Source organism: Phocoena phocoena, chromosome 19, assembly GCF_963924675.1.
Source record: "Phocoena phocoena chromosome 19, mPhoPho1.1, whole genome shotgun sequence".
NCBI lineage: Eukaryota > Metazoa > Chordata > Mammalia > Artiodactyla > Phocoenidae > Phocoena > Phocoena phocoena.
In genome coordinates, this window is record NC_089237.1 from 45,461,277 (window position 1) to 45,585,667 (window position 124,391).

Below are 124,391 nucleotides of genomic sequence, written 5' to 3' on the forward strand. Positions count from 1 at the left end.
GGGTTCTCCTTAATTGTCTAACCTTTCAGATTTTCACAATCCTCCTACCTTATCCTTACAGCATTTTCACAGGGCTTCCAAATTCTAATTTGAGAAATCCTGAATGAGGGACATGATCTGAAGGCTTCCTCACAAAATCTACTAGGGCCTCCAAGAAGACAGAGAAATCTGTGAACCACAGTTTTTAATGGTCTCTCTCTCCATTTCATGCTGACGTTTCCAAGGAATCAAAGAGGAGCCTAACAGGTGGATGTGTCTGTTCTTCTTAGAAACAAAAGACTGTTAAGATTTAATACATTCTGCTCATTTCTTCTCTTTGCTTCTAAGGCAATAAAGGGATTTTAACCACCTGTCTGACAGCAAGCAGCTCTCTCTCTTTCTCTTTCACTGTGGCACATTTAGCTCCTGCAACATTAGACAAAAATTTTTTTTTCTAAGATAGAGTGAGAGCACAGCAGAGACAATCAAGGGTGCTTCTGGCCAAGGCTGCCTCTCCCTATAACCCACCCCAGCTGTGTGGGAAACTGAAGCAGAGACTCTTAAAAGGAAAAAAATGAAGAAAGAATGGAAGTGGGGAAAGTCAGCGATAAATAATAAGAGAGGTGCAATTTTAAATTAAGGTATATGAGAAGAGTACAGGCTGATTCATAATATCGCTGGATCTATGCAAATGGCTATGCAAAAAGAACAAAGGACACTAGGAAACAAACATGCTATCCCCTGTCCCCTGCCGTTTTCATCTTCATCACCACACAAAACTCACAAAGTTTGTGATTGTCAACCACGATAAGATGAGAAAAATAAGGACATAGGTTGTTTTTTATAATACTGAATTTTTTCCATTTAAAGGAATACTTTATATTCTGAGATTATATCCTTCCTTTTTTAGTCCTAGAACATTTCTTTTTTTGAAATGACTGTGAAGGTAGATATAATTGATATTACTTATGTGTTTCCTTGGCAACTTTAGAAATTGATCCCTCTATGTTGCCCCCATCCCCCAGTTTTTTTTTGGTAGTGTACTGATTTGTGAAACCCAAATATCTGTTAATCTCCTACCTAGAAGAATACACACTAAATGTAAATGGTTACCAATCTTTTCAGGACAGATTTCAATTAATTAACATATCCTTCAAGGAGAAGACTTTAAAAATCTTATCTTTCAATCTTTACAGCTTTCTTCCTGAAAGTGTTCTTACAAGTATATTAAATTAGTCATAATAACTACTTCTAAGTGCTTAATGAAACACTTCTTCATAACCTCTGACAATTTGACAGGAATGAACTTCGTAATAGCAATAAATACAGACGGGACTACATAAACCAAGGAGGTCCTGATGCAAAACTCTTGCCGTATTAGATGTCATCCTGGCTTTTTCATCTGAAATGAATCAAGAAATTAATTATAAAGGTGATCATAACACTAAGAAAAAAAATCAAAACAAAATTCAGACTCTTGGAAAGTATGCCTCTGTTCTTTTTAGCCACTGCCCGCCTCAGGTATGCTGGAGCCAACGGTCTAAAGGAAGCTCCAAAGAGAAGGCGGGATTTAGGTTGAGGAATGTGGCTTCTGACCTGGTTGTGAAGGAGAATGCAGCAGTGGCTTCCCCCAGGGTGAGCTCTCTCAGACATTTACATTGTGTGGCAATTAAAGGCAGTTGCACAAGAATTAGCCTGAAATTGCTTAAAGAAAGAGTAGGCTCAAGACCAAAGGTGTGGTCAGTTCCAAGCAACCTTCCAACCTAGCCTCACCTGTCTTCCTCTAAAGGGGAGGCAGATTCTCCTCCACCCTCCATTCTCCTCTGAACCACTTCACCTTCTAGCACCTTCCATCTCAGGAGGAGTTTGCCCAGGATGGGCTTTATGATGCACACCACTGACTGCTACCCATCTGCTTATGGGAAATCGTTGACCCCAGCCCAGAGTACTTACAGAGCTGTTCTGCTTTGAAGATCTTTATCCTTTACGCAGAGCTAAAAGCAAACAGGACAAGGGCAATGAATTTGCCTGTTTTGCTAAGGCCCACACATAAACATTTTGAATGCATCAGGGTGGCTCAAGGGACCGGAAACCCAAACGTCTGTTTATCGTCTATGTAGAAAAATACATACCAATACAGAGGTGGCTGGGAATACAGCCACCTCTGCACTGGTCGAGGTCTTATTTCTTTGACCACATTAATCACTTTTATTTAACCTAAGAAAATGTAATTCCACACTGGCCTTTCCTTAGAGGCTTTCTGCCACATTTGCCTGCCTTTGGCACTGGATTAACTGGTGGAGTCAAATGCATAGCATTAACCTATGCATGCAGGTCCTCTGCATCATGCTAACCAACAAGGTTAACCATCCAACAATTCAGACTCCAGCCCCCCACAGCCAGAGCATGTGGCTGTACTCAAGAGGTGAGCAGTAAGTGCCATCTTTTGCACACAGATCTCTGAATCCAGAGCAGATGCGCCTCTATGTTTATTTATTTATTGTACCAAAGGAACCATAGCAACAATAAAGAGAAATTTAAAAGGAAGAAAAATCAGCACCTACTTCTAATACCACAGCTATTTTCATTCAGGTCTTGTCCATATGCACTTCTATTCTTCTACTCTATTCTTCGTAAAGCTGTACTCATAATAGATGTACAATTTTATTCCCTTAAGCAACTTCCATTTTAGATCTCATGGGAGAGAGACCAGATCGTTCAAGTATGGTTCCTAATTCTATAGTCACTTATATAGCCAGTTCTCTGCTTTTGTTTAGATGACTTTTTAGCTTAGAATACTTAGATACCTTCATCATTCTTTTTCTTCTGGCAATCAGTCCAAATAACAAGGTCAGAAAGACCACAATACATGCAGCAATAACGGGTTCTATTGGTACAGATGAAGCTTTATCTGTTGGAAGTGCAAACACAGGAAACGAGAAAGTTAACATTTATATGCTTCTAATTTATGTACTTCTAGTATGTCCCAGCCACGGTGCCTTGCACTTAACATTTTTCCTCTTAATTAAATTCTCCAAACAATCCTGAAGAATTTTATTATCATTCTTTTTTATAGGCGAGGAACCAGGGGCTTTGAGTTTACTTGTCCAAAGTCACAGAACTAATAACTAGCAGAGACAGGCTTTGAATCCATTCCTCTTTGGAAGGATAATTTATTGTAATATGAATAACTCCCCAAAGTCAGATCATTTTGTGCTTGATCCATAATTTTTGCCATGCAGAAAGCAGAAGCAAGCTGAAATCAATGCTTTTTCCTGCCATTTGAAAAGCCCGAAAGATGTTGGGAGGTATCCTCGAAGGAGAAAGAGAGGCAGGAAGGTTTTAAGAGGAAGAAGAGAAAAGGTGAGGAAGCTGCTGGACCAAGGAGGGAGGAACAGTGGGACCCTTGTAGCTGTGCTGTGATTGTGCCCCAGGTAGGTGACAAGACATTATACAGGGTGATTGCATAGTGCCTGCCCCTAGGAAAGTAGAACTCTAAGCATCAGCCTTCCCAATCTTGGCAAAGATTCTCATCTTTCCCTAAAGGATATGGAAGAACAGAGAGTCTACTTCTAATCTGGGCTAGGAAGACACCAGCCACCTAGAAGTGAAAGCCCATTCCCTTGTTTTGTGAACACCAGGTAAGCTCAGAGCCATTTTGTACTATAGGTGCAGTCCCTGTGCTTGTAAGCTTTCCAAGAGCCTATGAAAATATTTGAGACTGGAAAAAAAAGTATTGGCTCCAAAATATGAAAATAAAGTGGCAAAGTTAATCAAAATGCATAAATGTTTAAGCATCTATAAAATGTAACTTTGTGTCGACTATCACCCAACTGTTAAATAATAATAATAACATTTAAAACTTAAGAACCAAATTAATAATTTATAGAAAAATTCAAAATGTATGAAAGTTTTAAATACCCTTTCAAATGTTTACAGCCAAAAAGTATACTTAATACTTCATGTTAATATATTAGATATGGGGTGAAACGTACAAAAGTAAGAGTGCTAAGGTCAACAAAGGTATTGAAATGACTCTGTCTAAGCTCCTGGATTCTGATGCCACCCTAGGAGGGAAAGGAGCTCCAATCATGGCTAAGATAAAATGTTTGGAATTTATAGGAAATAAAGAGTGTGCTATTTATTGTATAATTGAGTTTGTAGAGTGAATGAAATCAATAGATTTTTGCTAAATGACTACTGTGTGTTAGGTGCTGTTCTTAGCCCTGAAAAAATAGGACAGGCCTGGAAGGCTCCTGTGTCTGAGGAGCTCATATTCTAGTGGGAGAGACTGACATTAAAAAAAAAAAAACTACTGCAGATCGAGATAGTAAAGGACAAAGTGTTACGAGATAGTATATGAAGGGTGAAAGGAAGAGAGAAGGGGAAGAGAAGACTTTTGATTAGTCTAATTTCAAAGCCCAAGCCCTATATGCCTCAAGATTATGAAATGGGGTTTATCCCTCCATAATTGTATGACACACTATTTACCTTTTAACTGTTGTCTTCTCCATTATATGTCCGGCTCAGGATAATTTTAGGGAGTAGATTAAGCATCCTTTACTTTTGCTCTCTTTTGGCTGTTGCTAAAAATTATTCTCATGACGGTGTGGGTAACACCAACCCTCTGGAGAAGCTCTTCTCAATGGGATTTCTTTCTTTCTTTTTTTTTTTTAAAATATTTATTTATTTGGCTGCACTGGGTCTTAGTTGCGGCATGTGGGATATTTAGTTGCAGCATGTGGGATCTAGTTCCCCGACCAGGGATTGAACCCGGGCCCCCTGCATTGGCAGCACAGAGTCTTAGGCACTGGACCACCAGGAAAGTCCCTGGGACTTCTTGTAAACCCTGACTCTGTAATAGCCAGCCCTGGGACACACCAAAGGGCATCTTACTGGGGACCCCATGAACTTATAGTGCCAAGGAAAGATGTCAAAATGAAGGAGAGGCAAAGGTGGTACAGTTGGGGGAAAAAATCAGAACTCAGTCAGAGATCAGAATATTTTTACCAAGCTGAATAAAATGAAGCCACACGTGACAGCTTTCACTCCATAAACAAACTGAAATAAACTGCCTGACCCGCTGGCTCACTTTGGATTCCAAGTTTCTGTTGAAAGTGAGTTTGGAAAGTGTAACTGCATCTCTTCCCTTTACTCTCTTATTTATAACCAGATCTGGTATTTCCCCCCAACCCAACCCAGCCCATATTCATTACGGTAAAATAATCTCAACACGTGGCTAAAATCTTGTGCTCAAGAAAAGATCCGTGATGTCATTTCTCACTTTGCACAGCCTCATTTATAAACTACCCCACTGAGCGGTGAAGCTGGGAGAGCTCATGGCAAACCTGGCATTTAGCCTGAGCACCAGCATCGGAGTGCTTATGCTCCTAAGGCAGCCAATAGCCAGGCAAGTAATAACGCAGGAAGAAATGAGAAAAACCAGTTGGTTTGGAAGAGCTCAACCCCAAACAGGGTTCTGCCCATGAAAGCTAATTTGCCAAGCTGGCATCCTGCTTGCCACACAAGCTGTATGTTTAATGTGACATAGAGCAAGTATGATTCCTTCTTAACCAAGAGTTTGTGGGTTTGGTGGTTTTTTTTTTTTTTTTTTTTTGTGGTACGCGGGCCTCTCACTGCCGTGGCCTCTCCCGTTGCAGAGCACAGGCTCCGGACGCGCAGGCTCAGCGGCCATGGCGCACGGGCCCAGCCGCTCCGCGGCATGTGGGATCCTCCCGGACCGGGGCACGAACCCGTGTCCCCTGCATCGGCAGGCGGACTCTCTGTGCCACCAGAGAAGCCCGTGGGTTTGGTTTTTAAAGCAAGTAGCCCCTGGGCATACTGTCACTGTTCTGCAGGAGAGATTACTGAACGCACCAGTAATCACAGTGATGGGCATTCAACTGGCAGCCCTTCCTACCCACCAGCCACTCTATTGGTACAGTAATAAGAAGCCCTATGGTCACATGTCCAACGCTTCTGGCTGGGGTTCAATTGGCTTCCTGAGGACTGGCAAGAAAGGCAATGAGTGGCACAGAGAGGCAAATGACAAAGCGAGTGATGTTCTAACAAGATGTGGGAGCCTCAGCTTGTTCGGCTGCTTCTAGCATCCTGGCCCCAGACCAGGAAATGTGTGCGTGAGCATTATCTGCATCTGCCACTCCTCTTTCTATATGAGTGAGAAATAAGAGGAGGGAAGGACACGTGGAGCTTCTTTTGTTCCTTGTTATCGCAGAGATCATAAACCTGGGTAGAAGAAGCATGAAGCCAAGAGAAAGAAGCTGTTTCCCCCATTCTCCCTCGCTCACTTTTCTGATTAGCCTATAGGTTACAATTTCAGAGTTAGGAGTGATGTTATAGATCTATTTTCTTATCTAGTCAGTATATTTTTCCTCTATGTGTTTATGACTTCTCTTCCGTTTGTCACTAAGCTGTTAACTCAAAAGTCCAGTTCTGGATTTCCCTGGTGGCGCAGTGGTTAAGAATCCGCCTGCCCATGCAGGGAACATGGGTTCCAACCCTAGTCCGGGAAGATCCCACATGCCGAGGAGCAACTAAGCCCGTGCACCACGACTACCGAGCCTGCGCTCTAGAGCCTGCAAGCCACAACTACTGAGTCTGCGTGCCACAACTACTGAAGCCTGCGCGCCTAGGGCCTGTGCTCCACAACAAGAGAAGCCACCGCAATGAGAAGCCCACGCACCGCAACGAAGAGTAGCCCCCGCTTGCCGCAACTAGAGAAAGCCCGTGCGCAGCAATGAAGACCCAACGCAGGCAAATAAAAAAAGAAAAGTCCAGTTCCTACAAACCTTGTTGCCTAGGAAAATTCATGGAAATACTCCTCCATAAAAGCCAACCAGAACTGTCTTCTACTACTTGATTCTAGAAAAGGACCTTTGCTCAAAAAGCAGTATCCTATATGGAATGGGAATAATTCCCCTAAAAGAAACAACTAGAATTCCTTGGATCGAGATAATTCTCCAAAGAAAATCCTAGCTACTAATCATAATTGTCATCATCATTAGTTGTCACAAAAAGTATTTACTGAGCATCTCTCTGAGTTTTGTACTATGCTAGATATTACTTAAAAAAAAGAGTTACCTTTGTGGATGGACCGCAAAAGTATTACGCTCTCTGTCGATTTGACAGAGAAAAACAAATACTGTATGTTATCACTTATATGTGGAAAAAAATAAATGAATGTATAAAACAAAACAGAAACAGACTCACAGATATAGAAAACAAACTAGTGGATACCAGTGAGGAGAGGGAAGGAGGGAGGGGCAAGATAGGGCTATAGGATTATGAGATACAAACTTTGTGTGTAAGCAACAAGGATATATTGTACAACACAGGGAAATATAGCCATTGTTTTGTAATAATGTGAAAGGGAGTATAATCTATAAAAATATTAAATCACTATGCTGTACACCTGAAACTAACATAATATGGTAAATCAACTATATTTCAGTAAATAAACAATAGAGTTACCTTTGACAATAAGGTGAAAGTCCTTGGTCTTCGTTTCTATAAGTGAATTTGCAATACAGCTGTAGGTTCCATTGTCAGATTTCTTGACTTTGGTGATTGACAGTTGAAGATACTCACTTGTCTGTTGGATTTGGTGATGGTTTTTCTCTAAATTCAAGAAGCCACTGTTTTTGTGCCACATCATTTGAGCCTGGGGGTTGGATTTCACATTGCAAACCAACTTCACATCACTGCCTTCCTCAGCTGTTTGGAAGTCATTTCCACTTAGGAGAGGAGGAACTGCAAGATGCAAGCATTTAAGTTTAATTAGCAGATAAGCAGTAGTTTATTGCCAGTGTTCAAGATGTCCCTTCAGTCTATCTCATGTAGTTATTCATTTATTTGACAAAAATTTATTGAGTACCTACTGTATGGCAAGCACTGGGCTAGGAACCAGGGGTACAATGGTAAATAACATACGTCCAGCTTCAAACTTAATAGCACTTTTAATGTGGTGGGGAAGACAAACCATGAAACAAATGTATATAATAATGAATCTGTATTAAGTAGACAATTTGTAACACACGGAACAATAACCATACTTGTCCTGGCCAGAGATTTACCAATGCATATTTGCATTTCCTCAATGATCTTCTAGAAATAATGTCCTTCTGTCAGAAGGCACTCCAATCGTGGCAACTCTGGCATCCGTGGAAGGTGAGCATAACCTTGAGTCCCCCTCAGCCTTCTGTGTGAGCAACTTCTTATTCCCGTCATGATAAGGACATCTGTAGACCCATAGATTGTCAAACACATTTATCTTCACCAAATGATTCCAACCCTTAATACCACCAGGGCTTTCCAACATCTAGGGGGAGAAATGGCTGAACTGACTCTCCCCTCTTCTCCATGCTTCTTGCATTTTTTTGGCCAAGGTACAGAAGAGTAATAAAATGCATGAAAAGTGGGCAGTAGGAAAGAGATAGACGCAGAGAAGGAGGGAAAAAAGGAGCTTGTATAATCTGCACACTGAATAATTAGACCCTGAGTAGGCTGTGCTATTAATAGCTCTCTCAGAAAAATGACATTTTATTGCTCTTTGGAATGTGTTTGAATTCTGTATTCATGTCCAACAAGAATGTTATATGGTATTCAGATAGTTGTTCCTTTTTATTTAACTATTTAAAATTAATTTTTAAGCATATCGGCTCTACATGAGCATTCCCTTTTAAAAGTATTAGTACATTGCAGATAAAGTTAAGGTCCTCCTTGACTCCATCCTGGTCACTTCCTGACTCCCCAGAGACACCCAGTGCTATGAGTTTGATGTAAATACTTGCAGATCTTTTTTTTTTAAATAGTATTTTTAAAATACATATGATATTCCCATAGGAAATATATTGTATTGTTCTAGGAGGGTGAGAAGTGTTTACATAAAAGACTTCACTCTCTCAACAATTGCACACTTTGAGATATATTCATGTTGAACCACAGAATTCCAGCTCATTGCTTTTAGAGTGCTATAGTATAATATCTGACTTTTTAATTATTTTATTTTGATGGGCATCAGGTTATTTTCATTTAAAAATGCTAAACAGTGCTTCAGTAAACATCCTTGTAAAAAAAAGTATGGGCTCAGGACAGAACCCTGTGTAGTGACTATAATCTAAAGACTAAAAGCAAAAGCAAGGAGAAAAATGTGACCAGATGTTTAGCAAATATTTAAATAAAATCTAAAAGGAAAAGTCAAAAAAAATCCTTGTATATGTCTCTTTATGCATATGTGCACTTTTTTCTCTAAGGTTAACATCTCAAAGCAGAAACGCTGGGTCATAGGGTAGGTGCACTTTAAATTTTGATAGATATTGCGAAAGAGGTGGTCTCAATTTATACTTTCAGCAACAACGTTATAAAAGAAGTTTCTGCACACCCTCCTCAAATAGTGTATTATCAAGTTTCCATTGAGTTCTTGGTCTGCCATTTATAACAATAATCCATAATACTCAAGATTGTACATATTCTTGTCACTTTATAACCTTATCTTGATTTATTGATTGATGAGTTTGTGTCAATTATTGTCACTATGAATCACTGACCAATTGGTTTTTTTCTATAGATGTGCAACGATGATAATATTAAATGTGGAATCAGGCTGGGAAACTGAAAATCATTTTTTTAAGCCACTGAATCATATTATCGGCATTTCTACTGCGTCTCTCTTAAGAAGGTTACAGTGGGAAGAGCACTAGATTGGGAGCCTGGGGATTTGTTTTCTGTTCTCAGCTCCAGATGTGATAATTAGGGCCTTCATTCTGGGCCTCAGTTTCCTTGTCTGTCATTTTATAAGGATTACAAAAGCTCCAAGGTATGCTGATAGTCTTGGATTCTAACAAAGTTGCCAAGAGATAGCTTGTTAAAAATCACATTTTATCAATTCATAGGAAATAAAAAGCAAAGCTCCTTTGCCCAGAAACATGTAAATGATTCACTCTGGAAGCCCAAGCTGCAGGATGCCAGCAGATTCCAGTACTGGATTCCTTGCCATTTTTCCCACCCTTTTATCTCAGGAACAATGGCATCAATTTTTCACAGAAAAGTTTGCTGAGCTCATGGGATCAAATGGCTTTGACATTTTATTACTAGGTTCCAAGTCCAGAGCTCTTTCTACCAGACCACACCATATTATCACCCTTACTCACATCAGCGCTCACCACACTATCCACACCCCCCTCACGTAGAACCAGTCTTCCACCCAAACCACCTACGTGATCACCTCCGTAGACTCATTCGAAGGACGACTAACCTCAGATAGTTCCACCAATGGCTTACCAGTACCTGGAACCCAAATATCAAAGAGCTTCACCTTTGAGGGTTTAAGGTGATGTTAAAAGATTCCCAATGAATATCTTTCTAAGTAGAACACAAAAGCTAGAAAAACGTTTAAGAACGAAAAGATTGGTAATTTTAAATACACAAACATTTAAAATTTCAATATGGCAAAAAAAAGAACTATTTTAAAATGTCAAAAATAAATAGACGAAATACTTATCATTCAAAATGACAAAAGGCTAATTTCCTTAATGTACAAAGCGCTTATACAAATCAATAAGAAAAAGGCAAATAACCTAATAGAAAAATGGGTAAAGGACATGAGCAAGCATTTTGCAGGCAAGAACCGTGAAAAGCTAATGCATTTACGAAAAGGTGAACACCCTCATTCCTGATTTAGAAAATGAAAATAAAATTTCAAGTCAGGCTGACAGATTCTTAGAGCTTGAGGATACTCAGGCTCATGAGGGTGTGGGAAACAGGCACCCTCATGCAGGGTTGTGGGATCATAAATAGGGCAATTGGGCAGTATCAAGCAAATGTTAAAATACACATACTCTTTAGACCCAGATTTCATCTACCACTTAGTGTAGTACAGACAACACAGACTAACTAGCAGTTTCTTTCCCCTCACTCACAAATGACATTCAGCACCACTGAGATGGACGTCGACTGATTCCTCCTCAGCTTGCAGGTAAAGGTGATGCCGTTGTCATTTTCACTGATGGAAGTGACACAGACAGAGCTTGAGTTGATTTTGTTTCCAGATTTCAAATCCACTCTCCCATCTTCGCGGTACCAGAGAAGTTCTTCTTCTCTGGTATGGTTTTGAACAGCACAGTTCAGAGATTCTTCGAGGCCAGGCACAGTGTCCAGAATATAGTTTTCAGTTTTACCATTCACAGTTAAAACAGAACCTGGGAGTGCAGGAAGAAACTATTAAGATAGAGTGAACAATCTAAATGACCATAATTAGAGAATTGGTTAAACATGTTACATTGGTACAATGAAATGCTCTGCAGTGATTAAAAATAGTCATATTGAGCTATGCGATTTTACAAGGAAAAGATCGAAAAAGGATTATTAATTTAAAAGAGGAAAAGGTTAAAAAATGATGGTTACCAAATTTTGCTGTACATTGGAATCATCTGGGGATCTTCAAAAACGTACTGATGCCTGGCTCCCACCCCCAGACGTTCTGACTAATTAATATTAGTGTAACCTGGGCACTGGGGTGTTAAAAAAGCTCCCAGGTGATTCTAGTATGCAGAGAAGTTTGAGAACCACTGGGTTAGAAAACAATATGTATGGAATTACCCCATTTATACACACACACACACACACACACACACACACATATATATATATATGGACAAGTCTTGGGAAAATCCTATCTATATATTGACTAGGATGGATAAAAATAGAGAAAACAGTGGAGAAATAGTTACCAGATCTAAATTGTTTATTTCAAGTGCTTGGAAATAGCATAGTAAGGGGATGGGAGTGGGGAAATACAAAGGAGAAAGAAAGAGCAAAATGGAAAAATATTTAAGACATAATATTAGGTGAATAGGCAGAATGTAAAGTACATCTCTAACAATTCCTATAAATATATCAAAATTGAATATGCATATGGGCAAAAGCTACTTTGAAAACATTTTTGATTAGATGATGGGATTATAGACAAATTTGGTTTTGTATATCTGATGTTTCACTATTATACTGACAGTGTAGTAAAATAAGATGTTTAAACATCTGTGGTTTGTGTGGTAAAGCTGTTGTTGTGGGGTGGATGATCAGGATATATAGCAGTTAATTTTTACCTCTGATTTTTAGAAATCCATTGTAACATACCTAAATTTCAGTTTGTACTTTCCTCATTTAGAAGCAAGTAACAAAGCTAAAAAATGACTTTAGCTGCCACAAACTTGCCCCCTGTGTATCATTTGTTAATATATTCTGTAAATGCGTTAACTTTTCCTTTAAAAAGCATGAACTACTGGTGATTGCTGCCTAGCATTTTTTTAAAACCTGGAAGAATATACATCAAAACGTTGAGTGGTTATCTCTTGATGATGGGATTTGGGGGGATTTTTACTTTTCTTTATTCTTTTATATATTTCCTAACTTATATTACAGTGACTGCTTATCACTTTTTGAATCAAGAAGGAAAAAGGTATTTCCAGGTTGGGGTGGGGAGCAAACATAGAAAAGATTTTCGTGTATGTTGTATGCTCAGATAAAGAGCAGAGGTTTATTTTAGGTATGATTAGTAATGAAATGCATTAAAATGTAGGAAAATTCTGGCTGTGGCTCTGGAGAGAATAAAATACTTCAACCCTGTCTTATAATATCAGAACCATAAAAATATTTTTCCACTTAATTTTTCACTATTTTATCTGACTTCTGTACTCTGAGCCATACCAACTGTGTAATCATTCCAGTTTGGATTCTGTATTTTCCCAAAGCCCCCAATCATTTTATAATCTGAAATTTTCTTTATTTGAAAAGAAGCCCAAAAGTATTAACTTACTTGTCATCTCATGTGGCAAAGATAAAATCACTAAGAGAAGAAATCTGTACATTTGCATTAGGCTGCTGGTCTTCCATGCCATGTTTAATGAATTTAAGTCTGATCTGCTGGGGGAAAAAGAGTGCATTTGGTTCTGCACTTTGGTCTACACTGAGCTTATGAGCCTCCTCTTGTCTATTATATATTTAAAATAAAGTCCCAGATGAGTCATCCCAGTTATAATGGTACTATTTCTAGTTTTTAATTAAACAATCTTGTTCTGACTACTAGGTTCAAAGTACTTCTAGTATTAGGTTTGGTTTTTTTTTTTTTTTTTTTTTTTTTGCGATATGCGGGCCTCTCACTGTTGCGGCCTCTCCCGTTGCAGAGCACAGGCTCCGGATGCGCAGGCTCAGCGGCCATGGCTCACGGGCCCAGCCGCTTCGCGGCATGTGGGATCTTCCCGGACCGGGGCACGAACCCGTGTCCCCTGCATCAGCAGGCGGACTCTCAAGCACTGCGCCACCAGGGAAGCCCGTATTAAGGGTTTTTTAAAAGACAGCAAAACACGAAACCACAAGGAAATAGGCCATAAAACAGAGGGTAGCTACAGAGCAGCCCCGGGGAAGGTGAAACCAGTCTTCCCTAGAGACATTGATAGAATGTCATTTTAACAGTAAGAAAAGTGAAATTTCCTTTCTGCTCAGATAGCCTCTGCTGAACAAAGTAATTCTTGTCTTGAAAGCCTCTCTCAGGTCATTTTTCATAAAGTTGCTCTCTGCTAATAGAGGGTTTTTGAAACTGTTCCAAATCACATAGATTCAAATGGTTTGTACCTTAGAAAAGACTCAATTCGAACGTGGCCTCTAGTCTTTTTTTTAAGATTTATTATTTATTTATTTAATTTATTTTTGGCTGTGTCGGGTCTTAGTTGCAGCACACGGGATCTTTGTTGTGGTGCGTGGGCTTCTCTCTAGTTGTGGCACGCAAGCTTAGTTTCCCCATGGCATGTGGGATTTTAGTCCCCTGACCAAGGACTGAACCCGCGTTCCCTGCATTGTAAGGCAGATTCTTTACCATTGGACCACCAGTGAAGTCCCAGCCTCAAGCTTCAAACCACATTAATCTCTGCTTTCCCCCTTCCCTCCACCCCTCATAACACTCTTCCCCCTTGACCCAGTATAGGCTAAAAAGAATAAATAACAAAGGCCTCTTTTCTCCCTTCTTCTGCGCTTTTCCTGCTGCCATCTCTCTCCCAAAGATATTCCCTGCTTCCATCTGGGAGAAACATGTACTTATTACTTCCTTTTAGGAGTATCACTATAAATACAATAGAAACACATATGGAATGTTTTCTAAGCAACAGGCAGTGTGCTAAACACTTTACATACATTATTTCAATCTCAGTTAAGCCCCTAACAAGCTTCTTGAGGTCATTTCTAAAGGTTTTGAGGGATTATATAATTTGACCAAATGTCAAATTACATGATCCGTAAATGTCAGGGTGACGATTCTAACCCAGGACTCCTAAAGCAATGTTCTTCACCATGCTGCTGCCTAGGTAAACATTATCTTCCTTAAAGAAACTGCTGTTAATCCCTTCCTGTCCCTGTCCACTCCAAAGACCTCAGCAACTTGGAGTTTTGTCCTCTTAACACAAATATAAAACTTCAAGAGCTGGAACATACCTATGACTTTTGGGGGCTGGCTCTGCTCCTCCCCACGCCAGGCCTGTCCTGCCAGGAGCAAGTTTCATTCCTGCCAGACTCACTCTTTCTGGCTGGCATGTCTTCATCAATCTTTCAGTAAGATGCTATTAGAAATAATATTGATTCTTTTATAATTTAAAAATTTTGTCAGTAAGATTTCCAATACAGCACTGTTAACAGTGATGATTTCAGAATTTGGTCATTAAAAGAGTTTTCTCAAGCACTATCCACTGTAGATGCTTAGTAAACAGTGAGAGTGTGGGCTTCTTAGCAGACCTCACCCTACCCTATTAAGGAGGATGATTGCTGTCTCCCTTTCTCTTCCACCCCATTAAGACAACAACTTTTCAAAATGAATTTCTCTCACTTGATTTGTTTTTAATTTTCATGACTCTTTACTTTCTATACAAGACAAAGTCTTACCGCTTACCCACTGAGCTCTGAAAGCTGACTTCCTTGGCCAATCGTTCCTCCGTCTGGGAACATCCTTTTCCTGTTACCATCTTTATAATACTTGAATTTGAACACTTTATGACAGTAGGGTCAAGTAAATAAGGTACATTGGGTTCAAAGTCTGTTTCTTTTTGTGGATTCTTAGAGAAGACAGTAATTGGGAAAGGCATCTTCTTAAGATCCAAGTTTTTCTGTGTACTTAAGTTACTGGGTGGGGCCAGGTATTAACAAGGATGTAATTGTTCCAAGAAAGCCTGACCTTGTGCAAAAATTGTAGCACACCTCACTGACAGTTGTCATGCTCAAGTTAGATGGCTGTGCTTGATAGCTGACAGCCTGAGAATTATGATAGGGCAAGTCTGAGGGGAGTCTGATTTTCATAGTGGCTGAAACACTGGAAGATTCCACACAACTTAAATAATGCTGGAAAAATATTACTTACCACTGGCAACCCAAGTGTAGTATATAAGCTGTGCTAAGACAGGCATGGCAGGGGAAAGTTTTATCCCTCTGAGGCTCTCAACTGACTGAGAATCCTTGCTTTACACTTTCAAGAATTAGTAATTTGAAGATAACATTTTAATTTATTTATTTATTTATTATTTATTTATTATACAGCAGGTTCTTATTAGTCATCAGTTTTATACACATCAGTGTATACATGCCAATCCCACTATCCCAATTCAGCACACCACCATCCCCACCCTCCTACGGCTTTCCCCCCTTGGTGTCCATATGTTTGTTCTCTACATCTGTGTCTCAATTTCTGCCCTGCAAACTGGTTCATCTGTACCATTTTTCTAGGTTCTACATACATGTGTTAATATACAATATTTGTTTTTCTCTTTCAGACTTACTTCACTCTGTATGACAGTTTCTAGATCCATCCACGTCTCAACAAATGACCCAATTTCGCTCCTTTTTATGGCTGAGTAATATTCCATTGTATATATGTACAACATCTTCTTTATCCATTCATCTGTCGATGGGCATTTAGGTTGCTTCCATGACCTGGCTATTGTAAGTAGTACTGTAATGAATATTGGGGTGCATGTGTCTTTTTGAATTGTGGTTTTCTCTGAGTATATGCCCAGTAGTGGGATTGCTGGGTCATATGGTAATTATATTTTTAGTTTTTTAAGGAACCTCCATACTGTTCTCCATAGTGGCTGTATCAGTTTACATTCCTACCAACAGTTCGAGGGTTTCCTTTTCTCCACACCCTCTCCAGCATTTGTTGTTTGTAGATTTTCTGATGATGCCCATTCTAACTGGTGTGAGGCGATACCTCATTGTAGTTTTTTTATTTTTTTATTTTTTTGCGGTGCGCAGGCCTCTCACTGTTGCAGCCTCTCCCATTGCGGAGCACAGGATCTGGACGCGTAGGCTCAGCGGCCATGGCTCATGGGCCCAGCCACTCCGCGGCATGTGGGATCCTCCCAGACCGGGGCACGAACCCGTGTCCCCTGCATCGGCAGGCAGACCCTCAACCACTGAGCCACCAGGGAAGCCCCTCATTGTAGTTTTGATTTGCATTTCTCTAATAATCAGTGATGTTGAGCAGCTTTTCATGTGCTTCTTGGCCATCTGTATGTCTTCTTTGGAGAAATGTGTATTTAGGTCTTCTGCCCATTTTTGGATTGGGTTGTTTGTTTTTTTAATATTGAGCTGCATGAGCTGTTTATATATTTTGGAGATTAATCCTTTGTCGGTTGATTTGTTTGCAAATATTTTCTCCCATTCTGAGGGTTGTATTTTCATCTTGTTTATGGTTTCCTTTGCTGTGCAAAAGCTTTTAAGTTTCATTAGGTCCCATTTGTTTATTTTTGTTTTTATCTCCATTACTCTAGGAGGTGGATCAGAAAAGATCTTGCTGTGATTTATGTCAAGGAGTGTTCTTGCTATGTTTTCCTCTAAGAGTTTTATAGTGTCCGGTCTTGCATTTAGGTCTCTAATCCACTTTGAGTTTATGGTGTTAGGGAGTGTCCTAATTTCATTCTTTTACATGTAGCTGTCCAGTTTTCGCAGCACCACTTATTGAAGAGACTGTCTTTTCTCCATTGTATATCCTTGCCTCCTTTGTCATAGATTAGTTGACCATAGGTGCGTGGGTTTACCTCTGGGCTTTCTATCTTGTTCCATTGATCTATGTTTCTGTTTTTGTGTCAGTACCATATTGTCTTGATTACTGTAGCTTTGTAGTATAATCTGAAGTCAAGGAGTCTGATTCCTCCAGCTCCGTTTTTTTCCCTCAAGACTGCTTTGGCTATTTGGGGTTTTTTTTTTTTTTTTTTTTGCAGTACGTGAGCCTCTCACCGCTGTGGCCTCTCCCGTTGCGGAGCACAGGCTCCGGACACGCAGGCTCAGTAGCCATGGCTCATGGGCCCAGCCACTCCACCGCATGTGGGATCCTCCTGGACCGGGGCACGAACCCGTGTCCCCTGCATCGGCAGGCAGACTCTCAACCACTGCACCACCAGGGAAGCCCATATTTGGGGTCTTTTATGTCTTCATACAAATTTTAAGATTTTTTGTTCTAGTTCTGTAAAAAATGTCATTGGTAATTTGATAGGAATTGCATTGAATCTGTAAATTGCTTTGGGTAGTAGAGTCATTTTCACAATATTGATTATTCCAATCCAAGAACATGGTATATCTCTCCATCTGTTGGTATCATCTTTAATTTCTTTCATCAGTGTATTATAGTTTTCTGCATACGGGTCTTTTGTCTCCCTAGGTAGGTTAATCCTAGGTATTTTATTCTTTTTGTTACAATGGTAAATGGGAGTGTTTCCTTAATTTCTTTTTGAGATTTTTCATCATTAGTGTATAGGAATGCCAGAGATTTCTGTGCATTAATTTTATATCCTGCTACTTTACCAAATTCATTGATTAGCTCTAGTAGTTTTCTGGTGGCGTCTTTAGGATTCTCTATGTATAGTATCATGTCATCTGCAAACAGTGACAGTTTTACTTCTTTTCCAATTTGTATTCCTTTTATTTCTTTTTCTTCTCTGATTGCCATGGCTAGGACTTCCAAAACTATGTTGAATAATGAAGATAACATTTTTAATTGGTTTAAAATACATATGTTTATGATATCACTTATATATGGAATCTAAAATATGACACAAATGAACTTATCTACGAAACAGAAACAAACTCACAGACATAGAGAAGCGACTGTGGTTGCCAAGTGGGAGGAGAGAGGCAGAGAGATGGACTGGGAGTTTGGGGTTAGTAGATGTAATTATATATAGAATGGGTAAACAACACGGTCCTACTGTATAGCACAGGGAGCTATGTACAATATCCTGTGATAAACCATAATGGAAAAGAATATGAAAAAGAATGTATATATATGTATAACTGAATCACTTTGCTGTACAGCAGAAATTAACACAACATTGTAAGTCAACTACACTTCGATAAAAGAAATTTTTAAAAAGACGTGTTTATGGTGTTGTTGCAACATGAATTTTATCTGGCAAGTACTGTTGTTCCCATTCATACAAGAATAAATAAAAAAATATTTATGGTCATCTGTACATTTTAATACATTGGTTAAGAACACCAGAGATCTGCTGCTTGCTAGCTGTATCAGTTCATAAAGCTTTTTACTTCTAGGGTCCTCAGGTTCTTCATCAATACAATGGGAATAATAATAGTGCCCTCCCTACAAGGTCACTTGAGGATTAAATGAAATAAAGCATGTGAAGCAGCCACACAGTAAGCTCTTATTAAGCATTAACTATTATTATTATTAATATAGGCTGGGCAGGGCATAATAAATAAACACAGCCTCACTATAGCATTCTTCCAGTAAGAATCATAACTAAGCATTTCCTGTTGACTGGGTTGCAAGCACCATCTAAGCAGGTTTTGAGTTTGCTTCTGTATGGATCTAAGGGCACTGTGTTTTGCTATCATTTTGAAGATTTTTACTTTTATTTATTTATTTTTGGCTGTGTTGGGTCTTCGTTGCTGTGCACGGGCTTTCTCTAGTTGCAGCGAGCGGGGGCTACTCTTCGTTGCGGTGTGCGGGCTTCTCATTGCGGTGGCTTCTCTGGTTGCACAGCATAGGCTCTAGGCGCACGGGCTTTAGCAGTTGTGGCACACGGGCTCAGTAGTTGTGGCTCACGGGCTTAGTTGCTCCACGGCATGTGGTATCTTCCCAGACCAGGATTTGTCCCCTGCATTGGCAGGTGGATTCTTAACCACTGTGCCACCAGGGAAGCCCTTGTTCTCATTTTAAAATGAACTTAGCAGAGGATTGATGTCTTGGTTCTGGGTCCCTCCAAAGCAGACCTGAAGATAAAACTTTGCATGCAAGTAGTTTATTTAAAGGTGATCTCAGGAAGCACAGTAAGGTAGTGAGATAGGGAAGGAAGGAAAACTAATAAAGGATGTGTTAATGAACAGGTTACTATGGGCAACTGTTGCTGTGGACCCTTTGACAAGCTCTGTGGAACACACCTCAGAATCAACTCATGCGGGGGAAGGAAGCTTGAGTATCTGTCTACCAACTTTCCTCCATCATTGGTTAAGGGGCACTTTTGGGGTGTTGACTCCCCAGCACTTCCAGCCCACCCTGTGAAGGCAGAGTGCACTCTCTTGGTCTGGCTGTGAATGTCCAGGCAGACCCTCAGGAAGTCATTGGCTATACGGGAATTGTTTGTGGGTGACCTCTAGGCAGGCCAAGGGGATGTGAGTAGGGCACCAACATCAACTTCTACAAGTGGGTATTAGGTGGTTAGGAAATAAAGGTTAATTACTCTTACATGTAATGGTATTATTGTTATATAGGAGAATGTCCTCATTCTTAAGAGATGCCTACTGAAATATTTATGTGTCACAGTGATTGCAACTAACTTTCAAATGATTCAGCAAAAATAAATAAACACACTCACAAAGCAAATACAGCAAAATGTTAACATTTACTGAATCTAGAGTTAGGTAGTGGTCTATAGATATTCATTGTACTATTCTTTCAACTCTTCTGTATGTTTGACATTTTCATAAATAAAATGTTGAGGAAAAGTATTTAATATTTATTGAGTGTCTGCTATGTGCTGAATACTCTAAGCAATGGGGTTGCCAGTCCCATCCAAACCAAGATGGTAGCTTTGTCATGAATTAGTAAGACTTGGCTTTTCAAGTCACTCTCCTGCCATCTGTGGAGAACTGTTTTAATAACTATACAATGGATAATGTCTATAAACGAATGGTGCTCCCTTAACTCCACAACATTAGGTTGGTACCCTGGGAGATACAAAGATGAGCAAAACAAAGCTCCTGGTCTTCAAGTGTCTTACGTTTCTAGAGGGTTAACAATGATTAGGAGCCGGTTAGAGTGCATTTTCAGATTAAAAACGTTATCATGGTGCCCCTTCTGGAGAGTCAAAGAAGTGACGTGCTTTGTCCAAGAACATATAAGTTGTCCCTGGAACATTCCTCTTTCCTAGGACTGACAGAGAGAGGAAACCATTTTGCCATAAGTAGTTAAGCCCAGTAGTTAACCATTAAGCCTAAGTAGTTTGGCTGGTTGGAGTATTAACAGAGTCCAATACTCCACGTCCTCCACAAGTGGCTCAGGCCCAGAGGGACAGAAGACAGGCAGCCTCAAATGTGGAAATTCCTGAGAGTAGAAACAGTCTGCTCCACATCAGGCCCATGTACTTCTGGGCAGAGGAAGAGTTCCAAGAACTGGCAGCCATGGCCATCTGATTTAAGTGAGCCCAAGAAGCACCTGTGGCGTCTCTGGGCACCTTTCCTTCATCAGGAACCTCATCTTTAACAAACTCCCAGGTGACTGACATGGTGGTTCAGGGGTCTCATTTTGCGAACCATGGACTATGGGACTAAGTATTGATGCAGGTGAAGGTAGAAGCCCCTCAGCTCAGGGTAAGTGCCTAGCACTGTGCCTAGTGCATGGTGGGTACTCAGGAAACAGTAGTGAAAGGAAGGAAGGAGGGAAGGAAGGAAGGAAAAAAGGAAGGGAGGGAGGGGGGGAAAGATGGGGAGGATGCCTACTTGGAGGTAAATTGGGTGCTCTGCCCTGGAAGAGAATGTGTACGCAGGGCTGCCCCGTGGGAAAATGACTCTGCTGGCGCACGGACCTCACAGTACTTCCTGCTGTGTGGGAATGAAGAACAGAGAGGGAAACAGACAACGAGGAGGAAAGACCCGATGGGCAGCACAGCTGACTGCTGACAAGTGCCATCCCCAAAGGCCTTTGAGCTGCAGCCTTCACATCTGCTGTCACCAAGCTTGATGTGACAGAGGCAGCAGCTCAGCAAATGGGTGGAGGGTCACAGGCCATCAGGGTCATCTGGCCGGGTCACTGGAAATACAACTGAGGGTTTTAATGTAAAAGAAAAATTAGAAATCTGGTAGTCACAGCCTTGCAATGACAGAGTGGTTCTTTGAGCAATGCAGGGACCCATCTAGTGCCTTTCCATCTAGAATCTAGAATCCAACACAGTATCAACTAAACTGCTTAAAATTGGTCATGGAACTTCAGAATTTCCAGCGTGTAAACAGTAATTAATGATCCTCTAACTTCCCATCCTCCATTAGGATTCCTTCATCCCCAAAAACCCTAGACCTTAAATCAAGACCTGAAAGGCCACCTGTCTAGGGTTGCCAGATTTAGCAAATAAAAATATGACACCCATTAAATGTGAATTTCAGATAAGTAACAAATAATTTTTTAGTATAATTATGTCCTGTGCACCTACTATCTGTTAATTTATGACAAAGCCAATATTTGGAATATACTTATACTAAAAAAAACCCTTTATTTATGTGAAATTCAGATTTAACTAGGTGTTCTGTCTTTTATGTGGCAGATCTACTTCTATCTAATCCTCCTGTTTTTTAATAGGTGAGGAAGTGAAGTTCAGAGGGGTAAAGCGACTTGTTCCTAAAGTGACACAGGGTTAGAATCCATTCAGGATTCCTCGCTGCCACAGTGTATCCTTTTCCAAATGCCTTACTTCAGAGTTTCTTAACTTGGCTTCTTGAACCACTAGGGATGAATTTTAGAGCGTCAGTAAAATCCCTGAATTTCAGGCAAAAACATGTGTGCGTGTACGAGTGCGTGTGCGAGTGCGTGTGGGTATTTTTCTGGGGAGGTCATCTCTGCTTTTTCAATTAGCTTCTCAAGAGTCAAGATTTTTTTTTTTTTTTTAAACATCTTTATTGGGGTATAATTGCTTTACAATGGTGTGTTAGTTTCTGCTTTATAACAAAGTGAATCAGCTATACATATACATGTGTTCCCATATGTCTTCCCTCTTGCGTCTCCCTCCCTCCCACTTTCCCCATCCCACCCAAAAGTCAAGATTTTAGTAAAATATTAAAATATACTATTTCAGGGACTTCCCTGCTGGTGCAGTGTTTAAGAATCCACCTGCCATTGCAGGGGATATGGGTTTGATCCCTGGTCGGGGAAGCCCACATGCTGCGGAGCAACTAAGCCCGCGAGCCACTACTGCTGAGACTGCGTGCTGCAACTTCTGAAGTCCACGCGCCTAGAGCCCGTGCTCCGCAACAAGAGAAGCCACCGCAATGAGAAGCCCTTGCAGTGCAACGAAGAGCAGCCCCCGCTCGGCGCCACTAGAGGAAGCCCGCGTGCTCAGCAACAAAGACCCAACGAAGCCAAAAAATTTTAAAAAAATAAAACAAAAAAATAAAACATACTCTTTCACAGTACTACGTTCAGCTTTCAAAATGCAGCACATCTACTACTTTGGGCTGAAATCACATTTCTGCTTCCCCTATATCCCTTCATTCCCTGGCACAGCACTGGGTCCAATCATGCTAGGAGATGAATAGATTTTGAGTGCAAGGATACAGAAAACCATCCACTACATCTTCTACATGCCATGCAGTGGAAGCCATCTTACCCTCCACACACTACCTATATCAAAATGCAAAATTCCTCTTAACTATCCTATATTTTACTTCCTCCACTTCTTAGACTGGCAACCCAGAGTTGACAGGTCAGAACACCTTTCAGAGGATAGGTAGAAGGTCGCAGTGATGTGACCTTTGAGATTGACCACTAGAGGTCCCTTTTTATTCACAGTGATTCTGAAGTTAGACTTTGCTAGGGGTTAGAGAAGATATTTCCTTGGACCAATGGGGCAGATCTCTGCCTGTTACAGGCATAACTGGCGTATTCTATATCAAGCAGTGGGGAAGTAGCCATGTGATACAGCAGGAATGATGCAGAATAAAATGGCTTTCTAAGAAGAAATTGGATAATGTCTTCCAGTGTCAGGCTCGAAGGCAGAGTTTTTAAACAGAAGCAGGGGTCTGGAGCTTCCTCCTCAACCAAAAGGAAAAACAATGCAGGACATTCCACCACTCACCAACACCAGGCAAACATCCAGTTTCCTTCTGAGTGTAGTCTGGCTCCAGGGGCATATTTACTGGAAGCTAATGATGCTTCAGCTGGAGACCCTCATTTGCACAGGCTCATTCTAAAGGCCCTGACCTCAGTAGCTTTATATTTGTAATTATATTTGTAATTCTTTTCCTTAAAGAAGACCCCTGAGTATATAAACATTAGGCCCCATAGGGCTTGGATCTAGCCTGTCTGGCTCCAGGATACAGGATGTCAGGGAGGAAGGAGGTGGGGGAGAGTTTCAAAGTCCCTGGAGACTAACCAGAGTTTTCTGTGGGATGAGGAAGAGATTCATACATGTGCCAAAGAACCAGACAGCAACTTAATTTCCAAAGAATTGTAACTGTGAGGGCACCAGATGTGAGGGGGCTCCTTCTTGCCTGCTCAGAGCTTTCCTTGGCCAGTAGAAGTTTGCCAAATCTTTAGGTGAACTAACAAGCCTGTAGCATCCTGTTGGCTGCTTTCTGAATAAACAAATGGTCTTGCCAACCATTGTGTAGATTTCAGAGGAAAAAACCAAACAAACAAAACTCTGGTTCCAGAATTCCTGTGAGCTGGGATAAGCCATGAAGTTTACAAAGGATTAAATAATCAACCAGGGTTGAATGAACAATTCTGTTTGGGATTTATGGATTGGATTTTGGAATACCAGTTAAAGCAATATCCACAAATTTAGAAGCAGATGAGTGTAAGGAGTTGCTTCTGTTTTTGAAAGAGAATATGGTGCTGGAAACCTGCAGCCAGCAACGTGGTGGAACTGCCAGTACCGACTAGTAAGAGCTGCCTCTGCGCTTTTCTTCTCAACTCTGCATTCAGTGACTTCAACTTGGAACATTGAAATTGGCCTCATTGGGAGCATTTACACCATTGAAATTGGCAACCGTTACAAATCAGGGCTCTCCTCTCCAGGACGGGCTGTTAGACCTTTACCAGCACATTGCTGCTTGCACCCCACCCCTAACCTACCCTCCCCCTCCTGCCCCACCCCACCCACGGACACATCACAGAACCTGCAGGCACATCCCCCTGCGTATTTGTATATGTGTAGACACACAGAGGATCATATATGCACACTTTCCCCTTTACGGCCAGCTTGGATGTCAGCAGTCGTCCTTGCTCTGTCGTACCAACATCTTTGTTGTTTTTCTACTAATTACATCGTGATCTCACACAGTGATCTCTCTCTCTCTCTCTCTCTATCTCATTCACAATTGTTCTCTCCCTTGCATCATGAGGCCCTCAGTGCCTCAGGGATTAAAGTAGCCAATTGTGAAAGTTCTGAGGCAATAATACTGGTCAGGATAGGGGATTCACCTTAGCTATCCATAAGTGAGCAGTAAACATGACACGAATAACTGCACAGTATCATCCAAATGGAAACCATGTTAATACTGGGTCAGTGTTCTTTCACAACACTCGGTTTTCACCAGCGCACATCCCGTTCTTGTAGCACTCAGAGAAATTTGAGATGAGCAGCTTTGTGTCAGATGGACAGAAGCAGGCAAAGAAAAGTCATGTGACTTGCTCAGGCCAGTCAGACCCAGGAACGGATGTCACTTCTCAGCCTGAAGACCTTGAGCTACAAAATATTACATGGGAGACAGAGGGGAGGGACTGACATTTTCATGCCTACTTTATGCCAGGTACTCCTGTAATAAATAGTCATTATTCCCAATTTCCAGACAAAAGAACAGAGGCCCAGGGGATTTAATCTATTCAAGGATATATAGCTAGTAGGTAGTAGACTATTTTGTTGATAATTTAAAATTTTTTATATCTAAGAAAGTGTGTGTATATACATATCCTAAATCCACTCCCCAAAGGAGCTCTTTTCAGACTTCTACTGTGTCTTCTGGTAGCCATCTTAATGCCTCCACCTTTAACCAATAGGCTTATTAGTAGAACAATGAGTACAATGGCCTTTTCTAGTTTAGTATTTTATGTTTGTGTCCTTGATACCTAGAACAGTGTTTGGCACATCATAAACATGTGTTGAAAAAATATCATTATTTCTTTTTAAAAATTCTTTTCCAATTGCAGTTTATTATAAGATATTGAATATAGTACCCTGTGCTATACGGTAGGATCTTATTGTTTGTCTATTTTATACACAGTAGTTTGCATCTGCCAATCCCAAACTCCTAAGTTATCCCACCCCCCTTTCCCCTTTGGTAACCATAAGTTAGTTTTCTATGTCTGTGAGTCTGTTTCTGTTTTGTAAATAAGTTCATTTGTATCATATGTTAGATTCCACATATAAGTGATATCATATGATATTTGTCTTTCTCTGTTTGACTTACTTCATTTAGTATGATAATCTCTAGGTCCGTCCATGTTGTTGCAAATGGCACTATTTCATTCTTTTTTATGGCTAATATTCCACTATATATATATATATATACACCATATATATATATACGTATATATATATATATATATATACACACCATATATATATTCATATATATACACACACATATATATATACCACATCTTCTTTATCCATTCATCTGTCAATGGACATCTATGTAGCTTCCATGTCTGGGCTATTGTAAATAGTGCTGCTGTAAACACTAGGGTGCATGTATCTTTTTAAATTAGAGTTTTCTCTGGATATAAGCCCAGGAGTGGGATTCCAGGATCATATGATAACTCAAGTTTTAGTTTTTTTGTTTATGTTTTTGTTTTTTGCGGTACGCGGGCCTCTCACCGCCGCGGAGCACAGGCTCCGGACGTGCACGCCCAGCGGCCATGGCTCGCGGGCCCAGCCGCTCCGCGGCACGTGGGATCCCCCCGGACCGGAGCACGAACCCGTGTCCCCTGCATCGGCAGGCGGACTCTCAACCACTGCGCCACCAGGGAAGCCCCTCGATTTTTAGTTTTTTAAGGAACCTTCATACTGTTTTCCATTGTGGCCGCACCAATTTTCATTTCCACCAACAGTGGAGGAATATCGTTTCTTCATTTATCAGTTGACCTCCTGCTGCGAGAGAACAGGCTCTAGTGCACTAACAAAATTTCCCTTTCATCTCCCAAGCTGCTTCCCGGTAAGGTTTTATCAATATTTTTAGTTCTTCAGCTGGTCATCTTGTAACTCTAAGCAATGGATGTACCCCTTTATTTCTTGTTCCACAACTACAGGTAGTATCTTTGGACTCCAGTGTGAGAGTCTTGATCTCAGTGCAGGTCTGCCTGACTTGAGGACCCAAACACTTTGTATTCCACACTGAGCCTCCCACACTGACCCCTTCTGGACCAGTGAAGGTCCCTTTGCCTGATCTTTGGGAAATGTATTTTAAAATAATTGGCACTGGTAATGGATTTTGAACAAGAGGTATTCTTGGGCCAGTGCATACCGAGATAGAACAGTCTGAAGATAATGGAGTAAGTTTATCAAACTAAAGTTAAATTTAGTTCAGAGCATTCAGAAAAATGTGTATGGTCTAGAATTTTGACAGTAGGTAGTAAATTTGCTGAAACTCTCCTGTTCCTTAAGGTGAATTCCTGCTCTTTCCACAAGGCTGGACTTGCATTTTACAATAGGAATACTTTGAGCCTAAGAAACTGGTGGATACCTTGGATTCTCCACTGCTCTCATCGACACAAAATGCCCCAGAAACATCCCCTGTGTGTGCCCTGAGGCAAGTTATTTCTTGGTATGCCGTGAAAAGGAGAGTGAGAGCTGAGCATAGCCCTGGCATAAGCCTGGGTGTGGGTTTCACTAGAGAAGGTCATTGATACCGTAGAGCAGAGGCTGTGAAAGGAAAACAGACATGGCCTTTGTTTCCCAGGGCCCTCTGGCTGGCATTGCATACACAACGCAAACACTGTGCTCGTTGGTGCTTGATATGGGTTTTTTGTTTGTGTCTATTCCCTGCCTACTTTCAGAAGACAGCTTTGCTTATCTTTTATCTGTACTTCCTTGTTCCTGGCAACTCCCACCCCTTGTTCTTAAAGGTACCTGCTGGCTCTGCATATCTGAGTTAGACAGGGACTTGACCTACAGATTATAAACCTGTCAGGCCTTTGGACTTAGGCAGCACCCATGGCAGATGACAGGAGAGCTCAGGGTCCCACAGCCTCCTGCTACCCAAAGAGAACCCCAAGGACTAGCCCCTGCCCTGATGTAGCCCCACCCCTGCGATTCAACAGGGACATCCAGCTCACTGCAGATTGCCCCATAATCTGGGTACAGCCAGTCAGCCCATCCTAGGTCCTCAACCATTACCAGTGGGCACCCGGCAACGTTTACTACAGCTCTCTGCCCCATACTTAGAAACAATACCTGCCCACTAGAAGAGAAGTAGGAGGTAGTGGGGCAGCTCAGGTCATAGCAAGACTAGATGTGAACTGCCCAGATTTAGGATCTGCGCCTGGACAAAGCCACATCTGTAGTTAGGATTAGCTTCAGTTACGAGTAACAGAAAAATCAAGACATGGCTCAAACAAAAATGCGAATTTATTTCTCTTTCCCATATAAGAAATCCAAAGATAGTCATCCGAGGATTGATGTGGCCTGCCAGAGTGTCCTTTCCTGTTGTTTCATCCTGCATAGCTTCTACTCCCAAGGTTCACTCAGTATGACTGCTAGAGTTTCAGTCATTACATGCATATTCTAGCTAACAAAAAGGAAAAAGGCTATAGAAGGGTATACTGCTTTCCTGTAGGGCCACTTCCTCAAAATTGCTCACACCATCTACTTATATTGCTTATACCAACTATGCTTATATTTCATTGGCCAGGACACAGTCACATGACCACATCTGACTGCAAGAAAACTGACCATTGTTGTCCTTTCTCCTGGCAGCCATGTGCCCAGCTAATAATTGAGATTTTTTTTACTAAGGACAAAGAGGAAAATGGAGATTGGAGGATGACCAACAGTCACTCATCCCTGGTAAAGCAGATCAATGAAAGACTCACTACCCTAATTCAAGCCACTCTTATTTGGGCTGACTGGCCGAAACAAAAAATGCCTAAAGTTTGAAAGCCTGCTCCCAATGCATAACGATGGAGAATCCTCTCAGGTCAAACCCACTCTATTGCTGTTTCAGTCAGGTCAGACCAACTCTATTTGAGGAACTAGGATGAATCCATTTCTCAATGTATCCCAGCTGAAATGGCACGCTAACTGAAGACAACCTTTATTCCTGCCATGGGAAGGAAGAACAATAGGTTTAGACCTCTCCCACCAAACAGCCATCCCAGCTGAAGGGGGCGGGGGAATACCCACTAGCTCTATAATACAGGTGTATGCACAGACACTGGACTTCTAAATGAGGTTTTGATTTAGACCTTACACCCATCTTCAGCAACTGACATGGCTGGTCAAGTTTGGCCTCCTGGATCACAGAACACTGAGAATTCAGCCCATGCCAAATGGAGGAGGAGAGAGCTTCACTGATCAAGACCTGGTGAATTGTGTGACACCTGGTCCAAGTAAAACCACACCCACGAAGTATATGGATACTGTGGCAGGCAGCCTCTGAGAGGGCCCTAATGATCCCTACCTCCTGGTCTCCATACCTGTGTGTAATCTCCTCTCCCTGTGCGTGGGCAGGACCTACTGACTCATTTCTAACAAATAGATTAGGACAGAAGGGATGGATGTCATTTCTGAGATTAGGTTACAAAAAGACTGTGGCTTCCGTCTGGCTGGCCTTCTCTTACTCTCTTACTTACTCTGAGGGAAGCCAGCTGCCATGTTGTGAGATGGCCTCGGGGTGGATGGAGGGGCACGTGGCACTGGATGAACTGCCATCTCCAGCCAACAGCCAGGGATGACTGAGTCCTGCCAACAGCCGCCCAAGTGAGCTTGGAAGTGGATCCTTCTCCAGTCGAGCCTTGAGACAGCTGCAGCTCCAGCCAATAGCTTGACCACTGCCTTGTGAGGAACCCTGAGCCAGAGGCACCCAGCTAACCTGCACCCAGATTCTTGCCCCACAGAAACTGTGAGATCATAAATGTTTGTTTGTTTTTTTTGCGGTACGCGGGCCTCTCGCTGTCATGGCCTCTCCCATTGCCGAGCACAGGCTCCGGACGCTCACGGGCCCAGCCGCTCCGCGGCATGTGGGATCTTCCTGGACCAGCGCACAAACCCGCGTCCCCTGCATCGGCAGGCGGACTCTCAACCACTGCGCCACCAGGGAAGCCCTGTTTGTTGTTTTATACTGCTGAGTTTGGGGATAAGTTGTTATGTGGCAGCAAATAATTAATTCAGCTTGTTTATATCTTCTTAAGAAATTCTGCTGGTTTATTTTCAACTTTTAAAACTTGTTGCTATATCCATCTTGAAGTGACAGGTTCAGGCCCTGCGAGACTGTGAACACAGAGCCGAGATAATCCACTTGAAAATAGAGAAATGTCTCTGCAGGCATTATGAGTGTCACGAAGAAATACCAAAACTCCCTTCCTTTATTTAAAAAAATGTGTGGGAGTGACTTTCTTCAGCAGACAACATGTCTCCACTTAGAAAAGCAGAATCTTGTTTCTTCTCGCTAAAAAGACATTCACTCAGTGGTTGTGACCTGAGCCTATTTGCGGTCTTCACTCTTTCCTTTATCCTTGATTCAAGGTCAGGGTGCATGTTGTCTGCTAATCATTCTCTAGGAATGAAGCAGAAGATTGCCATTCAAGTGCAACCTTTCTTTGCTAAACATATGGCCAGGTTTCCATCAGTACCGACTCCAACATATATTTTCTCAGAAAATAATTTTTGTAGATGAAAAATTTCTTCTCCTGTAGCATGCATCTGTAGTGATAAATAGAATTAAGTGTCATGGAGCGTTTTCCCTTCAAATATGTAGCACACATATGTCAAGGGCTGATTTGTACATAGCATATCAGCTGTTTCCTTCCTATGCAATGGGCAATACTTCCAGGATGCACACATGATAGTAATTGCTCTTTCACATTGCATGCCATTGAATTTTTGCAATTGCCTAGACTTCATAAAGGACTTTTGTTCACTTTCTCTTCAAGCATAAAATGTGTCATTAGCTCCCTAATTGGATTTATACCTATTTGGCAATAGAATGATTTACAGCCTGATTTTGCTGAAGAAAGGTAGATTTCATTACTATAGCAATGATGTTGCTATAGTTTTGATATTTTCTGACTGCCTTTAGAAACAAAATTCTTCCATTTGGAAAGTATTGTTTTGGTCTTATTCTAGAAAAATATTATTTCTTTACTAGGCAGGTCACTTTTGTTTGAAAATGACAATAAAAAATCAAGGGTGGCTTTATGCTCATATATGAACAAGTTCATAATAAATAATACACTGAGGGATACAGATGAATAACTTGCTAGCCCAGTAATATCCAATTTTCAGATACTCATCATCCCTTTTACTATTCGCACTGTTGTCTTTTGCAACAGTGGTCTTTTATGTGGTCTTTTATGTCTGTGCAATTTGATCGTATTTTCAGACGCTTAATAACACACAGAATCATACTCTATATTTTCACTAGAGCCCTGTTCACTATTTGACTTTATAATGCTATTCTGATTTATGGTATTACATTGCCATATTCATGATTTGTTTTAAAAAACTTTAATAATAGGTTTATTGATATAAAATTCACATAAAATTTGCCCTTTGAATCATCACTCCAAAAAAAACCCTGTGCCTCTTAGTAGTCACTGCCTATTTCCCCCTTCCCTCCAGTCCCTGAAAAAGCCACTAATCTACATTCTGTCTCTATGGATTTGCTTATTCTGGACATTTCTTATAAATGTAATCACACAATATGTGGTCTTTTATGTCTGACCTCTTTTTCTTAGCATGATGGTTTCAAAATTCATCTGTGGTATAGCATGCATCAGGACTTCATTTCTTTTGATTCCATTGTGTGGACATACCACATTTTGCTTATTCATTCATCAATTCATGCACAGTTAGATTGTTTCCACTTTTTAGCTATTGTGGATAATGCTTCTATGAATATTCACCTACAGGTTTTTGTATGGACTATGTTTTCATTTCTCTTGGGTATATACCGAGGAGGGGAATTGCTGGGTCATATGGTAACTCTATGTTTAACATTTTGAGGAACTTTCAAAGTGACTGCATCATTTTATGAACCCACCAGCCACGTATGAGGGTTGCAATGTTTCGACATACTTGTCATCATTTGTTATTGTCGGTCTTTTCTATTTTAGTCACCCTAGTAGGTGTGAAGTGGCATCTCATTGTGGGTTTTCGGTGATGGCTTTATTAAGATATAATTCACCCGCATACAATTCACCGATTTAAAGTGTACAAGCAGTTTTGGAACATTTTCATCGTCTCCAGGAGAAACTCGGTACCTTTTAGCAATTTCATTGTGGTTTTCCTTTGCATTGCCCTAATGAGTAATAACGCTGAGCATATTTTCATGTTCTTATTGGCCATTTGCAATTGTTCTTTGAAAAAAATCTATTCAAGTCTTTTGCCAAATTTTCACTGTTATTTTTCTTCTTATTTTTGAGTTGTTAGATTCTTTATATATCCTAAATACAAATCCCTTATCAGATATATGATTTGCAAATATTTTGTGGGTTGTCTTTTCACTTTCTTATTTATTCATTTATTTTTATTTAGAAAATATGCTCCTATGTTGGGTGCATATATATTTATAATTGTTATATCTTCTTCTTGGATTGATCCCTTGATCATTATGTAGTGTCCTTCCTTGTCTCTTGTAACATTCTTTATTTTAAAGTCTAGTTTATCTGATATGAGTATTGCTACTCCAGCTTTCTTTTGATTTCCATTTGCATGGAATATCTTTTTCCATCCCCTCACTTTCATTCTGTATGTGTCCCTAGGTCTGAAGTGGGTCTGTTGTAGACAGCATATAGATGGGTCTTGTTTTTGTATCCATTCAGTGAGCCTGTATCTTTTGGTTGGAGCCTTTAATCCATTCATGTTTAAGGTAATTATCGATATGTATGTTCCTATTACCATTTTCTTAATTATTTTGAGTTTGGTTTTGTAGGTCCTTTTCTTCTCCTGTGTTTCCCACTTAGAGAAGTTCCTTTAGCGTTTGCTGTAGAGCTGGTTTGGTGGTGCTGAATTCTCTTAGCTTTTGCTTGTCTGTAAAGCTTTTTTTTTTTTTTTTTTTGCGGTACGCGGGCCTCTCACTGCTGTGGCCTCTCCCGTCGCGGAGCACAGGCTCCGGACGCGCAGGCCCAGCGGCCATGGCCCACAGGCCCAACCGCTCCACGGCATGCGGGATCCTCCCAGACCGGGGCACGAACCCACGTCCCCTGCATCGGCAGGCAGACCCCCAACCACTGCGCCACCAGGGAAGCCCTGTAAAGCTTTTGATTTCTCCATCGAATCTGAATGAGATCCTTGCCGGTAGAGTAATCTTGGTTGTAGGTTCTTCCCTTTCATCACTTTATATCATGCCACTCCCTCTGGCTTGTAGAGTTTCTGCTGAGAAATCAGCTGTTAACCTTATGGGAGTTCCCTTGTATGTTATTTGTCATTTTTCCCTTGCTGCTTTCAATAATTTTTCTTTGTCTTTAATTTTTGCCAATTTGGTTACTATGTGTCTCGGTGTGTTTCTCCTTAGGTTTATCCTGTATGGGACTCTCTGTGCTTCCTGGACTTGGGTGGCTATTTCCTTTCCCATGTTAGGGAAGTTTTTGACTATAATCTCTCCAAATATTTTCTCGGGTCCTTTCTCTCCCTCTTCTCCTTCTGGGACCCCTATAATGTGAATGTTGTTACATTTAATGTTGTCTCAGAGGTCTCTTAGGCTGTCTTCATTTCTTTTCATTCTGTTTTCTTTATTCTGTTCTGCAGCAGTGAATTCCACCATTCTGTCTTCCAGGTCACTTATCCGTTCTTCTGCCTCAGTTATTCTGCTATTGATTCCTTCTAGTGTATTTTTTATTTCAGTTATTGTATTGTTCATCTCTGTTTGTTTGTTCTTTAATTCTTCTAGGTCTTTGTTGAACATTTCTTGCACCTTCTTGAGCTTTGCCTCCATTCTTTTTCCGAGGTCCTGGATCATCTACACTATCATTACTCTGAATTCTTTTTCTGAAGGTTGCCTATCTCCATTTAGTTGTTTTTCTGGGTTTTTTTTCTTGTTCCTTCATCTGGTACATAGACCTCTGCCTTTTCATCTTGTCTATCTTTCTGTGAATGTGGTTTTTGTTCCACAGGCTGCAGGATTGTAGTTCTTGTTTCTGCTGTCTGCCCTCTGGTGGATGAGGCTATCTAAGAGACTTGTGCAAGTTTCCTGATGGGAGGGACTTGTGGTGGGTACAGCTGGCTGTTGCTCTGGTGGGCAGAGCTCAGTAAAACTTTAATCCTAAACCTCTTGTCTGCTGATGGTTGGGGCTGGGTTCCCTCCCTGTTGGTTGTTTGCCCTGAGGCAACCCAACACTGGAGCCTACCCGCTCTTTGGTGGGGCTAATGAAGGACTCTGGGATGGCTCACGCCAAGGAGTACTTCCCAGAACTTCTGCTGCCAGTGTCCTTGTCCTCACAGTAAGACACAGCCGCCACCCCCCCCACCCCACACCCCCGCCCCTGCCTCTGCAGGAGACCCTCCAACACTAGCAGGTAGGTCTGGTTCAGTCTCCTGTGGGGTCACTGCTCCTTCTCCTGGGTCCCGATGCGCACACTACTTTGTGTGTGCCCTCCAAGCGTGGAGTCTCTGTTTCCCCCAGTCCTGTCGAAGTCCTGCAATCAAATCCTGCTGGCCTTCAAAGTCTGATTCTCTAGGAATGCCTCCTCCCGTTGCTGGACATCACCTTGGGAAGCCTGATGGGCTCAGAACCTTCACTCCAGTGGGTGGACTTCTGTGGTATAAGTATTCTCCAGTCTGTGATGGTTGACTCCAGTCTGTGAGTCACCCACGCAGCAGTTATGGGATTTGATTTTATTGTGATTGCGCCCCTCCTACCAGTCTCGTTGTGGCTTCTCCTTTGTCTTTGGATGTGGGGCATCTTTTTTGGTGAGTTCCAGCGTCTTCCTGTCGATGACTGTTCAGCAGTTGGTTGTGATTCCGATGCTCTCGCAAGAGGGAGTGCGAGCACGTCCTTCTACTCCGCCATCTTGAACCAATCTACTACTAATTCTTTTTAAAATTTTGGAAATATGGTGCACTGTGATAGAAACAATGAAAATGCAAATTTGATCATTGTTCAGTCAGAATTCTTAGTTGCAAGCAACAGAAACTAGGTGGTTTAAGCACAAAAGAAAATTTGCTGAAGAACTATTGCTAGGAAGGATGGAGAAATAGGCTCTGAAAATGGTCAAAACAAGAAGTCGGGGTGGCGGGGGGTGGCGGCAGTCCCAGCAGCAGTCAGGACCACAGCCTAAATGTTGCCATAAGTCAGTCCAGGGAGATTCTGTGACAAGTGCTGAAACATTGAATGCCACAGGTTGGACCACGGTCCCCAGAGGCACTGGACACTGCCCCACTGCTGAAACTGTAGCCCCTGCAAATGGATGTTTCTCCCACCAAAGCTGCCACTGGGCACCATATGCAATTCTGGATTCATTGTGTCGCTTGCTCTAAACTCAAAGTTGAGGGGAGGGGCGTGCAAGTGCACTCTTACTCTTGTCTTTCTTATCTGTTGACACTTGCAGTGGTGAGGAGGTATAGCGCTCCAGCGTTAAGAGCACCCCTTTGGAATAAGACTGGACCAGATCAAAGATACAGCAATCTGGAGGAGGTCTTGTGTTGAAATTGCATTCACAGAGTTGTTTTTCCTTAGATTGTATATTTATTTGAGGTATTTGAGGTGGCTTTGGGCAAACTAACAGAAATTATGGAGAGACAGTGGTTGGAGCACTCCTCCACACCAAACCATCCTTTAGCATACGTAGTTCAGACATACCTAGGTTCAAATCCTGGCTGAGCCACTTAGTTTAGCCATGGGGCTTAGGAAAATGGCTTCATTTTTCTAAGCCTCAGTTTCTTTGTCTAGAAATTGAAAGCATAACTGTACCTTCTTTACAGGGCCACTGTAAGAGTTAAAGAGACAATGAACATAAGGTGAATAAGACAGTGTTTGGGACATAGCTAGCATTAACAACTGGTGGCTATTGTTCGTATTCCTCTGTCACCCTATTCCTTGGCAACTGGATCCTTTTCCTTGGACTCAACCACAGTCTCTGTTTTTCACTCTAGCTTTTGAACCATTTCTGGCTCCCAGTCTTTTTTCATATTTCAACCCCCAACCAGTGCCAGTGTTTCTGAACTTGAGTATCTGATCCACTCAGAAGCAGCACTGCCTCATGTTGAACTTGGGATCGGCCATGTTATTGGCTGAAAGCTGTCTGACTTAGCAATGCCTCTCCACCCCTGTTACAATTAGCCATGACAAGTTGGCGTGAGACAGGGCAGAACAATGAAGTGCTATAAGCACAGGCTCTGGTGTTAGACTGCATAGACTCCAACCCACCCACCTCTACCATTTACTAGTCAGTGACTTTGGGGAAGTTGTATAGTCTCTGTGTCTCAGTTTTATCTTCTGTCAAATGGGGATAATAATATTATTTTAGAGAGTTACGAGGATTAAATAAATATATGTAAAGCACGCAGAACGATACTAGGCAAGGAGTAAGCGCTGTAGTATTTGCTATTATTGTTGTTGTTATTACTTTATCTATTTACCTATCTATCTGTCTATGTATCTATCATCTATTTATTTTCAATCCGGGACTCAAACCCAAGCATTGACGAATGAGGACACAAGGCGAGAAAACCATAACTGGCAACTAAGCTGCTAAGGTCAGACTGTGCCCAGTAGAAAGACGGGCTCAGGCCAAACAGTGCGTTGCTGACGTTGGCCTCCTGGCAGAAGAGGAACAGGGTCAGAGCAATGTTTTACTACAGTGGCCTCCAAAGGGGGTACCTGTGCTCTTTCCTGAGTGTACATTAGATGCTGCCTTAGGATACAGAAAAAATATTACAATTTCTATTTATTTTTCTTTAAAAAAATTAAACTTTACTGATATCTAATATATCAATTCATGCTGGTAGCCACACTTGTCTGTACAGAAGTTGTGTCATAATGGTAAGAGAAATCTCCTGAGAGGAATTTGTGTGCTCTAGGGTGTCATTGTTAAGAGCATTTTCATAAAAACAAAAACAAAACCCCCAAAATTTTAAGTGACAGAACCTTTATAATATTGTAATGAGATGGGGAGCAACAGTAAAAATCAATTGTATCAAACAGGTTCACGGGTCACTTGAGGGTGAAGGAGTTAAAAGAATTGTCAATTTAAAGATGAATTACTTATTCTCTTACAAAAAGACCGGTGTTCCAAAATTCCTGACCTTTTCTGTTATGACAAGTGACTTTCAATACTGTGCTACCTAACAGATATTAAAATAATAAATACATTTATTTAACCAGTACCTTTAAGGAAAAGATGGTGTTAACAATGAATGAAAAAGTAACTGCTTTTGCAAATAAACACTTTTTATTGAGAGAGCATTTTATTTGAAATGCCTGGAAATGTTTCCATTATTATTTTATTCCTGAAATTAATACAACTGTATCATTGCCTATGAAAAATTTATATTTACATGCTTAAAAAAATTGGAAACAATCTTCCAACCTATTAATATTCCAGATTTAGACTTATAATATCTTTCAATGAGCTTGCAAGAATAACTCTTTGATGGGACTTCCCTGGTGGTGCAGTGGTTAAGAATCTGCCTGCCAATGCAGGGGACACCGGTTGGAGTCCTGGTCCAGGGAGATCCCACATGCTACGGAGCAACAAAGTCCATGCACCACAGTTACGGAGCCTGTGCTCTAGAACCGCAAGCCACAACTACTGAAGCCCACGCGCCTAGAGCCCATGCTCCGCAACAAGGGGAGCCACCACGAGAAGCCCATGCACCCCAACAAAGAGTAACCCCTGCTCGCTGCAACTAGAGAAAGCCCGCACGCAGCAACGAAGACCCAGTGCAGCCATAAATAAATAAATAAATAAAAGATTAATTGTAAAAAAAACACTTTGCATAGTTGGTGGATGAAAATGAATAATAGGATTCAGTAATGCATTTTTGGTGCATTTGGTACTATGTAACTTTGTGAATATCTTCTTCGGCTATGATGACAATTAAAACCTATTTTCAAAAGACAGTGAAGTTAGAAACATACTTGTGAATCTCTGCATCACAAATTATTAATCAATAATTTAAAAAAACAGTGACATTTCAATTATAGGGAGAACAAAAATGATTTTGTACCTTTAAAAAAGCAAATAAAAATTTAAAGTATTCATTTCCTCTCTATTTCCTTTTACTTTCTATTTTTCTGTACATTTTACAAAGTACATGTATGTTTAGTCATATGTGTACATTAGTTAGAAATAAATAAATATAGTAGGAATTCATGCTCAAGCATTTTTATTGGTAGAGTGTGCTTTCAAAAGGGTTTGAAGACCACTGCTTAGAAAGACAGGTCTGAACCTGTGTATGAGATAAAAGTAGAGAGAGGGCAGAAGGATGACAGGACAGGAGATTAATCAAGCCCTCAAACAATGCAACATTCCATGTCAGGGCAGAAGCTAAATTAGAGTGGTGACATTTTGAATGGAAAGGAACAGATTCAAGAAAATGAGGGAATGATGGGAGTTCCCTGGTGGTCCAGTGGGTTAAGACTCTGCGCTCCCAATGCGGGGGGCCTGGGTTTGATCCCTGGTTGGGGAATTAGATCCCACGTGCATGCCGCAAATAAAAGAGTTCGCATGCCGCAACTAAAGATCCCACGTGCCTCAGCTGAGACCCAGCACAGCCAAAATAAATAAATAAGTATTTTTAAAAAAAGAAAACGAGGGAATGAAAAGACAGGAGCAATAAATTTTGATGACTAATGGTACGTAGAAAGCAAGGGAGTGGGAGGTGTCAGTGAATAAACTGGGAGGAAGAAAAAGTTCTTGGGGGTAAAGCAATGGATTTCCCTTTAAATATGTTGAACTTGAGTGCCTTTTGGAACATTAACTGAAAGGATCTAGGGAACAGTTGAAAAAAGGCCGGGTGACAGTGACTAAAAATGACTTTTTAGAGAAGTTTTACAGTCCATATGTTTTACAATTCTGACATATATTGCTGTAAAGATAATATGCATTCGTGGGAACCAACAGATTTGACTTCTTAAAATATGAATACCCTTTAGAGGCACACACATCTCTTTTTGTCCTTCAGGACTTCCCACTATAGCAGAAGATGGGAGAGAGAGAGGATTAATGTGGAAACACTGCTTTGGGAAACTCTGGTTCCAAACCCACTCTACCATTTAGCAGTGAGGCAACTCTGGAGATTTATTTAACTTTTCTGAGGCTTGATCTCTTTATTGAATGATGGTCTAATAATATTTGTTTTGTATAGTTATTTTGAGCATTGAATGAGTTAACACATGTAAAGTGCTTATGTCTTTGCCTTGTACAGTTTTGAAGCATTATTTAATGTTAACTAAAAATTAGTTCTAAGTATTGCTTGGTCACTGTAGTTCTTAGAAAACAAACTGACTACTGTGTTATCTTTTATCTCAGCCTACAACACCATTATCACACATTCACAAGCTTATAAAACCTGGACCTTGTGGTATGTCTGTTCCTAAATAAACATTATTTTCTCCCCTTCGATATTGCTGTAAACAGTGGCACACATGTAGCATATGCTTGATTTTCTTTTTACTGTTTCATAAGAAAAGTACATAATGCTCAAATGTGTACACACACACTCAAACACACACTAAAGGTCATTCACAAAGTTTTTAGTATCTGAGACCTGAACTGAGAAAGAACAGTAAAATTCCCATATTTGGATCACACTTGTAACGATAATTATGATCCTTATGTTCTGGACTAAATGTTTGTGTCCTCTCAAAATTCACATGTTGAAATCCTAACCCTCAATATGATGGTATTAGGAGGTGGAGTCTTTGGGAGGTGATTAGGTCATGAGAGTGGAGACCTCATCAATGGGATTAGTGCCCATACAAAAGAGACTCCAGAGAGTTCTCTTGCCCCTTTGACTGTGTGAGGATACAGTGAGAAGATAGCCATCTATGAACCAGGAAGTGAGCCCTCACCAAACACTAAATCTGCTGGTGCCTTGATCTTGGACGTCCCAGCCTCCAGAAATGTGAGAAACAATTTTCTGTTTTTTATGAGCTACCCAGTCTATGTTATTTTGTTGTAGAAACCTGAGCTAAGACACCTTACAACTACATAGAATTTTGCAGTTATAGAAATGAGATACATTGATAAGTGACAAGAGAAATCCACTATATAAATATATTTGGTGTCCCTGAGGTAGAGAGTACAGCAAATGGAGAATAAAAGTATTCAAAGAGAAAAGTATACTTTCCTGAAATGAAGAATAGAATCCACAAATTTAAAGGATACACTGTGTTGTAGGAAAAATTAACACAGAAGCATAGAGATATGACATGGCCACATGAAATGACTAAACTCATGAATTAAGTGAATAAGCCTATGTATATCTAGGCAAAAAAACACAAGCCACGTGTAATAGGAAGAGGTAAATCTGGGTTCAAACTTACTCACAGCAATGATCCTCACTAGAAGATGATAGAGCAATGTTTACAAAGTTCTAAGGAGAAATGAGGTGACCCAGGAATTTTATACCCAGCCAAATTTCTGTGTATGAAGGAAACCAACAAATAGTCTCAAAAATGCCACGGCTTGGGTCAGGTAAGGCACATACAAATACTTTTTGAAAAAGTTGGGGACTTCCCTGGTGGTGCAGTGGTTAAGAATCTGCCTGCCAATGCAGGGGACACAGGTTCGAACCCTGGTCTGGGAAGATCCCACATGCCGTGGAGCAAATAAGCCCTTGCGCCACAACTACTAAGCCCGCGTGCCACAACTACTGAAGCCCATGGGCCTAGAGCCTGTGCTCCACAACAAGAGAAGCCTGTGCACTGCAACAAAGAGTAGCCCCTGCTCGCCGCAACTAGAGAAAGCCCGCGTGCAGCAACGAAAACCCAATGCAGACATTAAAAACAAACAAAAAAAGCTACCTGATGATAAAATCCAGCCAATTAAGACATTTCAGAACAGAAAACAAGGGAATGGGGAAAATAGGATATAACAAGACTTGTTGTGAAGTCGAATCTATGTAAATCTAGAAATAAGGCAAAACAATTACAGATATTGCAAAATATGACCTACATGTTTGAACAAGGAAGATAAACTGACAAAGTGAGGAGGACACCCATGCAATGGTGCAACCCAGTATGGGGTGTCAGAGCCTGAGTGGAGCAAGGAGAGCATGCCCTCAGGGGAGCAACTCAGCACAGGGTGGGTGTCCGAATCTTAGCAGGGTGCCTCTGGTGGAATGCAAGGAGCTGGAGCCTGTGCAAGGTGAGAATGGTGTCCTCATGGAGCGGTGGTGATGGTGGTGGCTCAGAGCAGGGTTTAGAGTCTGAGCCAGTTGAGGAAAATGTCCGTGCATAGGGGTGACCTGGTGAGGGTATCAGAGCCCAAGGAGGGTGGAGGAGAGCCGTCCTATGGGTGCACAAACTGGCATAGGGTTTGAGAGCTTGAGCAGGATGAAAGGGAATCCCCACTGGAGGGACATAAAAAAGTTTTTGTTCTTATTTATGATTTTTCTGAAAGTATGTTATTTTTTAAAATGTGTCTTAACCCATCAGATTTTTTTCCTGATATTGCAGCTACTTACCTGGGAGGAAACAACATACAAAATATATTTAAAGTCTTATTTGATGTACTATATGTCTACAGATGCTGGGATTATCATATTAAATCACACGACACCGATTCCTTTCAACTGTATCTTGCTTTCGTAATACATAAATCATTCTGGATGTATCAATAAGAATTTTGTTGTGCTAATTTAATAGAATATTTTAATGCTACTTAAAGAATATGAAGTCAGTAGAATGCATATAGACCCTGAAAATTCCTGGACTTCGCAATGCCTGTTCACCTCTTTCCTAAACGGGCACATGAAACTTAGCGTTCAGGCACCCAGAATTTTCTGGGACGCCACTCACTGCAAAGGTTGAACCTTGGAACCAGCTCTGAATTTCCTTGTGGTTTCACACTTACCGCATTTTCTTCTCACCTTGCCACTTCCCACGCAGACTCAGCCTTCCTGGCTGTGTCAACTTTGGGTTGCTTCACTTCCTGCCTTCTGTGAAGCTGCAGCTGCAAGAGCTTTTGCACGCTAAGCAGGCGCCCTATATAAGGCACACAAATTAGAACATAGATGCAGGAAAGTCACAAGTGTGCTTTCTGAGGGTGTCAGGGTGAGAAGAACACTGTGTCCCCAGTCCTCACTGTCATCCTCTGGTGAAAAGGTCTCTCTGATCTTCAGTCTTTCAGAAGCTGTCTCTGGGATATTTTTGTGTGATAGTCTCTACACGTGAATGAAAACACGGTTTCAGGACACCGGAAATGTCATGTTGGGTCAAATAATGGTTCGGTGGACTCGGGCTTTTTATCACTGCTTTTGATGCCATCCACCCCCACTTTGTAGTAGCTAGTGGTAGCAGTTCCAAACTCTGGTCTCCAAACAGCTGCTGATATGGGAATTTTTTTTTTAAATTAATCTGTAATGAAATAAGAAGAGTAAGAATAACATGGGAGAACATGTCCAAATGTCATTTTCGGGTAAAGAGCTGTTCTTTATCGTGAGACTATGTCCTTCTTCCATTTTTTTTAACCTTCAAAAATATCCCTCCTTTTGTGAAATGCAGGTAATAGTAGATGGCAGGTTGTTTGTTGTTTTTTTGTGTCTCACCTGGCAAAATAAAAAGGAGACAATCATAGTCCCTGTGCAACTTTTTTCAATGCTCTTTTTTAAAAAAAATTGTGCTGACAGGGAGATCAGCTCGGTGCTTTGTGACCACCTAGAGGGGTGGGATCGGGAGAGTGGGAGGGAGGGAGATGCAAGAGGGAGGGGATATGGGGATATATGTATATGTATAGCTGATTCACTTTGTTATACAGCAGAAACTAACACACCATTGTAAAGCAATTATACTCCAATAAAGATATTAAAAAAAGTGTGCTGAGATACACATAACTTAAAATTTACCATAATTTTACTGAAAAATTTTCAAGTCTCCAGTGCAGTGGTATCAAGTACATTCACAATGTTGTGTAACCTTCGCCAACATCCATCTCCAGAACTCTTTCCATCTTGCAAAAAGGAAACTCTGTGCCCATTAAACAATAACTCCCATTCCCTCCTCCCCTTCCCAGCCCCTGGCCACCATCATTTACTTTCTGCCTCTATGAATCTGACTATTCTAGGTACTTTATATAAGTGAAATTATACAGTATTTTTCTTTTTGTGACTGGCTCCTCTCACTTAGCATAATGTCCTCAAGGTTCGTCCATGGTGCAGAGTGTGTCAGAATTTCCTTCCTTTTTTTTCTTTTTTAAAATATATTTATTTATTTATTTTTGGCCGTGTTGGGTCGTCATTGATGCGCACGGGCTTTCTCTACTTGCGGAAAGTGGGGGCTACTCTTCGTTGCGGTGCGCGGGCTTCTCATTGCGGTGGCTTCTCTTGTTGCAGAGCACGGGCTTCAGTAGTTGTGGCGCACGGGCTTAGTTGCTCCGTGGCATGTGGCATCTTCCCAGACCAGGGCTCGAACCCGTGTCCCCTGCATTGGCAGGTGGATTCTTAACCACTGCGCCACCAGGGCAGCCCAGAATTTCCTTCCTTTTGATAGCTGAATAATGTTCCATTGTATGTATACACGACTTTTGTTTATCCATTCTTCTGTCAATGGGCACTTGTATTGCTTCCACTTTTTGGCTATCGTAAATAATGCTGCTATGAACATGGGTGTACAAATATTCTTTTTTATTGAGGTATAACTTACATAAAATGCACAGACTTTAATGAACTGTTTGATGAGCTTTGACAACTATATAGACCAATGTAACTGCCACCCTATAGAACATTTCTACAACCTCAGAAATTTCCCTTGTGCCTATTTCAGTCAATGTCTCCTCCCAAACAAACTCCTCCTCCCACTCTCCTGATTTTTATCACCATAACTGATTAGTTTTGCCTGTTACTAGAACTTAATACAAATGGAATCATACACTATGTACTCTTGTGTCTGGCATTTTTTGCTCAATGTAAGGTTTTTGAGATTCAGCCACATTATTGTAATTCATTACCCTTAATTGCTAAGTGTTTTACCATTTTATAAATATATACAATTTGTTTATCCATTCTCATTTGAGTTGCTTCCAGTTTGCAGCTATCATGAATAAAGCTGCTAAGAACATTCTTGTACATCTTTTTGTGGACATATATTTTCATTTCTTTTGTGTAAAGACCTAGAAGTGGAATCTCTCTCATAGGAAAGGTGTATGTGTAACTTTATTGGAAAATGACAAAAAGTTGTTTTATTTTATGTTTATCATCTTACCCCTTGTCCTCAGCAATGTCTGAGAGTCCCAGTTTTTCCACATTTTCGCCGTTTGGTATTGTCAATTTAAAAAATTTTAACCATTCTAGTTGATGTATGGTAGTACCTGTGCAACTTTTAATAAATTCCTCAGGCAATTAATTTCCTTCAGTAATATTGCCAGATGGCTTTGCTAGGATAGGATTCTTTGGATAAAAGTTAAAGAAACACAACTTAAACTAGTCTAAGTGGAAACAAAATGTATTGCCTTTTGCAACCAAACCGTGGAGGTCAGAGGTGGAACTGCCCTTCAGATCACTCTCCCTGTGTCCTCTCCTCTCTACCTCTCTTTGCATGTTGGCTTCATTCTCCAAATTCCATTGTCCCCATGAAATTGGAGGTTTGTCTTCAAGCAAGTCTAAGCTTTCATCCACATGGCCTTCCAACTGAACAGAGAAGAAATCACCTTTCCATCTGTTGCAGTTAGAAAACTCTGATTATCCTGGCTTGGGATTCATGCCATCCCTGAAACCAATCATTCTTCAAATCACTGACAACCACAAGTCAGAGATACAGCCCAGACACTTCTTCATTTTTTTCTTGGCCATGCTGCACGGCTTGTGGGATCTTATTTCTCCGACCAGGGATTGATCTTATTTTCCCAACCCAGGCCCTGGACAGTGTGAGCACAGAGTCCCAACCACAGGACTGCCAGGGAACTCCCCCAGACACTTCTTTTCAAAAAAAGATTTTTGTATTGAGTATAGGTGATTTTCAATGTTGTATTAGTTTCTGGAGTACAGCAAAGTGATTCAGTTATATATATATATATATATATATATATATACACACACACACAAACATATATACATATTCTTTTTCATGTTCGTTTCCATTATGGTTTCTTACAGGATATTGAGGATAGTTCGTTCCCTGTGCTATACAGTAGGACCTTATTGTTTATGTATTTTATATACAGTAGTTTGTATCTGGTAATCCCAGACTCCCAGTTTATCCCTCCCCCACCCCTTTTCCCCTTTGGTAACCATAAATTTGTTTTCTATGTCTGTGAGTCTGTTTCTGTTTTGTAAATAAGTTCACTTGTATCATAGTTTAGATTCAACATATAAGTGATGTTATATGATATTTCTCTTTCTTTTTCTAACTTACTTCACTTAGTATGATAATCTCTAGGTCCATCATGTTGCTGCAAATAGCATTATTTCATTCTTTTTTATGGCTGAGTAGTATTCCATTGTGTATATGTACCACATCTTCTTTATCCATTTGTCTGTCGATGGACATTTATGTTGCTTCCATGTTTTGGCTATTGTAAGTAATGCTGCTGTGAACAGTGGGGTGCATGTACCTTTTCTTTTTCTTTTTTTTCATGTATATGTTTTGAATTAGAGTTTTCTCTGGATATATGCCCAGGAGTGTAGTCTAGACACTTCTAATCTCACTTAATTTGTTGCACATCTCTCAGCTATGGGCATACTAACCATCCATGAACCAATTCCATTTAGGTTTCGGCTTGTATGGCCTCTCAGGTGAACTTAGGAACTGGAAGAGAAGTGCCACATAAGCAACATTCTGTTGGGCCCAGTAGCCAAAATCCCATCTAGGCTTCCTAGCAGGCCTGCCACACCTTACTAACATGTTAACATTCTCTCTTTCATATTCTCCTTTGATTATTTAATCTTGCCTTTAGAACCCAACTCTACACAGTAAATCATTGGCTTTTAACTCCTCTTCCACTGTACAGCTTTTTTTAAAAAATAAATTTATCTATTTATTTATTTATGGCTGCATTGTGTCTTTGTTGCTGTACACGGGCCTTCTCCAGTTGCGGCGAGTGGTGGCTACTCTTCATTGTGGTGCGTGGGCTTCTCATTGTGGTGGCTTTTCTTGTTGCGGAGCACAGGCTCCAGGTGCATGGGCTTCAGTAGTTGTGGCACTTGGGCTCAGTAGTTGTGGCTTGCGGGCTCTAGAGTGCAGTCTCAGTAATTGTGGTGCATGGGCTTAGTTGCTCCGCGACATGTGGGATCTTCCCGTACCAGGGATTGAACTCGTGTCCCCTGCATTGGCAGGCATATTCCACTGCACCACCAGGGGAGTCCCCAGCTTATAACTGGAAACTTTCTTTCTTTACAGTTCTCAGGTTCCAAGCCTAATTATTTTAGCTATTGGAGGCCATCTCAGGAACTCTCTTTTCCTCCCTGGTCTTGACCCATACCTATACTGCTTTTCTGTGGACCTGCCATTCTTCAAGTCCTGCCTGGTTTAACATTATTCCCAGACTTTAGCCACTGGATTCCAATGGTCCCTGAGGTCGTTTATAAGAAGTGATCTCTAATTCTAGTGTTCGAGGATATGATGGACAAGGCCACTTTTGCTGAAGCCATAGCTTTATGATTTGGGTCATATAACCTCCCAATTTTTATGTTTAGATAATGTTAAAAGTATGAAATGATTTAGTTTATCATTAAGATGGAAGTCATTTCATCCCTCTGATATCTTGGTGTTCCTCCTCTCAAAACCTTCGGCACATCTTGAAGCTCAACTACTAAAAGTTCATTCAGTGTCCTGATGTGAGAGCCCAGATGATTTTGTGGGATTTTTGTCATCAAGAAAGCTGGCCCCTTTTCCAGCATATTAATTCCTCCCCTGCTGCCATCCTATTCTCCTTCCACTCATTAACAACCATGGTGGTTACCAGAAATTGGGAAAGGGAAGAGCAGCCGTTGTAGCCAGAAAGGCAAGCACCATCCTCCCTCTTGAGAGCTTTTTAAGGGCTGGGAAAAGGCCCATAGCTAGGTTACCCCTTAAGGCACTGGCAAAGCAGGAACATCAAAATGAGAGAAACATTCATCTTTAATGTAATCTGAACTTTCTCATCCTCAAATCTAGAAGGAAGCTATTTTGATTCTGGAATATATATAAGGTTTGTGTCATTTTGAAAAATAAAATTCTAATTTGAGTTTTATTTTGGGAATGGGATACCATAATTCTTTAGTTCTTAAGGCGCTGAGGCTCTTCTTAATCTGCCCGTAATTGTGTTTTCCTTACTTCTGTGTCCAGAGCCTTGTACTGGATCTGGCACAGAGACTGTGCTTAGTCAAGTTTTATTGCATGAATTAATAAATGGATGGAAGACTTGTAGAGTAGAATGAAGTGCTGGGTAAGGAGCAAAGATGGGAGTTGGGGGGTAGGGTGGCATTGGGAAGCAGCATTAGAGAACCTGACAGGAACATCTGCTCTGGTGTCCCTAGAGATTTGCTATAATTGCCATCTATGCTGTCTTGTCTTTGGTTGCATCAGTTCCACCTGTTTTATCTGGTTTCATTGTCATTCTTTCCTTTCTGCATAAAGTGTTTCCCTTCTCTATTGAGCATATGAGCTAGTAATTCCTTCTTATAAGGGTCATTTTGCAAACCCACTGCTTTGTTCTGTGTCCCTGGCACTCAGGGTCTCCTGGGGAGCCTTGGCTTTTCTGTGGGCTTGCAGCATTTCAGTAACTGCTTTGTCCTGGTAACTGCTATCATTCCCTTACACCGTTTTCACCCAGACCTGTAACAGAGAGATGACTGCAGATTGTTCTCATAAATAGGATCAATCTCTTCACCTTCTGGAAATTCTTCATCTTGTACTCTTGAGATAGAGTCCAGCTGGCTGGGTGTGAATGTGCTTTGTTTGTGCCAATCCAGTCTCGGCAAGTATTTGCATCAAAATTAGAGGCTGCAATTGCTGACTGCCAGAGCACCCCTGGTAACAATATTTTTCTGGTCGGGAGGTGTGAGTTGTGCTCTGGGGCCTTTATGTAAGAGCACACAGTCCTAGTTTATTGCTGTTTTTATTGGAAGATGTCTTTGGATGGGGGCATACCTGCCTATGTCTGGGCAAGAGAGCGCTTGGTCTCATTTGAATTTGTTGCTAGAATCTAGGACCAGCCTTGGGCAGACTTATACAATAGGTATAAGGTATAACCCAAGTAAGACTAAGCTCTACTCAGCCCTGTCTCAGCATGGTCACATCCAAAGGAAATCCAAATCCGATTCCTGAAAAGTATGGTAAGTCTTCCCTGAAGTTATCTTAAAGGTGTGTCTCTTCTAAGGTCTCACACTTCTCAGGAACTTCCTCCAGTCTTCCTTTTCTCTCTGAAACTCTTCCACCCTCATACATGCTCTTTATTACCTCCCAGGTAATAATGACTCTCAGGGAATTCAGGGTGTTAGTTTTTTTTTTTTCTTTAAATTTTAGCTCACGTAACATAAAATTAACCATTTTAAACTGTACATTTCAATGGCATTTAGTACATTTACAATCTTGTACAACCATCAGTTTTATCTAGTTCCACAATTTTTTCATTGCCCAAAAGGAAACCCTGTATCCATCAAGCAGCCACTCCCATTCCCCCCTACACTTGTATTTTCAAAAAGCTCTCAAGGTGGGCTTCCCTGGTGACGCAGTGGTTGAGAGTCCGCCTGTCGATGCAGGGAACACGGGTTCATGTCCCGGTCCGGGAAGATCCCACATGCCGCGGAGCGGCTGGGCCCGTGAGCCATGGCCGCTGAGCCTGCGCGTCTGGAGCCTGTAAACAGCTAGAAAATGGCTGATCTAGGATTTGAACTCAGTTCATGGTCTAACAGTATTGATGAACTTTTCTCTGACTCCCCATCATAATTAGTTGCTTTTTCCTCTGTGTTCCAATAGAAGGTTTTTTTTTTTGTTTTTGTTTCATTTTGTTTTGTTTTAGTTCACTACATAGAAGTAGTTTTATCATAGAGTAAACACACAGACTCTGAAGCCAGACTCCCTGAGTTTGAGTCCTGGATCTTTGGCTCGCCAGCTGTGAGATCTGGTGCCTCAGTATATTTATTTATCTTTGAAACGGGAAAGATAATAGTACATAGCTCAGGATTGTTGTGAAGATTAAATGCATCAACCAATGTAAAGGGTTTAGCACAGTGCCTGTTACATAGCACTGGCCTCATGGGAATATTCTGTCCTGTCTATGTTATATCTCCCTCACTAGACTCTGGCCTCCTAGAAGAGGACAATCCTTCATTCATCTTCCAATCCTCCTGCACCCAGCACAGCAGACCTTTCACTAGATGGATGCTCCATAAACATTTGCCAAATTGAATGTGTCAGTCTGTGGGTATTTCTGCCGGACAGTGTGACATTTACAGGTTCATGATCTATGGTGTGCTTCAATTACCTAAGAGTCTTTTTAGAAAAAGTGGTTGCTGAAGTCGGGCAGGCCATTCAAAAGCTCTGCCCTGTTTCCAAAAATCCAGGTCATTACCACTCTGCTTCTGTGAACCGGAAGCCTTTCCCCAAGTTCCCTCACTTGTGAGGCCAAGACTTTCTTTGTGGGAAGGAGAAAAGGGACACCTGTCACAAGGTTAAGATTTCTCAGGGGCAGCTGGAGTTATTTAGTTGGAGTTTTCCCCTCCAGTGAGCAGTGACCGGGTTGGGAGCTTTGGGTTTCATTTCTAACCATCAGCACGGGGTACCTGCTTAGGATGGAGACTCCAGACCCAAAAGAGGCTACAATCACAAGGCAGGAGGCCCAGGGATTCCTGGGAGGGTGGTGGCTCAAGTTACATCACATTATTTCACTGCCTTCACATGTTTATTTATTGCCTCACTAGGTGAGGCTGCAGGAGTGAGTTGGCAGGAAGAGGCTTCAAAGGAGAGTGAAAATGGTAGAAAAGGAAATATTTGATTAGAGGTTAACATGTCCCCTGGGGCTTCTTTGATTTGGATTATTCTAAAAGTACACAGTGTAATGATTAAGTACTCCGGGTTGGAGGGGGGGAAGGGAGGAGTGGTCTCTGTACAGAGTTGAGGCTTTGTTTCTGATGAGTTGCAGCTGCTGTGTAAAAGGCGCACTAAACCAAACAGGCAGGGAGGAGAAGAGTAGCTCACAGGACCAGAGTGACTGTGCTAAAGTCATCATCTTCACCTAAGCCCGCGCTTTCTCCTGTCCTACACCTCATTGAACACCTGCAAGTTGCTTTGGCAACTGAAGTCAGCCTACAACCCTCTGTCTCTCTCTGTCACCAGATCCTGTCCACTTTCTCTCCTAAAGGTCTTTCAAATCCATTTCCTTCTTTCTACCTCCACTGGCACTGTCCTTGAGGGTTCAGAGCCTCATTTCTTCTCGGATTATATCTTCCTTACAGGGTTCTTGGTCTCGAGTCTTAGTCCTTCCACTCCATTCTCCATGTTACTGTCAGAGGGATTTTTCTAAACTAGCTTAAAATCCATCAGTGCCTCTCCGTGGTCTTACAGATCAAGTGCTCCCCAGAGTCTGGCTTGTGAGGCTCTTTGGGTTCTGGTTCTGCTTCTCTGGCTTGTGTCCTCCATACCTGTGAGCTCCTTCACAATCCTGCTCTGCATGCAGTTCTCAGAATGTGCAGTATTTGCTCTCAAGCCTTCGGCGCTTGCTCTTCCTTCTGTCCAGAATACCTCCCTTCCTCCCCTAGTTTCTCTCTTTCTCTCTTACTCCTCCTTGGCTTGAATGAGGTTTCCCTCACCTGGGCCCCCATATCCATATTGTACCACTTATCACAAACTGTATCCAACCTCTAACTGAGCAGAGTGAATTGCTTACCAGCACGTAGCTCTAGCACACAATAGTTGCTCAGTAAAAATCTGATAAATGAATGAACTCTTTACTATTCATATTAGGGTTCAATCATAGTTCAAGGAAGGAGATTTGAATCGCTTGGCTCTGAAAGAAGGAACCAGAACAGTTATTGTAATTATGTTCTTTGTTGGGTAGAATTTCACACTTGATAAAAGGATTGTGAGGTTTTGTGTTTTTTCAAGCTAAAGTGATTTAAGCCTACTTTGAAGACCAGTTTAAAGGCCTCTTCTCCAGATGATAAAACAGGGTACTTGTCAGTTTTGAGGCGTTCCGGAATTATTCTCACCAAGCAAGTGTCTCCAGAAATGTCATACCTGCTGCTTTCAGAATGTTATTCTAAGGCCACAGTTAAACAAGTATCTCGCTCAGGAGAGGTGTGAGAGGTGGGCAAGTGAATCATGAAATGAAATCTGCCTACAGGGCTGAGAACAGCACACACAGGAACCAATGGCAGTGAAATAAACTGGGGTAACACCAAGGAAATATATCCATTAACACAAAGGGAGCCTACTACATAGCAGATTTCCACTGTACATAAAGGAGACACCTTCTTTCAACATAGAGACTAAAAACTGAAATGAGGTAGTGAGCCCTCTGCCACTCCAAGTGTCCCAGTCTTTTCAACCGCTGCCGAGGCGCTGGGCGACAGACTCCGATGGAAGGGGTGCAAGGTGCAAAGGGCTGAGGCGTCTTTTAGCTCTTCCAAGGTAGATTCTTTAGAACCTTTGGATTTTTTCGAGTCCTTTGAGTCTTTCTAACCTTTTGATTCTTTCAATTCTCGGTTCTAAGCGTTAAAGCGCCGCTAGGAAAAGCTGCAACAAAGATGGGAAGGAAGCTAGTGAGAGTACTCAGAGAAAAAGGGGTGAGAATTTAAGGGGTAAGCCAGAAAGAGACTGAGGGAGTAGAGGAGAAGCGGAGCAAACGCAGAAGGGAAACGGGGAGAAGGGAAAGAGAGCGACAGGAACCTAGACCGATGAAGAGAGTGACCAAACTCTTCCCCGAGAGAAGGAAGGCACGCCCAGAGGGAATCGGCTACTTTAAGGACAGCCCCGCCCCTCGGCGTGACGCCGCAGCAGGGCCGCCCGCGATTGGCTGCGGCCTGGAGGGCGGGATGGGGTTGCTAGGAGCGGAGGGGATCCGGCTGGCCAAGGCCTCCCGGAGCGCGGAGCCGAGGGAACGGGATCCGGGTTTGCAGCGCTGCTGGAAGATGGCGAGAGGCTGGGACGCGCGGCCGCCCTGGCGGCCAGGGCGCGTCTCGCTGCTGCTGTGTGTGCTGTTGCTGCTGCGGAGCGCGGCCCGGGCAGCGCACATCAAGAAGGCGGAGGCGACGACGACGACGACGAGCGCGGGCGCCGAGGCGGTCAAGGGCCAGTTCAACCGCTACTACCACGAAGAGGAGCTGGGCTTGGCGCTGAGGGAGGCGGCGGCCGCGGGGCCCCCGGGCCTGGCCCGCCTCTTCAGCATCGGCAGCTCGGTGGAGGGCCGGCCGCTGTGGGTGCTGCGCCTCACGGCGGGCCTGGGGCCGCCGCCTTCTGACGGCGATACGGGGCCCGACGCGGCGGGGCCGCTCCTGCCCGGCCGGCCGCAGGTGAAGCTGGTGGGCAACATGCACGGCGACGAGACCGTCTCGCGCCAGGTGCTCGTCTACCTGGCCCGCGAGCTGGCGGCTGGCTACCGCCGCGGGGACCTGCGCCTGGTCCGCCTGCTCAACACCACTGACGTGTACGTGCTGCCCAGCCTCAACCCCGACGGCTTCGAGCGCGCCCACGAGGGCGACTGCGGCTTCAGCGTCAGCGGCCCTCCCGGGGCCAGCGGCCGCGACAACAGCCGTGGCCGCGACCTCAACCGCAGCTTCCCGGACCAGTTCAGCACCGGTGAGCCCCCGTCCCTGGACGACGTGCCCGAGGTGCGCGCCCTGATCGAGTGGATCCGCAGGAACAAGTGAGTGTCGTCTTCCCTCCACCGCCACCTCCTCCCCCCCGCCCCCTCCCCCTCCCCATCCAAGTGAGCCTCTAGAGCAGAGGCTGGGTCCGGCACTCAGTAAGCGCTCAAACGGTGCTCTCAGGCCTAAGGGACGGGGGTAGTGAGGGCGAAGAGCGACACCCCGTAACGGGGACAGGGCCCAGGCTGCTTAGCCTCCTGTCCGGCTAATTGTCCGAGAAGCGCTGCCTAGAGGGTGTCATTTGTTCAAAGGATGCAGAGAGCGCTGTTTGGCTGGAGGGGAGACTCTTCTAGCATCCTGGCCCCTGTTCTCACAGGATCGTAGAATATGAGCGACGGAAGAGACATTAAGGATGACCTAGGTCAGCTCACTTATTTTATACATAAACTGACAAGATTGCGATTATCTTATTACTACAGGCACTGTGATAAGCCCTTTCCGTGGACTGCATGATCTCAGTTTATGTTGGCCACAACCTGATGAGACAGACAGCATTAACATCCCTGTTCTGTAGCTGGGACTTCAACTCACGCATTTAGTCAGTGCTCTTAACGGGCATGGAGGGAGACTGTAGCCTAGAAATGACAGATGACACTCCCGGGGTCTTCTTCTTGGTTATTTAACAGAAACTGATTCACTTCCAGTCTTTACCTCTGACTCAGCTGTGGAGCATATAGGTATGGCTGGCTGGAGAACTTGTACAGATCTGGAACCTTCATCTGTAAGCAGCTTCATTTTAGACTCTGAAGGGTTTCTGCTGCCACTTGTGCATATTATTAGTGGGCCAGGGCCAAATGGCTAATTGTCACACTTAATAGACACCTTAAGTGTTAGTAACCGCTCTGTGAGATTTAAAAACTTAAAGGAAGCACGAGGACCTGAAGAAATTGGTGTATAACAAGAAAATATTATAACTATATATATGGTGTGTTTATGTACCCAGTTAAACCTTACAGGAATTGTTCCTACTGGCAAAATGTGTGTGGGCTACAATAATATGGGTCATCTCTGTGGAGAAGATAGAACTTGAACTGAGTCTTGAGAGATGGGTAGGATTTTCAGCAAAAACGTGGAGGAGAGGAATAAAGGAAGAAGGAACTTATTCCAGATGGAATAATATCTGAAGTGACCATGCACCTCTTCCTTTTGTCAAGCATCGGCTTTGCCAGCATATCCCCATTTTTGTGTCTTCATAAAGCTTGTGAAGCAGTTAATCTTTCCATCCGGATTTGAAGAAGATAGCTGAGTGACAGATAAGATACAAGCAATAATGAGCAAAGAAGTTTCCCTTTAGGACTTGGAATCATCTCTTCTACAAGCTTCAGCATATATAGCAGACCTTGAAAAATTCATGGCCATTATGACAATTCTAGATTCTTTTTATCTCCTACCTTTCACTTCACTCCTTCTGAGATCCCTTGTAGGTATTAATTTCACATGCTTTCTGGGAAGATTTTTCCTTTAAAGATAGTGGTGTCGGGACTTCCTGGTGGCGCAGTGGTTAAGAATTTGCCTGCAAATGCAGGGGACACAGGTTGGAGCCCTGGTCTGGGAAGTCCCACATGTCGCAAAGCAACTAAGCCCACAAGCTACGACTGCTGAGCCTGCATGCCACAACTTCTGAAGCACACGTGCCTAGAGCCCGGGCTCCACCACAAGAGAAGCCACAGCAATGAGAAGCCCGCTCACTGCAACGAAGAGTAGTCCCAGCTCGCCGCAACTAGAGAAAGCCCAAGTGTAACAATGAAGACCCAACGCAGCCAAAAATAGATAAATAAATAAATAAATTTAAATAAAATAAAAAAATAAAGATAATGGTGTCAGGACCTCTGAACATTTACATAAGAAGTGTGACTTTAACATATAGCTTATTGTCAGAAGCTATGATGGCCAAGGCCTTTCTGAGATGATATATCAAATTCACTGTTTGCATTGCTTGAAGGACACGTTTAAAAAGCCCCATCATGACCTTTGCAGGGATGTAAATTCTGTGAGTAGATTTTTCTCTTCAGTATTACTTCTGCTGTGACCAGAAATAAAAATGAGCTTTGTCTTGGTGCAAGTCACCTTGAGACTATACTGAAAGCTTTAAATTTTAAATCTAGGACCAAAAATGTGCTCTTTGGATAACTCTTTCATATCACCAGTATTTAATGATTAAAGATATGGTCTGGGCTGGCTATTCAATGATAGGAGCTTGTGAAGATTTTAAAAGCTCATCTGTGTCAGTTGGTATTACAAAGGAAGTGGCTCTATTTTGTGGCTATGGACTACCCTAATCATATCCGCCCTCTTTTCAAATGTAACTCTAATCAGAAGGGAAGGTATGTAAGTATATAGGGTGAAAAGTACATCCTTCCATCCTCAATCATAAATAACTCAAGATGCATATTATTTAATGATTAATCAGTAACAAGTGACATTGATATGTGAATAAAGTAAAAAAAACAAGCACATACACGATTTGAGATTGATTCCTAAATATATAGAGACAGCTTTATGGATAGGAAATTCTAAAACCACAGACATCCATCTGTACAGGGAAATTACCTTTTTCAATGTATTTCGTGAAATCATTTGAATAATTTCTTGATATCCTATTCACCCAGCTGTGTTAGAAATAGATTTTTGTTGTTGTTTTGGATATGTAACAATTTAACACTCATTTCCTCCTGCTTGGGAAAGTGGAGTTTATTTTCTTTGTTTCACTTTATACTTCATCCAATCCATGATTCTGTACTACTGATAATTGACTCATCCATAATAAAGTTAACTTGGAGATTGACTTTTTAATATCTACAGACTCTTGTTTATAATTTTTATGATATATTTACCAGTTACTTTAAATCTTACACAAGGAATGATATATGATATTGAAGTCAAGTGTGAGAAACACTTAAGAGAATTGATTTGATTGGAAACCATAAAATACCCTTAAAATAAAATTGGATCGATATACAAAGTTGGTTTGACAAAGACTAAAAGAAATAATCTTACAACCACTATAATAGATATCACTTTCTTTTGAAATCGCCCTTACCAGAGTGGCATTGGTGCTTTTAAAACTATGTGAGTAGAGTAAGGAAAATCTAATAATTTAATTTTATCACTCAAGTAGATTGCAAATATTTCATTGTTCTAAAAGTATTTGGTTAGGCCATTTTAACAGTATTTCTGAGAAGTGTTAGTAGAAATGTCAAAGTGAAAAACAGCATTTAATACAGAATCTTGGAATTTAAAATTTTAATTGAACATGTATAAAGTAACATGCTTCACTTATTTAGAATATTCAGTTACCCTTTTTTTTTTTTCCCCACTAGACTATGAATGCCATGAGGGCATTTTTGTATTTGTTTCTTCACTAATATATTCCTTAGTGCCTATAGAACATTTGGCTTATAGTTGACACTCAAGAAAATTTGTTGCTCAGTTGATTGTCTGAACTGGGCCAGCCTTCTTGTAACTTTCCCAAAGTCAGTGTGGGGTGGTGGTGGGGAAGTACTTAAATTATTTTAGGCCTAGAAACCAAAAAGTAAATTGTTAATAACTTGCTATGGAGGAGGGATGGGTAAATCGGAGTTAGAATAGATGCTTAGTTTTTGTTTCTGTAACATTGTAGCATTGGAACTGGTGAGTAGAATTATAGTCTGTAAGGCAGTGATTCCCTAAGCAGGATGCTAGAGGTCTCCAAAGGAATGAACATTTGTTGAGCAGGGGCTATAAAGCAGTCATTGTGCTAGAAGATAATTGTACATGTATTATCTTATTTAATTCTTGTAACAACCCTGGGAGGCAGGTAGCATTAATCCCCATTTTACAGATGAGAGAGAAACTGGGGTTCAATGGATTTAGAGGCAGCAGCTTCTCCTGATCATGTTACTAGTGAATGACATGTCTGCAAAACCAAATGTTCTTACGCATATTTGCCTGGTTTTAAAGCCTGTGCTATTGCCACTATACCAAATGGCATTCCCCTCTGGTATCTAGAACTGTGCTAATTTTAATTATGTAAAACTAATCTTCTTTCATAGTCTATTCTGGTGTTTAATCACTGTCTTTATCAGCTAAATTCTGTCTTCTGATGAATAGATTCTCTGTTACAAGTAATTTTCATTGTTTGACCTCCTCTGGGAGGTACTGATCATACTTAACCTTTCAAATTAAACATATCGTAGACTTAATTTTCTTTCAAACATATAGAAAGAAATGTTATAAATCAACCCCCTTTAGAATTACTGTAGGTCAGTTTATTTCAGCCACAGAAAGGCAGAAGCAAAAAATCTAATTTTGAGTGCAAAGAGAAAAGTGTTTAATCTCCACTCATAGTAATGGTTTGAACTGTTACCTGAGAGAAAAATGTATAAATAGGACTTCGGCATGTTTTTGCCTTTACCTTTTACCATAAAAGGCATTCTTCAGTATTTCTATATCTATAAATTTGACCAAATTGTAAATGGGTTCGCTTAAAAGTATCAATAAAAATGCAAAAAGTTTAAAATGTTTCTTTTATAGAAGCAGCCTTGTCTCCATGTCAGTTTATTTTTTAATGGTCCAACCAGGAACCTTGCACCTAGAAAGAGAGCTGCTTTTACAGTGATGCAATGTGCTGTATTGTTTTTATCTGAAAGCAGCTCAGGTCTTTCCCCCGCTGAATTTTCTCAACTATGGCTTCTCTCCTGAAAATGTGAATTTAGTATACTGTGAAAATGGAATGAGACAAAGCACATCCTGTTTTAAATTAGACTCCCTATCTTAAAATTTCTCTCTGGACAGTAATATAAAAAGCATGAAACTTATTAACCTAACTCGTATATTCAACAAATATTTATTTATGCCAGCCATGCTTTCTATGAAATTAACACAATATGAAGTCCAAGAATTAGATTGAACTCTATGAAATTGTAATTTTTGTAGGTCAAGACATGGTTGAATAGTGGCAAGTTCATATTGTTCAACTTAATACATGATTTTACAGTTCCCTGAATAAGACGTCTCCTGACATAAATTTACACTGTGTTATTCAGCTATTTTTTTCAGTGATGGGGAAATTATTTAAAGTTATTTGAAGTTAACTTGGACTGTAAAAACTGTTTGAAATTTATTGAGTTAATAATACTTTCCATTTTCTTTTTATTTTATTGTTGTTAGTCTAACAGCTGATAGAGTTGTCTTCTAGGTGTCAAGAGGAATATCTAAGTTCATTTATAAAAGATGTAGAATTTTAAAATACATGTTTTCTGTTTCCTTTAAAAAGTGATATGTGATTTGGTTATGTTTTCAAAGGTTTGTGCTTTCTGGAAATCTGCATGGTGGCTCGGTGGTAGCAAGTTATCCTTTTGATGATTCTCCAGAACATAAGGCTACTGGAATCTATAGCAAAACCTCAGATGATGAAGTATTTAAATACTTGGCAAAAGCCTATGCTTCAAACCACCCCATAATGAAAACTGGTGCCCCTCATTGTCCTGGAGATGAAGATGAGACTTTCAAAGATGGGATCACAAATGGTGCGCATTGGTATGATGTGGAAGGTATGTAAAGCCCTGAATATGCTATATTTCCCCCCGTGTTCATTTAGCATTCCTAAGTATACTCTGGGGGAAAGAGGAAATTTCGAGGAATTCTGATTTTTTTTTCTTTTGGCCGTGCTGCACAGCATGTGGGATCTTAGTTCCCTGACCAGGGATCAAACCTGTGCCCCCTGCATGAGAAACGCAGAGTCTTAACCACTGGACCACTGGGGAAGTCTGAATTCTGATTTTTTTAATCTTTTGTTTTTTAATTTTGAAAATGTCAAACCCACAGTAAAATTGAAAGAAAACTACATGAACACCTGTATATCTTTCATTTAAATTCACCAACTGTTATCTTACCCCAAATGTTCCCCCTCCTAACCCCTCTCACGTGTATGCGCACACACACACACACACACACACACACACACACACACACTCTCTTTTGCCAAATGATCCAGAAGTAGGTTGCAGATTTTATGACATTTCACCTGTAAATACCTCCCAAGTATGTATTTCCTAAGTACAAGGACATTCTCTTGTATAACCCATGTACCATTATTGTAACTGAGAAATCAACAGTAATTCAGTACTATCATCGCACATGCTGTTCATAACTCAAAATTCCTCTATTATCCCCCAACTATCTCTTATAGCTCCTTTTCTTCCAGATCAGATGCAGTCAAGGTCCCAGCATTGCATTTGGCTCTTGTGTTTTTTTAGTTTCCCCCATCTAGAACAGTCATATCAACAGTCTCTTTTCTTAATGATGGTGAAACTTCTGAAGTGTCCAGGCCAGTTGTCCTACAGAATGTCCCATATTCTAGATATGCTGCTTTCTTCCTGATAAGATGATCAGGTCAGAATTTCCAGCGAGATCATTATATCAATCCCATCAGAAGGCACGTAAAGTGAGGCTGCAAGTGGCCAAGTTGGGCAGCTTGGTTAATGTGATGACCACCACTTCTCTCCATTTTACATAAAGGCACATTTTCCCTTTGTATTTTAATATGTGGGATGATTGTGAAATGCTGTTTTTTAAAAATTGTGGTTTAAAAAAATATATATATCATAAAATTTGACATTTTAACCTTTTTTTTTTTTTTTTGCGGTACGTGGGCCTCTCACTGCTGCGGCCTCTCCTGTTGCGGAGCACAGGCTCCGGACGCGCAGGCTTAGCGGCCATGGCTCGTGGGCCCAGCCGCTCCACGGCATGTGGGATCTTCCCGGACCGGGGCACAAACCCGCGTCCCCTGCATTGGCAGGCGGACTCTCAACCACTGCGCCACCAGGGAAGCCCTTAACCATTTTTAAATGTAGAATTAAGTGGTATTAATTATATTCACAATGTTGTACATCTGTATCACTACCATCTACTTACAAAACTTTAAAAACACCAGACAGAAACTCTGTAACCATTAAGCAAAAACTCCCTATTCCCCACTCATTTCCCACCGCCCCCACCCCCATCCCCAGCCACTGGTAACTTCTAATCTCCTTTTTATCTCTGTGAATTTGCCTATTCTAGATATTTCGTATAACTAGAGTTAATATATTTGTCCTTCTACATCTGGCTCATTTCACTTAGCATAACATTTTCAGGGTTCATCCATTTTGCAGCATGTATCAGAACTTCATTTCTTTTTATGGCTGAGAAGTATTCCATTGTATGTATATACTACATTTCATTTATCCAGTCATCCGTTGTTTCCACCTTTTAGCTACTATGAATAATGCTGCTATGAATGTTGGTGTACAAGTATCTACTTGAGTCCTTGTTTTCAAATCTTTTCAAATACTCAGGAGTGGAATTGCTGGGTCATATGGTAATTCTGTATTTAGCTTTTTATACAGTGGCTGTACTACTTTACATATCCACCAGCAATTTCTCATGAAATGCTGTTTATGTTAAAGTAAGCTTGAATTGTTTATCTTTTCTTTTAAATGTTACAAAAGCAGCTATTGTTCTTTTTAAACTTTTGGTATCCTTTGAATAATGACTTTTTCATTTTTATGCCCAGGCTTAGACAATTTAATTAAGAGTAATCAGAAGGAACAAGTCAATCTATGGAAAAGTCATCAGTATAAACTTTTTTTCTCTTCTTAGAATCTGCCCACGGTGAATGCCTTAGATTTCCCCTTACCTTGTTGTTGGCAGTTAGTCACATTATAAAGTATGTTACGACGTTTCTCTTCATGTGCCTTCATATAAATATTTGAATAACTCTTTGACTTTTTATGTCAAGCCAAGTGTACACAAATTGGGTGCTAAGTTTGAGGACTTGATACTTTCTAGAGTCTTCTTATTCCCGTATAGTTTCTACCAGTGTTTCTTATATATAACTAGTGATTTGAACTATTTAGAAAGGGCTTTGAAATATTTAGAAGCCAAACTTTCTGCCCGGAACAATTAGAGGTGGTTTGAAAACCATTAAAAAACTTTAAAGATAAAGGACATACTTTAATGTTTAATCTCATTTCAATCTTTAGCAAATATATTTCTATTTTTTCTTTCTTTCTTTTTTTTTTTTTTTTGTGGGATCTTAGTTCCCTGACCAGGGATCGAATTTACGCCGTCTGCAGTGAAAGCACAGAGTTTTAGCCACTGGATCACCAGGGAATTCCCATTAGCAAGTATATTTAATAAAACCTGATTTCATGAACTAGTGGTTTTGTGATGTAGTCAAGTTGCTTCATTATTTGAGATACTATTTAAAATAATGGACTAAAAAATAATTAAATTTTCATTTTTGGAGAAAGTTGTAAAAGGTTAGAAAGTAGTTTCTAATTGACAAATAATTAAGGAAGGTAAATATATGTTATACTATTTAAAAAGTAAGTGTGCTTCCATCATAGTAAGATTACTTGGTTAAGCCAGGCAACGGGTTTTTCTGAGTCTTCAGACATCTAAAGGAGCTAAATTTTGCCATTGCCATTATTATTGTTTTTATGAGCATCTACTTCTCTCCTGTTTTAGCTGGATGGTCAGGCATATTTTATTTCTACAATAGGTAGCTTATATCTCTTACTGCCTTAGCAATATTGAGCAGTTTCGGTAGTTTCTTTTGTGTGTGTGTTTTAATAGCTTTATCAAGGTATAATGGACATACAATAAACTGGACACATTTAAAGTGTACAATTTCATAAGTTTCAACATATATGTGCACCCATGAAACATAAGTATTAAGTTTCAGTAGTTTCAACAGGGTAAATTCATTGTTTGTCTTGTACTGGACTGCGATAAGATGTTGTGAAACCTTGTGACTAGGCATATATTCAGACCCGGATGTCCTGGAATAACTTGACTGACATTTATGTGGTGTATTTAAAAATTCTAACTCAAAGAAGTTTAGAGCTGAAAATGAATATATTGATCTAGTCCAACCCTTTTGCTTTATAGGAAATCAAGGCCTTAGAGAAGAAATAACTGGTGCGGAATCATTTATTAACCTAGCAAATATTTACTGAGCACCTCCCACATCCCATACACTATATTAAGTGATGGGGTACAGTGTGAGCAAAACAGAAACAATTCCTGCTCTCGGGGATCAGATAGTGTATTAATAATGGGAGATGTGAGGTAATTTTGCCCGCACCACCTTCACCTTCATTGCCAGGGTTGATTCAGCATATCTAGCTGCCTACATGGGTGGCCTTGCTTCTCTCAACATGTCTCTCAAACCTCAGGATCCGTCTAGGGAATGACTATCCTAATAAGGCCTGTGAACAGTCGTGCTCCTCTGCTAAAGCCTGTTACTGTGAGAGCCTAAGCTGAACTTATTCACGGGGCAGGCCTTCTATTTTTTTTTTTTAACCACAGTGTGCTGATTTGTATGCCTTTTGTTTACCATTCTTTATTATTTTCTTTCTTCATGGTTTTGAAGACATTATAAAAATCATCTGATGGTTTAATATGTTTATTCCAAAGCAAACCTAATGAAACTGAATTATAGTTTCAGTGAACTTTGAAGAATTGCCCTCTTTCAACTTAAAGAAATTTTTAAAAGGGCAAGTAACCACCTAGAAAGACAAGAGAGCTAGGAAATGTGACCAGATAACATATCTGTAAGTAATTCAGGTTTTTTGGTGCGACTTTAAACTCCTTTGATCATGTGGGCAGCCATTCTCTGCGTAAAGTGGAGGTCAGACTGAGTAGCATTGATGTGCTCTTAAATACTGAGGTATGTTTGGCTTTAAGTAGATTGCTGACAGAAAGGAAAGAGCCTGGGGAAAATAATTACCAAACTGTTTTGAACAGCATAAAAGGTTAGTTAGATTTGGTCCAAAAATGGACTGAAAAGCTTATTCTTGTGCAGCATTTTCTGTGTCATTAAATAGGGCATTATGTCGTAATTCTTACGACACCAGGAAATTGGAATCTATATAAAATAAAATCAAATGGATGGTACAGAACTGAAGAAATATAATATCTGGTATTAAGAAATAGACAAATCCATAAATACAGTAGGAGATTTTAAACATGCCTTTCTCAGTAATTGTTAGATCATGAAAACAAAAATATCAGTAAGGACACAGAGGATTTAAATAACATAAACCAATCTGACCTAATGAACATGTACAAAATACTGTCCTCATGTCTAATTTTCCTGCAGTCTGTTTACTAATCCAAAGTGTATATGATAAGTGATTTACCATTGGTCACACTTAAGGTAGATGTGTCCAGTTTTATTAGTGCTTGTGTTAATTTTTGTTTTAAAAATTACATATTAAAAGCAAACTAGCAAACACACTAAAACTTAAAGCATTCTTATATCTTTGCTTGTTTCACATTTTAATTGGAGCAAGTCTAAACTTTTCACAGTCTGACTCAAGCCTACATTTCTAGTCTTCTCTCCTTCTTTTCACCTACCACTGAATGACTTGTCCTTCCTGCAAAATGTGAACCATCACATACTAGGCTATTCTCTGTCTGAAATGCTTTTCTCCAGTTCAGCTGTAACCTTCTCTGAAAACCTCCCCTGTAGTAACTGTCACTTTTACCTTCCTAGAACATTTTGTTTAAATCAGTGTAATGCTTATCTACTTATGTTGTTTTTTGTGTCTTCTGCTAGAGTGTGAATTCTTTGATAAGGACAGTGTGGTGCTATGCATTTTGTAGTTATCTTTATACAAAATTTATTGGCAGGGAAAGGGTCCTACAGGAAGTGAGACTAGGGAGGTTTTTACGGTTATTTGGAGTAAGGTCTTTTTTTGGAGATATGGGCTTTATCTAGAGGGATGCCATGGGAATGAAAAGGGAGTATGAGATATATAAGAAATTGTGCAAGAAGAGTTGCAGAATTGACCGTCAGTTAGATAGTAGAACAGAGTGTCAAGGCAAAGAAAGAATTAAAGATATAACTTGGAGATTTTGAGCCTGGATAAGTAAGAATGATAATGGAAATGGGGAAAAACTAATTGGAAGGGGTGTGTTTGTGTGTGTGTGTTTTCTCTTTAGATGTGAGAGGAGTGAAAATTGGAGGTGAGGCGGTACTGGATGTACTAGTTATAAATACTTAATGTACAGTTGTGAGATAGGCTCTGGAGCTTGGGAGAGAGGTCAAGATTATAAAGAGATTTAGGCATTATGAGATATGTGGAAAGCATATGGCAGTGTGCCTGATTTTGAAAATTGAATTGATATTGTTTCCTAGCATCATTTAATTGCTTGGAGCCAGAAATTCAACTAGGGGGAAAAATATATATATATATGAACAGATGGGTGCTTTTTCATCTCCAAAGTGAATGTACTTCTGGCATTTTGTACTGGGATGTTTTCTTTAAGGAATGCCAACAGTTTAGATATTCTCAACCTGTTCATATTTTAAGAATACTATTGATAATCAAATGTGCATTAATAAAGGGCTTTTGGTTTTATCTGATCTTGTACATTAAGGAGCTACTTGAATCTTTCTTCCTTTCTCTCTCTCTTTTATCTGAGTGCCACCTCATTTAAAAGGAAAGCAAAAACTTAAAATGATAAACAGAATTTTTTCTTCTGCTTGAGTCATAAGTTTGTTTGTTTTAGTAAACTGAAGTATAGCCTCATATAAAAATCTAACCTTTAGGAGCAGTGTGCTTGTATATTTTGTAATGTAATGGTAGACTTTCATCAAGGTTGAGAACCAAACACTGTTTTAGGATATGGCCCCTAAATCTTCAGATCCAAAGTCTAAAAATTAGATGTGCTTTTTTTTTTTTTTTTTTTAAATACAGGTGGTAGAAAATAGGAAAGTACTTAAAAACAACAGCAACAACAAAAAAACCAAAGGAAAATACAGTTCAAAGACCTGCCTGAGAGAGAGTGTTGACCAAGTTAGACAAAACTGAAAACAGATACAGGACTGTGTAATGTAGTTTTAACTTTGTAGAATCATATCATTAGCAAATGTATATTCAGTGGGAGTGGTGAAGGAAATAGATTTTCATAAGATAAGTTGTTCAGAATATGAAGACCAAGTTCAGTTAAGATTTGGTGAAAGCAAACTTGAATTTAAAGACCAGGAATATGGGAAAAATTCTTTCAAGGGCAATCTCTGTTTTTTCCATTCATTTAATGCAGATATTCCACTTAAAATTTTTTATGACCATCATACTCATTAGCTTTTAAAAATATCTCAAGGAGTGCAAAATTATCATTTAATAACCCACTTATTTATAAATAAATTGTTCACAAAAGTCAAAGTTGTGAGAACTTTTCACTATCCCTTGAAGTAGTTTTTTTTTTTTTAATTTTATTCTACCATATTCTTTTTTTTTAAACATCTTTATTGGAGTATAATTGCTTTACAGTGGTGTGTTAGTTTCTGCTGTATGACAAAGTGAATCAGCTATACATATACATATATCCCCATATCTCCTCCCTCTTGCGTCTCCTTCCCACCCTCCCTATCCCACCCCTCTAGGTGGTCACAGAGCACCGAGCTGATCTCCCTGTGCTATGCAGCTGCTTCTCACTAGCTATCTATTTTACATTTGGTAGTATATATATGTCCATGCCACTCTCTCACTTCATCCCAGCTTGAACTAGTTTTATTAAAGAAATAACAAGAAGCTCCAAATTTAAATATAGAATAGAAATTGCCTATCTATATTCCTGCATGCTAAAATGCTTTTCCTAATGAAAAAAATACATTGCATTTTTTTTCTATAAAAGGTTTATGGGCTTCTTGTGTCATACAGTTTGATACTTTATAGTTGGCCTACTGAGGCAAGTTAAAAAAAAAACTTGCTATGTTCAAGTCTTAACATTGTAGCATTGGTTATATTTTTTTTCCATTGGCTTTCTGCATGAAGCATAAGAGTGAGTTGTTAGTGCACCATCTTTGAATGAATGGTTGAATTTATTTAAATACCCTCCACCTCCTTAAAGCTAGATCTCTCTAGTGAAAACAGTAATAGGGATTGGTTCCATGATAAAGATGAATTGAGTATCTTCAGGCATACGAAGATTAGTTGTGAGACACATGGATTGAAGGAGTTGAATGGGTACGAATAGATTCTTTGATCAGAAGATTTAGCCACCCATAACAATTAGTATTGATCACAATTTGTTGTAGTGCTGGACAGATTTCTAGTGATTACACTTTTAGTCTTATTCTTTAATATTGGTAAAGGAATGAAAACATCATAGCTTTCACAATACATTGCATTCAATATTTTCTGAGTATAGAAAAATTAGATTGGTAGGTAGGCTTAAAAACAAAATATATACCTTTCGTCTTTTTTTGCCAGTTTCCCTTGGGAGTAGAGGAAATAGTCTAAATCAGTGGTTTTCAAGCTGGGTGTGTATGGGGAGGAGGAAGAGACCAGTTAGTTTGGATAACTTTAAGGAAATAAATTTCCAGATCTTCCATGCCTGAGAAAGATACTGGCTGCTGAGGTTCAATCTCATATCCTCTTCTTCCACTTGACTGAAGATAGGCCTATTTTTTTCTATCCATCTGAATCACACTATGATATGTTAACTCAGAGTTTTACAAAGTGCACCAAAAACAAAAGGGACAATTTGGTGATTAATGGTATCATAAAAGTATCACTGAAATGTCTCATGAAAAGATATATTTTCAGTAATTATTACCTGTTAGGTTTATTACTTATTGAAATTGATAATAAAACTATGCCTTTATTGATAAATTGTATACCAGTAGTTATTGTCATGCTTCAATCTATAAAGATTTTTTTTGATGTGGACCATTTTTAAAGTCTGTATTGAACTTGTTACAGTATTGATTCTGTTTTATGTTTTGGTTTTTTGGCCTCAGGGCATGTGAGATCTTAGTTAGCTCCCCGACCAGGTATACCCACTGCATTGGAAGGCGAAGTCTTAACCACTGGACTGCTAGAGAAGTCCCAATAATTCAATCTAGAAGACAAAAATTTAATAGGGCATTAATGTCATTGGAAATTAAGAGAAATTTAAATATGCATACATACATATTACTATAGATTGAAGTATTATAGGATGATCAATGAAGGACTTTCAGGCGTAAAAGTATATCCCATTTGAAGCAGCAGCATAGCACGGGGAGATCGGCTTGGTGCTTTGCAATGACCTAGAGGGGTGGGATAGGGAGGATGGGAGGGAGGCTTAAGAGGGAGGGGATATGGGGACACGTGTATTCATATGGCTGATTCGCTTTGTTGTGCTACAGAAACTAACACAGCATTGCAAAGCAATTATACTCCAATAAAGATCTATTAAAAAAAAAAAGTATGTCCCATTTGAATAACAATCTGTGGAGCAAGTGGAATGGAAATAAAAGTTCAAGTTTCTTTTACAAAAGAAAGCTATAAAATCCCTCCTGTTGAAGAAGAGTGTTCATGCAAGTTTTAAAAGATGATTCTAGGAATCAAATTTCTGTAGTATTTTTATTTATTTGAATCCACCTAAAATAACAATGTAAAGGCTTTATTTAAAAAATAAAAATTTACATTATGCAAGAAATTACATTGTTACTATTTAAATTTAAAATCAAAACTTTTAGGTACCAACTTTAAAATGTGTGAAATATTGCATAATTTTTCAAGATTATTTTCCTATGAATAAAAAAGTTTGAAGGTCATTGGTTTAGATAGCCCAGTAAGAGACTAATGGATTTTAGAGGCTTGATTATTTATGATTGTTAATGAGTAGGATAAATAGCAGATCCTTTATACTGTTAATAAAGTGCTATATTGCTTTGAGATATGCCTATGGTGAATATTTCATTCCCAAAATTAAAATTTTCTTTGACTGGATAATGTTCTGAAATCAGACATTTTATCCTTTAGTCTATGTTGAGCCACATAACATGTCAGCTTAAAAAAATAAACTGAATCTGGTAGTAGCTGCAGCTGTCAGAAATGTCAGGCCTATCTGCAGATCAGTGTTCTCTGTGACAGTGAACTCTAGCTCTAGCTTTGCATAAGCAGGTTTTCTGTTAAGGAAAAAATCAAGACAACGGATCTGGACCAGCTACTTAGCTAAGATTACTTATTATACAGTCTTTGACATTTAGTATTGGAAAAATAATGTGAAGTTTAATACAGATGGCAAATAATGCCTATTTGTGGCATCTTGAAAAAAAATCTTAAATTATTCATAACTCAGTTAATATCCCATTTGTTTCCAGTTTTTTAGATGATTTTTAAAAGTTGTTTTTTTTTTTTTTTCGCGGTACGTGGGCCTCTCACTGTTGTGGCCTCTGCCGTTGCGGAGCACAGGCTCCGGACACGCAGGCTCAGCGGCCACGGCTCACGGGCCCAGCCGCTCCGCGGCATGTGGGATCTTCCCGGACCGGGGCACGAACCCGTGTCCCCTGCATTGGCAGGCAGACTCTCAACCACTGTGCCACCAGGGAAGCCCAGACCTTTAGTTTTAGATTGTTCATAAGTTATATGCTACAAAATCACTATTTATATAAAATGTGATCTGTAGGACCAGAGGCCACTGAATGTAGTTTCTTCTCTGAGAATTAGGTCTTATTTTAAAAAGACTTCTGTCCTTCCTCCCCGCCCCTTACCCTGGGCATATGTTTGTATGTGTTATTCATTGGAGCTGGCTAGTTACAGTCCTATTAAAGTTACATCTAAAAAGATGATTAGATAACACTCTAAAATATGACTGTAAGCTTTGTCTTCTTGTTGCTGTTAGCTAGTATTTCTTAAATTACTGCTGAAGTAAGACAATTAAGGGGTAGACAAAAGAATGCTAGGACTCAAGCCTGGTGATTATAGTATTATAAGTAGTCTACTTCACTGCATTCTGGCATAGTTAAAGCGTGAGTTGACTGTGTTTGCAATTTAATTCAGCTATTGAGTTTTTTTTTTCCGTAGATGGGAAGATTTTTTTTTCTATTAACTTTTATATATGCAGAAAAATAGATTAGTTCACATTTGTATTGCTCTGAAATTATTTGTATGTGTTCTGTGTTTCTTTTCCTCACCAAGACTCTAAACTCTGAATGGAAATATGTCTCCTATTTATAAATCCCTATAATCTTAGTTTAATGATTTACAATGACCATTGTACTGTGACCAATACAGTAGTAAATATTGGAGATTAATAAATATGATATACAATGAATAACATATGTATGTTCACATGTGTACATGTGAGTCAGAGTTACCAAAGATGATCAGAGGTCAACAATGACTGAAGGTGACTTACGTCACTTAATGACGAAATATGACTGGTAGGGATGTGAAAATCAGCATCTCACCATTTTTCTTCCAGACCCAAAGTAAGTGCCAAGATGCTGGAAGATAAGAGAAAACCAAAAGATGGATAGCTTGCCTTCTAAGAAAAAAGGTTAAGACAAAGTTACTGGGCTTGTGGTAGTGGTAAACCTGCACATATATTTTACGAAGACAAAGTCTATTTGACATCTCCACGTGGATGGTCAATGGGAATCTCAAATTTAATGCATTCAAAACAGAAGTCTTAACTTCCCACTGATCCAGCCTACTTACTTTCATTCCTTCAACAAATATTTACTGAAGGAATACGATGTGCCTGGTACTGTTCTTGTGCTTGGAATATCCATCAATGAGCATAACAAATATTCTGCCCTTGTGTTGCTTATAATCTAGCAAGGAGGAGCAGGCAGTAAATAAGAAACATAATAGGTAAATTGTTAGGTACTGTAGAAAAAAAAGAAAAAAGTAGAAAAGGGTGAGAGTGCTGGTGAGATGGGCTTGGGGACAGCGATGGGGAGAAGTAAGTAGCAACTTTAAGTGGGGAGATCAAGGTGAGCCTAATTGTCAAGTTGAAACTGGAGCAAAGAGCTGAAGGTGAGGGGAAGGAGTTAGTCAAGTAGAGATATGTGGGGGAAGAGCATACCAGGCAAAGGAAACAGCTAGAACAAAGACCCAAAGTCAGGAGGTACCTAGTGTATCCGGTGAACAGCGGGGAGGCCAGTGTAGCTGGTGCACAGCCTGTGATGGGGAGAGTATAAAAGCAGCCGCATGGCACAGGGATATTAGCTCGGTGCTTTGTGACAGCCTGGAGGGGTGGGATAGGGAGAGTGGGAGGGAGGGAGACGCAAGAGGGAGGACATATGGGAACATATGTATATATGTAACTGATTCACTTTGTCATAGAGCAGAAACTAACACACCATTGTAAAGCAATTGTACCACAATAAAGATGTTAAAAAAAAAAAAAAAGGTTAGAGAGGGAAGGGGAGTGGTGGTGGACAAATCATGCAGAGGCTTAGGCTTTGGCTCTTAGTCTGAGTGAAATAGAGAGTCATCGTATAGGGGAATAACATCCAACTTACATTTTAGCAGAATTTCTCTGGCATCTCTGTTGAGAAAAGAACATAGAACGGCTAGGGCAGGGACATGGAGACCTATTAAGAGTGATTGCAGAAATCCAGGTGGAGAAACAATTGTGGCTTGTATCAGGGCAGCAGCAGTAGAGGTGAGGAGAAATCTTGGGATTCTGGATATATTTTGAAGTTAGAACTAGCACGATTTCCTGATGCTTTAGATGTGGGATGTGACTCCAGAGCTTTGGGCCTGAGCAACTAAATTCTTCTAGTGCCATTGACCATCATGGGAGAGACTGGTTTAGGGAAGATGAGAATATGTTAGGTTTGTGATATCCAAGTAGAGATATTGAATAGGCAATTGGATGGACAAGTCTGGATTCTGGGAAAGAGGTGTAGGCTGGACATAGAAATTTGAGAGTTGTCAGCCGGTAGATAATATTTAAACCCCATGGGGCTGCATGAGACACCAAGGGCATAAGTGAAGAAAGAGAAGAGGATCAAAGACAGAGCCTTAGGCATGCCATATCTGTTTCCTTTGTTCTCCTTCATCCTCTCAGTTAATGACACTAATAACACTGTCTCCCTAGTTTCTCAAGCCAAAAATCTAGACATCATCCTTGATTCCTTTTAAACAAGTCCTTTCTACATCCAAATCTCTCTGCTTTATCTCCATTACCAGCAACCTAGTCAAATCCATTATTCTCTTCTAATTCATCTTCCTGCTTTCCTTTTCGTTTCCCTATAGTCATTTTTCACTCAGCAGTCAGAATGATCTTTAAAAAAGGCTGTTCAGATTATATCACACCTCTGCTCAAAACCCTTCAGTGTTCTGTGCAGCAAGGGAGACAATCAACAGAGTGAAAAGGCAGCCTACTGAAAATATTTGCAAACCATATATCAGATAAGGGGTTAATATTCAGAATATATAAAGAACTCCTACAACTCAACAAGTAATCTGATTAATAAACGGGCAAAGGACTTGAATAGACATTTCTTCAAAAAACATATAAACGGCCAACAGACATATGAAAAGATGCTTAATATCATTAATGATCAGGGAAAAACAAATCAAAACCACAATGAGATATCACCTTATACCTCTGAGGATGACCACTATCAAAAATACCAAAATAGCAGGTGTTGTTGGGGATGTGGAGTTTGCACAGTTGGTAGGAATATAAAATAGTGCAGTTGCTATAGAAAACAGTATGGAGCTTCCTCAAAAAGTTTAAAATAGAATTACCATATGATTCAACAATCCCACTTCCGGGTGTAAATACAACAGAATTGAAAACAAGATCTTGAAAAGATATTTGTACACCCATGTTCATTGCAGTGTTAGTCACAATGGCCAAGAAGCAACCTAAATATTCATTGACAAATGAATGGATAAAGAAAATTTGGTATATACATACAAAGGAATATTATTCAGCCTAAAAAAGAAGGCAATCACATCTGATAAAGGACTGTTATCCAAAATACATAAAAAACTCTTAAGACTCAATACTAAGAAAACAACAACTGCATTAAAAAATGGGCCAAAGACCTTAACAGACATCTCACCAACAAAGATAGACAGATGGCAAATAAACATGAAAATATGCTCCACGTTATATGTCATTAGGGAAATGCAAATTAAAACAAGTTACCACTACACACCTATCAGAAAGGCTAAAATCCAGAACCCTGACAACAGCAAATGCTTGTGAAGATGTAGAACAACAGGAACTCTCATTCATTATTGGTGGGAATGCAAAATGGTACAGCCATTTTGGAAGATAGTCTGGTGGTTTCTTACAAAACTAAACATACTCTAATCATACAACCCAGCAATTTTGCTCCTTGGTATTTAACCAAAGGAGTTGAAAACTTACGTTCTCACAAAAACCTGCACATAGATGTTTATAGTAAACTTTACATAATTGTCAAAACTTGGAAGCAACCAAGATGTCCTTCAGTAGGTGAATGGGTGAAATAAACTGTGGTACATCAGACAAAGGCATATTATTCAGCACTAAAAGGAAATGAGCTATCAAGCCATGAAAAGACATGGAGGAGGGAATTCCCTGGCAGTCCAGTGGTTAGGACTCCGCACTTCCACTGCAGGGAGCCCAGTTTCGATGCCTGGTTAGGGAGCTAAGATCCCACAAGCTGCACAGCCCAGAAAAAAAAGGACACAGAGCAACCTTGAATTCCTATTACTAAATGAAAGAAACCAATCTGGAAAGGCTACATACTATATGATTCCAACTATATGACTCCAACTATATGACACTCTGGAAAAGGCAAAAGGATATGGAGATAGTAAAAAGATCAGTGGTTGCCAGGGGTTAGGGAGGAGGTTGGGATGGATAGGTGGAGCATAGAGGATTTTTAGGGCAGTGAAACCACTGTGTATGATACTATAATGGGGAAACATGTCATTATACATTTGTCAAAACTCATAGCATATACAACACCGAGAATGAACCCTAATGTAAACTACGGACTTTGGGTGGTAATGATGTGTTGATGTAGGTTCATCAGTTGTAACAAATGAAGATTTTTGCATCTGTGTACATCAGGGATATATTCTTTTTCTGTAGTGTCTTAGTCTGGTTTTGGTACCAGGGTAATGCTGGCCTTGTAGAACAAAATTTGTAGTGATTCTTCCTCTTCAGGAGGAGGAGGATAAGTATTAACTCTTTTTTAAATGGTAGAATTCAGCTGTGAAGCTGTCTGGCCCTGGACTTTTGTTTGTTGGGAGTTTTTTGATTACTGATTCAATTTTATTATTGGTAATCAGTCTGTTCGTATTTTCCATTTCTTCCTGATTCAGTCTTGGAAGATTGTATGTTTCTAGGAATTTATCCATTTCTGCTAGGTTGTCCAATTTGTTGGCATAGAATTTTTCATGGTAATCTCTTATGATCCTTTGTATTTCTGTGGTGTCGTTTGTAACTTCTCTTTCATTTCTGATTTTATTTATTTGGGCCGTCTCTTTTGTATTTGTGTCAAGGTATTTATTTATTTCCCCTTTGATTTCTTCATTGACCCATTGGTTGTTTAGTTGCATGTTGTTTAGCCTCCACATGGTTGTGTTTTTCCCATTTTTCTTATTGTAATTGATTTCTAATTATTGTGATCAGAAAAGAATGCTTAATATGATTTCAGTTTTCTTAAATTTATTGAGACTTGTTTTGTGGCCTAGCATGTCATCTATTTTGGAGAATGTTCTATGTGCATTTGAAAAGAATGTATATTCTGCTGTTTTGGGATGGACTATTCTGTATATATTTATTAAGTCAAGCTGGTCTAATGTGTTGTTTAAGGCCAGTATTTCCTTATTGATTTTTCTGTTTGGATGATCTGTCTATTTATGAAAATGTGTTAAAGTTCCCTACTACTGTTGTGTTCTGTCTTTCTCTTTGTATGTCTGTTAATATTTGCTCTCTATATGTATTTAAGTTCTCCTGTGTCAGACACACAGATATGTACAAGTGTCATGTGCTCTTGTTGGCTTGATCCCTTTATCATTACAACATTCCCTTTTCTGTCTCTTGTTTCAGTCTTTGTTGTAAAGTTTATTTTGTCTGATATAAGTATTCCTCCCTCAGCTTTCTTTTCATTTCCATTTGAGTGGAATATCTTTTTCCATCTCTTTACTTTCAGTCTGTGTGTGTCTTTAGATTTGAAGTGAGTCTCTTATATGGGTCTTACTTTTTTATCCATTCAGCCATCCTGTGTCTTTTGATTGGAGCATTTAGTCCATTTACATTTAAAGTAATAATTGATAGGTATATACTTATTGCCATTTTGTTAATTGTTTTTCTGAGTTTTTTAGTTGTTCTTTGTTCCTTCCTTCTCTTGTCTCTCTTCCCTTGTGATTTGATGACTATTTTTAGTGTTATGTCTGGATTCCTTTCTCTTTATTTTTTGTGTATCTCTTACCAGTTTTTGGTTTGTGGTTACCTTGAGGTTCATGTATAATGACCTTTGTATATAGCTGTCTATTTTATGATGATCTCTTAAGTTTGAAGGGATTCTAAAAGCCCTACATTTTTACCCCCCCCCCACCCCTACACCACGTTTTATGTTTTGATACATATTTTATATCTTTTTATTTTGTGTATCCCATAACTATTTATTGTAGATACAGATGATTTTACTACTTTTGTCTTTTAACCTTTCTACTAGAGTTATAAGTGGTTGATCCACTACCTTTTACTATATGTTTGTCTTTGCCATTGAGATTTTTTTCTTTATTCATTTTCTTACTTCTAGTTGTGGCCTTTTCTGCTTGGAGAAGTCCCTTTAACATTTCTTGAAGAGCTGGTTTATTGGGGTGAACTCCTTTAGCTTTTGTTTGTCTGTCAAACTCTTTATCTCTCCTTCAATTCTGAATGATAACCTTACTGCGTAGAGTATTCTTGGTTGTATTTTTTGTTTTCAGCACTTTGAGTATATCATGCCATTCCCTTGTGGCCTGCTAAGCTTCTGCTGAAAAGTTAGCTGATAGTCTTATGGGAGTTTCCTTATATGTAACTAGTTGTTTTTCCTCTTGATACTTTTATGAGTCTCTTTATATTTAATTTTTGACATTTTAAATATGTGTCTTGGTGTGTACCTCTTTGTGTTCATCTTGTTTGGGACTCTCTGTGTTTCCTGAAACTGGATGTCTGTTTCCTTCCCTGGGTTAGGGAAGTTTTCAGCTACTATTTCTTCATATAAGTTCTCTTCTCTTTTTTATCTTTCTTCTCCTTCTGGGACCCTATAACACAAATGTTAATATGCTTGATGTTGTCCCAGAAGTCACTTAAAGTATCCTCATTTTTTTTTTTTCCTGTTCAGCTTGGGTAATTTTTACTACTCTGTCTTCCAGATCACTGATCCATTATTCTGTATCATCAAATCTACTGTTGATTCCTTCTAGTGTATCTTTCATTTTATTTTTTTAAAAAAGTTCATGTGTCCCTTTCTATTTATTTATTTATTTTAAATTTTATTTATTTTTGGCTGCATTGGGTCTTCGTTGCTGCACACGGGCTTCCTCTAGTTGTGGCGAGCGGGGACTACTCTTTGTCACGGTGCACAAGCTTCTCATTGCAGTGGCTTCTCTTGTTGCAGAGCACAGGCTCTAGGTGCGCAGGCTTCAGTAGTTGCAGCACGCAGCTCAGTAGTTGCAGCATGCGAGCTCTAGAGCTCAGACTCAGTAGTTGTGGAGCACAGGCTTAGTTGCTTCTTGGTATGTGAGATCTTCCCAGACCAGGGATCGAACTCATGTCCCCTGCATTGGCAGGCAGATTCTTAACCACTGCACCACCAGGGAAGTCCTATTTTTCATTTTAGTTATTGTATTCTTTAGCCCTAATTGATCTTTTTTATATTTTCTAACTATTTGTTGAAGTTTTCAGTGTGTTCATCCATTCTTCTCCTGTGTTCAGTGAGCATCTTTATGATCATTACCTTTAACTCTTTATCAGGTAGATTGCTTATCTCCATTTCATTTAGGTCTTTTTCTGAGGTTTTGTCATTTGGAACACATTCCTCTGTCTCTTCATTTTGCCTAATTTTCTGTGTTGATTTTCTTTGTATTAAATAGGTCTGTTATGTCTTCCGATCTTGGAGAAGTGACTTTATGTTGGAGATGTCCTATGGGCCCAGCAGCTTGCTCCCCTCAAGGCAGACACTTCAGGGGTGTTCCCTGTGAGGGCTGCTTGTGCCTTTCTGTTGTGGCAGGGCCAACTGCTTGGGCACATTGATGGTCAGGGCAGGCCTGGGCATGTTTGAGTGTGATGCTCAGCATTGTTTGACCACTGTGGGCATGCTGGTGGGTGAGGCAGGCCCCTGGCTCTAATAGGCTCGAAAGAGGATTCCAAAATGGTGCCTGTCAATGCTGGTGTCAGCATGATAGAATGAGATCACAAAAAGGGGCTGCTGCCAGAATCTCAGTCCCCAGGGGGAGTCCCAGCTGCCTCCTGCCTCTCCCAGAGGCTATCCAATATCAGCAAGTGTGTCTGATTCAGGTGCCTTTCAAACTGTTGCCTCTGTGCTGGGACTTGGAGCAAGTGTATTTCTGCATGTACCCTTATGAGCAGAGTCTTGGTTTCCTACAGCTCTCTGGTACTCCTGAACATAAGCCCCACTGGCTTTTAAGCCAGACATTTTGGAGGCTTGTCTTCCTAATTTAGGACCCTGGTCTAGGGAGCTCAGTGTTGGTCTTGGACTCCTTGCTCCTCAGGGATGACCGTCACAATTGTGATATTCCTCCTGCTTGTGCATCATTGCATCAGGGGTGTGGGCCCTGACTAGACTGCATCTCCACCCACCCACCCCATTTTGTTGTGGCTCCTTCCTTATGTCTTTAGCTGTGGGAAATCTTTTCTGTTATTCTTCAGGTTGTTCTCAGAGGTAGTTGGTCTGTAAGTAGTTGTAATTTTAGTGTGCCTATGTGAGGAGTTGAGCTCAGGCTCTTTCTACTCTACCATTTTGATCCAGACCCTTCTTGTCACCTTTGTGATACAGGGAGTACAGTTAGAATAGTAAGCCCTTAACAATGCTTTGGTGTGACTATCCTTTATAACTTTAAGATCTTGAGTATTCTTCATGTTCATTCTGTCAAAAATCTTCACCTCTCTGTGCTTTACTTTTCACATCTGTAAAATGGGTGAAATAGCAACACCTACCTCAAAAAGTTTTTGTAAAGATTAAATGTTAATACGCATAAAGGTCATAGAACAGAGCTGGCATATAGTAAACACTCAAATGTAGAGTGGTTATCATTATTGCTATTGTTATTAACAATTATATTCATGCTCTTTATAACTGTTTGTCCTATCAATCAAATATATTTCCTTTATGTATATTCCTTTCCAAGGTGTATTCCTTTCGCCTTCCTTGTTAGTGTCCTCTATAATTCAAGAGCCTTCTCCAATTTCAAACAATTTAATGAAAAGAGAATTTATACATGCAGAGATGACTGATTTAATTTCTATGGTCTTTTTGAGAGTAGAATTCTGAGAATAAACTTATTTTTTCCTTCATGTTTCAGGTGGCATGCAAGATTACAATTATCTATGGGCCAACTGTTTTGAAATCACATTAGAACTGTCTTGTTGCAAGTACCCACCAGCTTCGCAGCTTCAACAAGAATGGGAGAACAATCGTGAGTCTTTGATCACATTGATTGAAAAGGTAAAAGCTGAATGGAAGGTTGGCGTATGGTAATAATTGATTAAATAAGGGAGAAATTTGTGTATATGAACAACAGTTTATTCTAGATACCCTTTATTTTTCTGTTTTTATTATTTAAGATTGTAGATTATATTTAGAAATTATTATATTAGAATCTGTTAGAACATATTCTAGCCATGCCTCTGTTATCCTTCCCCCCAGCTCTTTTCCTCTGGAGGGCTTCTTTTGACTGTCTTACAACACTTTTACCACCTGAAATAATTAGCAAAATTTGTAGTACCAGATTCTTACAATGCTATTCGATCATATTTGCTAGAGAACCTTTACCATTATATAAGCCACGGACATAAGTTTAATTTAAATATCAGGCAGGCTAATATACTACTGGATATATCAGAAATGATTACTTATATCTTGCTGATAAAAGCAGAAGTCTGGCTTTGAGGAGAAGGAATTTCGAAAGCATTTTACCAGTCTAGATTTCAGATGACTTAAGTTTAAGGATTTAATTTTTTTGGTCTATATTTTATTTTAACTTGGAGAGATTGAAAACTATTTCAGGGAGCTAGAGGAATAAGCTTATTTTTAAAAAATTCTAGCATCAATGCAGAGAGGTTATTTTCTCTTGCCTTCCAAACTGATTGTCTCTGAGCAGTCTACTTTGATTCTTGTTTTTTTTAGGTCCACATTGGAGTTAAAGGATTTGTTAAAGATTCAGTAACAGGAGCTGGCTTAGAGAATGCAACCATCTCAGTGGCTGGTATTAATCATAATATCACAACAGGAAGATTTGGTGATTTCCACCGATTACTTGTTCCTGGAACTTATAACATTACCGCAGTTTTAACTGGGTAAGAATTTAAACTAGACTCTTAAAATGTCAAGTTTCTGTTTATATCTAAGAAGAGAAATATACTCTTGGAGATCTTGTTTACTGTATCTGGCTTTTATTTTTCCTTGTTTTCTGATTTTTTCCCTCTTTATAATGAGAAAATACTATGGTGGATCTTCTGTCACATTAACAATACAACTGGATATGAAGCATCGTTGTAAAATTGGGAGGAAGGACAGTCTTAAAAGCTTGATGGGGCTTCCCTGGTGGCGCAGTGGTTGAGAGTCCGCCTGCCGATGCAGGGGACACAGGTTCGTGCCCCGGTCTGGGAGGATCCCACATGCCGCGGAGCGGCTGGGCCCGTGAGCCATGGCCGCTGAGCCTGCGCGTCCAAAGCCTGTGCTCCGCAACAGGAGAGGCCACAACAGTGAGAGGCACACGTACCGCAAAAAAAAAAAAAAGCTTGGTGGTCAGCTGTGTAAAGCATTGCCGCGAGGCTAATTGAATACCAAGGCAGAAGAAACTCAGGGCTCTATGAAAGACATTTTGAAGAGCTGTCTCACCATCAGCTTTCTAATACATGACATGAGTGGTTCCCCACCTCCTCTGGGAACATTTCTGGAAGCTCATTTTGCTAAGGATTTACCTTTAGCAAATAAATTACCTTTAATTTTGAACTTTCCCATTTGGTAAAGTAGTTGGAATGTCAGTCTGATAAGGCACTGCAAAGAATTGGATCATTTATATCTACTTTGAGTATTGTAGCAATGGTTACAATGGATTAACGACCTTCATTTTTCATCGTATTCTCTCCTTTGAATGTAATTTTAAAAAAATTATTTATTTAATAAATGTATTTATTTTTGGCTGCATTGGGTCTTCGTTGCTGTGCACGGGCTTTCTCTAGTTGCAGCGAGCAGGGGCTACTCTTTGTTGCGGTGCGCGGGCTTCTCATTGCAGTGGCTTCTCTTGTTGCGGAGCACGAGCTCTAGGTGCACAGGCTTCATTCAGTAGCTGTGGCACGTGGGCTCAGTAGTTGTGCCTCTCTGCCTCTAGAGCACAGGCTCAGTAGTTGTAGTGCACGGGCTTTGTTGCTCCCTGGTATGTGGGATTTTCCTGGCACAGGGCTCGAACCCGTGTCCCCTGCATTGGCAGGTGGATTCTTAACCACTGTGCCACCAGGGAAGCCCCTGAATGTAATCTTTTATAAGCATTCTAATGTGTGGAACCTGAAAGGATGGTAAGAGAAATAGTTCTTTAAGGACTTAATCTGGGATTCTTTGTGAGATAATACGCTAAAAGTCTTGAATTTACACATTTATCTTTATTTGATTTGATTTTCGATAGACTAAGCACAGGAGTATGAAAAGGCTATTGTACTTTTATAATGTTAAAGCATTGTCTGTTTCAGTTTAACTCCAAGCCATCTACTTTTTCAAATTTTTCTTTTCAGGTATATGCCACTGACTGTTAATAACATAATAGTGAAAGAAGGACCAGCCACAAAGGTGAATTTTCCCCTTCGGCCAACTGTGGCTTCAGTAGTCCCTGACACAACAGAGGTTGTAGTAACTGCTAGCACAGTTGCTATACCTAATAGTCCTCTTGGAACACAGTCCTCCCACCAGCCAGTTCAGCCACAGGACTTTCACCACCACCATTTCCCTGATATGGAAATCTTCTTGAGAAGGTTTGCCAATGAATATCCTAACATCACCCGGCTTTATTCATTGGGAAAATCGGTAGAGTCAAGAGAACTTTATGTAATGGAGATATCTGATAATCCAGGTGTCCATGAACCAGGTAATTGGTGTAGTTTCACACATAATTTCAGATTGCTTTTCAGAGCTATGTGCTGTATTGCTTTGCTTCATCTAGAAAGGTCACGTATTGTATGTATAACTGGATCAAAGAAAATGTAACCAATTTTTTCCTAGAAAAGAAGAAAATCCATTTGATAATCCATATTATACACAAAGTTTAACATAATGCATAATTAGATTCTTTCTGCTAATAGTACTTTTATTTTCATATTATATGGCATATATATGTGTGTGTGTGTATATATGTATATATACACACATACGTATATATGCTTTGAGCTTGCTCAGACGTATATATTAGTAAGGACTGCTTTATAAGATGCTTTTTCCTGTTTCTTTTGCCAAAATATATCTTAAATCTTTGGTTCAGGGTCTTTGTATGTGTTGGGGAAAAAGTAGAGAGAGTCTAGGATTAATGAAGAGGAAAAAACGTCTTCCATGTAATTACTTTATTTTCAGGTGAACCAGAATTTAAGTACATTGGAAATATGCATGGAAATGAAGTGGTTGGAAGAGAACTGTTACTGAACCTCATCGAATACCTTTGTAAGAACTTTGGAACAGATCCCGATGTAACAGATTTGGTTCTTAACACTAGAATTCACCTTATGCCATCCATGAATCCTGATGGGTATGAAAAGGCCCAGGAAGGTAAAGAATAGCTATCTACTAATGCTTAACCTTTTTGATTATTATATGGCATAATTATTGGGGGATAGAAAAGAATTTGAACTGGTTGTTTCCCTGAAATTTCTTCCTATTTTTATACTTATAATATATCATTGGTTCTAGCTTTTGTATTCTTGTAAGATAGGCTAGTTCATTCAACAATTATGTCATCAAGTTTATATTTAATGAAGTTCTCCACTTTGGTAATGGCTCTTATTTACTAAAATAATGTAAGATTTTTACAAACTGTTCCACTTTAAGAGTAATTTTTGTTAAATTATTGTATTGGGAACTTTATCTCATAAGTGAAATCTCAAACCAAATATTTTTTAAGCCAGTGACTCTGTTTTGACTCCCATTTCTACTCCCCATGCATGTATAATCTAAATCTGCTAAGTTACTGACTTCCCATTCCTCTGCCTCCTCTGGGCTAGCCCATCTTTCCTAGGGCATTATAGTAAGGGCAGGGAGAGCAACTTTCTTACATGGGCCACATTATGCAGAACACTAGGAGAGTGAGAATCCATCTTTTCCCAGCCTGTGATTCCTTCCAGGCAGTGATAACCAGTGAGTAGAAAAGATACCACAATATGAATATGCAGCCATGTGGTTTATTACTCTCACTGACTGAACACTGAGAGAATCGATTAGTAAATGACCAGGTTAATCCTTATATATATCATTTAGATTCTTTCGCTAAGGACCTTATTCTTTGTCAGCCTCACACATTCCTTCCACATTCCTCCCTTGAGACCTTTCTGAAAGATGGAACTACTTACTACTAGTGAGTCCTCTAGTAGGTTTTCTTCATTCACTTGCATTCATTTTCTCATTATAATGACAATAATAGGGCTCTCATCCCATAGTAAAATGGAATAAGCTTAAGTTGAACCCTTTCTCCTCCTCCCTTCCAACTATGTTCTTGACTAACTTTACCTTTTTGTTATCACTTTAATGTGAGCATACTGCAACTCTTTTCTTTTCATTTGGTCTGTTTATTTACATTGTTTTAGTGACCTGTAAGCCAGTGCAATAGAGTCCCCCTCATGCCAGTCATGCCCACTCAACATTGTGATCACGTCACTGTATGTGGATTATTGACAGATGAGCAATATTTTAATATAATTCGTATGGTTGGAGTTTTTCCCCTCAAAGTATGACCAGAGGCAGAAATGAAAGGATAATGGTTTTACCTTTCTATTCAGAAGATCTAGAAGAGATACATTTTTTTAAATGTACAATGTAAAAACGATGTGTGTTTTAATCACGTTACCCAACTGAACTTGGATCCTCTCACCTGCTGCAGAGCAAAGCCAATTTACTGATATGAGGTTGTGGTGAAGGAAAGTACAGGATTTATCTGCAGGCACTAAACAAGGAGAATGGGCAGCTCATGCTCAAAAGACCTGAACTTCTCAATGGCTTTCAGGGAAGGATTTTTAAAGGCAACATTTGGGGTGAGGGTACAGGGTGCATGACTTTCTTCTGATTGATTGGTGGTGTGGAGGTAACAGGGTGATGTTTCGGGAATCTTAATCATCAGCCTTCTGGTTCCAACCAGTCCGGGGTCTACATGCTTGTGCTCAGCACATAGTCACCTTCCCCTACTGGGTCGGAGTCTTACATCCTGCAGAACAACTCAAGGATACATGTTAGATTGTTATGTATATCCCTTGAGTAAGAACTAGGACTCTTGTTTTTAATCGGGAATCATTGTCATTACTTTTCTTGCTTAACTGCTTTTCGTTTACTTCTGAATTTCCTCACTTCCCTAATCAGTAACTGCTTATACCTGCTCTTTGGGACTCAGGGAAGGCCTAGGAGACTAAAGCCTTTTTTCTACAAACAAGAAATATGGGATACAGAGGGGCTTTTTTAACCTGGGAAGGCCCCACAGGGTCCTACTCGGTTTCAATCACAGTGTGTTTGATCACAGTGAAGCCTGATGTGTTCACACTTACCTTTGAATTAAGATAGCTGAAGTAGTGTGTATTGGATTAAAATATAAAACATGGCTTAAATTTGAATCTTTTATCATACAGGAGATTCAGTAAGCGTAGTCGGCAGAAATAACAGCAACAACTTTGACCTGAACCGAAATTTCCCAGATCAGTTCATTCAGATCACAGATCCTACCCAACCAGAAACTATTGCTGTAATGAGCTGGATGAAGGCCTATCCATTTGTGCTGTCAGCAAACCTGCATGGAGGTAATAGCAACTTGATATTCCACTAATTAATTCTTGTTGAGAGCATTTGAAAATCCCAGTGGAAGTTTATCTGTTTATAGTCTTAGGCTATCTTAAGCCTGTTATTGCTTTTATGGCAGACAACAATAAAGGTCTCTCCTCATTACTTTTTAAGCCAGTTTCCTGGCTGTTTTCCCCGTTCCTCCCCCACCCCTCCCCTCTCCCAGTACTCTTCCATTCTCCCTCCTTCCATCTGCCCTGCCTCCCTCTCTTTCTCTGTCTCTCACCCTCCACCTCTCCTTCCCTTTTCCTCCTTCTCCCTCCCTCCATTTCTTTCTCACTTAGTTCTTCAAGTGTTTTATATTTATCCCTCAGAAATGTTTTATATTTATCCCTCTCACTGGGAATTTGGTAACATGTTCTTTGTCATTTATAAAAATTAAACACTAACAGATCCAAATGTTTAGTCCTATTTCTCCCTAAAGTTTAATATGCCCTTTTATGTAAGTTTAGATTTTTGACATTCTCTTATCTTTCATCTGCTGTGTATTTAACTGTAGCACAATGACCTCATTCTCATGTAGTATCTGAGCTTATACACCTCCATATAATTCAGCAGGAACTTAGTTGAATAGGATGAGAGGTCAAGATTAAAAATCATCACAGTGAGGCTTCCCTGGGGGCTCAGTGGTTAAGAATCCATCTGCCAACGCAGGGGACACAGGAAGGGCCCACCTGCCACGGAGCAGCTAAACCCGTGCGCCACAACTACCAAGCCTGTGCTCTAGAGCCTGTGAGCCACAACTGCTAAGCCCAGGTGCCACAACTACTGAAGCCCACGTGCCAAGAGCCCGTGCTCTGCAACAAGAGAAGCCACCACAACAAGAAGCCCGGGCACTGCAACGAAGAGTAGGCCCCCCTGCATGCCACAGCTAGAGAAAGCCCGTGTGCTGCAACAAGGACCCAGTGCAGCCAAAAATAAATAAATAAACAACAACAACAAATCATCACAGTGTCCAACTAGGGTTGTGTGAATAAGTGTCAATACCCTAGAGACCTGAAAACACATGTCTACATGTAAACTGGTATGTGGACGTTCATAGTAGCACTATTCATAATAACCAGGAAGTATAAATAACCCAAATGTCCACCAACTAACGATCAGATAAATAAAATGTGGTATACAATTGAATGTTATCTGGCTGTGAAAAGGAATGAAGGACTGATGCATGCTACAGCATAGATGAGTCTTGAAAGCATGGTAGGTGATAGAAGCTAGTCATAAGAAACCATATATTGTATGATTACATTTTTTATGAAATGTGCAGAAATAGGCAAATCCATAGAGATAGAAAATAGATTAGCAGTTGCCTCAAGCTGTAGAGGATAATGGTGGAGAGGATGGGGAGTAACTGCTAATGGGTATGGGTTTGTTTTTTTTTTCAGTAATGAAATGTTCTGTAATTAGATAGTAGTGATGGTTGTATATTCAACCCTGTGAATATACTAAACAACAGTGAATTATATACTTTAAGTGGATGGATTGTATGGTATGTGAACTATATCTCAATAAATTAAAAAAGAGTGGAGGTATTAACACCAGGGGCAATAGGTAAGAAATTTAGTGTCCACATTTGTTGGTTTATCCAAGGAAGTATCACAGTCGAGATTTGATGGCATATAGATTAACCTGCCATTTTAGAAATGACAGTACACACTTATGGATATTTGTATTTAAGAAGTAAATTGAGATTCTCCAAAAATGACTTTGAAAGCTTGCTAATAGTAGGAGAAAATACTTCTATAATTGGTAATCATGGACGATTCTCAAAGACCCAAATAGGAATTATGAAGTTGCAGCCTGGTTAGCAAAATAATTTTTTGGCTTTTTTCTTACTTTATTAATTGTATACCATGTTTGACAGAAAATATTTTTTACTTTGAGCTTTAAAAAATATTCTGTAGGGCTTCCCTGGTGGCGCAGTGGTTGAGAGTCCGCCTGCCGATGCAGGGGACACAGGTTCGTGCCCCGGTCCCGGAAGATCCCACATGCCGCCGAGCGGCTAGGCCCATGAGCCATGGCCGCTGAGCCTGCATGTCCGGAGCCTGTGCTCCACAACAGGAGAGGCCACAACAGTGAGAGGCCCACGTACCGCAAAAAAAAAAAAATCTGTATAAAATACATCACGTCATGTTGGCTAAAGCTGAAAACTTAATACTAGTTACATTCCAGTGAAAATAATTGACGGATGTTTACATGTGGTATCAAGACCTTGGCATGGTGGGGGGATACATCTTCAATCACGTAGATATGTTTCTTTCCATGACGTATTTTGCATTCTCATCTTAAAATCTTTAAATGAGTTTTGAAATCTTGGCAAAGAAATTTAACAGAGGAATTCCTTGCTGCCAACTTAACAATTTAGAAGGATTTTGAAAGAATATAGAGAAAAGTAATATTTCTTTTTGTAATTTTTGATACTAATTTTTTATTTAGGTGAAATTCATATAACACTAACCATGTTAAGGTAAATAATTCAGTGACATTTAGTGCATTCACAATGCTGTGCAACCACCATCTCTATCTCGTTCCAAAACATTTTCACCTCCCCAAAAGGAAACCCCTTACGCATTAAGCAGTTGCTTTCTATTCCCCATGCCCCTCAAGCCCTGGTAATCACCAATCTGTGTTCTGTCTCTATGGATTTACCTGTTTTGGATATTTCATAGAAATGAAATCATATAATATATGACCTTTTGTGTCTGTCTTCTTTCACTTAGCATAGTGTTTTCAAGGTTCATTCATATTGTAGCATATGTTAGTACTTTATTTCTTTTTATGACTGAATAATTTTCCATTGTATGCATATACCACAATTTGTTTATCTATCTGTTGATGGACACTTGGGTTGTTTTTACTTTTTACTATTATGAATAATACTACTATGAACATTGGCAGACAGTATCTGAGTCCCTGTTTTCAATTCTTTTGGGTTATCCTATGTTTGGCTTTTTGATGGAAATACCATCATATGGTAATTCCGTGTTTAGCTTTTTGATGAACTGCCAAACTTCCACAGTAGCAACCATTTTATATTCCCACCAGCAATGTATGAGGGTTCCAGTTTTTCCACATCCTTACCTTGTTAATTTTTTTTTTTTGATTATAGCCGTTTTAGTGGGTGAAAGGTGATATCTCACTGAAATTTAGATTTGCATTTCCCTGATGGCTAATGATGCTGAGCATCTTTTTGTGTGCTTTTTGGCCATTTGTATATCTTATTTGGAGAAATATCTGTTCAAGTCTTTTGCCCATTGTTAATTGGGTTTTTCATCTTTTTGTTGAGTTGCAGGACTTCTTTATATAGTCTGGATTCTAGACCCTTATCAAATTGCTGATTTGCAAATATTTTCTCCCATTCTGTAGGTTTACTTTAACTTTCTTAATAATGTCCTTTGATGCACAAAATTTTTAATATTGATGAAGTCAGATTTATCTTTTTTAAAATAGCTAATGCTCTTTGTGTTGATACTAATTTTTATTTATTTATTTATTCATTCATTCATTCATTCTTGGCTGCGTTGGGTCTTCGTTGCTGCGTGCGGGCCCTCTCTAGTTGCGGGGAGCGGGGGCCAGCCCTTGTTGTGGTGCATGGGGCTCTCATTGCGGTGGCCTCTCCTGTTGCTGAGCCGGGCTCTAGGCGCGCGGGCTCCAGAGCGCAGGCTCAGCAGTTGTGGCGCACGGGCCCAGTTGCTCCGCGGTCCCAGACCAGGCCTTGAACCTGTGTCCCCTGCATTGGCAGGTGGATTCCCAACCACTGCGCCACCAGGGAAGTCCCAATACTAATTATTTTTTAAATAAACTTTTGTAGGAGTATTGTAAGTCTTTTATGACTTTTTCTTTCCCTTATAAAGTTAGCCATTTGAAAGACAACATTAAGTAGAAGTTGACTTTTTTCTGTTGTGACTTTTAGGCATGAGTCGTAGATCCAGGGTGAAATTAAATTTTTTTGGAGTAATCTGTCTGAGAATGGGTGTTGAAGTACACTTATCTTGTTAGAACTATTTTGGGGAATAAAATGAGCATAGTTCTTCATACTTGTTTCTTAAAGAAAAATTTTTTTAAATTTATGAATGTTGGCTGGTATTTGTTATCACAGGATCACTTCATCTAGATTCAAGTTGAATTTGTTCCTTCACTTTCGTGCCCAGGAAGTGGCATGACAAAAAAGGCAAAGATGAATGGCCTAATCAAGGCAGAATAAATGGGCACATGGACAAATGAAAATGATGTGACTAATAGGAAAATAAGGGATTTGATCCTATGGTGGGGGAGGTGGGCTCAGGGCTCCTGCCTGAGAAGCACCCTAATTGCTTTATGTCCTAGGGGGAGCATGAAGGGAGTTGATATCCTTTATATATGTTTTAAAATATCACTCTCTGTATTTTAGGTCATGAAAAATCATATGATATAACTCCAGTTGACTAATTTATAATATGAGCATAAGAGAAATTTTTAGCATTTTTTTCTGAATGAAGGTCAGGACTGGCTCTACTATCCATAAATTTGTTGTTTAGCCTCTCCATTTTAGACTCCACATCTGCAAAATGAAGAGGGTGGGTTAATCGGACTTCAAGGGTCCTTTCTTAGTTTAAAATTCCATGACATGACCTTATAAATGTCTGAATTTTAGTGAAAAAGTACCAAATTTTGCTCAATTTTTCTGATCCTAAATATTATAAAAGTAAAATTGTTTAAATTAAGGCTGTATACTTCTGGTTTCAGTTCTGACATGTAAAGTATGCCTGTAAGTTCATGCAAACTCCCAAGACCTTTCCAGTTAAGGCAGTCTTTAAGTGTCATGCATAGCTATTTAATATTTTATTTATCCACTTTGATTTTCTATTGAGGAAATTAGCAACTTTTTTGTTTCTATTGAGGAAATTAACCTTGGAAATTTGTATTGGTTTCCTGTCTCTGGCAGTACTGTGAAAAGCTTACTTTATGTTAATGCTCCATCTTGAAAGAAATAACACAATACATTTTGCTCATTTCCCTCATAGGTTCTTTGGTGGTTAACTACCCTTTTGATGATGATGAACAAGGGCTTGCCACATATAGTAAATCACCAGATGATGCTGTATTTCAACAAATAGCACTTTCTTATTCCAAGGTAGGCTTGTGCTTAAACATAAAATGCTATAAAAATTCATTTTTCATTTAAAAACATGCGTTAAAACGAAGTCCTACAAGACTCAGGTCAAGTGCTTTCTTCTCTGTTAAGCCTTCCATGATTCCTTTCAGAAACCTTACCACTTTTTCTCTTCTGTTTCCCACCTCACTTTTAAACATACTGCATGTGTTTCCCCATTAGCCATGAAGTTCAGGTAATGTCTTTTCATCTACAGCTTTTAGCACAGTACCTGGAACATAATAAATTAAACAAACTGCTAGTTTATTTCATTTGAGAAGTACTTAAATATAAACCTCGTAAAGTAGTCTAAGGTGGGGTTGACAAGTTATAGCTCTGGGACTAAATCCAGCCTACCACCTGTTCTTGTAAATAAAGTTTTATTGACATACAGCACATCCATTCTTTAAAATATTGTCCATTGCTGCTTTCTTGTTTAACATTTGAAAATAAGTCAGTGTAATTCACCATATTAACAGACTAAAGAAGAAAAACGCTGCAATCATCTCAATAGATGCAGAGGGCAGGGTTGAGTCATTGCAACACTTTAGAGCGTGTAAAGCCAAAAGTTTTTACTATCTGACCCTTTACAGAAAAAAATTGCCAACCTATAGTCTAAGGAAGTGGTCTCCAACCTTTGTGACACCAGGGACCAGTTTCAGGGAAGACAGTTTTTCCACAGACAGGGTTAGGGAGTGGGGGGTGGTTTAGGCAGTAATGCGAGTGATGGGGAGCGGCAGATGAAGCTTTGCTCACTTGATGGCCGCTCAACTCCTGTTGTGTGGCCCGGTTCCTAACAGGCCAGGGACTGGTACCAGTCCGCAGCCTGGGGGTTGGGGACCCCTGGTCTAAGGTATTTAAGAGCCTAGTAGTAACATATTGCAAAGAAGCAAGTAGAAATTTCTGTATTTTCTAAACTTCCTATAATGAACACACATTACTTTCATAATCAGAAATGTTACATTTGTGTGTGTGTGAAATTTTAGTTTAAAAGTTGTTCTTAGGGGCTTCCCTGGTGGCGCAGTGGTTGAGAGTCCGCCTGCCGATGCAGGGGACACGGGTTCGTGCCCCGGTCCGGGAGGATCCCACATGCTGCGGAGCGGCTGGGCCCGTGAGCCGTGGCCACTGAGCCTGCGCGTCCAGAGCCTGTGCTCCGCAACGGGAGAGGCCACAACAGTGAGAGGCCCACGTATCGCAAAAAAAAAAAAAAAAAAAAAAAAAAAGTTGTTCTTAGAAAGCATGTTAAAATTTGAGGCTTGGGAACTAGGCTTGTTAGTTTCAGTTTTTGGTTTTACTACTGACTCAGTCTGTGACTTTATTGGTCATAGATAAATGAAGATTATTACTGCAGCTTTACGCTCTGTAATCACACCTTTCTGTCATTCTATTTTTTCCACTCCCTCATTCTCTGCAAGTGGATCTTGTGAGATTGTTCAGAGTTTCTAATAGGGGAGTACATCTATTATTTCACCTTAAAGTGTATCTATCTTCTGTTTGGGCATGCCGTTTTAGAGGGATGTACATGAAATAATAAAACAAAAATGAGATACCCTCCAATCATCAAAATAAAAACTAAGTGATCAGATTATACACATATCACATTCTGTCCATTATTATAGTTCCACTTTTCATCCTCTTTGTAACTTCTCATTCCTTAGACTCTTTTTATATTTCTTTGACCTTTAACCCTTTTGATTTGATTTCCTTTCTACCCAGCCTACACCTATGGACATACCTTTCAGTGATGCACTCACCTACACCTTAGGATCTTTTATACCCTTCTGACATACCTGCCTTGCCAATGTCCAACCCTTAGTAATTACAATCATCTCTCTTCTACGTCCCAGAAAAGTCGCACAGTCATGGCAGTCGACTACACTATGTATATATAATGCTCTCTAACCTCAGCTGAGCCCTCAGTTCTACCTGGCAATATTTCACATTTTGCTACTTGACTCCGTGGCTCATTTCCCTCTGGTGATTCTGAGCCTTCATCCTCTTCCTGAGCCTTCTAATCCTAGCTTTGTCTTATTCTCAGTAGATCACTTTGCCTTGAACTAAAGTGGAACTGTGAATAATCTGATGTGTGTTCATTCTGATTCTGTCTTCTCAATTATTGTTTATTTGTGTTTTACCCATATTCTGCATTTCTTTTTTTCCTCCTAATTCTTTTAAATTGAAGTACATTTGATGTATAATATTATATAAGTTACAGGTATATAATATAGTGATTCACAATTTTAAGGTTTATACTCCATTTGTAGTCATTATAAAATATTGGCTATATTCCCTGTGTTATACAATATATCCTTGTAGCTTATTTTATACATAATAGTTTGTACCTCTTAATCCCCTACTCCTACATTGCCCCTTCCCCCTTCCCTCTCCCCACTGGTAATCACTAGTTTGTTCTCTATATCTGTGAGTCTGTTTCTTGTTTGGTATATTCACTAATTTGTTGTGTTTTTTAGATTCCACATATAAGTGATATCATACAGTATTTGTCTTTCTCTGTATGACTTATTTCACTTAGCATAATGCCCTCCAAGTCCAACCATGTTGTTGCAAGTGGCAAAATTTCATTCTTTTTTATGGCTGAGTAGTACTCCATTGTGTGTGTGTGTGTGTGTGTGTGTGTGTGTGTGTGTGTGTGTGTGTGTATCACAGCTTATTTATCCATTCATCTGTTGATGATTGCAGTTTTCTCATGTCTGGTGTCTGCCCCCTGGTGGGTGAAGCTGGTCCACAGGCTACAATGGGCTTCCTGGAGGGCAGGGTCAGGGCCCAGGGGAGTCTGGGACTGGTGCCTTCCCACTGGTGCGTGGAGCTGGGTCCTGGGCCCTCTGGTGGGCAGGGTTGTTTCCAGAGGCAACTGTGGGCTCAGGAGATCTTCTGGCAGCCTCTCTGCTGATGGGTGGGGCTGTGTCTCTGCCAGGTTAGTTACTTGGCCTGAGGCATCCCAGCACTGGCACCTACAGGTTGGTTGTTGGGTCGGGGCCAGCTATTGGCATTAATGAGCCAGAGGGAGGATTCCACAGGGGTGCCTGCCAGCACCAATGTCCATGCAGTAGAAGGAGGTCCCCAGAATGGCTGCCACCAGTGTCTATGTCCCTAGGGTGAGCTGCAGCCGCCATCCGCCTCCCCAAGACACTTTCTAAGATCAGCAGGTAGGTCTGACCCAGGCTCCTATCAAATTACTGCTTTCGTCCTGGCTCCCAGAGTGTGTGAGATTTTGTGTGCGCCCTTTAAGAGTGAAGTTTCTGTTTTCCCCAGTCCTGTGGGACTCTTGAAATTAAGCCTCACTGGCCTTTAGAGCCAGATGCTCTAGAGGCTCATCTTCCCTATGCAGGACCCCGGGCTGGGGAGTGGCATGGGGATTCAGAACTCTCACTCCTGTGGGAAAACCTCTGTAATATAATTATTCTCCACTCTGTGGGCCACCCACCCATGGGTATGGGACTTGACTATATCATGAGTCCGAGATGGTCCACAACCCATCTTGTCGTGATTCCTTCTTTATGTCTTTAGTTGTAGAAGATCTTTTTTGATAGGTTTCGGTCTTTTTCACTGATGGTTGTTCTGCAAATAGTTGTGAGTTTGGTGTGCTCGTGAGAGGAGGTGAGCTCAGGGTCTTTCTACTCTACCATCTTGGCTGATCACTCCTTCATTTCTTGATCCCACAGTACCCTGCCTCCTCTTTGTCTTTGTTTCTTCTGTTGTAAATGGGAAGGTGACAATTAAATTCCTCAATCTTTACTCCAGCCTCCTTTCTCTTGACTGTGATCTATCATGATCTGTTGTGCACCCAGCCACCTTTCCTCTGCCACAAGGCTTCATGGTAAGGAAAAGCAGACCAAGAAAATCTGTGAAGACAAAAGAGGGGGGTTTAAGGAACAGCAGGCATAAAGGTGATTCGGAAGGACCACCAAACATTGAAAACATGCTACATCTGAAACCTAATCTGAAAATACTAAGATAGTAACTGGGCAGATGAAAGCACTGGAATATAGGGAAGAGGTTTCAAAGTACATGCAAATTAAAGACCTGGTGTACTTAAAGGGATAGGCACAATTTAAAAGGACAGCTGGATTTAAAGGAAAATCTTCCAATCTTCCAATTTCTGGGAGAGAAGAAAAGCAAAAAGAAATGAAGAAGTGGCCTTTGACAATTAGACAGTGAAGGGGAAAGAGAAAAGGGGGGAAATGTAGGGTTGTCCAAGACAGAAGAGAACCATAAAATCAGTGGACTCAGAGCTCCACCCTTATACCAAGGCAAATAAGCAAGCAGACAAACAAAAAAGCCACATTAAAATACCTTGACTGCCAGACTGACAGAAAAAGGGCACCATTAACTAGGAATCATGTGAAACAGCTCAGTATAATAAAAATGAACAAGAGGGGGCTTCCCTGGTGGCACAGTGGTTGAGAGTCCGCCTGCTGATGCAGGGGACACGGGTTTGTGCCCCGATCCGGGAAGATCCCACATGCCGCGGAGCGGCTAGGCCCGTGAGCCATGGCTGCTGAGCCTGCGTGTCCAGAGCCTGTGCTCCACAACGGGAGAGGCCACAACAGTGAGAGGCCCGCGTACCGCAAAAAAAAGAAAAAGAGGTTAAAAAAAAACCATGAAGAACCATTGCAGAAAAAATCAGGAAATGGAATTTCACACATGTCACCTGAGGAAACCTTACCACTACCAAAGAACAATCAAGAAGCAGAAGAAAACTATAAGTTTACACTCCAGGCAGATTGACTATACCCAAACACACATTGAGAATATGAAAAACCACATAGGCTCAGATATTTAAAAAATTAAAACAGGAGTGAAAAAAGAAACAGGAAGAAATGAAAGAGAGTTGATAGAATTCAGGAAAGTAATGGAAGAAAAAAAATTATCTCTAAAAATGAAGAATAAATTGTAAGGGCTAAAGACCTCACATCTCCCAATTTCAAACTTACTTCAAGACTGTGGTAATTAAGACACTGTGGTATGGGAATAAAGATGGACATATACATGGCACATATATACAATGGAATATTACTCAGCCATAAAAAGAAACGAAATTGAGTTATTTGTAGTGAGGTGGATGGACCTAGAGTCTGTCATACAAAGTGAAGTAAGTCAGAGAAAAACAAATACCGTATGCTAACACAAATATGTGGAATCTTAAAAAAAAAAATGGTTCTGAAGAACCTAGGGGCAGGACAGGAATAAAGATGCAGACGTAGAGAATGGACTTGAGGACACGGGAGGGGGGAAGGGTAAGCTGGGATGAAGTGAGAGGGTAGCACTGACATATATACACTACCAAATGTAAAATCGATAGCTAGTGGGAAGCAGCTGCATAGCACAGGGAGATCAGCTCGGTGCTTTGTGTCCACCTAGAGGGATGGGATAGGGAGGGTGGGAGGGAGGAGATATGGGGATATATGTATATGTAATGGTGATTCATTTTGTTATAAAGCAGAAACTAACACACCATTGTAGAGCAATCAATTATACTCCAATAAAGATGTTTAAAAAAAAAAAGATGGACATATACACATCAAAGAAATAGAATTGATAGTCCAGAAATAAACTCTTACATTTATGGTCAGTTGATTTTTCAATAAGAGCACCAAGACAATTCAATGAGGATAGAAGAATCTTTTCACTAAGTGGTTATGGAAAACTGGATATTCACATACAAAAGAATAAATTTGGACCTCTTCCTCATATTATACCCCAAAATTATCTCAAAATGGATCATAGATCTAAATGTAAACTGTAAGACTTTCAGGAAAAAATATAGAAATAAATTTTTGTGACCTTGGGTTAGACAATGGTTTCCTAGATGTGACATCAAAAGCACAAGTGACAGAAAAAAGACATACTGGACATCATCAAGCTTTAATACTTTTTTGCTGCAAAGGGTACTGTGTTAGTTTCCAGAACTGTGGTAACAATTTTTCGTCTCACAGTTCTAGAGTCCAAAATCAAGATGTTGGCAGGGCCATGCTCCCTTGAAACCTGGAAGGGAATCCTTCCTTGCCTCTTCCTAGCTTCTGGTGTTTTTCTGGCAGTCTTTGCCATTCATTGGTTTCTAGATGGATTATCCCAGTCTTCTGTCTTCACATGGCATTCTCCTTGTTGTCTGTGTCCAAATTTTCCCTTTTTATAAAGATACCAGTCATATTGGATTAAGGCACACCGTAATTACCTCATTTTAACTTGATTACCTCTGTAATTAAATACAGTCACATTATGAGGTTTTGGGGGCTAGGACTTCAACATATCTTTTGGAGAAGACATAATTCAACATGTAACAGATAATAATCAAGGAAGTAAAAAGAAAACCCACAGCATAGGAGAATACCATATATCTGATAAGGATCTTATATCTAAAATATATAATGAACTCTTACAACTAAATAATAAAAAGACAATCCAATTGAAAAATGGGCAAAGAATCTGAATACACATTTCTCCAAAGAAATATACAAATGACCGACAAGCTCACAAAAAGGGAAATGCAAATCAAAACAACGAGATACTGCTTTTTACGCACTAGGATGACTATAGTTTAAAAAAAAAAAAAAGAAAATAACAAGGGTTGGTAAGGATGTGGAGAAATTGGAACCCTTGTGCATTGCTGGTGGGAATGTAAAATGGTACAACTGCTTTGGAAAACAATTGCGGTTCCTCAAAATGTTAAATATAGAATTATCATATGGCCTGACAATCCCACTCCTAAGTATATGTCCAAGAGAAATGAAAACATAGCCCACACAAAACTTGTACACAAATGTTCATAGCAGCATTATCCATAATAGCCAAAATGGACACAACCAACATGTCCATCAAGTGATAAGTGGATAAACAAAATGTGATATATCCATGCAATGGAATACTATTCAGTCATAAAAAAATATAAAGTACTGATACAAACTACAACTTAGATGACCCTTGAAAACATGCTAGGTGAAAGCAGCCAGTCACAAGAGACTACATATTGTGTGATTCCGTTTATATGAAATGTCCAGGATAGGCAAATCCATAGAGACAGAAAATAGACTGGTAATTGCCTTGGGCTTGGGATGTAGGGAGGGGCAGGGAAGAGGTTGGGAGGAAATAGGGAGTGCTGATGGGTACACGTTTATTTTGGGGTCATGAAAATGTCCTAAAATTTACTGTGGCGATGGTCACACAACTGAGTGAATATACCAAGGACCATTGAGTTGTATACTTCAAATGCATGAGTTATGTGGGGTGTGAATTATATTTCAATAAAGCAGATTTTGAGAACCTAGAGAAGACTCAGGGGTGGGGTATCCATGCTCAGTTCATATGTAGGCTAAAAAAACGTCAAAAGTTATATGCCAAAATATTAAATGATTGGTGATCTCTAGGTTTATATTTTTTTCTTTTGGCTTGCCTCAATTTTCTAATCTTTCTACAATAACTTTTATTATATTTTAAGTATAATGAAATTCAATGAATTCAATTAAGTGAAAGTGAGAAAATGGAGCTATACAGTGTGACATAAGTGAAGAGAAAATTTCAAGGAGGCATTAGTGGAAGACTGGTGATATTTGAATAAAATATAGGTTTTTTAGTTAATAGTATCATGCCAGTGTTAATTTCCTTGTTTTGATAATTGTCCTATGGTTATATAAGATGCTAACATCAGGGAAAGCTGGATCAAAGGTATATAAAACTCTCTGTACTATTTTTGCAACTTTTCTGCAACTCTAAAATTAGTTCAAAAGAAGTCAAAAGAAAAGAATAAGAAAAGTGAATAGTCTCTGCTTATCTCCACTTCATTATTGTTCTCTCATGCCTCAGTTTCTTGTCATCTGTCTTCTGCCTACATTGTTTTACCTGGAAGTGCCCCCTCAAAGGTTACCAGAAGTCTATTTTTTTTAAATGTTCTTGACCTCTGAAGTCTAACGCTCTTGTCTTCTCCCCTTGATCTCTGTTACATTATATAGCAGAGAGCTTTGCTTCCTTTTTTCTCTTTCAATGGCTCAACCTCTCTCTTTTACTTTTTTTCCCGCCTCCATATTCTGTCCTTAGCCATTTTTACTGTCTTGGCAATTGCATCCAGTTGCTTTAGCTGTCACCACTATGTAAATGCCTCTTTAAAAAGTTGTTTCATATGATGAAAGTTATTATAAAAAGATTAGAGACTATAGCCAAGCAAAAAGAAGAGAATCATTTACTGTCTTGGTATATATTTTAGACTCTTTATATATGGACTGAGACTGGACACCTACATCCTCACCCCCTATCTTCTTTAAGTTGTCAAACTGCTTTAAAAATTTTAATTAGTTTTTTTTTAAAAGATTATCAAAGTCGAGTAGTGAGAATTAAAGAAGATGGTAAAATACACATGGTAAAACCTATCTGTCACAACCTTTCAGATGCTCATTATCTCTCAGTTGGATTATTTCAGTAGTACTCTGATGAGTCTCCCTGGCTTTGGTCCATTTTTTCTCATTATTATCGGAATAAACTTCCTAGAGCCATGAATATATCATATATCACCCTTCCATCAGAAATCTTCACAAGTTCCTTATTGCTCTGAGAATAAAGTCAAAATGTTAACAGCAATTGCCTAGAACTGTGGTGTCTAGAGTGGGTTTTATACTAGGTGATCCGTTAAGATGTAGGAAGACTATATTAGACGTTCTGTTTTTAAAATTTTTTTTAATGCAGATTTGTAATATACATACTATATTAATTAGTACAGTAGTACATCTATATAATTTATAATCAAATGGATAGATATTGATGGAAATGGAGATAGGGATATAGAGACATAGAAGATGTGTGCAAGTGTTTAGTGGAAAAACCAGAGAGCAAAAGAGCATGTACACAAATATTCCAGTAACCTAAAACAATAGCTTTCATTTGATAACATTGGTGGGATCATAAGCCTGTAATTGGTATGTCAAGTTTACGAAAGGGGGTTGTTTTGTATATTTTAAAGTTAAATGGTTAATTCTCAGTGATGGGAAAGTGAGAAATTACTTTTATCTTTACACTTTTCTGTACTTTTTTTCTTTTTCTATTTACAAAAGAGAGAAATGAAGTTTTGACCACCTTTCAAAGCTTAATTTCTTCAGGAAAATTCCCCTGCCACTCTAGTCAGAAATAATCTTTCTCTCCTCTAGCTCCCAGTAGTGTTTATTTGTGCCTCTGTGGCAGTTTTTCTTACTCTCCATTGAACAAGCAATTGCACGCGTGCTATGTAGACACTGCTGGATGCCGAGGTCACAAAGACACAAACTATTTCAAGGAGTAGTGTATTGTCTTTAGGGGGAAAAGAGGTGCAGCCAGTTTTAACAGGATAAAATAATTGTACAGAGTGCAGTCAAAGCACAGAGGGGCTACCTTAGTCCCCAAGAAGTCAGAGAAAGATGCTTACTTTCCATTGTGTGTGAATTACCTCTTTTGGACTTTAAGCTTCTTGAGATCATGAAATGAAAGTATGAATATGAACAGTGTTGTTTTTGTTTTTGAGAGGGGTTGGGTTGGATTTTTATATTACTTGTAATTACAAGTAATAAATGAAGTCCTCACTTTTTTTTTTACAGAGCATAAACTGTTTAGCTTTGATTTTAAAAGATAGGTAGAAAGTCACTGCTTCCCATGACTCCATCCACCCCCACATATACCCTATTGTTAAACACTCTTCCTATCTTTCTTTATCCTTCCCATGTTTTTTGATGCAGATACAAACAAATACAAGTAAAGATTCTTTTTTTTTTTTTTTCCAGGAAAATTCCCAGATGTTTCAAGGTAGACCTTGCAAGAATATGTACCCTAATGAATATTTTCCTCATGGAATAACAAATGGAGCCAGTTGGTACAATGTCCCAGGTAAACATTTTTTATATTAAGGCCGTATAACTTGATGGATTTTCTGTCCCTCTGGATGATACTGCTTGTTACTGATTTTTTAATTTTGAGAAAGAATCATTCTTTTAAAAATATTGTATAAATAGTTTAAAACATTCAAATTACCATTTCAGCTATTTTTAATATTTGGTGTACTTTGACCTTTGAGTAAAATAATGTACTGAAACTTCATGAAAGTGTTATATTTTACTGCTGGCTATTACAAAGAACTTTAAATGTGCTAAGAAGAAGAGTGTGAGCTACACTTGAATTCTTCCTGAGCATGAAAGTACAGATGTTTTACCTGGACCACAAGCATCAGAGAGCTCTCAAATGAACGCATTATTGGTTTTCAGCCATGCTGATAAAAGATGAATTTGGCTTTTTACTAGGAATGTTGCTTACGATTTGGGATCTGAGCTAGTTAGAACTTCTTCAGAGTAACTAATTTAAAATTTTTATCCTTCAGGTGGTATGCAGGACTGGAACTATTTACAAACAAACTGCTTTGAAGTGACTATTGAACTTGGTTGTGTGAAATACCCATTTGAGAAAGATCTGCCCAAATTTTGGGAACAGAATCGAAGATCTCTAATCCAGTTTCTGAAACAGGTGACGATTCTGGAGTGACATGAAATTTCTCCCAAGAGCAAGAAGATTTTTGTGTGTACATGTGGCTTTCATGCATTGATTTTAGAATACACCTCATTTGAATTCCAGTTTGACCTATTCATGTTTTCGTATATTTATCTAGAAAATTCATGGATGTAAATGAGTTTATTTATATGCGCAGAGAAGAGTTAAAAATGATTAAACAATATAGTGATGATGTTTGGCACTTAATGGTTAGTGGTCACTTTTTACCCTTGTCTTTTACTATAGATTGGGTACATGCCTAAGAATTTGTCAAGTGATAAAGATGGGCTATGGGGTAAATTTTTTTTTTTCTTTTTTTTTTTTTTTGCCATTGGTTTACTGTGAAACGATTAATTTCCTTTTGTTTGGATGTGCATCGTGGCCAATAGGTAAAGACTATAAGAAATATGCTAATAGTGGTTAAAATTATTAGGATAATCTGACTAATACTTTGTGCCAGTACTTTGCTGAGTAGAATGGCATAATGGCTGTGAGTTTGCATACTAATCTTTTAGAACATTTTATTCTGAAAATTTGTAAGCATCAGGAAAAATTATAAGACTAACAATAAATACTACTATTCCTTTACCTAGGTTTAACAATTTTTATACTTTGCTGCATTTGTATTTTATATATATATAAACACACACACACTTTTGTTGAACTATTTCAGTATAAATTGCAGGTGTTATGATATTTATCCCAAAGTATTTCGGAATACATCTTCTAAAAATAAGGTTAATTCTCCTACCTGACTTCTCCAATTGCTATTATCTCACCTAAGAAAATTAACAGTAACTCCCTATACTACCTAATACCTAATCCATGTTCGAATTTCCTCCACTTGTCCTCAAAATGTCTTTCTGTAGTCGATAGGAAGATAAAGACAAATCTAACTTATGAAAAACTAGCCTTTCAGAAACTGAAATCTTTTGTTTAATGGGCAGTTACATTTAGCTTTACTTTGAGCTCCTGAATTCCTATTTGTTCTACATGTTTACATTATTTAACAATCTGTTATTTTGGATGTGAACCTCCAAAATAATTAGATGATGATCTTTATCAGTAAAATCTGGGTGTCCTTGTGCTTTATCCAGGTTCATCAGGGTGTCAAAGGATTCGTCCTAGATGCCACAGATGGCAGAGGTATATTAAATGCCACCATTAGTGTGGCTGAAATTAATCACCCAGTAACTACTTACAAAACTGGAGATTACTGGCGTCTGTTGGTTCCAGGAACTTATAAAATCACAGCATCTGCTCGAGGGTGAGTTACTGAATGCTTTGTAATTGAGTGCTTGGAGATGAAATAAGCATAGTTCCATTCTAAAAGATTATTGCCAGAAAGCCCTGTAGAGGCTAAGCAACCTTGAGTTTAACGCTGAGAAGTTTAGAGCTGGTTACACATTTGACTCGTCTCTGGTGGCACAGTGAGTACGTGAACCATCAGATGTAAGAAATCTGTGAAATTATTCACTTTGAACAGTAGCCTCTTTTACCTGCCACCTCTCAGGTCACCTTCCCCTGTCCAGATGTAAAGCCATAGTGACTGATTTCCTTCACTATGGGTAACAGTTCTGGGAAGTACTTGTTAGTAGGGAAAAAAAGACTTCTGTTCTGCATACTTCTAGTCATGTTGTCCCCAAAATACCACCACTTTACATTTGTACCCTTTTAAAACTCTTTCACAGACACTTATTTTTTATTATTGTACCTTTGCCTTCTCGCATCAAGTGAGATTTTCTTACTGCTAATTCTCTGAGAAAAGCCATTTTCGTATTTTTTACAGTTTTTCTCACCACAAAGATATATTTACTTGAAAAGAAAAAATTAACTTATGACCTTTTCCCTTGGAAAAAATGTAATATTCCTTATGTTCCTCCTCCTTTACACATACCTTAGAACTGGAGCCACCTTACTTTTTAGCCGGAACATAATTTTTATCCTCTTGTAGTTTTCTTTTTTATATTTGATACATGTAGGTGTTCCCACAGAATATTTTCCCCTCCCCCTACTAGCTCTCTTATTTCTGAAGAGTTAGTTTGAACACTCATTGAAGTAAGGGTAAATACATGGAAACATTTAAAGTTATTGTTACCTTTTTTTAAGAAATGGTTTTCAAATATCAAGTGGTCTGTAAATGAATGGGTTAGAACTTTAACGAGTAAAGAAGTCTATTCTGGTTTTTTTCAGTTTTGGCATAGTATTGGAAAAACCAAAGCATCAAGGTATCTGAAAAATGGGGCAAGAATGATGCGTTTGGCAGAGAATGTCCTAAGTTAGTACTTCTCAAACTTTTTCCACCATATTCCCTGACGACAGACAAGCGAACTCAGATTCCAGGAAATATATGCAGTGTATACACTGCAAGCATGAGCTTTCTTTTAAAGTCATATATTTAATCTTAAAAACTCATTTATGTTTTATAGTCTACCCTTGTATGGTCTTCGTTAATGTTTAAAACAAATCTTAAATTCTCACAAAGTTAACAATTTGACCCTTTAGGGAGATGCACCACATTTATCTCGAGGATTCACATATCCTCTGCACACCTCTGTTTTCCCAGGGTTTGGGTACTCCAGCTGCAGAAGCGTGGCTCTGATCTGTCTCCTTTATTACAGGTATAATCCAGTTACCAAGAACGTGACCGTAAACAGTGAAGGTGCTGTTCAGGTCAACTTCACACTTGTTCGATCTTCAACAGATTCAAACAATGAATCAAAGAAAGGCAAGGGGGACAGCACCAACAATGAGGGTGCCAGCGATCCGACTACTAAAGAGTTTGAAACTTTAATTAAAGACCTTTCAGCTGAGAATGGTTTGGAAGGCTTCATGTTACGCTCCTCCTCAAATCTGGCTCTTTATCGATACCATTCATACAAGGACTTATCAGAGTTTCTGAGAGGACTTGTGATGAACTATCCACATATTACAAATCTTACCAAGTAAGTGTCACCTTCTTGCTGCCTTTTTTTCCTCTTTCTTTCTCTCTTTCTCCTTCCCTCTCTCTTCCTTCCTTCCTTCCTCCCTCCCTCCCTCCCTCCCTCCCTTCCTTTCTCTCTCTCCTTTCCTTCCTCCCTCCCTCCCTTCCTTCCTTCCTTCCTTCCTTCCTTCTTCATTTTAAAGAGGTTACATTTAGCATAAGCCACACTAAATGGTTCTTGTAATTTATTTAGAGATATTTGGGAGCTGAATGTATAGAGAGTTGGATTTCACTTATTTTGAAACAGATGTTTGCTTGGAGATATTTCTAACAATGAATCTTGGAAACTTTTATGAGAAACATTGGAGCAGAATTACTTGTTAGTTTAGCAATGTGTGGCCTGTGCCTCCAGAAAATGTAAAATCATTCTTTCTAGTGATTACTTTGATTTCAAAACCCTTTCTACTTCTCAGCAGCAGATTCACGTTCTGACTAAATATTATTTAGTTTGTTTCAGTTTGCTGGGGGCAGGGACAAATTTGGAACTATGAGCTCACTTGTCAGGGATCATGTTTAACCTTTTCTTCAAATTAGAAAATGAAGCCTGGTTGGCTGTCATTTTCTGTGCTTTAGTCTCTACTCACAGTCATGGTTCCCTGAAGCCTTAGGGACGTATGTAATTGAGGGTTCTGGGAAAACATGCAGTACTGGCTTATGTAAAACTGATGGCTGAGACAACTTTTACCTTCACTTCTTAGGCTTCTCTGCTTCACTTTCACTGTCTCAAAACTATTTCCTTGATTTGTTGATTCCTATTATTTGCCTATTTTAGGGCCTTTACATTTTGCCCTGAACTTACAGTTCTCTACTACAAACCTAATGAACATTAACTAGCCTTTCACTTTTTCACTTTTTTTCATTCATTGGTTCTTTTAATTTTACCAGTAAATTTACTTTCTCAAATACTGGTTTATAATGTCTGTAATTGCAAAGACTGATATTTACTTTGGCAATACCAATTACCTCTCTTCCGCAACTGACTCTTGAACATTTCTGCCCAGGTCAGGTTTTAATACTGTCCATGTTAGTGCCATATAGACGTTACAGACTTTCTTATTTTAAAACAAAAAATTGGACATTATTTTGCTATCCATTTACTTAGTTCATTTGTTTTTTTTTTAACCTTTCAATTAAACATGCACTTCTTAGTTAAATATTTCCCCAGCAAATATGCAACACCTGCCAGTGGTGGGACACAAGGCAGTTTTAGGTGGTCCTCCAACGGTTGCTAAGTATCATTAAATACCATTGTGAGAAAGTGGTACTTTGTCTATTCTATTAATCCTCAATTTAATGCCAATATTTTTTTTCTATCTAACTCTTGTAAATCTCCCTTTATATCAAAGAAAGCAGGCCTTTTCAATTAGTTTTGCTGTAATCTTGGTACTGCATTTAAAGTATAAAATGTCTTATTTGTGTAAATTAATTTAGATTTTAAAAGTAAGGTGCTCTGCATTTGTGTATATTTAAATATTTCCATAATAAAAATTTAAGTGAGTTAACTTAAAAGACATATGTTAACTAGAGACTTCCCTGGGACTTCACTGGAAGACTCCATGCTTCCAGTGCAGGGGCTGTGGGTTCGATCCCTGGTCAGGGGACTAGGATCCCACATGCTAGGTGGCACAGCCAAAAAAAAAAAAAGAAGACATATATTAACTAAAGAGTAGTATAGATTATAGAAGATTGGGTAAATATTATGAAGATGATAGGAGAATGACAATTTGGAGGAATGCTGAACTAAATCATGATCTTTCCTAAATCTGATAGTATCTCACATCTATTTGACTTTCTTTGATTAAGGGAACCTAATTTTCTTAAAGTAGTCTGACATAAAGCTTTACTCTTTTAAGACTTTTTAAGACTTTCCAAATGTTCTCATTTGTTTTTTTAAAATCTGTAAGGCAGTATTAACATAATACTTGATTACTTGCTGACTTTTTGTTTCTGGTTTTTGAAAGTTTGGGACAGAGTGCTGAATATCGTCACATTTGGTCCCTTGAAATCTCCAATAAGCCCAATGTATCTGAGCCTGAAGAACCAAAGATTCGTTTTGTTGCTGGTATCCATGGAAATGCTCCAGTTGGAACTGAACTTCTTTTGGCTCTGGCAGAATTTCTCTGCCTAAACTACAAAAAGAACCCAGCTGTTACCCAAGTAAGAAAATAGCCTGTTTTGACATACTTTAAAAGGAAAAAGCTCAGTGATACACTGATATCAAGGCACCATTTTTTTAAAATTTAATTTCCTGTTAGATTTTATACAGAGGTACTTTTAAGGTCATTATACACTTTACTCTTTAAAAATGGACCTTGGTATGTAGTCATTGTTAATAGTGTCTTCCTATTATATATCTTTGTATGTATTAAGAGCCATAGAGGAAAAAAATAATAAAGATTTGCATTCAGTCCTCTATTCCTTTATGTTACCCTTCCAATCTTTACTCACAGTGATGTATATTCTAATTAGAGGGACTTCCAGTGCCAGTTATTTATAACTAGGATACTATATTGAAAAATGAGGTAGAAGAGAAATCAGGTTTTTTTTCATGTAATAAAGATGAAATTATTGGACACCTTGGATGCTAAGAGATTTTAGAAAAAGTGATATGGCAGTGCCTACTTTAGTCGCTCGTGACTATAGAATAGAACGTTGATCCAGAAGCTGGTTATGTATGATTAAGCAACCGAGTTTCTGTGTTGTCTTAGGGAAAGGAAGGAAAGAGTGTGCATCTGTCTAGAACACTCACTAATTGGCACTGTCTGTATAGAATTTAGGAAAGGGAAAAAGTACTAGTATTTGTTTAATACCTACTATGTGCTAGGTACTTTACATACATCATAATTTAATCCTCAACCCTGCAGTTATGTTAGCTTCATTTTATAGATGTGAAAACTGAGGCAGAGATATTTGATAACTTACAGGAGGTCACACAGCTACTAAGTGGTAAAGCAGGGATTTAAACCCAAGCATGTCTCACTCTAAAGCCTGTGCTGTTCTGTTTTACCCTACTGCCTCCCCTGAAAGAAATTTGGAAAGAATTGATGTCATGATTAGGATCCCATGATGTGGGATTAGGTGAGATGAACTTAAATCAGACTTGATCAAAAATTATTTTACCATTTTCAGCAAAGCAGATCCCATTGACTTCTTCATGTGAGTTGCAGGAGTATTTGTGTATATTTGTTGTTGTGTGATTTTTGTTGTTGTTCTTTTTTAAAAGGGAGATTACCTAGGACAGTGGTTCTCTACCCTGGCTATACATTGAAAACATCTGGGAAGCTTTTACAACTACCAATGCCTGGGCTCCATCCCCAGAAGCATCAGTATTTCTTTGAAAGCTCCTTAGGTTATTCTAACATTTAGCCAGAGTTACTACCTACTGATCTTAAGGTTATAAGAGACTATATATCCCAGGTAAAACATCTACCAGGAATTTCAAAACTCCTAGTTTATGAGAATTTGCCTCACTGGTCTAATTAGGCTTAGATCACTTTAGATTGCCATTTGTTTTGAGCTAAGTGCCAGAATTGTCTGGAGAGTTCAAGAAAATATACATATACCCAGAGACATATGGTTAAGCCCAAGCACATAGGAAAAAAATCTCCCTCAGAGATTCCAGCATAAATGAATTAAAGGATTGCAAATATATTTTCAAGCTATTGACAATTTTACTAGAATAAATAAACCAGGGATCACTTATTCTGATTTATTATTAGAAATATGTAGGATGAATTATATCAGAAATTCATGCCATAAATGTAGGTATTAACACTCCTGGATATGGCTCATTTGAGGGAGAAATTATGAGTAAGACAAATATCCCACCTCATTTTTTTTTGATATGCTGATTTCAACTCTTCTGTCTCATTGTTTCCAGACATACATTGATATTTGTCACATTATATGTTCCAGTTTTTAATCTGGAAGTACATTATTATTATAAATACAATATTATTGTATTTTTATTATTTTTATTTATTGGTCAGTTATGATTGATCTAAGCCAGTGGTCAGCAAACTTTTTCTATAAAGGGCCATATAGTATATATTTTGGACTTTGTGGGTCAGATGTTGTGTGTTGCAGCTACTCAACTCTGCCATTGCAGAACAAAAACAGTCATATGAATGGGCAAGGCTGTGTGCCAATAAAATTTTATTTACAATAGCAAGCAGCAGGCTGGGTTTAGCCTACAGACAGTGGTTTCTGACCCTGTTGTAAGATATTGGGAGGTCTCTGGGAACAGCAGCTGTGCAGTTTTTTGTTTCTTTTTTAATTTTTTTGGAGCAAGAGAGAATTTTATTTATTTTTCAGTTCTGCCTTTTAAATCTGTGTTTAAAACAAACAATAAAGACTTTCTGTTTGAAGCATGGGAGGGTACCTTTTGATTCCACATAGAGCTAATAAACTCATTGATTTCTGTTTCCGTTTTAGTTGGTCGACAGGACTAGAATTGTGATTGTCCCTTCTATAAATCCAGATGGGCGAGAGAGAGCACAAGAGAAAGACTGTACTTCAAAGATAGGACAGACAAATGCTCGTGGCAAAGACCTGGATACAGACTTCACAAGTAAGACCAATATTTAGGTCATTAAAGTACTTTGCAGATAATTTTATTTCTCTTTGCTAGGAGATTGGTTGATCCTATTTTATAGATGAGTAAGGGGTGCTTTCTTGTCTAGGATGTACAATATAAATGAATAGAGACATCTAGAAAACTTTTCAAATTCTTCTTGTTTTTCATTTGCAAAAGTAATTCAAGTTTTTTTCTTAGAAATTCAATCAATAATATTGGGGGGAAGGTTTTCATCATAGTCATACAGAGATGTATATTCTTCCTCTCTACTCTCTTATATATGAGTGTACACACACGTATACACACACACAGTGTATGTGTGTATTGATTTGAAGGGGCCTGTTTCTTATTTACTTAAATAGGATCATCAGCTATACATATTGTTCTGCAACATTTTTATTGGATATATCATTGACATCTATCTATTTCAATACTCATAGATCTCTAACATTCTTATTAATGGCATCTTATTATGCTATTAATATATGGTAGTACTCTAGTTTATTCAACAGTTTCCCTACTGATGGACATTTAGTTTCTTTTTAAATTTTTGCTCTTGCAAACAATGCTTCAGAAAATACCCTGATTTCTGAAAATCTTATTTTCTTTCAAGGACAGGTTATTATTTTCTAAAAGAGGATATGTCCATCCCTTTTTGTTTCCAGTAAGAATTTTCTTAAACTTGGTTAGAGTCATTAACCTTTCAACATTATCCTAAAGTGTGTAAAACTCAAAATAACCTACCTCCTAGGAAGTATCTTTCTTGCGTGAGGTAGTGGCTTATGGAGTAATAAAGTATTTATCTACAGATTTTGTGAGTTAGCCTTTTGACTGTGCTCAAGTAGGGAATATTTTCTTAGCTGCTCACACTAAAATTTTAAAACTTGATATTTTATGTTTGACATTTCTATATTTTTAGATAATGCCTCCCAACCTGAAACTAAAGCCATCATTGAAAATTTGATTCAGAAACAAGACTTCAGTCTTTCTGTTGCTTTAGATGGTGGTTCAGTGCTGGTCACATACCCATATGACAAGCCAGTACAAACAGGTATGTAGAATGTCACTTTACATATATACTATTTAAGCTTAAATAGGAAATTTCAATTAGGTAACATCCCTTCTAAACATTTTTTAAATGGTGAGCATTTGAGCACACTGCATGAATAAACAACCTAAGAAGTCTGTACATACATCAACAGTTCAGTTACTTGGAACAGGGAGGTCAGATCTAATGATGACCTAGCTTTATTCAATGTAGCCATCTTGTCACATCTGCTCAATTTTTACTCCATAAACATTTATGGAACAATTATTATATCTCTAGACATTGGAAATACAAAAGGGAATAAGACACAATGCCCACCCCAAGAAATCCATATTATGTAACCAAACATTAGCAATACAGAATTGCCCTCTCCTGCTTTAAACCTTGACTGACTGGTTGCACCTTGTGGTGAGTTAAACAGTTGCCTGTTGAATCTCTCTGAGGCATTGTATATGGAGATAATTTGTGTTGCTTGCAATGCAGCTTACAAGGAATATTGTAATTAGGCCACAGTTGCCCCCAAATGTAGTAAAACATACCAAAATAGGTTTGTATTTTTGTGTGATAACTTGTTAAACTCGCCGTTAGTGCCTTTTAATATAAGGAAGATGCTTATCTTCTTGGTCAGATTATCTTGGAGCGAACAGAACCGTGTGCTTAATTATAATAACTCCTCAATAAACTTCAGTGAGGTACAAGATTTACTAGAAGGAAAGGAATATGACTTTTGTGTCCATGAAGTTGAACTTGGAGACAAATCTTTTCAATTTCTCTGCTAACTTCTGTATTTTTCTTTTTGTAGTGGAAAACAAAGAGACTCTAAAGCATTTGGCATCTCTTTATGCAAATAATCATCCATCGATGCATATGGGTCAGCCCAGTTGCCCAAATAAATCAGGTAGGTATTTTCCCTACCCTTTGTTATTGTTGTTGCTGTTTTGGGAGAGGATGAGGACTTGCCTTATGATCTTGTTGATCCTACATCTCTCAATGCTTTTATAGATGAGAATATTCCAGGAGGAGTAATGCGTGGAGCAGAATGGCACAGTCACCTGGGCAGCATGAAGGTATGCTTTATAGAATATGGTAAGAATGGAATTATAAATACATATTGGACATTGAGTGAAGGAATAGGTGACTTTTCTGATATAGTAAAGTGAATGGCATCTGTTTTGTGGCTTCCTTGACATGATAGCCCTTAAACTAACTAACCTCTGACAGCAATTTTTTTTGCCAATTTAGCCATTTTTAATTATAATTTCAGTGATATTTTAATTACATTAACAGTGTCATGCAACTATCACCATATCTATTTTCAAAACTTTCATTACCCCAAACAGAAACTCTGTGCCCCAAAGCAATAACTCCCCATTCTCCTCTTCTCCCAGCCCCTGGTAACTTCTAATCTACTCTCTGTCTCTATGTATTTGCCTATTCTGGATATTTCATATAAGTGGAATTGTACAATATTTTTTCTTTTGTGTCCAGCTTTTTTCACTTAGCATAATGCCTTCTGGGTTCATCCATTCTGAAGCATACATCACCTACTCCATTCCTTTTTATGGCTAAATAATATTCCATTGTACGTGTAGATCACATTTTGTTTATCAGTTCATCTTTTGATGGACAGATGTTTCCACCTTTTGGCTCTTGAAAATAATGCTGCAGTGAACATTCGTGTACAAGTATCTGTTTAAGCCCCTGTTTTCAATTCTTTTGAGTATATACCTAGAAGTGGATTTGCTTGTCATATTGTAATTCTCTGTTTAACTTTTGAGGAACCACCAAACTTCCACAGCAGCTGAACCATTTTACATTCTTATCAGCAATGTATAAAGGTTCCAGTTTCTCCACATCCTCACCAACATTTATTTTCCATTTTTTAAATTATAGCCATCATAGTAAGTGTGAAGTGGTATCTCACTTTAGTTTTGATTTGCATTTCCCTGATGACTAATGATGTTGAGCATCTTTTCATTTGCCCATTGGCCATTTGTATGTTTTCTTTGGAAAAATGTCTATTCAAATCCATTGCCCATTTTAAAGTTGGGGTTTTTGTCTTTTTGTTGTTGAGTTATAAGAATTCTTTATATATTTTGAATACTAAACCCTTACCAGATATTTGATTTGTCAATAGTTTCTCCTATTCTGTTGTCAATAGTTTCTCCTATTCTGTAAGTTGTATTTTCACTTTCTTGATAATGTCAAGAAAACTTCTGATACACAAAAGTTTTAATTTAGATGAAGCCAAATCTGTTTTTTTCTTTCGTTGCTCATGCTTTATTGTCATATCTAAGAATTCATTGCCAAACGTTAGGTCATAAAGATTTACCCCTATGTTTTCTTCTAAGAATTTTATGGACTTAGCTCTCATATTTAGGTCATTGATATATTCAGAGTTGATTTTTGTATATGATATGAAGTAGGAGTTCAACTTCATTTGTTTGCATATGGAAGTCCAGTTGTCCCGGAACCATTTGTTGAAAAGACTATTCTTTCTTCCATTGAATAGTCTTGCCATCCTTGTCAAAGTCAATTGACCATAGATGTATGGATTTATTTCTGGATTCTCAGTTCTACACTATTGGTCTATATATCTATTCTTTTGTTTTTAATTTTATTTTTATTATTTTTGGCTTCGTTGGGTCTTCCTTGCTGCCCGAGGGCTTTCTCATAAGCAGGTAGGCTTCTCATCGCGGTGGCTTCTCTTGTTGCAGAGCAGGGGCTCTAAGCATGCAGGCTTCAGTAGTTGTGACACACGGGCTTAGTTGCTCCGCGGCATGTGGGATCCTCCCGGACCAGGGCTCGAACCTGTGTCCCCTGCGTTGGCAGGCAGATGCTCAACCACTGTGCCACCAGGGAAGCCCCTATATGTCTATTCTTATTCTAGGACCACTGTTTTGAACACTGTAGCTTTGTACTAAGTTTTGAATTGGGAACTATGAGTTCTCCAACTTTGTTATTTTCCAAGATTGTTTTGGCTACTCAAGGGTCCTTCCAGTCTCACTTGAATTTTGGAATTGGCCTCTCTTTTTCTGCAGAAAGGCTGTTGGAATTTTGTTAGGGGTTGTGTTGAATCTATAAATCACTTTGGGTTGTTTTGACACCTGCACAGTATTGTCTTGCTATCCAAGAATACAACACCGTCTTTCCATTTAATGGCTTCTTTAATTTCTTTCTGAGAGCATTTTCATTTGTTGTCCATCCATTTCAAATTAGTCAGGAGTTGTTAGCAGATGGGTGGTTAGCTCATCATTCCGTTCACACGTGCAACCAGAAAATTGACTTCATTCCCTTCTCTGCCTGCCTTCCCTCCTTTATTTATTAAGAACTTGCTATGCGTGAGGCACTTTTCTATATGAAAGATAGAGAATATTCTATGGCCCATTATACAAATAACTATGTTACAGAATTAATCTCTGTGATCTAGAAGAGATGTCAATGTGCCATGAGAAATTAAAGACAGAAAAGGTTATACCTAGTCAGAGATGTAGCCTTCTTTTCATAGATGAGATGGCATTAGGGATGCAGAGATGGTGAACCAAGACATCCATAAAGAGGAAGCAGTAAGGGCAGAGGTCAAGAAGCAGTCTAATATGTACACACTGCTATACCAACAAGGACCTACTGTATAGCATAGGGAACTCTGCTCAATACTCTGTAATAACCTAAATGGGAAAAGAATTTGAAAAAGAATAGATACGTGTCTACATATAACAGAATCACTCTGCTGTACACGTGAAACTAACACAATGTTGTTAATCAGCTATACTCCAATACAAAACTAATGTTTTTTTTTTTAAAGAATCAGTCTACATTAGTTAGAATATGGGGTGTAATGGAGAGCAGCAGAAGACAAGAATGGAAAGAGAGTTTGAAGCTTTGAATGCTTTGTTTTAGTAAGGAATGGGAAGCCATGAAAGGTTTTGAGCAGGGATATGGTGACATGATCTGAGCTATTCTATGGAAATCTTTTAACAGTGGGTTAAGATGGTTTGGAGGAAGGAGAGACTGTGGCACAGGGAGACTGGTTTAGAATAGCCTAGACGAGAACTACTGAGGGCCTAGATTAGAGTAGTGGCAATGGGAATGGAATCAAGGGATGAAGTTCCAGAGATGTTGTAGAAGTGGAATTCACAGGATTTGGCAAATTCTGGACGATAGCAAGAAATTGAAGTCAAAGACAAAAGATTTCATACCTGTCTGAGAAAATGAGTTACTGTCATTAACTGAATTAGGAAGAAGAATGGGTTTGGGGGGAAAAAGTGGTAAGTTAGATTTTGGAACCTGTCCACACAAGTAGTTCCTACCTAAATAATTGCTATATTGCTGTATGGTAGGTTCGAGCCTGCAGATTGAGGGTATCAGAGAGCAAATACTTGTGCTTTTACCTCTAAGAACTCAAAAACAGCAGTAAGGGGCTTCCCTGGTGGCGCAGTGGTTGAGAGTCCGCCTGCCAATGCAGGGGACGCGGGTTCGTGTCCCGGTCCGGGAAGATCCCACGTGCCGCGGAGCGGCGGGGCCCATGAGCCATGGCCGCTGAGCCTGCGTATCCGGAGCCTGCGCTCCGCAACGGGAGAGACCACAGCAGTGAGAGGTCTGCGTACCGCAAAAAAAAAACAAAAAAAAAAAAACAGCAGTAACAGCAGTGAAGTTCCAGGGTTTAGAGGGAAGCTGGCCCTCTGCATGTACTTATTCATTTATTCACCAAACCCTAATAAGAACCCCTCTACTGTCAGTCACTGTAGGAAGCACTGGAGATATAAAAATGAATTAGACATAGTCCCTGATCTTAAGAACTCTCTTAGGGGTGGCCATGTTTGTGACTGGTTATAATACCAACTGGTTTATTTATATTTGCTGTAAAATGCTTTACAGATTCTTTGTTTACATCACCCAGCTTTTCTTTTTATTCCATTCATTCCATTTGTCATATTACATAGCCTCATCCTTACTTTTACTTATTAATTTTCCTACATTTGTTTTTGAATCTTATATTCCAGGATTATAGTGTTACCTATGGCCACTGTCCAGAAATCACAGTATACACAAGCTGCTGCTACTTTCCTAGTGCAGCACAACTCCCTTCGTTGTGGGCAGAAAATAAAAAATCTCTTCTTAGCATGTTGGTGGAGGTGAGTCTTTCCATTTTAACTAGAAGCGAACTCCCAGAAATATGGTCAGTGAAAACCTTTATCAAAATACTTTCTTAATCTTTTACCAAAATTTTGTATTGTTTATTTTAAATGTATGTAGAAAGGAGAGTTTTGTTCATTTTATATTGCCTAAATAGGTGCCATGAGTTCGCATACCTGATGTATATTGAGGTAATTTAACCCTGTGAGATGCTGCAGGTTCTTCCATTTGAATATCACATGGAGTTACTCGAGACAGTGTCCTGTGGTGGGAAGTAAAGCATTCAAGACGTCGGAAGACTTGGATTCAAACATTTTAGGCTTTGACTCTATCAGAGGCCTCTCTCCCCTTATTTCCATCTCTGTGCCTCTGAAGCAGTGAATGAGTAGCAAACAAGGTCAGAGTCAGTGGGGAGGGACGAATAAGCTAGACTTACAGAGGGTTTTGTTGTTTTGTTTGTTTTTGTCAGGCCTCAAGTTATGGCCTCTAGAATATCTGGCATTATGAAAACATAAATTTATATCTTAAACATTTATTTTTTTAAGGTTCACAAGGGAGTTCATGGATTTGTTAAAGATAAGACTGGAAAACCAATCTCTAAAGCAGTCATTGTGCTCAATGAAGGAATAAAAGTACACACAAAAGAGGGAGGTTATTTCCATGTACTGTTAGCCCCAGGTGTCCATAACATCAATGCCATTGCTGATGGGTATCAGCAACAACATTCCCAGGTAAGAAACTCAACTTGAGTGGTCTCATGTAAATTTTTATTATTAATAATACTTATATTTAATTTGAAACTCTTGTTAGAAAGCTTGTGGGGAATAAAGAAAAATGTGACCACCTCTTGATTATGGTACCTTGTTATCTTTCTATCCTTTAGCAACAAAAGGGAAATTTTTGTAGCATTTTGTGTACTTTAGATGACAGTGAACCATCTCCTTGGTTTGCTATAAAGGCCCTAGGAATATAGCAGGGATACAATATACCTTAGGTAAACATTTTCCTAATTCTTGCACTTTATCTTCCTAGGTCTTTGTGCATCATGATGCAGCCAGTTCTGTGGTAATAGTCTTTGACACAGATAACCGGATATTTGGTTTGCCAAGGGAGCTTGTGGTAACTGTATCAGGTAAAAAAATTTAAATTTTCAGTAGTTGAAGTTAAAACCAATCCTGACATTTCAATTTGAGAGTGGATCACCTCCATAATCACCCGAAAATAATCACTTTTCCTCGAACGTCTCCTATCTAAACATGATTTTCCTGGAACACTATTTTCTCATATGTTCTCATGGCTTGCCCCATCACATTTTCAGGTCTGTATTCAAATGTCACCTCCACAGAGAGGCCTTCCCTGATCACCCTAGCTAAAATAGTACCCCTGTCACTATCTCACCGCTGCTTGTTTCTGTTAAAGCACTTATCACTACCTGCCGTTACATTATGTATTAGTCATCTATTTGTCTGTATTCGATCTCTCCTACTAAAACATAAGCTCTGAGAGGACAGGGATTTCATCTGCCTCCCAGTGCCTAGAACCATGGGTTGGCATGTAGTGGGTCTTAATGAAGAGTTGTTGATTGAATGAATGATTTGCTTTATACTAAGATCATAAGTCCCTTGGACTTTGACTTATATTAGTTCTATTTTTTCCATGATCCTGGAAGGAGGGAATATTTGTTTTCTCCAGGCTTAATGTGTGCCATTGCTTGAATCACTGAAAGTTTAGAAAGAAAAAATGTGGTAAAATAATAAATACTCTGCTGTATTGTATCTTTTGACACAAAGAACCTTGGTTCATTTCTAAGTACAACTTGGACCTGATGCAAAATAACCAAGTTTTATTACAGGGTGTGTTGGGGAGAGATCCTTAGTTGAGAGAGAGTGGTATATTGGAAACATGGTCAAATCATAGAGCCTGTTGTGGGGTGTTTATGGTAGAGTTCTTAACTTGAATCGGATAAAGCATAAATCACTAAGTGCTTAGAAACATAGAAGCTGGGATTCAGTTTAAATCTGGCTCTGCCACCCATTTGCTGTAGTGAACTTACTTTTTTTTTTAAATATTTGGCTGCGCCGGGTCTTAGTTGCGGCACCCAGAGTCTTCGTTGTCGCGTGCGGGATCTTTAGTTGCGGCATGTGGGATCTTTAGTTGTGGCACGCATGCAGGATCTAGTTCTCGGACCAGGGATCGAACCTGGGCCCCCTGCACTGGGAGCCTGGAGTCTTAACTACTGGACCACCAGGGAAGTCCCATGAACTTAATTTTTATTATGATTTTATTGGTATTATTTTCTGTTACTTAGACTGTTACTCTGATAACCTTATGTAAAAATATTTTAAATAAATGAGGGATTTGGGATGAGATGAAAATTTACCAGAAAGGAGAAGTGGAAGTCATTGATTGATGAAAAGCAGGTTACACAACAGTAGACACAGTTTGATTTCATTGTGGTAAAAGAAAAAATATATGTGTACATACACACACGTGAAGGAAAATCCAGAAAAAATATGCCCTAGGGTTGTTAAAAATGACCTCGGGGTAATGGAGATGTGAAGTGGAGTTTGGGGTGTGGGTTTTTAGTATTTTGCTTGTCTGTATTTTTCTAATTTTGCACATGATACATGTACTACTTCTGTAATTAAAAAGGTTATTTTTAAGTGAATGAAAATAAAATAAAATAAATGAAGGGCATAATATAAAAAGTGCTATTGTAAGCAGCTGCTTATTTGTATTCTTCAACTAGAACACCACTCACGGGATGGTTTTGGTTGACAGGTGCCACCATGTCGGCATTGATCCTAACAGCCTGCATTATTTGGTGCATCTGCTCAATCAAGTCTAACAGACACAAGGATGGCTTTCATCGGCTCAGGCAGCATCATGATGAATATGAAGATGAAATTCGCATGATGTCAACCGGCTCCAAGAAGTCTCTCTTAAGCCACGAGTTCCAGGATGAAACAGACACTGAAGAGGAAACATTATATTCCAGCAAACATTGAAACACACACCTTGCATCTCTCCCAGCATAAGTACCAAGCAAAGTTACAGTTCCTTTTGGGAGACACTGCATTAAGAAGAGAGACTATTTTGCTTCTTCAAAGAGCTTTGGGAAGTTAACTTGCTAAATCTGTATTCTCTGTGAATTTGGCTGGCAGTTTTGAACTTCCCCTCCTTAAAGTACTCTTACCTTAAAAAGAAAAAAAATCTGCTTTCTATTTATGCAGAGATGGGACAGCCACTTTGTTTTTCTTCTTAATTTAAGATGAGCTGTTTGGAGCTTATGCTATAACTGAAGAAAGCCAACTAGTGGATGTTGTATTTTGCACACCAGGTGTTTACTAGTGGCTTTAGCTTTTTCTCTTTATTTTAAATGGCCAAAAGAATCCAGAAACATTAAGGCAGGGACAGCAGTCAGAATCTGACATAAAGCTTTAAAAACTTGAGGTTTTTTCAACCTATTGAGGAGTACTTTTCTCTAGTTATTAAATAGCTGGAGTTTCTCTTATTATTCAGGTTTAATGGAGGCTGAATTGATTTTGAAACTTATGTAACATTAGGAAATGATTAAACGGGCTTCCGTATTTGGCTTTCTACCTGTTCCAAGGCTAGATCAGAACCGGTGGGCTGTGCTCTAAGCAGGATTTCACTACCTCTTGTGTAAGGTTTAGCAAAGCTGTAAACATCCCCATTTTAAGGGAGAACTTGTTGACTGTTGTAAAAGATCTCAGTGTCCATTTGCGTAGAGCTGAGAGGGAGATCTAGCAAAAGCTAAAACTCGTGTTGCCTATCTTTTAACTTGGTAAAAACCCACAGGTGCTGTTGCTTTTATCTGTGAAGCACTAGTTTATTCTAGGAATGCCTAATTCTTTACTATTTCCTAAATTTGAACCTTTTTCTATGTTGTACACTTAGGGTTTTCAGATGACCTGGCAATCGACAAGATCTGAATTCTACTGAAAATACCTGGAAGCGTGGAAGAGACCTACTTGCACATTCTTAACCTACATTTGAACGCAGAATATCTACGCTCCTTGTTAGCCCAAGCCAGCGCCCTATCATAGCATCCTGTTATTGAAATAGCTTGGCCAACCTTATTCGTAAAGGCCTCTGCGTGTGATTGGGTTCTTTGTCCTAATGTTTCATTTGACGGTCTCTTCTTGATCAACCAATTTTGTTAAAAGTTCAGTTGAAAGCACTTAAATATGGCTCCCTCCATTAAAAAAAAAAAAAGTAACACTGTAGTGAGAAAGTGTTATCTTCAGTGCCAGTGGGGTTACTGCAAAGGCCTAAAAGATTTGCGTTTTATTGTGTCTGTCATATCATGCTATTCAATGGAAATGATGCTTTTTGTAAGTATGAGTCTTACCAATGATCTAATGGTTTAATACCTTTGAATGTTTTAATGGCCAAGTTGCTGCTGAACTTGTACTAAATCAGGGGATCAAAAAACTTGCTCTCATCTTTTCAAGTTGTATTCTATATCCATTAATGTATCTATCATCCCAAAGCCTTCATGTGGAGGTGGTTTACCACCCATCTAGGTCATTCAACCAAGTATTGTGAGAAATGTACCCGGAGTGGCTTCATAAACAGATTTGGTTTAGCAGGAATAATGAAGTCATGACATTTATTAATGAGTATCTGTGATCTAATTTGGGTGTTTCCGGGTTAAGCCATTCTGGTATTAATCCTGTTATTAACAACTCGAAATTTTGAGCCCTTGCCACCCCACTCTTAGCCCACCACGTACACAGAACAGAGTTTGTGGGGTGCTAATACTTAATGAAATATACATGATTTAATTTCTTCTAATAATGCTCTACATTTTCCTTAAGGGGATGATGTGGTGGTATCGCTTTTTGCAGCTTTATTTTTGAGTGCAAAGTCAGAAAACCAACAAAGGGCCTATGAGTGGCTGGCTCTGCTTGGGACATTGCAGGTAGAAATGAAACAAAGTTGACATGACAACCTTTACTTTATTAGCATTGGTCTTCACTAGAGGATGCCTTTTAAATTCATCTCTGTCTTAAATTAAACATGTCTTTCACTGTACATCACAGTGGCTGGAGTCCATGCCTTTTAAGCATGTGTAAACTATATTTTTAGAGATGAACATACAAATAGTTCTTTTAATAATTTTTCCTGAAAGGAAAACCAAATTCTGCTATGAATCTTGAATCTCTAATGAATTTCTAAATAATGCATTGCTCTGGAAAACAAGGCCTTCTCAGCCTATGTTACCTGTTAACATGAATGTACAGGGTAATGACTACTAAGACTGTGTTCTCTGCCCTGCTTTGTCTTTTATTTGTGGATCTAATCTAATATGAGACCACATCAACTGCTTAAGGCGTTGAAGCCATATGGCATGGGGAATGCATTTCTTCAGTATTTCTCCTAGAGACTTTCCATTTCCTTGGAGTCATGGAGGCAAGTAAGTATCACAGTATTAAGAAATTTGCCCAAGCCTGAGTTGTGCCTTTCTTTACTCACAAGGCTTTTGTTTTTTTCGTCCGGGTGATCAGTTTGTAAGCCTTCTTCCCTCCCAGCTCCTTAATAAAAGCAAAGTGATTGAGTAGGTAATGTTCAAAGTGTCTGCCTGTGTAAATGCACTTGTACTGATTATGCAGTTCAATAAGATGAACTCAAGTTAATTTCAGAAGGAAAGACCCTTTAGTTTTGATGTATTTTGCTGAACATTTGAGTAGTAGTTGGGATCCCATCCAGTTGAGGAATGCTTGCAGTTCTCTTTGGAGGGAATGTGCTTCGGGACTTTGTCATTCTCCAGAAAGGAAACGTAATGTATATTTGGCCCAGTGTGATTGATTGGTTAATCTTTGGTAACTTTCACCTGAATGGGATTTGCTGAATTAATGAATACTGAACTTAAAACTAATTATGAGTTGACAAATAAAAGGTAGTGCTTATGCCTGAGCTTATTGTGTTTCTGAGCTAACACCAGGTTACTCAGTAACCAGGACCTGTTCTTCTATTTCCATTTATTCTCAGCAGTAAATCATTTTATTTTCTTGTGGCCTGAAGTGCACTTGTGCCAGGTTTTGTCCTTGCTGTATTAAAAGCTTCTTGGCTATGAATGCTGTACTAGTGCCCTATGTCATGGTTCTCTGGTGGAATTGTTTTTAACGGTAGCAACTTTAATGTTACTACAAAAAAGTCCACTATGGTTGATGTTCAGTGATCTTCTATATAGCAAATTTTCGATAAGTATTTGGTTTCTGATTTGCTTTAATTAAAGCAGATTTTGGGGGGGTGATTAGAGCCCTTGATTAATGTCAGCTGAACTTGGATTTCCAGTTCACGAAGAAATGTTTCCCAACATCCAATCCTCCTATTTTTGGCAATAATTCATTAATATTCCACTTGACTTTCAGAATATTATCCTAGTTGATTTTCATTTGGCAGAATCTATTGTGAAATTTGAAAATAGGCTACCATTTTGAGGCATTTGGATATAAATTATATAAATATGTATGATTATGGCTTTTACAAATGGCATAACATGAGTATACTAGCTACCTTCTATGCTGGCCATGCTGCAGACTTTCTGGAGGTATGCCATAATGGTATTTTTTTACACACATTAAAAATCAACTTTTCACCTCCCCATTTTTTCAGAGTGACATTCCCCAGCTCCAGAACAATCTATAGCTATTTATATGAGGTGCCCAGAACTCATTCATCTCAAGTGCTTCAGTCTTTGGTTCATTTTCATGCACTGTGCCTTCAAAATGAAATTTTTAAAAGGGACTTTAAACAAAGTTGAATAGTAGTTTTAAAAAGTCAATCTGTGTAATTTATGTGAAATCTAAATGTAATGAGGGCCTTTCTGTTTTTTATATGTAAACAGATCTACTAATCCTGTATAAAAGTTATTTTATGATGTTTGTCTTTCTTTGTGTTTTGTCTCATCATCTTTTTTCAAAAGCAATAGACCAGAAAAAGTTACTGTTCCAATTCGAAAGTTATGGATTTAGTTTTTCTACCTATATGAGGGGAAAAATAGTCCCAGGCAAGGAATACAGGTTGTTAGCTGCAGAGTGTTTCTGTCTTCATGAATTGACTTAAAATAAAACTATGTTTCTGGAATAATTACATAGTAGCCACAGCTCAGCTAGATTGATATGTGTCCATTCATTCCACAATGAACATAATAAAAGTGGCCATTGAAAGGTTTATGTACCCATTTCAAGGTTGTTTGTTTAAAATTTGGTTCTTTTTACAGATGAGCCGAGTTAGAGTGATGTGTCCTGGCACTTTTAGGCACAGTGGCAATGAATTTAATATCCCCTTTTCATTTAGCAATAACTTGTTGATACTGCTGCTCTAATAGGAATTGGGAAAACAAAGTTATATAAAAAACATGGGCTCTGCTGACAAGGAATTCATACTCCAGACCAGAAAAATAGAAATGGAAATAAGCTGTACTTCTATAGTGACTGGTTCCTCTGAAAAGAAAGTCTGCTATAGAGGAAGTACAGCATAGAGATCTGAGCATGGACTTTGGAGCTGAACCAATCTCAGACTGACTCTTGGCTCTGCTCTTGCTTCCTGTGTGACTTAGTTTTGTATAAGCTTCTTAACATTCTCTGAGTCTTAGTTTCTCTACTGGTTAAGGAATAATACCCGAAAGGATTGTAGCGGGAATTAAGTGAAATAATGTTAGCAAAGGGCCCAACATAATATTTGACTCAGAATTGAATTACCATGGTAACAAGCATCATTTGCTGTTTTCTGATCCCCGTGAAAGAAAGTTATTTTATCAAATATATGAACAAAGATCTGTTTACAGGTGGCCTTTTAAATGTAGAAGAAATCCCTAGACATGAATACTAAAAATGAAAAAAAAGTTTCCATTATGTGGTTCCATAAATTGTGTATAGCATGGCAGGAAAGTTTTAAATTGTGCCAAATGCTTCATATTTGTTTTTAAATAAAATTAGATTATATTTATGCTTATTCAGTGAAAACAGCCTTACTTAAGGGCTGCGAGAAGTATGAACCATAAAGATGGCTCTTTTTTCCCCAACGTTTGAAATATTTTCCTGAATTTTTGTCTGGAGTTTTCTCATAACTCAATCAAGAAACTTTTGTTTTGTGTTATAAATAGTAACCTACCGACTATGTTCAGTTTTTCAGATTTCTAGAAGCTGATTGTTCTCAGCAAAGTAAACATGAATGCTCAATGCTAATGCACTACTCAGTTATGAATAAATGCTATCACGTAGGTCTTCACCTCTCACCCTCACTTGCAGTTAGAATGCCAACTGATGCTATGCTGTTTACAAGCCTCAGATAAATACACCATTAACTCCCAATTCAAAACCAATGAAATCGGCCTATAACGCCAGATTTTAACTTTAGTATCACAACTTCCACCTACATTAATCGGTAGAATGTTAAAAGCAAGCGTGTTATTTGGCATTGTGCCTGGAATCCTATTCTCTATTACTGTGTAAACAAATGTCAACGAGGCAAGCAAGAATTAGAGTAGAAAGTCATTCAGGTTTAGAGGCCAGCCTGGAAAAAGCTTGAAAGCAGAAGGGTGAGAAGCTTGATTAGATTGAAAAATGTGATAACTGGAAGTGGGAGTATATAGAGATGGATGCCTCAAATTCAGCTAAGACAGTTTATTGATTCAGTTAGAAGCTGTATGAAGAGATTTTGATATAGTCAGAGCTGTAGGTGGAAAATAAAAGTAGTAGGAGGAGAAATTTAAGATAGAACATGTAGAAAGAGATTATGGATTAAATAGAAATTGTTTTAATATGGATTATATTCTGTGATTGTCATTGAGGTTGAGCCAAAGTGAAAGAATCACAGGGAAGGTCTAGATTGCTAGATCTGAACCACTAGTAATTTCGAGTATTTGCAGTTATTTATAAGTATTATCATCACTTATTTTTGTATGATTCCTATTAGAGTTTCTCAAGATCAACCGACTTCTGATTTGATGTTTGAAAGATGGCAGGTGCCCAGAAAAATTGATCCTAAAGATAGTTAGGGAATGGGATAGATGGGGAGTGGGTATATTATGGTAATAGCTGAATTGGATGACTGCTAGATTTTAAAAATAATTTAGAAGATTTAGATTTCCCGAAAAGTTGCGAAGATAATAGAGAATTGGCTGCTGGACTTTTATTTGGAGGGTGTGGGTGTTGGGAGGGCAGAAGAGAAAGGATTGTACAGTTTGCTATTCAGCGGGACTTGAACACATTTGAAAAGGAGTGAGCATAGGAGGGAACACGATGTCTAGAACCTAGTCAGGTATGTAGAGCCTGGGTAGTCCAGGTGTCAAGCCACGTGGGACTACTTCTAGTTCAACTCAGATCTTCTCTAGCGGAAGGTATCTCCGTCCTAGATTTGGAGATCTCACTATTTTTCAAGAGCGATGACCAAACATGGAGAAAGATAACTAAGCATGTAGAGAAATAAGACACCACCAGTAAAAAAAAAGCAGAAAAAGCTCACCAGCTTCAGATGACGACATTATCAAACACTGTAAAGCAAGTAAACTTACTGTTTTCAAAGAAATAAAAGATAAACCTGAGACTATCACAGGTAAAATAATAGAACTTCTAGAAATGAAAGTACAGAAACTAAAATGGATAGTTGGCAATGGCAGTTTGGACACAGAGAAGCAGAAACTAGAAGGCAGATCTATAGATTCTCTCCTCTGCAGCTGAGACAAAATGGTAGAAAATAGGAAGGAGAGGGTAAAAATATGACGAATGCATGTTTGATCATTTGTTCTAGAGAGAAAGAGGAGAAAGAATGAAGCATAGGAAACTAAGAGACAACGATGGAGAATTTTCCAAAATTGATAAATGGTATCTGTAGATGAAACACCATCCAAGACAGACAAAGTAAACATCCACACTTAGACACATTGGTGAGACTGCTGAGCATCAAAGACAAAGAGAAAAAATGTAAAGCAGAAAGAAAAGAAATTAACTTCAAAGAATTAGCAATTAGACTGAGATTAGAATCACTCCCCACAAAGGAAACCAGCACGGTGAAATTAAGCTTTGGAAGTGCCAGGGAAGACATTAACTTCCAACACAGAATTCTCTATTGAACACATCTTTCAAGAATGAAGGTGAGGGCCTTCCCTAGCAGTCCAGTGGTTAGGGCTCCAGGCTTCCACTGCGGGGCACGGGTTCGATCCCCGGTCAGGGAACTAAGATCCCACGTGCCGCGTGGTGCGGCCAAAAAATTTTAAAAAGAAGGAAGGTAGATGTCCAGGTAGCTGAAAACATCGGTGGCAACCTAAGCTCCCCATCTCCCAATATTTCGTTGTAAAATAAGGCAAAAAACAAGAAGGAAAAAGTAAATCTATACAAAAACCTCAGTGTAACTTGAAGCCAGACAATTTTGAAACTTCAAACTAACAATAAAATGAGAAAAATCACCAAATCTCTGCATATACTTTCACATGCCTGCCCCAATCCCACCTCAGAGCAAAGCTTTGTGGAGAGAAGGCAGAGGGAGATGAACTTCAAGAAAGAGAGAAGAAGGATGCCAGCAAATGGGCCTAAAGTTAGTGTAAGAATACTGCCAAAAAGACTAAGTGCACCATAATTATGTCTGAATGCTCTAAAAATTATGTGCAAGCAGATCTGAGCACAAACCATAGAGAAGGGGCTTCAAAGCACAATTTAAAGGGGCTGGTGTAATCTAAGCGGGCAGTCTCTGAAATACAGAAAAAAAGTGAAAAAGGAGATGGACCTTTTGACAATTAGGTGATGAGAGAGAAAAGAAAAAGGAAAATGTACAGTCCTGCAAGATAAATGAAAACTGCAAAATTGGAACACTATGACCCCTCCCTATCACCAAAACAAACCAACAAAAACCCCACTAAAGCATGTGAACTTTGCTGTATGGACAGAAGAGATCTCAGCCATGAAGCATGGAAATATCAGTAACAGATATGAATATTGATAAGGAAGAAACAAATTTGTCGTTATTTGTAGATATGATCGTGCATGTGAAAAATACAAAAAATCTACAGATAAGTTAGAGATAATAACATAACTTAGCTTTACTTCCAGTTATGGGTGGATTAAAACAGAAAGACCCTCCCATCAAGAATAATTAGAAAAGCTTAGATTTTAAAACAACCACCAAAAAACCTGTCGAAGGATTGGAGCGCTACTAAAGTAACAAAGACTTAGGGGTCAAGATCCTAGCAAAGGGAATTCAGGGATGAAAATAATGAAGTTTTTACCTGAAATTATTGGTGATTCATAAGTGGTGACTAAGAGTTTAGAGATGCCTAGTAGCAGAGAGGCCAGGCAAGAGGCAGAGAACCGTGCAGAAGCTTTAGGCAGTACCACAGGAAATATGAATTCAGCACCTATCAAGGCAGTGGGCACCGGTCAACTTTAAGTTAGGACACTTGAATGGCTATACATTAGAAGTAAGGGCTAGTCAGAAACAGACCAATTTTTATGTAGAATCCCACTCAGGATTAGTCCCATCCCATACTGGAGTAAGTTGATCTGCCCCTACTTGAACTGCCTGCAAGAAGCAGCAAACTGTGTCTGGAGCAAGATACCATCTACAGCCTCAAATGATACAAATTTTAATTTATAAGATATAGCATCCAGTTAAAAGTTACTTTTATTGTCACATCTCAAATGATGAAAGATCAAGAAAAAAATAGAAACAGTCCCACGGGAGTTACAGATTTTTCAGTTATCAATCAGAAACTTTAAAACATGGCAAGGAATAAATTCAAGAAAGTATAAGACAAAATGAAGAATTTTTTTTTTTTTGCGGTACGTGGGCCTCTCACTGTTGTTGGCCTCTCGCTTTGCGGAGCACAGGCTCCGGACGCGCAGGCTCAGCAGCCATGGCTCACGGGCCCAGCAGCTCCGTGGCATGTGGGATCCTCCCGGACCGGGGCACGAACCCGTGTCCCCGCATCGGCAGGCGGACTCTCAACCACTGCACCACCAGGGAAGCCCCCAAGGTGAAGAATTTTAGCAGATAATTAAAATCTATTAAAAATTAAACGGAGGCTTTCACTTCTCTACAAAATGGACTAGATGTATTTCTCTTCTATTCCTCCCACTAAGCACAGCAAAAAACCTCATGCATTATATATAAAACAAAGAAGACTCAGAAAGGTGGAGAGAAGAAGGCAGACTAGCTAGGAACCTCCAAGGGACCTCCAAGGGACCTCCAGCATCCAAGGAACGACACTGTGGTGAGTTCCTTGGTTTTCTTTTTGCCTCATATATCCCATAATGGACGCTGGAGAAGCTGGCAACCCAGAAGTGGCACACGGGCTTAGTTGCTCCGCGGCACGTAGGATCTTCCCAGGCAGGGGCTCGAACCCGTTTCCCCTGCATTGGCCGGCAGATTCTTAACCACTGCGCCACCAGGGAAGCCCCAGGTGTGATTTTAAAACCTTTACAAGAGGTAAGATTTCTGCATTTCACAAGAACTGGTAAAATGTGGACACGAGCAAACTGTGATAATTTATGTATCTATAAAGAGTGAGTTTGGACAGCTGATTTTAACAGGTTGAGGGGTCAGGATGAGGCACATGGAAGCAGTTAGCACACACTTTTTAGATTTGGCGGCTGGGAAGGAAAGA

At 39.3% G+C, this 124,391-nt stretch overlaps 2 protein-coding genes across 2 annotated transcripts; one reads left to right on the plus strand and one right to left on the minus strand.

The window, feature by feature from the left end:
• Positions 1-1,264: 1,264 nt before the first annotated feature.
• TMIGD1 (transmembrane and immunoglobulin domain containing 1) lies at positions 1,265-12,911 on the minus strand. Its single transcript, XM_065897769.1, has 6 exons — positions 12,812-12,911; positions 10,917-11,195; positions 7,471-7,749; positions 2,787-2,890; positions 1,933-1,973; positions 1,265-1,381 (listed from the first exon to the last, which is right to left on the minus strand). Exons 1-6 carry the CDS (start codon positions 12,891-12,893, stop codon positions 1,378-1,380), a joined length of 789 nt encoding a protein of 262 aa, XP_065753841.1. The 5' UTR covers positions 12,894-12,911; the 3' UTR covers positions 1,265-1,377.
• Positions 12,912-51,620: 38,709 nt separating this feature from the next.
• Positions 51,621-114,964, plus strand: CPD (carboxypeptidase D). The gene is made up of 21 exons (XM_065896445.1): positions 51,621-52,354; positions 57,639-57,886; positions 76,655-76,797; positions 77,479-77,648; positions 79,083-79,432; positions 79,912-80,103; positions 82,164-82,331; positions 87,375-87,484; positions 97,261-97,363; positions 97,851-97,993; positions 99,115-99,284; positions 100,639-100,962; positions 102,962-103,157; positions 105,435-105,570; positions 106,496-106,627; positions 107,427-107,522; positions 107,627-107,691; positions 111,628-111,759; positions 112,306-112,491; positions 112,793-112,892; positions 114,542-114,964. The coding sequence occupies exons 1-21, from the start codon at positions 51,621-51,623 to the stop codon at positions 114,766-114,768; spliced, it is 4,125 nt and encodes a 1,374-aa protein (XP_065752517.1). The 3' UTR covers positions 114,769-114,964.
• The last annotated feature ends 9,427 nt before the right edge of the window (positions 114,965-124,391 follow it).

Coding starts and splice junctions, on each gene's coding strand:
- TMIGD1 (XM_065897769.1), bottom strand. CDS start 12,893: ATGGCATGGAAGACCAGCAGCCTAATGCAAATGTACAGATTTCTTCTC. Junction 2,891..7,470: donor CTTTCACCTTATTGTCAAAG/GTAACTCTATTG, acceptor CACTTCCAACAG/ATAAAGCTTCATCTGTACCA. Junction 1,974..2,786: donor GAAGAAAAAGAATGATGAAG/GTATCTAAGTAT, acceptor GTTTGCTTTTAG/CTCTGCGTAAAGGATAAAGA.
- CPD (XM_065896445.1), top strand. CDS start 51,621: ATGGCGAGAGGCTGGGACGCGCGGCCGCCCTGGCGGCCAGGGCGCGTC. Junction 82,332..87,374: donor GTCAGCAAACCTGCATGGAG/GTAATAGCAACT, acceptor TTTCCCTCATAG/GTTCTTTGGTGGTTAACTAC. Junction 107,523..107,626: donor CAGTTGCCCAAATAAATCAG/GTAGGTATTTTC, acceptor ATGCTTTTATAG/ATGAGAATATTCCAGGAGGA.